Source organism: Mus musculus, chromosome 5, assembly GCF_000001635.26.
Source record: "Mus musculus strain C57BL/6J chromosome 5, GRCm38.p6 C57BL/6J".
Taxonomy (NCBI): domain Eukaryota; kingdom Metazoa; phylum Chordata; class Mammalia; order Rodentia; family Muridae; genus Mus; species Mus musculus.
Genome location: NC_000071.6, coordinates 10,845,608 through 10,989,786, shown reverse-complemented (window position 1 = coordinate 10,989,786; position 144,179 = coordinate 10,845,608). Strand labels below are relative to the sequence as shown.

General features: G+C 38.1%; 2 long non-coding RNA genes and 4 pseudogenes across 9 annotated transcripts; 2 read left to right on the top strand and 4 right to left on the bottom strand.

Moving 5' to 3' along the window:
* Gm8861 (predicted gene 8861) lies at window positions 31,285-32,381 on the bottom strand (annotated as a pseudogene).
* Gm8857 lies at window positions 37,203-42,978 on the bottom strand (annotated as a pseudogene).
* Window positions 42,979-43,215: 237 nt separating this feature from the next.
* Gm43358 lies at window positions 43,216-58,219 on the top strand. 6 transcript variants are annotated; one of them, XR_001784770.2, is made up of 6 exons: window positions 43,216-43,297; window positions 47,548-47,593; window positions 52,122-52,341; window positions 55,488-55,618; window positions 57,146-57,192; window positions 58,004-58,219. It is a non-coding gene; the product is annotated as a predicted gene 43358 (long non-coding RNA). The 6 variants fall into 6 exon arrangements; XR_001784772.1 differs by having other exon boundaries at window positions 43,265-43,297; window positions 55,491-55,618; XR_001784771.1 differs by having other exon boundaries at window positions 43,265-43,297; window positions 55,475-55,618.
* A 10,664-nt stretch (window positions 58,220-68,883) lies between these two features.
* On the top strand, window positions 68,884-116,785 carry Gm32266. Of its 2 annotated transcripts, XR_001784776.1 has the most exons (5): window positions 68,884-69,119; window positions 70,571-70,658; window positions 87,728-87,868; window positions 108,447-108,624; window positions 116,252-116,785. It is a non-coding gene; the product is annotated as a predicted gene, 32266 (long non-coding RNA). The 2 variants fall into 2 exon arrangements; XR_001784777.1 differs by lacking the exon at window positions 68,884-69,119 and having other exon boundaries at window positions 70,658-70,714.
* Window positions 113,058-114,151, bottom strand: Gm3321 (predicted gene 3321; annotated as a pseudogene).
* Window positions 116,786-118,978: 2,193 nt separating the features above from the next.
* Gm6455 (predicted gene 6455) lies at window positions 118,979-124,758 on the bottom strand (annotated as a pseudogene). The gene is made up of 5 exons (NR_003596.2): window positions 124,701-124,758; window positions 122,431-122,590; window positions 121,017-121,166; window positions 120,223-120,395; window positions 118,979-119,509 (listed from the first exon to the last, which is right to left on the bottom strand). The product of NR_003596.2 is annotated as a predicted gene 6455 (transcript).
* Between the last annotated feature and the right edge of the window lie 19,421 nt (window positions 124,759-144,179).

Here is a 144,179-nt window from a genome sequence, read left to right as displayed (position 1 = left end):
TAACTAAATTATACCAGGCTAAGTTTTAGAACTCTAAATTTCTTGGATTTTATCCACTTTTATAATGTCATTCTGACTATTTAAACATAGAGGTTGTGTTTTTGACACCTGTGTTATGGCAATACTATTAGCAAAATAGCCTATGCAAAGTTGATGAGAACTTGGACAAACATTTTAACAACTAAAGCCTTTTAAGTAGTTACCATGCCACCAAGAATCTTCCACTCATCTGACAATCACTGAAGATTGATAGGTGTGTGTGTGTGTGTGTGTGTGTGTGTGTGTGTGTGTGTGTGTGTTACTTACATGTGGTCTGGAAAATGCTACTGAGGACTTCCTCATGTATTTGCTATTAGTTTTCTTCTTGCCAATCATTTCAAAAGTTGCAGTGCAGTATTTTATGAAACTATATAAAATTATTTGTATCTTTCACAGTGTGCTTCATACCTCTCCCTTTATCTATCTATCTATCTATCTATCTATCTATCTATCTATCTATCTATCTATTACTTAAAAATAGACATCAGTTCATTTCTAGTTCATTTTTAGATGAGAATGGAAACAGTTTCTTACTACTGTATTTTAACACTGGTCTTGAATAAGAGCTAAATAAGGTGTTTTTCCCATTCCTTCAGTATTCTTTGAAATCCTTAAGTTTCTATAGCATTCACAGGCTTATTTTTGAAATAAGATATTACACCTCTTACTGTTGTATTAAGAAGTATTTTATAATTGCTAGCTTAGTTTCAAGTTGTTTGTCTCTATTATAATATTTTTTATTAAGGAAAGAGGAAAAGGAAGAAATAAAAAAAAAGTAGTAAAGGAAAATGAGAGAGGGGAAGGGGAGGGAGAGGGGGAGGAAGAGGGAGAGTGAGAGAGGGAGGGGGAGGGAGAGGGAGGAGAGGAGGAAGGCCTGCAAGTAGTCAGAGTGGCTGTGGTGTCTCCTAGGCCTATAATCCTAGCATACAGGAGAAGACATGTGAGATGTACAAAGGTCACCATCATCTGATTAGAGTTAGGGTGACTAGCTTAAACTCTAGGGGATCTTGTTTCAAAATTATACATGGCAACACAAAATAGACTAGGAAGAAAATTCTCAGTACTTTAGGGTGTCAATGAGGTAGGGACTCACAATTCTCTTACCTCATCACTCCTATTTCTAGTGATACCTAGTATCTTTCTGTGACTTCATGATATTAGTCACTGTAGTCAAACATATAAGTTTAGACATTGAAGAGGGGTTCCAAACCTTACATTTCTGCTTGTATCCTTCTCTATCGCTTTTAATGCACTCATGACATGTTGTTAGCACCCATTCACCTAATGTCAACATTTGGATTCAAGTAAACTTTATTGATAAAATACTAATACAGACTTTAATATTACATTGTTTTGAATATTACCTATGGGTTAATAGTTATACTGATATGGCTTTTAAACATTTTATGTCTGTCCTAAGTGTAATGAATTTCATTTATATGAATCTCATTATTTTACTATGAAAAATTTAGTAGCACTTATTGTACTTAAGATATCTTAACAGTAGATATTTCTTGTCTTACTTTCTGATATCTTATTCTATTTCACTGATACTTTCTTCTTTACTAACTATCCCTACTTGTTTACATTTAAAGAGATTTTGTTTGTTTGCTTTTGCTTTGAGACAGCTTCTTACTTTACAACTCAGGGTTGTCTAAGATTGATAGGAATCCTCCTACTGTAATCCCTGGAGATTACAGATGGGAGCTACCTTGATTGCCTAAGAGGTTATTTTTTTTAATTGAATACAATGCAATATGATTACATCTACACAACACTACATTCTCCAATTAAATTCCCTCCAATATGACACACAACACATACCTGACCGTCAGTTTCATCCCTCTGCCGTGCCTCTCTCACATAACACACTAAGGCCATAACTACATGGTAAGTCCCTATTGCTGGATAGACCACAGAGTTTTGCTACAGGACATAGAGAAATCAGCCTGAATTCCACGTGAAAATGTCTTCCCTACTGGCTACATTTCTTAGTGCCAGAAGGTAATACGCAGGCAGATAGGGGAGAAGAGACATCAGTGGTCTTACCCAGTACTACAAATAACCACCCCGCCCCCCACCCCCGAAGGAGAAGTTTGTCAACTGCTTCAATACTGACGTAGCTGCTATGGAATGATTCAACCTCATCACATTCTGATTATTCTGATTTTCTGTGTCAAGTGCACCATGGAAAATTAACAGTGGACACATGCTCAAAAGAGAATTATATTCCCTTTCCTAGTGAAAGAAAGATGAAATTTCAAGACCTGTAAGTCATATATAAAGTACTCAGAAATTGCTGGTTGTTTGTGAGTCTAGAGCCTGCCTGGGGCTGAGAAAAAAGAAAAGCAAACCTGGGTATGCCCCGTAGTTAAAATATTCCTGGGAACAGCTTAACCTTAAAGATAAAGAGGAATGTGAGGACATAACAGGGCTATCTAAACTGAGTCAACAATTCACAGAACTCTGACACCCTGCACGTACATGTAATTTTTCTGCTGATGTTTGAATAAGCCAATAGTGTGTCGATATGCTGAATTCCACACCTTTAAGACCCTTAACCCATAAAAACTCCTAGCTTCATAGCCTCGTGGCCAACATCTGTTATCTCCTGTGTGGGATGCATGTCGGTTCAGAGCTCCATAATTAAATGACCTCATGTAATTATATCAAGATGGTCCTTCGCGATTTTTTGGGTGCACACTGAATCAGGAATTGAGTTGGGGTTTCCCCACTAGGTTCTATCACTAGCAACTAACCATTGTGAATAGTTTCACCAATAAGGGACATGGCATGAAGAACACCCTTATGATCTATGCTCAGATTAGGCTTGCTGTGTTTTCAGCAAGTCTTGTGCAAGTAGCAACACATGAGCTCCTGTCAGTTCATGAGTGTAATAGTTATGTCATCCTCAGGAGACAGAATATCCTAGCACTCTTCTTCACCCTTAAGACCTTCCATTCTTTCTACTTCCTCTTCAACAGGGTTTCCACAGCTTTGGCCAAGCTTGGAGGGGGCACAAGTGTTAACTTCTATGCTCCATTCAGGCCTGAGTCCTCAGTCTGTGATTCTCTGCACTTTGACCAGAAGCATCTCATCTTTCATTAATTACTTCACATGGAAAGAAAAGTTGATCTGACAAAGTTTAAGAACAGTCTGTATCTATGAGTTTATTTAGAAGGTATTTTTTGGGGGTGGGGCGACGAGACAGGGTTTCTCTGTGTAGCCCTGGCTGTCCTCTAACTCACTCTGTAAACTGGTCTCAAACTCAGAAATTCTCCTGCCTCTGCCTCCCAAGTGCTGGGATTAAAGTTGTGCGCCACCAGGCCTGACTTTAGAAGGTAATTTTAATGAAATGGAAACTTCCAGTTCTTTGGAAAATTAGTTCTATCAAATAATGTTTTGCTGGGGCACACAGGTGAAAGAAGGTCTTGCTAAAGCAAATGCATGAAAGACTCTTTTTTTGAAGCAGATACGGGGGAAAGGATGTTTTGATATAGCGAACATGTGAAAGGACCGGGAATGAAGGAGTATAAATATGATCCCATAGACAGTGGGAGATGAGCACGGAACCTCGGTTTGGTTTGCTCTGCCTTGTTATTCTTCACGAAAGACACACATATATTGGTTCTCCTTACATAGCACTGTTAAATTGTGATAACTCTGCCATTGAGAGAAACTTGCCAAGAACTGCTTGTGAGGTTCCTGAGGCAGCTTTCTGCTTCTGCAGCCTCATCCCAGGCGAGGTGGTGAGGCTGTTGGTTTCTTCAGGATTGACTTACAGGTGCTTAATGTCTGATGTCTCCTTGTTGAAAGGACTGGACTACAGGTGCTGGTTCTTGTCTGGTAGCTACCTGCTTTGAGGACTGGTCTGTGGCTCCTGAATCATATATGGTGTTTGATATGGAACTGAACTGCTGACAAAGAAAATCAATCTTGTCCCCAAAGAAATATTGCTGAACTGCTCCACTTCCCCTGTATCCTAATAACTTTTTTCCCACTACCTCTGCTGGGTGGTGGGCTAGAGGAGAGGTTGAGTCCTCTAAAAAGCTCTAAAAGTAGGTTCCCAAAAATGTATGTAAAACTTGACAGCTCTGACAATTAGCAAAATTACCATTGCACATTCTACTGTAGGATATAGTTTACAGTATTAAGGATGAAATTTCTTCTTGCAAAGTCAATCCCAAAACAGATCAGAAACCAGTGATTCACTTACAACAATCATGTCGATATTGTATTGTATACCTATAGCTACATTTCTCTTGGATAATGGTTATTAAATTATGCAGTGTCCAGGTCCAAATCAGACCATTGATGTGTTTTCTCCCTGAGCATCCTCCAAAACAGCATGAAACCTATGTAGAAGAGAGGAATTTCTAGGCGAGATACAGATTAAATTTCTAGTAATTTCTTTGCAAAAGTGGGTGGTATTTTCAGCAGAATCATCTTTCCCATATAGATATTGTAAGGAAATAAGGAGAGTGGTAACCTGTGTGGTTTTGGAGCCTTCCTCATATGGCCTGACGAATAAATTATAGGGAGGCATCTTGTGCCTAGCCTTGTGATAATCATTGAATAAACGTGTCTACATAGGCTCATGAATGCAGAACAAGTTCTCAAGCTCATTTAATCTTTTAAAACATATTTTGAGATTAGCTTACTAATTAGTTGGTTCCTTTCAAGTTTTTTCATGTGTACTTAGTTTTGGTTTATCCAACTATTATTTATTATACGTATTGTCCACGGCCCTCACCTCCAGTTAATCCTTTAATCTCCCATATCTTTCACATAGCAAATATTATACAACACATCAAATTTTATTTATATTCTTTTTGCCTAGCCCTCTTTTTTGGTTTCATTTCCTGACACACCTGCTCCCATCACTGTTTAAGGCTTTCCACACTTAGCCAATATCTCTACTTTGTAGCTGTTTAAAGCAAACTATATTGATTTCATGAAATCAGATGCCCCTTACTTTGCTACAGCATTGGAGAAGCCAAATCATAAAAAGTACTAGAATGGGCGTTAAGCCCTAGTTTTGATAAAGACATCAGAAATCAACTCTTAGAGCACAATTGCTTCTATAGCTGCCAATTGACACCACATTATCACAGGAACACTATGATATGGGCAGTGATTCATAAACACCTGCGTCTCCAGGACACTGAGGGGAAATAAAACCTGCACTTTATTCCGTTCTCATATAAGTTATCAGCTACTAGAACCAATATATAGAGAAACACATCAAGAACTTAGTTTCAAAAAACTGTGAGGAAACAAATTTTAAGTTTACCAAACTCTGTCAATTCAAACACTGCTTGAAAGAAATTTTTTCAGAATATTTTTCAGTCTGTGTATGAGGAAAGGGCACTATGTTACACCCTGTACTAGCTGAACACAGTAAGGAGACCAATACAAGGATGAGACAAAATGGTTAATTTTAAATTGAATAACTGTTGTCTTAAATGCAAAGAATTTAATTAATATTTAGAAACATGTTCACTTGTTTATTCTTTAAACCTTTTTATTAATTTTTCATATATTATTTTTGGATCATATATTTTCACTCCCTCAGCCCTTCCCCAATTTCCCCAACATTCCTGTAGAATTCATATGCTTTTCCTCTTTTATCCTCTCTCAAAAACAAAAACAATAAGACAAAAAAACAAAACAAACATGCCAATATAACACACACAAAAAACCCACAAAATACAAAGGGTATGAAATTTGTTTTTGTTGTTGTTTATTTGTTTGTTTGGGCTACCCACTCTTGTGCATGACACTAGCCTTGAAGACAGCCTATTTTCCTCTTCCCAACAGTTATTGATTACAAATAGCTTCTTGGTTAAGTATGATATTTTGTGTCCACTTACCATCTCATTACTAGGACTTTTGTATATTTTGACACTCTGAAGAACTTGTGGAGTCTTTGTGAGCTCATGTTTATCAGACCTGTTATGTTTAGATAGTGTTCTTGCCTTGAAGTTATCCACCACCTCTGGCTCATTCTGTTTTCAGTTCTTCATAGACTTTTGAGCCTTGAGAGGAAGGTTTTTGAAAGAGGCTGAGTGCTCCTAAGTCCTTCACTTTCTGCACATTGTCCAGTTGAAAATATGTGTTAATAACCACCTACTGCAAGAAGTTTCTTCCTTGAGGGTTTAGTGATACTCTGATCTATGAGTATAGCAATATGCCACTAGGCATCATTTTATTGCTACTCTCTTTTGCAAAATAGTAGTTTTTTTTTTTTCTTTAAGGCCCACAACCTAGCTAGTTTCTGTTTATTTTTTATTTACTAATATACTTGTTTACAATCCAGCCATTGACTCCCTTTTGGTCCCCCATAATTTGTCCATCCTGTTCCTCCTTCCCCTGTCTCCAAGAGGATGCTCCCTCCAATACCAGGCACCCACTTCCCTGGAGACTCAAGGCTTTGGAGGATTAGACTCATCTTCTACTGAGGCCAGACCAGGCAGTCCTCTGCTATGAATGTGCCAGGGTCTTCGGACCAGTGCTTATAGGCTACATGGTTGGTGGCTGAGCTTCTGGGAGGTGCGAGGGGTCCTGTCTATTTAAGATTGCTGGCCGTCCTAGGGGGTCACTCTTCAATTCAGCTTCTTTAATCCTTCAGCTTATTCAACCATAGGGGCCCCCAGCTTCAGTCCAATGGTTGGATGTAAGTATCTGCATCTGTCTCAGTCAGCTGTTGGGTAGACCTCTCAGAGAGTAGCCATGCTAGTCCCCAGTCTGTAAGCACATCACAGCATCAGCAATAGGGTCAGACTTTAGTCCTCCCTGCCCTATGAGATGGATCTCAAGTTGGACTGGTCACTGGATTACCTTTCCTTCAGTCTCTTTTCATTTTTTGTTTCTGCAGTTCTTTTAGACAGTAACAATTCTGGGTCAAAAATTTTGACTTTGGGTTTGTAAAACCATCCCCACTTGGGGACTCTTTCTATCTACTGGAAGTGGACTCTTCAAGTTCCCTCTCTCCACTGTTGGGCATTTTGGCCATGGTCACCTCCCGTAAGCACTGAGAATTTTTCACCTTGCAAGTCTCTCACACTTTCTAAAGGGTCCGCATCACAACCACCCATCCTTGAGGCTACATATTTCCATTCATTCTGCTGACCCTATATGCTTCTTTCCTGTCTCCCTCCATACCTGATTCTGCTGATTTTTCCCCCCTCACCCTACCCTCTCCCACCCAGGTCCCACCCTGCCTCTGCCTTCTGTGATTATTTTCTTCCCCACTTCTGAGTGTGATTGAAGCATCCTCACTTGGGCCCTCTCTTTGTTAACATTTTTGAGTTCTGTGGATTGTATCCTGGATATTTTGTGCATTTGTGGCTAATATCCACTGATTAGTGAGTTCATACCATGCATGGACATTTGGGTCAGAGATACCTTACTTTTTATTCAATTTCTCTTCTATTAGATTCATAGTATCTAGTTTTATGTCTAGGTCCTTGATCCACTTGGATTAGAGCTTTGTGCAAGGTGACAAATATGGATCTATTTTCCTTTTTCTACTTACAGAGTTCCAGTTAGTCCAGCACCATTTATTGAAGATGCTTTTGCCCCCGTGTATGTTTTTCTGCTTCATTGTCAAAGGCCAAGTGTCCATAAGTGTATGGGTTTATATATGGGTCTTCAACTCTATGCCGCTGTTTTATCTCTGTGTTTCTGTACCAATACCATGGAGTTTTATCACTCAGCTCTGTAGAACAGCATAAGCTCAGGGATGGTGATTCCCATAGAAGTTATTTTATTCTTGAGAATTAGTTTCACTATCCTGGGTGTTTTTTACTTCTGTATGTGAAATTGAAAATTGCTCTTTCCATGCCTTTGAAGAATTGTGTTTTAATTTTGAAGTGGATTGTATTGCATCTGTAGATTGTTTTTGGTAATTGTTAATCCTATTGGTCCATGAGTATGGGAGATCTTTCCATCTTCTGAAGTTTTCTTTGATTAATTTCTTCAGAGACCTTGAAGTTCTTTTCACACAGATCTTTCTATTGTTATGTGAGAGCTACCTCAAGATATTTTATATTACTTTTGACTATTGTGAAGGGTATTGTTTCTCTATTTTCTTTCTCAGCCCATTTATCATTTGTATAAAAGAAGGCTCCTGATTTGTTTGAGTTAATTTAACTTCCAACCACTTTGCTGAAGTTGTTGATCAGCTGTGGAAGTTCTCTGGTAGAATTTTTGGGGTTGCTTATGTATACTATCTTATCATCTGCAAATAGTAATACCTTGACTTCTGCTTTGCCAATTTGTATCCCCTTTAATCTTCTTTTGTTGTCTAATTTCTTTAGCTAGAACCTTGAGGTATATTGAATAGATATAGAGGAAGGGGCACCCTTGTCTTGTCCCTGCATTTAGTAGGATTGCTTCAAGATCTCTCCCTTTAAATACTGGCTGTTGGTTTACTGTATACTGCTTTTATTATTTTTAAAATTTGGGCTATGAAGTACTCATCTCTTCAATACTTTTAACATGAAGGAGTATTGAATTTCGTCAAAAGCTTTTTTCAGCATCGAATAAGGTAAACGTGCGTTTTTTTTTTTCTTTTGAGTTTGTTTATATAATTGATTGTATATTAAGCCATCCATGTGTTCCTGGGATGAATCATATTTGATCATACTGAATGATGACTTTGATCTGTTCTTGGATTCAGTTTGTGAGAGTTGTTTTGGGTATTTTTGCCTCAATATTCATAAGGGAAATTGGTCTAAAATTCTCTTTCATTGTTGAGTGTTTTGTGATTTATGTATCAGCATAACTGTGGCTTCATATAATGAATTATGTGGTATTCTTTTTGTTACTATTTTGTGGAATAGTTTGAGGAGTATTGGTATTATTCTTGTATGGTCAGGAAGTATTTTGCTCTAAAACCACCTGACCCTTTCTTCCTTCCTTCCTTCCTTTCTTTCTTTCTTTCTTTCTTTCTTTTTTTTCTTTCTCCTTTTTACCTTAGGGGTAATCGGACTGTATAAATAGTTTACTTACTCTTCATTTAACTTGAGTATGTGGTATCTGTTTAGAAAATCATCCATTTCATCTATATTTTCCAGTTTTGTTGAGTGTATGCTTTTGTAATATAATCTGGTGATTTTTTTTGGATATTTTATTTATTTATATTTCAAATGTTATCCCCTTTCCTGATTTTCTCCCCAGAAATCTCCTATTCTATCCGCCCACCTACTGCTTCTATGAGAGTGTGCCTCCACCCATCCACCCACTTCCCACCTTCCTACCCTCGCATTCCCCTACACTGGGGCATCAAGTTTTCACAGGACCAAGGGCTTCTTCTTCCATTGATGCCACACAAGGCTATTCTCTGCTACATATATGGCTGAAGCCAGGTGCATATATGTACCTCCATGCATACTCCTTTGTTAGTGGTTTTAGATCCTGGGAGTTCGGGTTGATTAATGTTGTAGTTCTTCCTATGGGGTTGCAAACCCTTCAGGTCTTTCTATAACTCCTCCATTGGAGACCCTGTGATCAGTTCAGTGGCTGGTTGCAAGCATCTGCTTTTGTGTATATCAGCATCTGGCAGAGCTTCTCAGGAGACAACATTATCAGTCTCCTGTCATCATTCACTTCTTGGCATCCACAATAGTGTCTAGATTTGGTGACAGTATATGGGATGGATCTCCAGGTAAGGCAGTCTCTGGATGTTCTTTCCTCAGTCTCTCCACACTGTATCTTTGTATTTGCTCCCTTGAGTATTTTGTTACCCCTTCTAAGAAGGAGGGAGGCACCCACACTTTGGTCTTCCTTCTTCTTGAGCTTCATGTTGTCTGTGAATTGCATCTTGGGTATTCTGAGCTTTTGGGCTAATATCCACTTATCAGTGAGTGCATACCATGCATGTATTTTGTGATTGGGTTACCTCACTCAGGAAGATATTTTGTAGTTCCATCTATTCACCTAAATATTTCATGAATTTATTGTTTTTAATAACTGAGTAGTACTCCATTGTGCAAATGTACCACATTTTCTGTATCCATTACTCTGTTGAAGGACATGTGGGTTTATTCCAGCCTCTGAGTATTATAAATAAATCTTTTATGAACATAGTGGAGTATGTGTCCCTATTATATATTGGAGTATCTTCTGGGTATATACCCAGGAGTGGTATAGCTATGTCCTCAGGTAATTCTTCTTCCAATTTCTGAGGAACCACCAGACTGATTTCTAGACTGGTTTTACTAGCTTATAGTCCCACCAACAATGGAGTAGTGTTCTGGTAATTTTTTGAATTTCCTTGGTTTCTGTTGTTGTCTTCCTTTTCATTTCTGATTTTCTTGATTTGGATATTATCTGTGTCTGTTAATTTGGCTAAAGGTTTATCTATCTTGTCAACTATCTCAAAGATCCAGCTCTTGGTTTTGTTTATTCTTTGTATTGTTTCCTTTGTTTCTAATTCGTTGATTTCAGCCCTACATTTGATTATTTCCTTCAGTTTACTCATTTTGGGTATCGTGGGTATTTTAGAGCTTTCACGTGTGCTGTTAAGTAGCTAGTGTAGGAACTCACCAATTTCTTCTTGAGGGAACTTGGTGCTATGAATTGTTCAGGTTCTACAGATATGTCGGCTTTCTGTTGTTGTTGTTGCTATTGAAGTCTAGCCTTAGTTCACAGTGATCTGATGGGATGCATGGGATTATTTCAATCTTCTTGTATCTGTTGAGGCTTCTTTTCTGACCCGCTATATTGTCAGTTTTGGAAAAGGTAATATAAGATGCTGAGGAGGTAGTATTTTTGTTTGTTTGTTTTAGGGTGAAATATTCTCTCTGTATTTATTAAAACCATTTGTTTCATAACCTCTATTAGTTTCACTGTGTTTAGCTTCTGTTCCAATGATCTGTACATTTTTGAGAGTGCTGTGTTGAAGTTTACCTCTGTTATCATATGAGGTGCATTGTGTGTTTTGAGATTTAATAAAGTTTCCTTTATTGATGTGGTTGGCCTTGAATTTGTTGCATAGATATTCAGAATTGAGTCTTCATTGTGGTAGAATTTTTCTTTGATGAGTATGAAGTATCCTTCCCCATCTCTTTTGAAAACTTTTGATTGAAAGTCTAGGGAATTGAATGGCTACTCTAGCTTGCTTCTTAGGACCATTTTCTTGAAAAACATTTTTCCAGTCTTTCATTCTGAGGTGATATATATGTTTATCACTGATTTGTGTTTCTTGTAGGAAGCAAAATGGTGGATCCTGCTTGCATATTCAGCCTGTTAGCTATTTGATATTCTGTAGTCTTTTGTACATTTATGGCCATATATTACTTTGGTTGTGGAAGTTTCTCTCTATGAGTTTTTTGAAGATGTCTTCTGGTCTTTTGTGTCTTTGCTTTCTTTTATTCCTGTTATTCTTAGATTTGGTCTTTTCATTATGTCCCAGGTTTCCTGGATGTTTTGGGTTAGGAGCTTTTTATGGTTGATATTTTCTTTGGCTGTTGGGTCAGTATTTTCTATGGTCACTTCTAAGCCTATGATCTCTCTCTCTCTCTCTCTCTCTCTCTCTCTCTCTCTCTCTCTCTCTCTCTCTCTCTCTCTCATTATTTTTGGTTTAGTTATACATTTTTGTGTTAGTTAGGGCTTTACTGCTGTGAACAGACACCATGACCAAGGCAATTCTTATAAAAAACAACATTTAATTGGGGCTGGCTTACAGGTTCAGAGGTTCAGTCCATTTTCATCAAGGTGGGAGCATGGCAGTATCCAGGCAGGCATGGCGCAGGAGGAGCTGAGAGTTCTATGTCTTCATCCAAAGGCTGCTAGTGGAAGACTGACTTCAAGGCAACTAGGGTGGGGATGTTATACCCACACCCACAGTGACACACCCATTCCAACCAGGTCACACCTATTCCAACAAGGCCACACCTTCAAATGGTGTCACTCCCTGGTCCAAGGATATATAAACCATCACAATTTTCTTTATTTACATTTCAAATGTTATCCCTTTCCTTGTCCCCCCCCCCCAAAAAAAACCCTCTTTTCCACCCTGCCCCCCCCCTCGGCTTACCAACCCACCCTCTCCTGCTTCCTGGGCCTGGCATGACTTTATACTAGAGCATAGAACCTTTACAGGATCAAGGGCCTCTCCTCCCATTGATAACTAACTAGGCTACCCTTTGCTACATATGCAGCTATAGCAAGGAGTCCTACCATGTGTTTTCTTTGGTTGGTGGTTTACTCCCAGAGAGCTCTGGGGATACTTTTTTGTTCACACTGTTGTTCCTCCTATGGGGCTGTAAATCCCTTCAGCTCCTCGGATAATTTCTCTAGCTCCTTCATTGGGGACCCTGTGCTCTGTCCAATGGATGGCTGTGAGCATCCACTTATGTATTATTTAGTAACTGGCAGAGACTCTCAGGAGACAGCTATATCAGGTTCCTGTCAGCAAGCTTTTGTTGGCGTCCACAGTAGTGTCTGGGATTGGAGGTTGTATATGGGATGGATCCCCAGGTGAAACAGTCTATGGATGGTTATTCCTTCAGTCTCTGCTCCACACTTTGTCTCTGTAACTCCTTCCATGGGTATTTTGTTTCCCATTCTAAGGATCAAGATATCCATAGTTTGGTGTTCTTTCTTCTCGAGTTTCATGGGTTTTGTGAATTATATCTTGGGAATTCTGAGCTTTTGGACTAATATATACTTATAATTGAGTGAAAATCATGTGTGTTCTTTTATGATTTGGTTACCTCATTCAGATGATATCTTCCCGACCCATCCATTTGCTTAAAAATTTTATAAATTCATTGCTTTTAATAGCTGAATAGTACTCCATTGTTTATATGTAGGACATTCTGTATCCATTCCTCTGTTAGGGACATCTGGGTTCTTTCCAGTTTCTGGCTATTATAAATAAGGCTGCTATGACCACAGTGGAAAATATGTCCTTATTACAAGTTGGAAAATATTCTAGGTATATGCCCAGGAGAGATATTGCTGGATCCTCCAGTAGTACTATGTTCACTTTTCTGAGAAACCACCAGACTGATTACCAGAGATTTTGAACCAGCTTCCAATCCCACCAACAATGGAGGAGTGTCCCTCTTTTTCCACATCTTCACAGGCATCTGTTGTCCCCTAAATTTTTGATCTTAGCTTTTCTGACTGGTTTGAGGTACAATCTCAGTGTTGTTTTGATTTGCATTTCCCTGATGATTAAGGATGTTGAACATTATTTCATGGGCTTCTTAGCCATTCCATATTCCTCAGTTGAGAATTCTTTGTTTAGCTCAATAACCCATTTTTTTTAATGGGGTTATTTGATTTTCTGGAGTCCAGCTTCTTGAGTTCTTTGTATATATTGGATATTAGTCCCCTATCACATTTAGGATTTGTAAAGATCCGTTCTTAATCTGTTGGTGGCCTTTTTGTCTTATTGACAGAATCTTTTGCCTCACAGAAGCTTTGCAGTTTTATGAGATCCCATTTATCGATTCTCAATCTAACAGCACAAGCCATTGCTGTTCTGTCCAGGAATTTTTCCCCTTTGCCCATTTCTTTGAGGTTTTTCCCTACTTTCTCCTCTATAAGTGAAAATATCTCGATTTCATGTGAACTTCCTTGATTCACTTAGACTTGCTCTTTTTAAAAGGAGAAAAGAATGAATCAATTTTCATTCTTCTACATGATAACCACCAGTTTTGCCAGCAATATTTGTTGAAAATGCTGTCTTTATTCCACTGGATATTTTTAGCTCCTTTGCCAAAGATCAAGTGACCATAGGTGTGTGGATTCATTTCTGGGTCTTCAATTGTATTCCATTGATCTACCTGTATGTCGCTGTACCAGTACCATGCAGTTTTTAAAACAATTGCTCTGTAGTGCAGTTTTAGGTCAGGCATGGTGCTTTCACAAGAGGTTCTTTTATTGTTGAGAAGAGTTTTTGCTATCCTAGGATTTTTGTTATTCCAGATGAATTTGCAAATTGTCCTTTCTAACTCTGTGAAGAATTGAGTTGGAATTGTGATGGAGATTGCACTGAATCTATAGATTGCTTTCTGCAAGTTAGCCATTTTGTACTATATTAATCTTTCCAACCCATGTGCATGGGAGATCTTTCCATCTTCTGAGATCTTCATTTATTTCTTCCTTCAGAGACTTGAAGTTCTTATCATACACTTCCTTAGTTGGAGTCAAACCAAGGTATTATATCTTATTTGTGACTATTGTGAAGGGTGTTGTTTCCCTAATTTCTTTCTCAGCCTATTTATCCTTTGTGTAGAGAAAGGCCAAGGCCACTGATTTGTTTGAGTTAATTTTATATCCAGCTACTGCACTGACGCTGTTCATCAGGTTTAGGAGTTCTCTGGTGGAATTTTTAGGGTCACTTACATTTACTATCATATCATCTGCAAATAGTGATATTTGGACTTCTTCCTTTAATTTGGATCACTTGATGTCCTTCTGTTTCTTAATTGCTCTGGCTAGGTCTTAGAGTACTATATTGAATAGGTAGGGAGAAAGTAGACTGCCTTGTCTAGTCCCTGACTTTAGTAGGATTGCTTTCTGCTTCTCTCCATTAAGTTTGATGTTGGCTACTGGTTTGCTGTATATTGCTTTTATTATGTTAAGGTATGGGCCTTGAATTCCTGATCTTTCCAAGACTTTCTTTTTTTTTTCTTTTTTTTCTTTTTTTAAGGGTTATTTTATTTATTTACATTTCAAATGTTGTCCCCCTTCCTGGTTTCCCCTCTGCAAATACCCTATTACATCCCCTCTCCCCTGCCTCTATGAGGGTGCTCCCCCTCTCACTCACCCACTTCTATCTCACCGCTCTAGCATCCCCCTACACTGGGGCGTCAAGCCTCCACAGGACCAAGGGCCTCCCCTCCCCTCGATGTCTGACAAGGCCATCCTCTGCTACATAGGCAGCTGGAGCCATGAGTCCTTTCATGTGTACTGTTTGGTTGGTGGATTAGTCCCTGGGAGCTCAGGGTGTTCTGGTTGGTTGATATTGTTGCAATCTCCCTCACCTCCTTCAGTCCTTCCCCTAACTCCTTCATTGGGGTCCCCGTACTCAGTTGGATGGTTGGTTGTGAGCATCCATCTCTGTATTGATCAGGTGCTGGCAGAGCCTCTCAGGGGACAGCTATATCAGGCTGCTGTTAGCAAGAGCTTCTTGGCATCAGCAATAGTGTCTGGGATTTGGTGTCTGCAGATGGGATGGATTTGCAGTTTAAAACTAATTGTTTATTCCTGCTGTTCTCAAACAGTGTCACTTTCCAGTCCTGGCTGGCTTCGAACTCCCTGCATGGATTAGGTTGGCTTATCTTTCTACCTGCCACGCCCTCCAGTGTGAGTGGCAGCACAGCAGGGCTGGGCCACCACATTTGGCCACTTGTTACTGTTTTTTTTTTTAATTTTTTATTAGGTATTTAGCTCATTTACATTTCCAATGCTACACCAAAAGTCCCCCATACCCACCCACCCCCACTCCCCTACCCACCCACTCCCCCTTTTTGGCCCTGGCGTTCCCCTGTCCTGGGGCATATAAAGTTTGCGTGTCCAATGGGCCTCTCTTTCCAGTGATGGCCGACTAGGCCATCTTTTGATACATATGCAGCTAGAGTCAAGAGCTCCGGGGTACTGGTTAGTTCATAATGTTGTTCCACCTATAGGGTTGCAGATCCCTTTAGCTCCTTGGCTACTTTCTCTAGCTCTTCCATTGGGAGCCCTGTGATCCATCCATTAGCTGACTGTGAGCATCCACTTCTGTGTTCGCTAGGCCCCGGCATAGTCTCACAAGAGACAGCTACATCTGGGTCCTTTCAATAAAATCTTGCTAGTGTATGCAATGGTGTCAGCATTTGGATGCTGATTATGGGGTGGATCCCTGGATATGGCAGTCTCTACATGGTCCATCCTTTCATCTCAGCTCCAAACTTTGTCTCTGTAACTCCTTCCATGGGTGTTTTGTTCCCACTTCTAAGGAGGGCCATAGTGTCCACACTTCAGTCTTCATTCTTCTTGAGTTTCATGTGTTTAGGAAATTGTATCTTCTATCTTGGGTATCCTAGGTTTTGGGCTAATATCCACTTATCAGTGAGTACATATTGTGTGAGTTCCTTTGTGAATGTGTTACCTCACTCAGGATGATGCCCTCCAGGTCCATCCATTTGGCTAGGAATTTCATAAATTCATTCTTTTTAATAGCTGAGTAGTACTCCATTGTGTAGATGTACATTTTCTGTATCCATTCCTCTGTTGAGGGGCATCTGGGTTCTTTCCAGCTTCTGGCTAATATAAATAAGGCTGCTATGAACATAGTGGAGCATGTGTCCTTCTTACCAGTTGGGGCATCTTCTGGATATATGCCCAGGAGAGGTATTGCTGGATCCTCCGGTAGTACTATGTCCAATTTTCTGAGGAACCGCCAGACTGATTTCCAGAGTGGCTGTACAAGCCTGCAATCCCACCAACAATGGAGGAGTGTTCCTCTTTCTCCACATCCTCGCCAGCATCTGCTGTCACCTGAATTTTTGATCTTAGCCATTCTGACTGGTGTGAGGTGGAATCTCAGGGTTGTTTTGATTTGCATTTCCATAATGATTAAGGATGTTGAACATTTTTTCAGGTGCTTCTCTGCCATTCTGTATTCCTCAGGTGAGAATTCTTTGTTCAGTTCTGAGCCCCATTTTTTAATGGGGTTATTTGATTTTCTGAAGTCCACCTTCTTGAGTTCTTTATATATGTTGGATATTAGTCCCCTATCTGATTTAGGATAGGTAAAGATCCTTTCCCAATCTGTTGGTGGTCTTTTTGTCTTATTGACGGTGTCTTTTGCCTTGCAGAAACTTTGGAGTTTCATTAGGTCCCATTTGTCAATTCTCGATCTTACAGCACAAGCCATTGCTGTTCTGTTCAGGAATTTTTCCCCTGTGCCCATATCTTCAAGGCTTTTCCCCACTTTCTCCTCTATAAGTTTCAGTGTCTCTGGTTTTAAGTGAAGTTCCTTGATCCACTTAGATTTGACCTTAGTACAAGGAGATAAGTATGGATCGATTCACATTCTTCTACATGATAACAACCAGTTGTGCCAGCACCAATTGTTGAAAATGCTGTCTTTCTTCCACTGGATGGTTTTAGCTCCCTTGTCGAAGATCAAGTGACCATAGGTGTGTGGGTTCATTTCTCGGTCTTCAACTCTATTCCATTGGTCTACTTGTCTGTCTCTATACCAGTGCCATGCAATTTTTATCACAATTGCTCTGTAGTAAAGCTTTAGGTCAGGCATGGTGATTCCACCAGAGGTTCTTTTATCCTTGAGAAGAGTTTTTGCTATCCTAGGTTTTTTGTTATTCCAGATGAATTTGCAAATTGCTCCTTCTAATTCGTTGAAGAATTGAGTTGGAATTTTGATTGGGATGGCATTGAATCTGTAGATTGCTTTTGGCAAGATAGCCATTTTTACAATGTTGATCCTGCCAATCCATGAGCATGGGAGATCCTTCCATCTTCTGAGATCTTCTTTAATTTCTTTCTTCAAAGACTTGATGTTTTTATCATACAGATCTTTCACTTACTTAGTTAGAGTCACGCCAAGATATTTTATATTATTTGTGACTATTGAGAAGGGTGTTGTTTCCCTAATTTCTTTCTCAGCCTGTTTATTCTTTGTATAGAGAAAGGCCATTGACTTGTTTGAGTTTATTTTACATCCAGCTACTTCACCGAAGCTGTTTATCAGGTTTAGGAGTTCTCTGGTGGAATTTTTGGGGTCACTTATATATACTATCATATCATCTGCAAAAAGTGATATTTTGACTTCCTCTGTTCCAATTTGTATCCCCTTGATCTCCTTTTGTTGTCGAATTGCTCTGGCTAATACTTCAAGTACTATGTTGAAAAGGTAGGGAGAAAGTGGGCAGCCTTGTCTAGTCCCTGATTTTAGTGGGATTGCTTCCAGCCTCTCTCCATTTACTTTGATATTGGCTACTGGTTTGCTGTAGATTGCTTTTATCATGTTTAGGTATGGGCCTTGAATTCCCGATCTTTCCAGAACTTTTATCATGAATGGGTGTTGGATCTTGTCAAATGCTTTTTCTGCATCTAAGGAGATGATCATGTAGTTTTTGTCTTTGAGTTTGTTTATATAATGGATTACATTGATGGATTTTCGTATATTAAACCATCCCTGCATCCCTGGAATAAAACCTACTTGGTCAGGATGGATGATTGCTTTAATGTGTTCTTGGATTCGGTTAGCTAGAATTTTATTGAGGATTTTTGCATTGATATTCATAAGAGAAATTGGTCTGAAGTTCTCTATCTTTGTTGGATCTTTCTGTGGTTTAAGTATCAGAGTAATAGTGGCTTCATAAAATGAGTTGGGTAGAGTACCTTCTACTTCTATCTTGTGAAAAAGTTTGTGCAGAACTGGATTTAGATCTTCTTTGAAGGTCTGACAGAACTCTGCACTAAACCCTTCTGGTCCTGGGCTTTTTTTGGCTGGGAGACTATTTGTAACTGCTTCTATTTCTTTAGGGGATATGGGACTGTTTAGAAGGTCAACTTGATCCTGATTCAACTTTGGTACCTGGTATCTGTGCAGAAATTTGTCCATTTCGTCCAGGTTTTCCAGTTTTGTTGAGTATAGCCTTTTGTAGAAGGATCTGATGGTGTTTTGGATTTCTTCAGGATCTGTTGTTATGTCTCCCTTTTCAGTTCTGATTTTGTTAATTAGGATTTTGTCCCTGTGCCCTCTAGTGAGTCTAGCTAATGGTTTATCTATCTTGTTGATTTTCTCAAAGAACCAACTCCTCGTTTGGTTAATTCTTTGAATAGTTCTTCTTGTTTCCACTTGGTTGATTTCACCCCTGAGTTTGATTATTTCCTGCCGTCTACTCCTCTTGGGTGAATTTGCTTCCTTTTTTTCTAGAGCTTTTAGATGTGTTGTCAAGCTGCTAGTATGTGCTCTCTCCCGTTTCTTCTTGGAGGCACTCAGAGCTATGAGTTTCCCTCTCAGAAATGCTTTCATTGTGTCCCAAAGGTTTGGGTACGTTGTGGCTTCATTTTCATTAAACTCTAAAAAGTCTTTAATTTCTTTCTTTATTTCTTCCTTGACCAAGGTATCGTTGAATAGAATATTGTTCAGCTTCTAAGTCAATGTTGGCTTTCTATTATTTATGTTGTTATTGAATATCAGCCTTAGTCCATGGTGAACTGATAGGATGCATGGGGTAATCACAAAATTTTTGTATCTGTTGAGGCCTGTTTTGTGACCAATTATGTTGTCATTTTTTGAGAAGGAACCATGAGGTGCTGCAAAGAAGTTATATCCTTTTGTTTTAGGATAAAATGTTGTGTAGATATCTGTTAAATCTATTTCTTTCATAACTTCTGTTTCAATGTGACTCTGTTTAGTTTCTGTTTCTAGGATATGTCCATTGGTGAGAGTGGAGTGTTGAAGTCTCCCACTATTATTGTGTGAGGTGCAATATGTGCTTTGAGCTTTACCAAAGTTTCTTTAATGAATGTGGCTCTCCTTGCCTTTGGGGCATAGATATTCAGGATTGAGAGTTCATCTTGTTAGATTTTACCTTTGATGAGTATAAAGTGCCCCTCCTTGTCTTTTTTGATAACTTTGGGTTGGATGTCAATTTTATTAGACATTAGAATGGCTACTCTAGCTTGTTCCTTCATACTGTTAGGTTGGCAAATTGTTTTCCAGCCTTTCACTCTGAGGTATTGTTTATCTTTTTTCCTGAGGTGGGTTTCCTGTATGCAGCAAAATGTTGGGCAAATGGATGTATCTGGAGGATATCATCCTGAGTGAGGTAACCCAATCACAAAAGAAGTCACTTGATATGCACTCACTGATAAGTGGATATTAGCCCAAAAACCTAGAATACCCAAGATACAACTTCCAAAACACAAGAAAATCAAAAAGGAAGACCAACGTGTGAATACTTCATTCCTCCCTATAATACAGAATAAAATATCCATGGAAGGAGTTGCAGAGACAAAGTTTGGAACTAAGAGGAAATGATGGACCATCCAGAGACTGCCCCACCTGGGGGTCCATCCCATAATCAGCCACCAAACACAGACACTATTGCATATGTATGCCAGCAAGATTTTTTTGAAGGGACCCTGATAAGGCTGTCTCCTATGAGGCTTTGCCAGTGCCTGACAGATACAGAAGTGAATGCTCACAATCATCAATAGGATGGAACACAGGGTCCCCAATATAGGAGCTAGAGAAAGTACCCAAGAGCTGAAGGGGTCTGTAACCCTATAGGTTGAGCAGCAATATGACCTAATCAGTACCCCCAGAGCTTATATCTCTAGCTTCATATGTAGCAGAAGATGGCTTAGTCGGCCATCATTGGAAAGAGACCCCTTTGTCTAGCAAACTTTATATGCCCCAGTACAGGAGAATGCCAGGGCCAAGAAGTGGGAGGGAGTGGGTAGGGGAGTAGGGCAGGGGGAGGATATAGGGGACTTTTGGGATAACATTTGAAATGTAAATGAAGAAAATATCTAATTAAAAAATCTGTCCAGGATCTTCTGGCTTTCATAGCCTCTGGTGAGAAGTCTGGTGTAATTCTAATAGGCCTGCCTTTATAATTTACTTGACATATTTATTTCCCTTACTGCTTTTAATATTCTATCTTTAGTTAGTGCATTTGTTGTTTTAATTATTATGTGTCTGGAGGAATCTCTTTTCTGGTCCCATGTATTTGGAGTTCTATATGTTTCTTGCATGTTCACGGGCATCTCTTTCTTTAGGTTAGGGAAGTTTTCTTCTATAATTTTGTTGAAGATATTTGCTGGCCCTTTAAGTTGAAATTCTTCTTTCCTATCTATTCCTATTATCTACAGGTTTGGTCTTCTCATTGTGTCCTGGATTTCCTTGATGTTTTGAGTTAGGATCTTTTTGCATTTTGCATTTTTTTTGATTGTTGTGTTCATGTTGTTTATGGAATCTTCTGCATCTGAGATTCTCTCTTCCATCTTTTATATTCTGTTGCTGATGCTAGCATCTATGATTCCTGATTTCTTTCCTAGGGTTTCTATCTCCAGAGTTGTCTCCCTTTGGATTTTCTTTATTGTTTCTACTCCTGTTTTTATATCTTGGATGGCTTTGTTCAATTCCATCACCTGTTTGGTAGTATTTTCCTGGAATTCTTTAAGGTATTTTTGTGTTTCTTCTTAAAGAGCTTCTACTTGTTTAGATGTGTTTTCTTATAATTCTTTAAGGGATTTTTGTGCTTCTTCTTTAAGTACTTCTACCTGTTCTGCAGTGTTCTCCAGTTTATCTTTAAGTGTATTATTAATGCTCTTCTTAAAATCCTCTACCAGCATCATGAGATATGATTTTAAATCTGAATCTTACTTTTCGGGTGTGTTGGGGTATCCAGGACTTGCTATTGTTGGAGTACTTGGTTCTTATGATGCCATGTGGTCTTGGTTTCTGTTAGTAAGTTTCTTAAGTTTGCCTTTCGCCATCTGGTAATCTCTGGTGTTAGATGTTCTAGCTGTCTGTGGCTGGAGCTTGTTCCTCCTGTGATTCTGTAAGCCTCTGACAGCACTTCTGGGAGTCCAACTCTCTCTTGAGTCCCAGTGGTCAGAGCACTCTCTGCAGTCTAGCACTCCTCCTGTAGGGAAGGTGCACAGAGGTCTGGGTCTCAGCTCTGCCTCCTGACTGAAAATGAAGGCCCAAAGGGACCCGGTCCAAGAAGCTCTGTTGCTTTTCCAGCTGTCCACCCTCCTGCACCAACTGGTCTCTGAGAGACTTTGGATACAAGATGGTGCTCTCACCTGAGTCCTGGGGTCAGAGCCCTCCTGGAGGGTGAATCTCCTCTAGCGGGGACAGTGATCAGAGAATGTTCGCTTCTTAAAGAAAGTTTGTTTTTGATGTCTAGCTGCAAACCATTTTTATAAAAATAATTTTAGGTGCTTTAAAAATATAATTTAGAACCAAGATTCCTTATTTGATTCTTATTTCCCACGTATAGCTATTTTAGAAAAGACACTCACCTATCACTGATGCTTACTGAATGATACATCCCTATTTATTTACTAATTCCAATATTTTGTCAAAAACCTGTGCTCTGCTCATGTGTCTTTAAAGGTTCTAGACTTGCTTCAAAATGTACATCATACCCTGTGTATTTCACTCATTTTGCCATTAGACAGTATTTTGAAGGGTGTTTGTTTGTTTTTATAAGTGTGTTTATTCTTCTAGGCTCTTCCCAACATTTCTTCTAGGTTCCTCCCAACAGTTACCTAGCAACAGCCAAGTAGGAGCTTGCTACTTGTTATCAAAGAACCGTTTGACCTCTTTCTACTCTCTCTCTCCATCTCTGTGCCTCTCTTTCTCTGCCTCTACTCCCTTCTCAAACCCCTTCTTATGCTCCAAAATAAACTTCATTTTATACTAGATCTGTCTTATAGCTGGGACCCCAGTGCAGGATGCCTTCAGCAGGACCCACTAAGAGGACCCCTTCTTGTCATGTCATACTGTATTTAAGAAAACATTCATAAGAACCAGAGAAAGTCATGCACCAGTAAGCTTTATTCATACTGGCAAGTAAAGCCAGAACCAGCAGGTAAAATGTACTATTCTTACTTGTTTCTCATATAGCTCAGACTATCCTTGAACTGTTTCATCTTAACTCCTCTGTATGGGAAATACAGACATTTGCTCCCTTGTCTGGCAAAAATATTTTTAAAAAAGTATTTCTTGTATTTGTACTTTAGGATTAAGAGGAATTGTTTATTTTATGACCTTTCTAATCTACCAATTGCATTCTTTCTATTTTTATATTTCCTAAAAACACTAGCCACTCAGTTGAGTGAATGAATAGTTGCAGGTTTTGATTGTCATTTTGCATAACTTATTATTTATAAATATGTTTCAAAACCCTTCATTTTACTTTTTTCATCAATCTTTATGAAAAGAAATTCAAGTAATTTTTTCTATTGAATTGCTATTTCTATCAAATGCCAACAAAGGCACTTCATAGTGAATTCCATCCACTTGATAGCTTTTTAAACCACTTACACTAGTTATCTCTTTTTACTAAAGAAAATCCATTGTTGAGGTTAATCAGATACAGGTTTGACTTTAAATTTAAACCTGGATACAACAGTATTATGGCAGAACACTTAGAGTTTGGTGAGTATGCAGAGGAATTGGAAGCTGAAAGGGCCTGCAAGACTTCAAATGTGAGAGTAATGGACTTATTACACATTCTAAATCCTAAAATTCCTGACTTTAACAGACCAATCCTAAATGAAAGAGAAGTACACAAGTTTACTTGAAAATTGCCATGATAGCGACCTAAGACTGTAAAGCATTTCATGAAAATTTTTAAAGAAATATAAATCCAGGCCAGTGCACATAGAGATAGACATTCTGATATTTATCAAGCTCCTTTTATGACTAAATCATAAATCAAACCTAAGGAAGCATATTTTTTTTCATTTTCTGGTTAACATATGAAATAGCAGATTTCCATGACCCGCAGTCATAAATCAGTCCCAATGATTAGTACAATTGTAAAACATATGAAAATCAGACATTTACATGAACATGCAACCAAACATTCCAGGAATCATTACAATCTATGCAAAAAGTCAAAATTCTCACTCTAAAGAAGGTAATAAAAAATTTATTCTGGAGCCCAGTATTAGTGATTTTGACCAAATACCATGTTCCAACTTGGAAAGAGTTTCATGAAAATTTGTAACAAAGTGAAAAAAAGACACTCTTCAAATACATTGATGAAAAATCATTGGGTAAAATGATTGTAGCAAAGAGACACAAACTCAGCTATTTTCCTCGAACTTTTATTCTGAGAACATTTTTAGCTTTTTGGTTGGTGGAAGCTTGCAAACCCATTTCCATAATGCCTGTGGTTTTAGATGCCAACAGTCTACTAAAAGTCCAGTTGTTCTAGTTGTTCACCAGTTGTTCGGTAGTTTGTTTATTTTCATAATGTGAGTACATAATTGGTGTATTCTTTCCATTGGTTGTTTTTAAATCTTCAATTTTTTCATGAATATAATTTTCAAATACTAACTATAGTTTCTCTATTTACTTTTATTTTCAAAACTACTGTTTTGATATAGCAAATGACATTTAGATTGCCTGAAACTTCACATATGTATGATGTAATAAGCCCATGAATTTCTGAACTTGATCTTAGCTGCCTTTCTTTTGCACCATATCCATGAGAAAATGGTGAAGGATGCCTGGTTTATCATCTTCTTTCTGGACACTAATTCTCCTGTAGGTTATGTTTTGGACATTGAGGATTAGAGGTTTTGCTACTGTTGAAGGAACAGTAATTTCAGCTTGTAAGTGAGCCATCTCCAATCCACCTTCATCATAGTCTCCTTTAGATCCTTAAAGTTTCTAGCTTGAATAGGGCCCTATTTATACCTTTCAGTTCCTCCTGGCTCTTGGTCCACATAACATGCAAAGTCTTGTCCAGTTAATCTGGAGGTATAGAGGGAAGTGCATCTTCTACATCCTAGAAGTGAAAAGCATTCATTTGATTGATTTGGGTGGGGTTGTGGTACAGGTATATCAGTCCTTATTTTTCCTAATTAGAAGCATATACATTCTCTAAGGCAAAACTGTATTCTGGCAATTCATATCAGCTTCACTAGGCAATCTTTGAAAATCTAATCTGTGGTTACTCTCGAAGTAAGAGTTTGGCATACTACGTAAATAGTCACAGAATCTCGTAACTTCTGTGGCCCTAGATACCACATGTGCCACGAATGCTGCTGGTTTATCCCCAGTCCAGATCCTTAGCCTCAGGCATTTGTTTGAAAGAAACATTACCTGGAAACTTTTCCTTTCATTCTTAAAACTCATAGCACAAAATGCTAGGTTCTGAAACATTGTTATGTATTGACTATATCCTGTACTTACATAATATAGATATTTCTAGATATCCTTCTTATTTCTGCCTACTGCATAAATACATTTTTCTACAAAGTCCTTTCATATACTTCCATAAAGGTCTTTTTTCAAGGAAACTGATGATACAAATTTTAACACATTCTTGTTTAGTCTGTACTGAACATTTTTACAATTCATGAAGAACAATTGAGTTTGAAGCTGTGATAAGTCTTTGTTGTGCTATGTGCTTTTTTCCTGTGGGCTAACTTTACCTTCCACCCTCTACTGCATAGAAGGGATCTGAGGAGGCCATTGTTTGTTGTGGGTTCACATTTGTTTTGATGAGCCTGTTGTTATAATTATTGCATTTTATCCTTTCTAAGTAACTGAGATCCACCTCTGCTGACCTTTTTTTTTTTTCATTGTTTATCTTCTAATCATCTCACATCCAAATGAGGGTGTTATCTTGGCTGTCTGAGGTTTTCTTTCTTTTGTCTTTTGAGTAGTCTCCCTTTTATTGCACTCTGCTGCTGAATCCCTCTCTTCAATCAGTTTCTTAATATCTAAGATGTGTAACTCATCGATCATTTTTATTTACTGAAAACAGTTCGTTAAAGAAGCCATAGCAAAGGTGCTTACGGTTTTCAGATTATTTTTGAATTCAGGTTATTTAAAGAATACTTCACTAATCCCCCTATAAACCTCTTAATTTTATTTTATATAATCTTATTTTATATAAGTATACATGCTGCAAAAATATAAGTCCATATTTTATATACACAGTCATAAATCACAGGTTGCCTATTTATAACTGAATTTTGTCATCTTTTCTAGTTTAAATTATAAAAGTTGTATTACTAGGCCCAACAACATTCTTCTGTGATATTTCATTGTTTGACACTCTTATGAGAATGCCTGAACAAATGTAAGTAAAGAATGTGGAATCTGGTTAGCAACATGGCATGCCAAGTTGCTAACAATTTTTTTAAATTCATATTTTTCTTATTGTTCATAATAGGATAGAATTATACTTTTACTTCTTACTGGTAGACATTATAGTTGGTAACAAATTTGTGTATGTTTATTGCAAAAATATAATCTGATTTTCTGAGCAACGTTTATTAATTTTACTTGGGTATAGAACGCATACTTTAGTCAAGATCAATTAGTGCCACCTACCAATGGAGACAAATGTCTGGCCATCGAAGTGTAATTTTTACAAAATGTACTTTGTATGACTGTACAGCTTAAGCTTTGTTGATAAGTTTTTATTGATAATTACTTATGAATTTCTATGTTATTCTCATGGAAGTTCCCTTAAATACAATATCATTTGGTCAGGCATGTCTTGAGTTTCCTGAACAAGGTGACCTTATTGGTGTGCATTCTATAAACTATGCCTGATTCAGTGAGAGCAGTGTTTGTGTGGTTTGTGGGCTGACTCCTGAATCCCTACTTTTCTATTCAGTAGCAGTTAGGACAATAAGCCAAAATCAGAAATGGTGATACCTTGCCATAAATTATGTGACAAGAGGGATAGGAAATTCATTTGTGTCAAAAGCCTGGGTTTTCAGAGCTGGAGAGATGGCTCAGAGGTTAAGAGCACTGGCTGTTCTTCAAGAGATCCTGAGCTCAATTTCTAGCAACTCCATGGTGACTGATAACCATCTAGAAAGTTAACCTTGAGATCTGGTGCCCTTTTCTGGCCTGCAGGCAAATATGCAAACAGAATGCTGTTGTAAGACTCCAGGGAGCCTTAGCTTTCTGGAGATCCTGTGAATAAAACACATGAAGCTGGGATTGAGGCAAAAAGCAAGAGGAATTTATTGTTCCTGTGCACCAGGTTCGTCCCAGACCCAAAGGAGAGGCAGTGGCCCCCAGCACCCAACTGGTGAGTTTTTATATGGTTTCCAGAGGTAGAATAGAGCATCAGCAACTAGGCACAATATGATTGGCAGAGCAGTGCACCATTTAAACTGGTCTTTAGGGAATGAGTTGACAAGGACATCCCTTGTCTGAAGGTGAGCAACAGTCAGTCCTGTGGAATGTGTCCCCATCTGTAGGTCAGTTCCCACCCTGTGGTCTGAGAAATGTTAATTAGCCTCTCCCTTCTGGAGGGGCAAGTGTTTCAGGACCTTACCAAAGTTCCTAAGCTGATCTTTTCACTGTAAATTTAATAAATTAATAAATCAGGTTTTCCTAGGTGATTTTGGGTCCCTGTTGGTCATGTGCAATAGCTTGAAGAGCCAAGTTGTGATATTCCTTGGAATTCCCATGATGACACACTCAGACATGCCTAGAAACAACCAGAAAAGTGGCCAGAGAGCTCCATTTATACAATGAACAGGGCATTACTGGCTAATGCTGCAGGATGTTTGATCACACTTGAACCCCAGGACTGTGTTTCCTACTGAAAATCCCTTTCTGTGGTGTAACTCACCCCTAGCACAGAGCTTTAAACCAAGAGCTGTCTGTTTATTGTAAACAAAGGCTATCTCTTTCTTCTGTTGTGCCTCAACCCTAGCACACAACTTTATTCCAAAGGTAAATAATGTCAACCACTAGTCAGTAGGCAGAGCAAGTAACCAGCTGACAGGGAAAAATATAAGTAAACAGAAAGTAGTTTTTTTTGAACAAAGGGTATTTAAGACAACATAGAGGAGGAGAAGGGACTAAATCACCAACCAAAGAGGAAACATGCAGGGACCTATTGCTCTAGGTGAATATGTAGCAGAGAATGGCCTTGTTGGACATCAATGGGAGGAGAGACCCTTGGTACTGTGAAGACATGATGCCTCAGTACAGGGAAATGCCAGCACCAGGAAGCAGGAGTAGGTGGGTTGATGAGCAGGCTGAGAGGGATGAGATAGGGGGTTTTCAAAGGGGAAACCATGAAAGAGGATAACATTTGAAATGTAAATAAAGAAAATATCTAATTAAAAATATACCTAAGATGAAATAAAAGAAAATTAAAAAACATTTAAAAAAAAGAAATGTAAGTAAAAAATATCTAATTTTAAAAAGAAGAACATTTCATAGTAAAGACTTATATAACAGTTGAGAAAATTAATGAAAAACATAAGGGAGAAGAGAAAAAAAAAGAATGTTTCCCTTCTAGATGTAAGCAGAATAGGATGGTCAGTTGGGTGTTTTCCTGTGTCTCTGAATTTAAGGTCACTCTGCAGAGCAAGATTCGGAACAAACAAGCATAGACAGTGAAGGAGTTGGAAAACAGAGCTACTGATAATGTGATAGAACAAGAGGGCCATGTTCCAGTTTCTGCAAGCTGCAGAACTAGGCAGCTTCAGCCATGTGTCTCTGGCTTTATAGTCAAGAGAAGCAAGAAACTACTGGGACAGACGATTGATGCTGGTTGGCTGTAGCTAAGAAATTAGCGGTGATTAAGAAGAAACCAGCATCACTGAGGTGATATCTTCTGGGAAGTGTTTTCTCAGAGCACAAAGAAGCAATGTTCCAGAGATAGCTAAGGTTGTACCTTGTGGTGCAGCTGTACTTGGCAATGTGTAAGAGTCACCCTGGTGATACTGGTATTAAAGGCATGAAGGGGTCATAAAGAGCAGCTGAGGCATGGCACTATCAGAAGCCATAGAAGGCCATTGGTGGAGAGGTAGCCTCCATTGCAATTGATAGCTCTGGACTGAAGTGATAATGTTTGGCACTATGAAGAGAGCCTGTGAGATGTTATTGCTGAAGCCTAGTTGCAACTGAAGATCCCAGTGTATTGGAGATGCCAGTACCATGTGATGATCACTAAGAGCAGCAGCAAGAGTAGAGAAGATCAACCTAAGCTTAGAATGCCACAGAGTGCAGAGCTGGAGAAGTGAAGCATTGGAGGAGCCCAAAAGTTCATGTGTGGAAGGAGCTATATCACTGAAGTTTCCTTGGAGAATCAAGATTTTTGAGATGCCAGAGCCACAGGCTATTTGCTGAAGAAAGCTGATAACAGGGAGTAGAACCAGCCGAGGAAAAAGAAGTTTGCAGTAAACAAAGATGAAAATGGCTTTGGAGATTTGAAGACCACTTTGATATAAGACAAGGAGATGTTTGTAATTTGCCCAGCTCATTTGCTGTCATGCTTTGAGGATTCCAGTTAAGTGATTGGATGAATCTCAGTAGAGTTTGAACATTGGCCTTTAAACATGGACAATAATACAGACTATGGGAATTTAGAAGTTGGACTAAATGTATGTTTTTATTTTGCTAAGGCTAAATATGGCCCCCACAGATTTATGTGTTAGGACAAGCCTATGGAGGTTAGGGAGTAGAATGAAATGGTTTATAAATACTCATCCCAGGGAGTGGTGCTATTTGGACATGTGGCCTTGTTGGAATAGGTGTATCACTGTGGGTGGTGGCTTTAATATCCTAGCTCTAGCTCCCTGGAGGCTTTGACTCTGCTAGCAGCCTTCAGATTAAGAGGCAGAACTCTCAGCTCCTCCTACACCTTGCCTGCCTGGATGGTGACATGTTGCAGCCTTGATGATACTGGACTGTACTTCTGAAGCTGTAAGTAGCTCCAATTACACATAGTAATTTATAAGATTTGCCTTGGTCATGGTGTCTGTTCACAGCAGCAAAAGCCTAACTGAGACAGTGGGATGGTTGTTTCAATATGCTAGTCTTAGAGAATATCACTATTAAGAGGTGAGGCCATGCTAAATTAGATTTGGCCTTGGTGGAAGAAATGTGTCACTGTGGGGGTGGGAATTGAGACCCTTCTCCAGTCTACCAATGACAAAAGCTTCTCCTGTTTGAATTCAGGAGAGGATATACATTCTTACCTCTTCAAATGTTATGGCTATCTAGACCTATGAACCAATAAGCCAGCCCCAATTCACTATTGTTTTTTTATTAAAGTTGCTTTGGTCATGCTGTCTCTGTAGAGCAATAGAAACCCTAACTAAGTCAGTCTTTGACAACAGGAGTGAGATATTGACATAATAGGCCTGGCCATGTGTTTGTTTGGAGGAATGTGGATTTGGGGACTTTTGATTTAGAAAGTGGTGCAATGCATTAAGGGGTGCCTTTGGCCCATCCTACAAGAAATATGGAAGAAATTGGTACTGAGGGTGACTTAAAGTGATGCAAAAGGTTTTATAGTAGGAAGATATTAGTATGTGGGCTAGAAACTGTTTGAGTGGTATTTTGGTGAAGAATCTGGCTGCTTTTGCCATTATCTGAAGAGACTTAGGAGGCACAGTCTAGCATGAAGAGAATAAGAAAAATTGCACGACAACTGAAGTCTAACAAGAGCCCAACATAGACTTTGTTCTCTGGTTCACTCTCATGAAAGTGTTTTGATGATGTTTACCAAGCTCATAAAGGAAAAATACAAAATATGAGGGGCAAGACTTAAAGGAGCACTAAGAAGTGAAATGGAGCTGGATCCTGTGTGGAAGGAGATAAGCAGCTTAAGGGAGTGATGATCTCAGGGCAAGATTCCAACTAGCTAATCTCATTGTTATTGCACGTAAACTAGCAATAGTTATGTGATATTCAGCAGTATTACCTGGTTATAGTTTTTATTTGTCCTTTTATTTGTACTTTTATTTGTACTTTTAATGTGGAATGAACTACTATCTGGGAATGGAGGGTCCTCTTGTGATCCAGAACTTGAGGCTGAATGCACTGGATTTTGATTTATATCTTGAAGAACCATGGCAATGAGAAGCTTAAAGAGATCTCCAAATTCAAGGCCAATCTAGAACAGAGAGAGTTGCAGGTAGAGAAAAGCTTAGAGCCGGGCACGGTAGACCATGCCATTTATCCAAGCATTCAGAAGACAGAGCCCTGAAGATCTCTGAGTTCAAGGTCAGTAGACAGAGCAAGTTCCAGGACCACCAAGCTTAGGCAGTGAGTGAAATCATTAAAAATGGAGATTTGGTGATGATGTAATAGAACAAGGGGGCATTTTCCAGCCCCAGCAAGAAGCAGAACTTGGCAGCCTCAGCCACTTGGCTCTGCTTTTACAGTCAATAGTAGAGGGGGATACTGGAACAATTGATACTGCATAGCAGGAGCTTAGAAATTTGCAGTGGTTACGAAGAGACCAGCAGAGTAGACCCTCTGGCATCACTTACATATACTATCATATCATGTGCAAATAGCTGTCCTTTCACTTGTCCTTTCCCATTTGCATTCTTCTAATCCCCTTTAGGTGTCCTATTGCTTATTAATTTAATGCTGTCTATTGGTTTGTTATTTATTGCTTTTATTTTTTTAATTTTTAAAATTATTTTTTATTATTATTTTTATCAGAACAGTTTATTGACGATATAGCATGTAATGACCCAGTCCCTAAATATACAACATCAAACAGAGAGTCCTGTCTAGAGATGGGTAATCAAGGGCACCCCATGGGCGGGCAACTCCTGGTGCAGCTGCTGGAAGATCATGGCACAATGGTTCCTCTCCTGGGTCTTGCCAAGAGCGTGGTACAGCCTGGCCTGGAATTAAGCAGCATCCCTGATGGGCGCTCTGCAGTCCACTTGTGCAAAGTAGTTCTTGGCTTCACTGAGTTTCTGAATGGCCGCTTCCAGACCTTCTGCTTTCTTCACTGGGTCATAGGACGCTGCCGAAGCCTCTTGGCACTTGGACACTAAGAACATGCACGACCTTTGTCCAGGATAGCCCTGTCAGCTAGGATGGGCTCGATAGCCATGTGAAGAAGGGTTAAGGCCTGTTCTGGGATTCTAAGGATGAGCTGGGCATAAGCCAAGTTGAGCACAGTTTCGAAGGCCAAGTATTGTAATCAGTATTCTTTGGAGAGGGCCAGAGCTTCCAGGAGCACAGGCATGGCAATAGTCGGGGACGAAAGAGCGCCAGTACAGCTCTGTCACTGACAGGAGGACACTGATGACTATTTCTATATTCTTTAACTTCTGACAGTACGTCAGCAACTTCTGCAGAAGCTTGTGTGCCTCTGTCATTTGGTTCTGAGCTTGCAGTACGACTGCTTTCCTGTATACACCTTCTATGCCATTAATCGCTGTGATTCCTGTAACAAGTGAATCAGCCAAATGAATTTGCCATCATTCAATGCTATGTCAAACTGTATTTTTTGATCCCACAGCATCCATTTCTGGGCGTGCTGACTGTTGGGTGGAAATCGGTCTTTCAAGTGCTTTAATACTTCACCAGCAGCCACGAAACAGCTCTGTTCTGCATGGAACTCTGCAAGATGGCAGCAAGCGAAGGCAAAGGACTCAGTATTGTTCTGATGCACGCCTGCATTCAGCAATTCCAGGCTGTTCATGCTAGGCAACATCTGGGCTTGATGCAGTGCCATGGTGCTGCGGCCGTACAGCCTCCAGATGGCCGTTTTCTGTGCAATGAGGATATCGATAAGTTCCAACAAGCTGTGTTTCCAGTCCAGGAGGTCAGAGTCCTTTAGGGCATCCATCAGTCTGTTGGCCTTTTTCCCAGCAAAACCTCCGTGTTCAAAACTTTTTCAGCTCAACGCACAGCCTCCTGCATTATTTTGACCACCTGATTCTCAGTGGTGCAGAGGGAAAAAGTAATGGGGAAGAAGGTTATGGTGGGAGCCATATGCTGCTCTCAACTGGCTGCCCTGCACTGCCTCTTCTGTCACTATCAACAGGCAGAGCTCGCCCTGCAGGAGGCAATTAGGATTGCCCAGGAGTCCTAGGATCACGTGTGTCTGCAGCACTGTTTTAGATGGCTTTATGTGCTGGGGCAGAAGAGAGCCCATAGCTATGTTCTGTTGGAGCACTCTGTGAAGAATGCAGTACATTTTGGGTTATTTATTGCTTTTATTATGTTTAGGATGTATCTTGTATCCTTCTATTCTGGAGGACTTTTAACAAGAAGTTGTGTAGGGTATTTCAGCATCCAAAAAATGAAAATTTTTTTACTTATTTTTATTTTATTTATTTTTTCTATTTTGGTGGATTATGTTGATGGGCTTTGCTATCTATCAACACCTGAATCCCTGAAATGAAGCCTACTTGAACATCCTAGATGGTGTCTTTGATGTGTTCTTGGATTCTGTGTGTGATATTTGAATGTTCATGATGGAACTTCTTCTCTGATTCCCTTTCCATGTTGTGTTTTTGTGTGATTTAATTACCAGGTTGCTTGTGGCCTCAGAGAAGGAGTTTGGCCATGATCATTCTGTTTCTATTTAGTTGAGTATTTAGAGGACTATTGGTATTAGGTCTTCATTAAAAGTCTTGGAGAATTCTGCACTAAAAGCATGTGGCCCTGGCTTTGTTTTTTTTTTTTGGGGGGGGGAGTGAATGACTTTTGATGACTTTTTCTTTTCTCTTAGGAAACATAGAATCATTTAGTTACTTTTCTAGATCTAGATTAACCTTTGGTAATTGGTGTCTATCTAGAATTTCAACAATTTCATATTGATTTCTTTTCAGTATTTTAGAGTATAGGCTTTTGAAGCCAGACCTAATGATTTTTTGAAGTTCCTCAGTGTTCATTGTTATGTCCCTCTTTTCATTTCTGATTTTGGTAATTTGGGTATTGTCTCTTTGCCTTTTAGTTCATTTGGGAAAGGGGTTGTCTATCTTGTTGATTTTCTCAAAGAGCCAGCTCTTGGATTCCTTGACTTTTTTAAATATCCTCTTTGTTTCTCATTGATTGATTTGATTTCTGTTTTATTTCCTGCCATCCAGTCCTACCAAACTCTCAATGGGATGAGACTTTGCCTCACCTTGGGAACTGAAGCATGTAATAAACAAAGCTCTTGCTGTTCTCTGTGGTGGGTGATGCACATGACAGCCTCACTGCAAACCCTGCATAGCCAGGTTTAAGGGTGTATTGAATTAGCCCACTTTGTCAGTGTTACCTGCAAGGTGCCATGACACATTAAATAAAGTCAGTACACACCTCCACTATATTTTTCACTTCGGTCTTTCCAGTCATATTGGAAAATATTATAATGTGTTCATGAATGCACACACACACACACACACACATACACACACACACAGAGAGAGAAAGAGAGAGAGAGACAGAGAGAGAGACAGAGAGAGAGAGAGAGAGAGAGAGAGAGAGAGGAAGAGAGAGAGAGAGACATACAGACAGACAGAGACAGAGAGACAAAGTGACAGGCAGGTAGAAAGAACTTGTGGAAGATCTGTTCCTTCTACTCTTTTATTTGCTAAGAAGGAACCCGTGTTTCTAGGATTGATACCAAGGATGAATACCAGTTGATGCATCTCATTAGCTGATCATCTCAACCAAAACATTTCATGAGTTTTATCTATATTTATGTTCTATGTGATGTTTGAGTTTGTGAGTGTATGTGTGTGTGTGTGTGTGTGTTGTTTATTGAAATTGTGAACATTCTTTGCAACCTTAGAATAATGTGTAAATTAACAAAAAAACAGTACAAATGTAATCTTTGGAGGAAGCTGTGGGTGGGTAGATTGGAGGTTAGAGTGACTTGCAGCCCCTCTAGAGACTTTCTTTTCATTGTAGGTTACAACTCAAATGCAATACTGCTCGTTATTTTATTTTTCTTCTGCTATAGCCCCCAGACTAGAGATGAACCTACTACATTGTGAATTCTGGCAAATACTCTACAACTGTATTACATCCCAGGGCTGGAACCCAACTCATCTTCTGCAACAATTACAGGGCAGGCTGGATGAAGACACTCAACCTACAATGTGGCCATCTCATGACTGGTTCATGAGAATGGCTTCCAAAATGATTTCAAGACTGGGAATGTTTAGCTATCTGGGAGAGAAAATAAGGAGACTCAGTCTACACTGTACATTAAGGACTGTTTATTCTGTTAAAGGCTGACATAGATTATTGACTCATGTCACATGTGAAAGTAAATAAAAATCCAGGTTAATGTATGCATCTGGTAGGATTTACCAAACACACCACCATACATGAGTGGACTTAGAAAGACCCAGGCCCCTCAGGGTTCTAAGGTATTCAAGGAGTCTCCACAAATACAATAGTAACATGCTAGTGTAGTCTAAATTTTCTCTCACTGGTCTCACCTCAGTTCTAGTGTACTGCTGAGTGGGGCATTGGGCTATGCACAGACAGGCTGGTCTCCAGTTGAGCTGTGGTCTGATCCCCAGAAGGGTGATAATTCACCTACATGATATGGTAGACATGCCCTCTTGCTCCTGGAACTCTGGCTCCTGCCTAAGATACCACCCCCCACAGCACCCACATGGGAAGCATGGCTAGAAGTAAAGTAGGCAATTTTCCAAGCTTCTTACCTTCAGTCTAAACTCCTCCCCAGTTACCTAGCAACAGTAAAGAATGAATATAAGGGTGGCTGCTTGGCTCCACCTTGCTCTCTTACTTGTCTCTCTCTTACTTCTTGCTCTCACCCTCTCTCCCCTCTGTCTTCTCCTCCCCTGTCTCCTCTCATCTCACTCTCTCCTTCTTACTTTCTCTTTCTCTCTAGCCTTCCCCCATCTCTCTCTCTTGCTCTCTCTCTCTCCCTTCAATCTTTCCCATGTGTTTCTATAATAAAGCTCTAAAATCATAGATTGTCTGTGTTCATCAAGGCTACACTCACTCTCAATAGACTGGGAACCTCTCTTTCCTCATCCCTCTCTCCCATGACCCCAGGGCTTTTGAGAGTAGCCCCAGGGCTCCCACGTTGGGCTGCCCATTGACCACCCAACAAAGAGTTAGTCAGAGGCTTGGATGGCCACCTGGGGCTGAGTGGAAAGAGGCTGGCTGCCCTCCCATGTCCACCTGACCAGAGCATAGATGGGACTCTGGTTGGGCTTTGGGTCTTTCCTCTCTCTCTTCACCAGGGCCCACTTTTAGCTTCCACACTGCTGATGAACTTCTGTCACTTCATGAAAATTAGAAGACCTAAAGTAGAGAGTAGCCAAAGCCTCTATCCTGATACTCTGCTGAGATTTTAAATGTTCTGGTGTGTCAATACTATTTGTAGATTACTTCCTCCACACTATAATGCTCTGACTAATCTCCAGTCTCAATTAATTATTTCTATTCCATTAATTGGACAGCAGTCATCTGGAAGAAGCTCTTCCTCAATATACTCCCAGATATGCTATGGGAAAAGGTCAGCTGCACCTGTGTCTCCTAGGTTCCCCACTTGCACAGACATGCTCTCTACCAGAAACATGTGGCCACAGCTGCAGGCTCCATTCACGGTGACTGCTCTTGAGCTTCCTCCCCACATTGCTCATGTTGATACTTTTGTTCTTACTAAGAAGGTTTCATCAGCCCAACACAGCCTACAGGAGGCCAGACTCAATTCTGAATTTTAAGGATATGCGTAATCTACATGGTCATCCTAGATTAGAGGTGAAAGATCTGCTCTAAAATTGAAAATAAGGGATGCTGGGGTATGATCCTTAGTACACAGTGAGCAGTGGTAACACCAGAGCCCTGCATACATGCCAGGCAGCCTAGGAGAATGAGCATGCACAGCTCAAGCACCTGCACCTACACATCTCCTGAGATTTCTCCACTTACTTGGAGGTGATCCAGTCAACCTAATATAGCACATGCACTAGAAGGAGAATTGGTATCCTGCAGAAGGTGTGGGGATGCCTCACAGGTTAGGGAATCTACTGCTCTCTCAAAAGACCCACATGGGTCCTAACAGTCATGTAAAACAGGGGTTATTATTCCTTCTTCTGGCCTCTGAGTTTACTACACTCAGGAAGTGCTGCAGACATACAGTAGGAAAAACAAACATTCACATAAATAACAATATCTCTAAACAGCACAAAAACAAAACAATCAAACCAAAAACCACAGGAAATGTGTGTTCAAGAACAACATCATCTACCAAGTGACATTTCAAAGCCTGACTTAGAAAGCCATTATCTCTATTGTTTGGTTGTCACTGATTCTGTATTGCAGGCAAAACTGAGGTACATGGCTCTGACCTTCCTGATTTATTTCCTATTCCTTTGGGAATGTTTTTATTTCCTCAGCAGCATTAGAGCAATGACTGTATATTAATCAAAATCTGGTCCACAGTGTCAGTCAAGAATGTGCTTTATAGAGTGCTATAATTTAGATGTAGGAGAATACATAGCAGCATGGATACAGTATGGAACAGATTGCATCATAAAGTGTGTTTCCATGGGGTAAGCCACATTATCCACAAGAGACCATCTTCTTGTATACCCCTTGGTGACATTCACTTCACTCTGTAGCCTAGGCTGCCTGACACTTACAGAAATCCATCTCTGGCTGTGGGTTCTAGGTTTACAGGAGTGGAGAGGAAACCTGAATAAGGAAGATGGTCTTAGAGTCAAGAGTTGTAAATCAATTTTTATTTACTAGAAATACAATGTTTAATAAACAGGCTTTAAAAGTACAATACTATAAAGAGATGAAAAGAAAAATTCAACCATGAAAACCAAATAAGAACATATAACTTCAGCAAAACCTAAAAACTAAATAAAACAATAAAGAGCAAAACTTTAACCAAAACTTGAACAGAAAATGATTGAACATCAGCACCCTTTCACTGCATGTTAAGGAGTACAGACCTACAGCCTGTATCTCCTCTTGGACTGCTGTTGGAGGGGCAGTCACCTCAGTTGTTTCTCAAGAGGTGTTGCCAGAACAGGAAAGGGAACAACACCCTGAATCAGCTGGCTCACTGGCTTCCTCCCATTCACACCGTGTAAATGTACTGAGTGTAATAAGATTCATTCAAGGTAGACTGTGGATGTTGGGGATGGAGTTCAGCAGGGGGCTCCTGAGGTGGAAACTCATTCTGCAGGAGGCTCTCTTCCTGGGATGTGGACATTTCAGCTCTTGCTGGAGTCGCTGAGTCCTAGGAGAGGAAGGCAGTTCTTAAGACACAGGCTTGGTGGAGACCTAAATGTCATCTGTCAGACTGCTGTCTCCCACTACCTCAACAGGACAGTTAACAATGATCTATTAACTGAAACCATTGCTGTTATATACATGTAGGGCAAAATGTCAAACAACACTCACAAACACATGGACTGGCAAGCTGTCACTCAGACTTCTATGCTTGCAAACCAAGAATTGGGCAATAGGAAGAGACCTCATTGGATTGCAAGAAGAAAGGAGAAGCCCACCTGCCCCCTAGATTAATGACCATGAGAAGCATTCATTTGATATGTGCATTTTGATTTTAACCCTGGAAGGTTCTTCCCACCTCTAGTCACATGACCCTTGCGTGACCTCTGTCCCAGGACCTAGATGCTGCTCAATGCTCTGCATACCATCCCACTTATCATGAACACATTCAGAAATGTGGCATGTTATTCATCTGTCACCCTTTCTAGACTTCAGATTAAAGCAGAGCAGCAAGGTCCATTTGCCAATGATTTAGTTTCTCACAAGAGGCTAAATTCCCAGAATATGTGTGTATAAAAAGGGCAATGAACAACTACATTCCAAGAGGTGGGTGACTGTTTCGGAGTGTGGATTAGAAAGGTGGTAGGGGAAAGCAAAGATGAATCCAATGGGGCAAATGGTGTCAGACAGTATTTGCTTGAGTGAGCTGCTTGTCCCTACCTGAAGTTGTTGGGTCTCATGGTTGCTGGTCTGCTCCTGTTCGTCCATTCAGGTTCAAGTCAACCAAATACTTCTCAATGAGAGCCCAATCAATCTGTACTTCCTTGTTCTTCTGGTTCTGTGTGATGGACATCTTAAGATTCTTCTCCATCAAGAGCTGGCTATGTAGGTTTCTGGAAAAAACCTCTGCATAGTAAGATCCTGCAGCCTCCTCCTCTCATTCTTTTGTATAGGCTCAATAACCCCACCAGGACCCAGGCTCCCATGAAGACATAATACAATCCATCTCAATAAATCCATGACAGCTGCACAAACAGCAAACAGCCATTTCAGAGAAGAAGAAATCATTCTTGCAGTTGGAACACCAATAAGGGTCCATGTCTCTCCAAAAGAAAGAGGGATCTCCATCGATCTTTGACCGCCCAATGCATTAAGGCAACATCAATTAGTAGGGTGCAAATACCATCAGAGTAGATCAGCAGAACGAAAGGGAGGGCATCTATCCTTGTGTTATATCACACTCAGCTCTCTAAAACACTGCCTGATAACCAGACTCTCAGTAATGCATAATAACTATGCACAATCACTCTTCTACTGATGCTTTTAAGGATGCCTGGACAATGCTGGGAGGGGTAACAGTGTCTTACGGATTTATGAAAACTGAGTCTATTATCCCAAGGCACACTGATGGCTAAAAGCAGAATGGGTAGAAGCAGAACTGCAGACTCTCCAGTCCAGAAACCAAGGAATGCAGAAAGTGCCATTCCACTGTTGACTTGCTAACTGGTACTTATGTAAAGTAGTCTATCCACTTATTGAGCTCCTGGATATTCTCTTGGGCCTCAATTATCCCCATCTCTAACTTATGCACAGAAGACAGGACCTGGTTCTTCGTTGATCTCAGTTGTTCATAGAATGGATTTTTCTTCTGGGTGGGCTTGGTCCTAGGAAGACAGAACTCCATGAACATGGGCTTTTAGGAACACATTTCTCAGGCTGAGTGCTGGACTACCCCAGCCATGGAAAGCACATTCTGGATTCTATATACTGGGATGATCTTCAGCTTTGAATATTTGTTATCCTGGTCCAGGACAGCAGAAGCTAAGCATCAAGATGGAGGGTTCCCTGGCTCCCTGTGTTCATGCAGTAGGTTGGATGTAGCAGTCTAACCAGCTATGCTCTCAAGAGCCTAGGCCCAGGTCTTTGCCCACCAGAAACCTGTGATTACATTTTTCCTGTTTTCACAACTGGGGTGGTAAATCCTGAATAACTTATACCATAGACACAGACCTTACACATGATCCTGGAGTTGTGATCAGACATCAGCACAGCTTTATAACATGCCCAAGGGATACAAGTGCATTGACAACTGTGACCACATAGGCAAAGAACACTGTTGAATAAAGTGGGAGCTCTGAGACTTTAGCACTAACATCACCTTGAAATTGTTGTGAAGATGAATCCCCACACCAAAACACAGACCCCATAGGTTCCCAAGTTTGGGGGGAATATTAAACTTACAAAAATCATGCACATGTAGGTACATGTGCACACACACAGTCTCACACACTTGAACACACTCACACACTTGAACACACACACACACACACACACACACACACACACAGAGGAGAAAAGGAAACAAAGAATGAGAGACACAGACAGAAACAGAGAGCACAATGCGATGCAAAAGAAATGTATGCAGCATTACTGTCTTGCAGTATAAGGCAACAAAGAGGAACAGGAATGAGCCTCAGGCCTTCTAGATATACACTGAGAAGGATTATGTGGGACCAGGCCACTCTAGATACTACAAGGAGCTTCTAAGCACTCAGGCACCTGCCAGGCAAGTATAAACACTCACCATACACTCAAATCACGTAGAACCTTACAAAGCCACATCCTGTCAAGTGCTTTCCAAATGCATGCTGGGAACTCACTCTCTACTGCCTCTATCCCTGAATTCTTCATTCAGAATACAAGTCCTTCTTTTCTACTGGAGGAAGCAGAAGAGTCCATTTCTCATCTCCCTCCTGACCAAGCTTCAGGTTCTGCCTCTCTGCTATGAAGCATTCATGGACATGTGGTTGGGCATAGGGACAATCTGGTGGTACAGCTTCATAGAACCCAACTCCTATAAAGGATATGATGAGGCTGACATTGAAGACTCCAGACTGACACCACAGGGTTTGGAGCAGTGCATACCTATTGTAATTGGAACTCTCTTTGAAATCGATCAGGTGATCTCTCTGCTCATTTCTCAGCTGGATGAGGAGATGCAGCTCTGTGGTCAGCCTCTCTTTTTCCTTTTTGAACTTCTTCTTACTTACGTCAGGTGCAGTGGATGATGTGTGTCTTCGAGCCCCTTTAGGTAGAAGAATACAAAAATACTTTCATGTGAGAATTCAAAGAGTGTAGGCAGACCACCAAAAGAGAGACAATGCCTGGAAACTATTGACACCAGAAAGAGTTTGTTCTGGGCTTGAGATGCCTCCACAGTGGATCTCAGTTCTACCAGTACTCTAGAGAGACCAGGAGATGTAAACAGCCAGGTGTTTCCTCTGTCTCCCTAAACATGCTTATTACCAGAGAGATGTCTCCCTAAACATGCTTATTATTACCAGAGAGATGTCTCCCTAAACAAGCTTATCATTACCAGAGAGACAGCTTACTCAGGATGATTATCAACTGAACAGAGTGTAATTTGGCTTCAGAGCCATCAGTCCCGTGGTTTCACAAGTCAGATGGTAAAATCACAATTCTCAAGTACTTTAGTGCTTGGAGATGCTCAGATCTCCTACCCAGTTATGCTAGGCCCAGGACTTGGGCTTCAAAAGTCACGCAGTGAGAGAACATGGTCAAAATACTATCAATTGCCCCTACTGAAACACCAAACACCCAAGAAGTAGCAATAGGATCCCTTCTCTGTCTGGGTGTCTCCACTCTGACAGGTCTGTGGTTACAGTGTAGAAATGCCTGCCACTCACAACTGGTGATTAAGAAAGGTAAAGTGGGAACTGTCATGGACAGGATGTCAGAGTCATTCTGAGAACATGAGGTCATGGGCTGGAGCACAATTCTCTCTATTATACTACTCCCAAATAGCCACTGAAGTTAAAAAGCCCTGAGAGTGAAATACAGTCATGCCCTTCCCTAAAAGGGCATAGGTTAGACACTCTGTGACTCCTGATGGCCTCATTGTGTTGCCATGTAATACACACAATACTCAGTGAATGTAAATACTTAAGAGTTCTTAACATAACAGTTTTGGCCTTGCCAGCTCCTGCTTAGGGGATGGAGAAAGTAATGTTCTGAAATCCTTGATGTTCAAGAATTTTGATAATTATGGAAATTCTTTGCTACCCAGAGACTCCAGTTCCTGATCCCCATTACTAGAAAAGCCATCTCAGGCCACCCCTTCCAGGGAGCTCAACATCCACTTCCCAGGACTTACTCCAAATTCTCCAAGTCCACCTCCTTCGACCTTCATTACTCTCAGATGGAAGGCCAGCATCTTTCCTCCTCTCTCTGGCCTCTCTCCCATCCACATTGACTCTCCCAAAAAGATTGCAGAGTCGAGCAAACATGTTCACCAACCTAGTGGCTAGACACTGAGTGAGAATCCTATATGAGCTTGTTGCTACAACACTGGTGACATCACAGGAGATGCCAAGAACTCTCCAGGAGACAATAGAGTTTCCAAGAAGAGATTGCTGATGTCATGGTCTACAGCCTTTGACTCCCTGCACATGTTCATGTGTTTCAATACCAGAACACTTGTCAGAGGGCTTGATTTCTATTCTATAAAGGAGGGAACTTCGCTGACTTCTGTTGCAGGATATTTGATTGCATTTTAAACCCCAAGATTGTACTATATTCTGAAAACAAAAACAAAAACAAAAACAAACAAACAAACAAAAAACCCCAAACAAACAAACTAAAACCCTTTTTATAGTGTAGCTCATCCCTACCACAGACTTTTAACTCAAGAGCTTTCTGTTTGCTGTACCTTCTTGTCTGGCTCAGGTGTAGCACAGACCTTTATTGCAATACAAAGTCAACTCCAGGTCAAGAGGCAGAAGAATTAACCAGTTGAGAGGGAATGAAAACAACTAAACCAATGGAAGGTCTTTAAGTTCAAGGATATTTAAGACAGTGTGGAGAGAGATAAAAAAATGCTTTCCTTCTTAGAGGTCAGCAGGGCAGGAAGGTCAGTTGGGTGCTTTTCCTGACTCTTTGAGCTGGCTCCTGAGTCTTCATTTGTAAAATGAAATGCATTGCATATGTGTGTGTGTGTTTTTTTTAAATGTATTTATTAGTTATTCCATTCGATTATATCTCACATGATATACCACTTCCTGGTTACCCCTCCACCAATCCCTCAAGCCATATCTTCCCTCTCCTCCTCCCCTTCACCTGGATGAGGGTGCTGCTTCAACCCACTCACCCTTTCCTTCCCTACTGCCCTCTACACTAGGGCATCAAAACTCTCCACAACCAAGGGCCTCACCTCCCACTGCTTTCAGCAAGGCCATCCTCTGTTACAATGTACCTGGAGCTATAGATCCCTCCTTATACACTCCTGGGTTTGTAGTCTAGTCTCCGGGAACACTGGGTGGTCCTGTCAGCAGTTGTTGTTCTTCCAATAGAGTTGCAATCCCCCTCTGCACTTCCAGTTTTTCCCCAAGCTCCCCCAAGGAGTTCTGTTAGCTCAGTCTAATGGTTGGTTCCAACTGTCAGTTGCTGGCCAGACCTCCCAAAGAACTGCCACTCCAGGTTCCTGTCTGCAAGCACCTCTTGACCACAGGAACAGTGTCTGGTTTGGTTTCTTCAGACAGGATGGATCCCCAGGTAGGGCAGTCCCTGGATGGCCCTTCCTTCAGTCTCTGCCTCATTTCTTGTCCCTGTTCTTCCTTTGCTCAGGAACATTTCTGGGTTAAAAACTTTGAGATGGGTGGGTGTAACTAACCCTTGACAGAGGGCAATATCGGGGTGGGGGTAGGCAGACACACAGCTATCCTCTGGAGTTGGTCTCTACAGGTTTTATCTTCCCCTTCACTGTGCATTTCTGCTAAAGTCATCCCCTTTATGTCTTGGGAGCCTCACGATTCCCTGATGTCTGAGACCCACAAGAGGCTATCCTCTGTTCCTCACCCCCCAACCCCTACATATTTTTGTTCAATTTCCTGACCCTTTTTTTTCATACTTTTTTTTTCTTGGCCCTTTGTACCTGTCTCCCCTCCCTTTCAGTACCTTATACTTGCCCCCACCCCCTTATTTCCTTCCCTTCCTCTGTCTCTCCTATGTCCCATTCTACCTCCACCTCATATGATCATCTGTTCTCCCCTTAATGAAGGACTGAAGCATCCATACTCTGGTCTTCCTTCTAAGCACAATATGTTCTGTGGGTTGTATCATGAGCATTGTGATTTTTGGGTTAATATCCACTTATCAGTGAATACATACATGTGTGTTCTTTTGTGTCTGATTTACCTCACTCAGGATGATATTTTCTAGTTTCCTTCCAATTATCTTCGAATTGTATGAAGTCATTGTTTTTAATAGCTGACTAGTACTCCATTCTGTGAATGTACCACATTTTCTGTATCCATTCTTCTGTTGAGGGAAATCTGGGTTGTTTCCAGCTTCTGGCTATTTTACATAAGACTGCTACAAATATACTGGAGCAGGAGTCCTTGTTATATGTTGTAATATTTTTTGGGTATATGCTTAGGAGCGGTATTGCTGGGTCTTTAGGTAAAACTATTTCCAACTTTCTCAGGAACCACCAGATTGATTTCCAAAGTGGTTTTACCAGTTTGCTGTCCTACCAGCAGTGGAGGAGTGTTTCTCTTTCTCCAGGGCCTGTTCAACATCTGCTGTCACCTTCATATTTGATCTTAGCCAATATGACTTGCTTGAGGTGGAATCTCAAGGTTGTTTTCATTTGTATTTTCCTAATAACTAAGAGTGTTGAACATTTCTTTAAGTGTTTTTCAGCCATCTGTGATTCATCCGTTGACAATTCTCTGGCTCTGTATTCCACTTTTTAATAGGGTTATTTATTTCTCTAGAGTCTAACTTCTTTAGTTCTTCGTATATTTTAGATATGAGACCTCTATCAGATGTAGAGGTTTAAACGATCTTTTCGCAATCTGTGGGTTCCCATTTTGTCCTTTTGACAGTGTCCTTTTCTTCCAGAAGCTTTTTAATTCTATGAGGTCCCATTTGTTGATAGTTGATCTTAAAACATAAACCATTGTTTTTCCATTCAGAAAGTTTCTCCTGTGCTCAAGTATTCCAGGGTCTTCCCCACTTTCTCTTCTATTCGATTCAGCAAATCTGGTTTTATGTGGAGATACTTGATCCACTTGGACTTGACCTTTGTACAAGGAGATAAGAATGGATCAATTTGCATTCTTCTTCATGCTGACTGCCAATTGAACTAGGATCATATGTTGAAAATGCTGTCTATTTTCCACTGGCTGGATTTAGCTGCTTTGTAAAAGATCAAGTGACCATAGGTGTGTGGGTTCATCTCAGGGTTATCAGTTCTGTTCCAATTCTGTACCTGCCTGTCTCTGTACCAATACCATGTAGTTTTATTACTATTACTCTGTAATACAGCTTAAGGTCAGGGATGGTGTGATTCCCCCAGAATTTCCTTTATTGTTAAGAATATCATTTGCAAGTGAAAGATCTGTATGACTAGAACTTCATATCCCTGAAGAAAGAAATTGAAGAAGAACTCAGAAGATGGAAAAACATCCCAAGCTCATGGGTCAGTGTAATTAAGAGTAAAAATGGGCATCTTACTAAAAGCAGTCTACAGATTCAATGCAATCCCCATCAAAATTCCAACTCAACTCTTCATAGAGTTAGAAAGAGCAATTTGCCAATTCATTTGAAATAACAAAATCCCAAGAAAAATATTCGAAATATTTTGGTTAGAATCACACCAAATTTGTTTTATATTATTTGTAACTATTGTGTGAGTAATATTCAATGGAGTGATTGTCTTTCGAATTTTTAGAGGAAATCCACATGGCTCACTGACAGACATCCAAAGAAATGACATATCATTTTTGTTTCGTTTGTCTTTACCTCTCTTTTTCCTGAAGTTTAACTGAAAAGCACAAGACAATCAATGCAAATGAAAGAATTGTCCATTTCATGCTGATGATAAATTGAATCATGGAAAATGTATGCATCCTCTTGCGGTTTTACCCAGAATAAAGAATATTAAATTATTTTAGTCCGGATGGCTATATTAGTTTAATGGACCTATTAGGAAAGGAGCATCAATTACTTCTTTGTCATCAATACATTGACTCCTTTTCACTAAGACCATTAGATTCTCAAGCTACTCAGATCTCCAAGCAGCGTTCTGGTAGATACATTCAAATAATGTTAAAATTATACTTTGAAAACATTTTTGAAAAAAAAAATCCTTTCATCAAGAAACCTGTAAATTTGAATCTTGAAAAAATCTATCGAATGTATTTGTTATCTATCATTTTTCCATCCATCTATCTATCTATCTATCTATCTATCTATCTATCTATCTATCTGTCTGTCTATCTATCATCTTCTTTTTTATTATTGTTGACTGATACAACATCTACTTTTAGACACACTTGTTTTATTACGGAAAATACTACATTATATACAGTAAAATCTATTTACTATTTCATTTCTGAGTTTGTGTTTAGATCTTGGCAATTGGGTAAAATGACACAGTGGGGATGGTGAGTAAACATCAATTGGACATGCCAATTTCAATTTTTTTGGTATTTATTTGGTCATTGGAGGGCTGGCCTTTATGTAAATTTTAATTTTGTTTTCTGAAGTACCTTTTTAGTGTTTTAAATTTTCTTGTAATTTTATTACCAGCACATGTGAATTTCATTTTGCTAGTGTATTGCAGCAGAATTTATCTAAAACATGAATTCATTATTTTGAAGTCAAGTTTTTCAAGATATAGAGGTAAGGTTTATAAACAACTAAGAAAAAAATAATTTCATAGCATTGCTTTGAAATATCTATGTAGTCTTATCAGAAAGCAGTTGGTGGCAAATATTTCTTCTGTCACACGAGGTATGCATACACATGTCAGTCTTACATCTTCTTGGTTATGGCTATTTTAACAAGTGTGAGATTAGAGTTCATTGGGGTTATTACTTATGTTTATCCAAGACACTGTATAATCTTTCATGGGTTTTCTGTATGTTTGTATGTTTTCTTTAGGAGGTGTGATGCCAATCCTTTATACACAGATGCAGGCTTTATTATTAAAAAATAAATTACATGTTTGAATTAATGGTCAAATTTGAAGGTCTTGTGCTCTGTTGTGTACATCTTACTCTGCATAAAATTCAGATACAAAACACATTTTTTCCTTTATCTTTTCATATTTTTTTCAATAGCTTGGGCATTTCATCGTGGAAGAGGGGGTAGAGCAATTCTAGCAGATTATGCCTCCTTAAACTATTAGAAAAGTTACAGCAGTAAGCCTCAACAGCATGGCTGCCTATACATAATCTGAACAAGGACAACCGACAGATGTACTGCTGTCGAAGGGAGAAGACTCAGGAGGCCTCAACCCTAGAGAAAGAATTCATGCCAACTAAGGGATGTTGAAAGTGAGAGAATGGCCTTTCAAGGGAATAGAACACCAACTGGTTATTTAATGCCACGAAAACACATATAAAAAGTAACATCAGTTACTAGAGACTGATCACGCTGTATTTATGTATTAAAGAATACCACCATTACCCCACACTAAGGCCAATAACAATTAACACAAAAAGAGCCCATGAATTTGAAAAAGAGTAGGTGTGAAGATGAAGTTTATGAAGGAAAGGGAAGGGGAGATATGATATACAATTACTTTATCATTTCAGGGACATAAAAACTATATACAATAAAAAAGAATGAAGGGATTAATTTGGCTTGGAATTCAAAGGTGCAGTGCATCATCAAGGCAGAGAGGTCATGGACTCAGAAATCTCAGGCAGTTGGCCACTCATGAAACTGTGGTCAGGAAGTCGTGACACCGAAATGATTTATTGTGTTTTGCTATCTTACTTCTCTTTTTTCAGTGTGGGATCCTATCTGATAAAGTCATTTCTCGCACAGTGAGAGGAGGTTAGTCTACCTTTTTTTTTTCTTTTTTGTTTTCTCTAATGTATTTTATTCTATTTTTATTAGATATTTTCTTCATTTATATTTCAAATGCTATCCTGAAAGTTCCCCATACCCTCCCCACATCCCGTGCTGCTACCCACCCACTCCCACTTCTTGGCCCTGTTGTTCCCCTGTCCTGGGGCATATAAAGTTTGCAAGACCAAGGGTCCTCTCTTCCCAATGATGGCCGACTAGGCCATCTTCTGCTACATATGCAGCTAGAGACACAAGCTCTGGGGGGTACTGGTTAGTAACCTGGGGATACATCCCACAAATCAGCCACCAAACCCAGACACTATTGCATATGTCAGCAAGATTTTTCTGAAAGGACCCTGATATAGCTGTCTCGTGTGAGTCTATGCCAGTGCCTGGCAAATACAGAAGTAGATGCTCACAGTCATCTATAGGATGGAACACAGGGCCCCCAGTGGAGGAGCTAGAGAAAGTACCCAAGGAGCTGAAGCGGTCTACAACCCTATAGGTGGAACAACAACATGATCTAACCAGGTTAGTCTATCTTAATTAACCTAATCCTTATAACCTATTACAGATTAGTCTAATATCTTTACTTCAAGGTGATTCTATATCATATTAAATTTTCAGGTAATATAAACATTCCCATTTATAATATCTAATTTATAACACTCTACAACTACTATAAGTAAATTTGAAATAGCTTTTCTGGAAGAAAGATGCTAAGAACTTCACTTCTCATTTTTATAAAGTAATTCTTTCCTTCAATCAGTAGTCCTGATTACTTAGCATCATTCTCTGCTCCCTGAAAAACTGTACACCAGCTCCCTCTATTTTACACCTCATAGACTTATTGATAATTGATTTAGAAACCGTAAAACACCATGGCCATTGTTCAGTCAATGTTCAGTCATGTTTGTCTGCAGTTAGAATGAGAGAAAAGTGTTCTCCTCTGAAACCTGTGATCTCAATTTTCTTATTGTCTTGGTAGATTATTATATCACACTTGTCTCTTGATATTTGTTGAAACATCTCAACCAAAAATAAATGGTCTGCTGTACATACACCAGTAATATTGTTACTTACTAGTTCACATTTAAAAGAAAGCAAACAAATATCCAGAACTAAAGCATTTTAATGTCTGTACTAATATTCTATGGGTGGCAAAATAAATATTTATATGAACGGTAAAAGTGAAAGTTATTGTCAAATGACAGAAGGCCTTAATCCAGTAAAGATTTTACATTGTTTTTAATTTTCAAATTTCAGAATTATTTATAATAAAACAGACAAGAAATTCCTTATACATAGTACCTTAGTTACATTTCTAATTCTGTGAAGAGACATTATGATCAAGCAACTTTTCAAAAAAAAGTGTTTATTGGAATTTAGAGTTTAGAAGCAGGATCCATGATCATCATATTGGAGGAGATGACACTAGCCACATAGGCATGGTATTACAGAAGTAGCTAGTAATTTACATCTTATCTGCAAGTAGGACGGAGAAAGAGAGAGACAGAGACAGAGAGACAGGAGACAGAGAATGACAGAGAGACACAGAAAGAGACAAAGAGTGGACCACAGACAGAGAGACAGACAGAGACAGGTAGAGACAGAGAAAACCACAGAAGACACACTAACTTCCAGAGAGAGAGAGAGAGAGAAGCTAACAGAGCATGATGTGTTTTTTTGAAACTTCAAAGCTCACTGCCAGTGACATATGTCCTCCAACAAAGCCACAACTCTTTCCCACAGGGTCCCACTAACTGGGTCCATTTTTCAAATGTATAAATCTATGGGGCCATTATTATTCACACCACCATAGATAGGAACCCCACTTCATACCTTGATATTTTTGTTTTGTTTACAGCTGATTGAAACAAAAATTGACAATGACCTCAAAGCCTAGTCTTCAGAAGCAGGTGTTTTGAATTTGATATGTTGTTTTCCAAAAGATCTGTTAAGCATTGACATTTTTATTAAGGATGAGGTCTGAAAAATAATAGATGACAATATGTAATATTGAAAAATAATTTAGTAAAACTGTGCATGGGAAAATGAAAGATATATAGAGAAACTAGTGAACAGAATCTATGAGACACAGAAGTAAAGAAGCATAGTCTTAATGGTAGAAAAAAAGGAGCATAATATAGTTTAGAATTGTAAGGGAAATGGTAATAAATGAAATAAAATGAGAAAATATGCTCTAAAATTTAAGTAGAAAGAAACAGACAACTGAAGTTGATATGCTTGTAGGCTCCCAATGTATCAATGTAAACATGATCTGATAATTAAAGCTGCTATTGACATCTTGGACCCATTAGATTCTCCATGAGTCTCAAATGGATATCTTTGAGATAATTTCTTCCGTTCCCTATTGAGACAAATATAATTGATGTGTGAGGCTAAATTCATACTGAAAACCGTTTATTTTGTCATATAGCAAAGGGTGGAAAGTCAGATCCTAAATTTTCCAGTCTGACCTAACCCAGTAGTAACTGTGAAGCTCTGTTCTGGTGACTGCATTTTAAGTGGAAATCTGCTGCAAGGGCTTCTGGAAAAGCCTTTTATACTTCAGATGAAAATGGAAAAATTCATCTGGAGAACTTTCCTACCTACTTTATTCTTTTCAGGCATGGTTTTTGGCGAAGTAACATCCACCCTAGGCTCATAGAACCTTAAGTTAATATGCCTATGAAAGTAAAGCTGAAATGCAGATAGAACCACAACCTAATGTCATCTCTCTCTCTCTCTCTCTCTCTCTCTCTCTCTCTCTCTCTCTCTCTCTCTCTCTCTCTCTCTCTCTCCTCCCCTCCCGCCCTCCTTCCCTCCCTCACTCCCTCTCTATCTCTCTCTCTTGTATATATATATATATATTTTTCTTCCCCTAGACAGGGTTTCTCTGTATAGCCCTGGCTGTTCTGGAACTCACTTTGTAGACCAGGCTGGCTTCAAACTCAGAAATCCGCTTGCCTCTGCCACACATGTGCTGTAGTTAAAGGCATGTGCCACCATGCCCGGCTCTATATTTTACTTTTATATATATATTTTTTACTTATATATATATATATATTTTATATAGCATTGGATCATCAGATATTCATGTTCTGTAGTACCAGGAAGCATTTGTGAACTCTGAAAGACCAATCAGGAGAGGATCTGATACAATCATACAAGAGTCTTCATATATATATATATATATATATATATATATATATATATATATATATACATATATACATACATATATGCATATATATGACTTATATATATATATGACTTATATATTGTATATATATTTAAATTTTATATAGTTTATAATGACTTATATATTTTATAATGAGATGATATATCTCATTATATATATATGACAGTGATAGACATAGATATACATTTAAAACGAACATATATCAAAATTGCATTTGAATAGTCATTTTCAGAAAAATGAAAGCTCAGACAGTATGTTATCTGAAGATAATAGTAAATAAATGCTTGCACAAAAGTTACTTATTTCTTAAACAAATGTTACTAAATGACTCACTGTAACTTAAAGTAACAATAATAAACATGTCACATAGGACTTATGGTATAAAAAGAAATAATTCAATAGAATTATCCATAATCATAAAAGTTAACAATAAGGTAAATGGGATGATATGCCTTTATTAATATAAATGGGAAATTTAAGTATCAGGGAATGATACACAACATTAATTTTAAATATTATTGTCAACTTGGGAATCATAATTAGTGATACAATCTCCAATTATATAATTAATCAAAAAAGTAAATATAGTCTGTAGTCTTAAATGAAATATAAAATTGAAGTATTACTATAAATTTGTGAAATTCGAAAAATAAGTTTCTGTGTGTGTGTGTCAAGAGAGTTACACTTAAATCCATAAAGAGCTTTCATTTCTCACTCAGTGAAATGTCAATAGTTAAAACACACTACCATCTATGAAGATGAATTCTGCAACAAAATGAGATAGTGACTAGGCAATATTTTTTGACCTTTCTTTTAAAAGCCAAATGTATTTTGGTATTTTCAAAAAGGAAATAAAAGTAGATGTGTATCACTGATGTTATCATACATTTACAACTGCTTTATTTGTAATATATTTCAATTGTAGGAGCAACATGCAGACAAATATGTAAGTAGAAAGACTAATACATCAGCAGAAATCAGCTGCCTCACACATGAGCCACAATGTGCACTGATCTCCAATACAACAGGAATCAAACGAAGTCAAAGCCAAGTATCTGATAACATGTGATCACTTTACATGACAACATAGGAAATGTAAATTATTTTTTTTTTTGTCACAGATATTAACTTCCTAATTTTTAAAGGTGAATATATGGGAGCAAATTAGTTGAAAGAACTCAAGAAGAAATTTCTAAAGTGACAGAAATCTTCAATTTTTTGTGATGACTGTGATATATTTACATTCTGTTTCCACCAAGGCAACCCAGGCCCAGAAATCATGTATTTTCTCTCCTTTCATGATGATAGCATTGGATCATCAGAGATTCATGTTCTGTAGTACCAAGAAGCATTTGTGAACTCCGAAAGACCAATCAGGTGCCGATCCGATCCGATCCAATCACACAAGAGTCTTTATTCATAAGTTCAAACTCGGGCTTAAGTCATGCTGACACACAGGATGGTTTCGGTGGATAAAAGCCCCAAACACTCCTCAGGACAAGATTTTATAGGAAATATCAAGAGAAGGGTGAGTGTTTCTAGTCTGGTTAAGCATGTAATTGGGGGTGGGGCTACTATGGTCTTCATCATAATTGGCTGGCGCTAGAAGCCAAACCATAAACTTAACTTCTGTTTTCCTCATGACTGGTGATTGTTAGGCAGGGAGGGCTTGTAATATGGAGGTGCAAATTTGTTGGGAGAATAACCTGGAGAGACAGGTCGTGTGTGTGTGTGTGTGTGTGTGTGTGTGTGTGTGTGTGTGTGTGGCGGCAGGGGTGGGGGGTGGCGGCGGCGGGGGGGGGGGGGTGCCTGGAAACTGGTGCCAGGCACTGGCCTGTTAGTTTACTTGAGTTCAAACTTGGGTTAGGTTCTATAAGATGGAGTCTAAACCCAAAAAAGTTGGTCTCTAAGTTCTACTCGGAATACCGGGATAGTCTAGAAATTTAGTCAGGGGATATTTACGAAGAACAGAAAGACAGAAGACAGAGCACAGTAGTATAAAGAGTTAAGGGCAATAATAGAACTGAAATCATTAGATTTGATAGGAACTGGAAGGCAGGGTGTTAGCATTCTGTCTAAACTCCACCCAAAGTTACCTGGCAAAGGCAGGTAGGCCTGACCCACTACAAAAAGGGGTGCTCATTCCCTCCTCCTTCTCTTGTTCCTTTCTTGCTCTCTTGGGATCTTGCTCCCTTACTCTTCCCTCTCCCCGCCTCACCTCCATGTGGTCATGGCTGGCCTCTACTTCTCTACTCTCTCTCTACCTTTCTCTGACTCTACTACTCTCTTAATTCCTCTCCCCATACCCTGAATAAACTCTATTCTATACTATACCTTCATATGGCTGGTCGCTCAGTGGGAAGGGATGCCTTGTCATGGCCCCGCTGTGACACCCCCTTCCTCCATACCTGACTACACCCCCATAGAACATATTCCTTCTCTACTTAACTTTTTATAAACACATCACAGGGTAAACAGGGAATATTGGGAGGAATAATTAACACTCATGGTCTTTTGGAAAAGCCACATGGAATTCTGCTACTATAAGAATTTCATAAAATATATCCTTCTATACATGCAAAGATTTAATGGGGGAGGCCATATTAAAAGTAATTTCCCCTGCTACCAGTTTAAATACCCAGTTGCAGGAATGGGTCACCTCTTAGTGAAATGTTAGTAAATAGGTTCATAAAGAAAGACATCCCCCTCCCTCAAATTAGAGAATATTCCAAGTAGTGGCTACCCTCTGGAAATTGACAGTAGGACCCTAACGCTAAAACATCACATATTTGAATCATAGAACATGTAGATATTAATCTGGTACTCAACTTCAAGCTTCAACTCTACTGTCTTCAGTGCTATGTAGGCTGTTAGAGGAGAACTGTTAGCCTCAACCTCACCCAGATGTGAGCTCTTAAAGCCACAATGACTGGATTGACAAATTAGGCCCACACTTTGAATGGTAACATACATTTCACTGGAGTACCCAAACAAATGTTTGGATTAATGGCCTGTTCCATGAGATCAAACCTAACCTTAGAAATATTAAGTACAACAAAACTTGTGGCTAGGTAAGTCAAAGTTTCTAGTGGAGAATGAAGTACTATTATTTTGTTTAATAGATATAGTATTAAAACCACTCCCAGTGACTTTCTCCTGTACCCATAGATCAGAGTCTCTCTGACCTCTAAAGAAAAGCCTCTATTTGTTGTAGTAGGTAGTAGTTAATACAGAGCCTCAAGCATTTCAGCAGGAAGAATAAAACAAGCTGTCTAGTACTCAGCTGTAAATCAGACATTTATGTGTCATATTTAGGCCCAGCAAATTATCTAGAAGTGGGCCAGAAAGCTTAGAAAGGCCAAGGTTGTAGATAACATCAAGAAAACTGTTTTCCAGGCACATGGAAAATAAACATATGAATTCACAATTATGTGACAGCACACATAAGGTATGCAAAAATTCCAGCTAGGAAAAACTACAGTGTACTTGAGGAAAGTTGGTATGTAATTTCACCACTAGCTGAGAAGCTATTAGCGCTTCCTAGCTATTGAGGAGGAAAAGCTAATATTTTGATATTATGACTCCTGGTAGACTCAGCACACAACAGAACAGGGTTCTATTCCAAGGTAAGTTAAGTATCAAAAACTGGAGAAAGACAAAAACCAAGAAATCATCTCATAGTTGGGTAGGAAGGAAAAGGAGGGTTGAAAGTGTGTTAAATGATGGGCAGTCATATGTCCCAATATATTATGTAAAGTTTTTAAGGAATTAATAAAATATCTTTTAAAGCCTATGCAGGTACCATAATATCAAACAGTTAGAATGCATGTGCATTGTGTAATGAATTATACATTTAAAAAGTGGGAGTTAATTAGGCAATGAAGGTAAACTTGATGAATGAGTTTCCTGCTTTTACACAAAGGTGCACAGAAGTCTCTGCCTCTGTCTATGTTCCTCTCTGTGTCTCTGTCTATGTTCCTCTCTCTGTCTCTGTCTATGTTCCTCTCTCTGTCTCTGTCTCTATCTATGTTCCTGTCTCTGTTTGTCTTCGTCTCTATCTGTCTCTGTCAGTCTCTGCCTCAGTTTCTCTTCCTCTCTCCCTCCTTCCCTTCCTGTGCTTTAGAGTTTTTTCTCCATCCACTCTTCCTTTATTCTCTCACCCTCTCCCTTTCTCCACATACTTATCTCCTCCCTTCTCCCTTTGCCCTTTTCATTCTCTTCCTTTTCTCCTTCCTTCCCCTACCATCTTCCTTCCAGTTTTTTTGTTCTGTCTATTCCAATCCCTCTAGCCTCTTCCTTTATATACCCTTTAGTCTCCATTTTCTTCTTTATTCTCTTGCCTCCCTACCTTCTTACCTTCTTTTTTTGTTTCCTCCTATTCCCATTCTTCACCATCTTTGCCTCCTCTGACATCCACTTCCCCTCTTCTCTTTCTTCTTTCCTTTTATATATCGGCCCCCACTTTTTTTCCTTATTTTCAATGTTTCTCTTTCTCTATCTTTTCTTCCTTTATCACCTGAGGAAACAGTAAGGCAATATTTATGATCAGAAATATGGCTTTCAATAGATACTTTTTTACTTCAGAACCCTTGTTTTTTAATAGAATACATACCTACTTAGAAGAAAAAAACTGTTTGCTTGCTAAATCACCTACTCAACAGTATTCCATTACAGCAGCCAGAATCTAGCACTTCAGAAACAAAGTACCAGAGAAACAAATGGGCAGCAAACATCAACTCTGAAATACATTGTCTCTGATCTATGCAGCTTGGATAGTGAATTTCTTTCCATAAATAGTTAATAAGGTATGTTAAAAATATGAGTATATATATATATATATATATATATATATATATATATATATTTGAAGTAGTTACATAATATCCATTTTTCTTGTCATGCTTTCATTGACAGACCTGTGGAGCTTGGTCCACTCATAGTATTTGTGGGAAGCCATTTGAAAATACTGTGAAATTTAGGACAAATGGGTTTATAAAAAGCTCTTATTTGGTGTAGTTTCAGAGACTACTTTGTAGCATTGGTGAACTATCAAGATCATTTCAAAATTAAATTTATATTTTATTCAACAATTATGTAGTTATTTTTATTTTTTCCTGGAAAGATAGATTACATATACCATTTAATCTTAAAATTATTTTAAAAGCATATATTTCTTATAAAATTTTAATTTCTCTTTAATTATTTTTGAATCCATCAAATGTAAACGGTTTCAATAAAATTGCAAATGCTACAAAAACCAAAAACCCAACCAACTACCAGATGGAACTTTTCTAAAAGGTGAAACAGAAGTATTTGGACAAATTTGCCAAGGATTAAAGTTAACTATGCTGAGAAGGCAGAAGTAGCCAACCTTGAGGAGATTAATATTCTCATAGAAAGAGAAAGTGTCCCATACATGGGAAAGATTAAGGGTGAAATGCCACAGAATTTGACTTGTGACAACAATTCTCTATTGTTTATATCTTACGGCAGCAGCTGATGTATAACTCTTCTTTGGCTAAAACAAAGTGACTGATATAAATGGACTGTCCTAATAGACATTAAAAGCAAGGGACTCTGAAGGCTTTTCATGTTTCCTGGAGAAGGTTACATTTCCTCCTATGCTTGAACACATTTTTTTGACTAATTTCAAGATGCAATGTATTCAGATATTTTCTGTAAGCACTGAATTGCTATATTGAATTGGATAGTATTCAGCTTTCTTCTGTCACCTCACATATGATAAAACTCTGCCTTGATTGAAACTGGAATCAGATGTGATAAAAACTAAATTCTTGCTAGCAGAGAGATAGCCATGCTTGTAACCCGGGTCAGCAGTGAGTTATATATTGATATGAGCAAGTTACTGGAACTTTTGCTCATTTCCCTTTTTTGGTAAAGGAGAATATCAATGAAAGCCACACCACAGGACCACAGAGCTCTTAAGAAAGGAGGAAGAAGCACTAGGAACAGTGTGTTTCTTTTGAAGTATTACTTGCTAAGTACCAGCTTTCACAAGAGGACTATTTCCATGCTAGGCCACAACTCTAATATGCATGAAGTACACTATTGTGGCAATGCAAAGTTTTTCTCATACCTTTATTGTGATCCATTATTTCAACCCACAGTATATGATCTCCCCTAATTATCTTTACATTTTCCAAAAATGGGGTCGAATGATTTAGTGAATAATAGAGTAAAAATAATGTTCATGAGTCTTCAAAACTATGTGTTAATATAACGCAGGTATCTACTGTCTTTGGTTGAGAAATCCTAAGCCTGAACTTAATTTTCTTAATGCAGAGTATTAAATTAGATATTGCTTTCCTTAGATATCAGCTCTAATGACAAGAATAAACTGTTAAACCAATTCATTTAGGTAAGTGTATAAAATATCGATTTATTTCAAAATATCATATTTAGTTATAAAACACAACTCAAGACAGCCTCTACTGTTATTTTAAATTTTCAAAATATTTTTAAAATTAATATCGTGTGTATGTGTGTGCACATGTGTGCATTCATTTGTGTGTGTGCATGTGTGTGTGCATGTGTGTGCATGTACGTGTGCGTGTGCTTGTGTGTGTGCGTGTGTGTGTGTATGCCCGCATGCGTGCGCATGTTTGTGTATCGTAGTATGCATATGAGTATAGAGTGCTCTAGCAGCCAGAAGAAGGTAATACATTCCCTGAAGCTTTGGTTAAACATGGGAACAGGAACAGAACCTAGGTCCTCTGTCTACCAGCAAGTAGCCTTAACTATTAAGCCATTTTTCTAGCCCCATTATTTAACATCAAAGTTTTTAAAATATTTTATTCATTTTATGTTTTTGTATTTGTGGGTGTCTATGTATCTGAACATAGTGTGTGTCATGGAACACACATATAGGTTTTAGGACAAGTAGAGGAATAGGTTCTCTCCTTCTACTATGTGGGATCCCAGGAACAAAATCTCTTTGCTATGCTTGGCAGGAAGTACCTTTGCCAATTGAGCCATTTTGCTGGCCTGGATTAGCATTTCCATTGTATAAAGAGATTAAAATTAATTCTGACTTTCCACTGAATTATTGTTAAAGAACGGTAGTAGACAGCTCATAGTTCTTATGGAGAGCCTACTACCATCATTCTGTTCAAGTGGGCATATAATAAACTGACTCCTAATAACTTATCATCAAAGAAGATCTTTCTTAGTGTTTTATAGATAGGAAACAACACAAAGACCTACAACTGGTCAAGGCATAGAGGGAACAAGAGGCTAAGGAATACTCAACACTAACTGGAACATATATATTCCATCTCCTCCTATTAAGGTTGAAAGATCATTGCAGAATAAGGTATGTAGAAAGATTTTAATACCCAAAATTGTGAATCACTACAGCAAGTCTTTTTCAAGACACATATATGGTACCCTCCTTAAATCTTCACAAATGCCTAGTAGGATCCAAACTTTCTTCTTTCTAGCAAAATCATATCTCTGTTAGTAGGTGGTTCTCATTGCAAACAATAATAAGAAATACGAAGGATCCATGGATTTTATTATATATTGGTAATTTGTCATTAATTTATAAAATAATAAAACAATAACAATAATTTATTTTTACCAAAAATACTCAAATAAAGAAGAAGCTATTTAAAACTATATGATTTATTATTATTTTATGGGTATGACTTATTTTTTTCTGAATGTATGTACACACATCCTGTACATACAGTACCCTCAATGGTTACAGGTATCATTTGATCTTCTGGCACTCTATTCATAGGAGATTTTGAGCAACCATATGAGTGCTGGGAAATCAATCCAGATTCCCTGCATGAGTAGTAACAAGTGCCCTTAGCCATTGAACCATCTCTCTAGGACAGAATAATTTTATTATATCAAAACATGATTGAAAATAGCATAATACTTGCATATGGTTCTCCATGCTCTAGCTAACCACGGGTTACATAAAATATTTGTGATACTTGGAAGTAAAATATGTTGTTTTATATACAAGCATAAGACCAAATATAAGGCTGTCTCATTAATTAACTAATAATTATTTATTACACATTACAAACATTGTACAGGTAATCAACTAACAAATTCTCCCTCTTGGTGAAAAACAGTCTTCATAATCTACATGGATATTGATCGACACAGCACACACAGAAACTTCTCAGCATACTGATACATTTCTGTCCTAGTAGCAAGACCAAACAATGTCTTGAGTTTGAAAATCCTACAAGCTAAAAAGAGGAATAATTGTGCCGTGTTTCTTCAGTTTTCACATTAAAATATTTGGTGCACAATTTAAAAAGAAAGGTCATGGGAAGGAATATCCAGAGGATGATACTTTGCCCGAGGAAAATGTACAGCTCATTGCCTACATTAAATGACTCTGCAACTGCACGAGAACTTAAGAGATGGTACTCACCACTCGAATATAAGGAGCAAACAGCCAAGCTTTGTGCTTGTTTTTATATTTTTCCACAAATTGCTTGGTTTTTTTTTCCCTAATATGTTCAACAACAGTTAAACATTACCAGAAAATAAATTATTACTCACCATCTGTCTTAGAATCTGAGTATTATATTCCCCATTATAAAAATTTAGTAATCACAACCTTAGAAAGGGTTATGGAAATTCATCATTCATTTGATATATAGACAATACAGAATTGTGAGAACAAAATAATCAGCACTAAATAATTATTGTTAGAAATTGCAATAACAAAACTTCAATAATACCTCATGGTAAAATGAGTACTATTACTTTGCTTTTCTTTTTTTTTCCTTTTCCATTTTTTATTAGGTATTTAGCTCATTTACATTTCCAATGCTATACCAAGAGTCCCCCATACCCACCCTCCCCCACTCCCCTACCCACCCACTCCCCCTTTTTGGCCCTGGCATTCCCCTGTACTGGGGCATATAAATTTTGCGTGTCCAATGGGCCTCTCTTTCCAGTGATGGCCTATTAGGCCATCTTTTGATACATATGCAGCTAGAGTCAAGAGCTCCGGGATTCTGGTTATTTCATAATGTTTTTCCACCTATAGGGTTGCAGATCCCTTTAGTTCCTTGGGTACTTTCTCTAGCTCCTCCATTGGGCGCCCTGTGATCCATCCATTAGCTGACTATGAGCATCCACTTCTGTGTTTGCCAGGCCCCGGCATAGTCTCAGAAGAGACAGCTACATCTGGGTCCTTTCGATAAAATCTTGCTAGTGTATGCAATGGTGTCAGCGTTTGGATGCTGATTATGGGGTGGATCCCTGGATATGGCAGTCTCTACATGGTCCATCCTTTCATCTCAGCTCCAAACCTTGTCTCTGTAACTCCTTCCAAGGGTGTTTTGTTCCCACTTCTAAGGAGGGGCATAGTGTCCACACTTCAGTCTTCATTCTTCTTGAGTTTCATGTGTTTAGGAAATTGTATCTTATGTCTTGGGTATCCTAGGTTTGGGGCTAATATCCACTTATCAGTGAGTACATATTGTGTGAGTTCCTTTGTGAATGTGTTACCTCACTCAGGATGATGCCCTCCAGGTCCATCCATTTGGCTAGGAATTTCATAAATTCATTCTTTTTAATAGCTGAGTAGTACTCCAATGTGTAGACATACCACATTTTCTGTATCCATTCCTCTGTTGAGGGGCATCTGGGTTGTTTCCAGCTTCTGGCTATTATAAATAAGGCTGCTATGAACATAGTGGAGCATGTGTCCTTCTTACCAGTTGGGGCATCTTCTGGATATATGCCCAGGAGAGGTATTGCTGGATCCTCCGGTAGTACTATGTCCAATTTTCTGAGGAACCGCCAGACTGATTTCCAGAGTGGTTGTATAAGCCTGCAATCCCACCAACAATGGAGGAGTGTTCCTCTTTCTCCACATCCTCGCCAGCATCTGCTGTCACCTGAATTTTTCATCTTAGCCATTCTGACTGGTGTGAGGTGGAATCTCAAGGTTGTTTTGATTTGCATTTCCCTGATGATTAAGGATGTTGAACATTTTTTCAGGTGCTTCCCTGCCATTCGGTATTCCTCAGGTGAGAATTCTTTGTTCAGTTCTGAGCTCCATTTTTTAATGGGGTTATTTGATTTTCTGAAGTCCACCTTCTTGAGTTCTTTATATATGTTGGATATTAGTCCCCTATCTGATTTAGGATAGGTAAAGATCCTTTCCCAATCTGTTGGTGGTCTTTTTGTCTTATTGACAGTGTCTTTTGCCTTGCAGAAACTTTGGAGTTTCATTAGGTCCCATTTGTCAATTCTTGATCTTACCGCACATGCCATTGCTGTTCTGTTCAGGAATTTTCCCCCTGTGCCCATATCTTCAAGGCTTTTCCCCACTTTCTCCTCTATAAGTTTCAGTGTCTCTGGTTCTATGTGAAGTTCCTTGATCCACTTAGATTTGACCTTAGTACAAGGAGATAAGTATGGATCGATTCGCATTCTTCTACATGATAACAACCAGTTGTGCCAGCACCAATTGTTGAAAATGCTGTCTTTCTTCCACTGGATGGTTTTAGCTACCTTGTCGAAGATCAAGTGACCATAGGTGTGTGGGTTCATTTCTGGGTCTTCAATTCTATTTCATTGGTCTACTTGTCTGTCTCTATACCAGTACCATGCATTTTTTATCACAATTGCTCTGTAGTAAAGCTTAAGTCTGGCATGGTGATTCCACCAGAGGTTCTTTTATCCTTGAGAAGAGTTTTGCTATCCTAGGTTTTTTGTTATTCCAGATGAATTTGCTAATTGCTCCTTCTAATTCGTTGAAGAATTGAGTTGGACTTTTAATGGGGATTGCATTGAATCTGTAGATTGCTTTTGGCAAGATAGCCATTTTTACAATGTTGATCCTGCCAATCCATGAGCATGGGATATCTTTCCATCTTCTGAGATCTTCTTTAATTTCTTTCTTCAGAGACTTGAATTTCTTATCATACAGATCTTTCACTTCCTTAGTTAGATCACACCAAGATATTTTATGTTATTTGTGACTATTGAGAAGGGTATTGTTTCCCTAATTTCTTTCTCAGCCTGTTTATTCTTTGTGTAGAGAAAGTCCATTGACTTGTTTGAGTTATTTTTATATCCAGCTACTTCACTGCAGCTGTTTATCAGGTTTAGGAGTTCTCTGGTGAAATTTTTAGGGTCACTTATATATACTATCATATCATCTGCAAAAAGTGATATTTTGACTTCCTCTTTTCCAATTTGTATCCCCTTGATCTCCTTTTGTTGTCGAATTGCTCTGGTTAGGACTTCAAGTACTATGTTGAAGAGGTAGGGAGAAAGTGGGCAGCCTTGTCTGGTCCCTGATTTTAGTGGGATTGCTTCCAGCTTCTCTCCATTTACTTTGATGTTGGCTACTGGTTTGCTGTAGATTGCTTTTATCATGTTTAGGTATGGGCCTTGAATTCCCGATCTTTCCAGAACTTTTATCATGAATGGGTGTTGGATCTTGTCAAATGCTTTTTCTGCATCTAAGGAGATGATCATGTAGTTTTTGTCTTTGAGTTTGTTTATATAATGGATTACATTGATGGATTTTCGTATATTAAACCATCCCTGCATCCCTGGAATAAAACCTACTTGGTCAGGATGGATGATTGCTTTAATGTGTTCTTGGATTCGGTTAGCTAGAATTTTATTGAGGATTTTTGCATTGATATTCATAAGAGAAATTGGTCTAAAGTTCTCTATCTTTGTTGGATCTTTCTGTGGTTTAGGTATCAGAGTAATAGTGGCTTCATAAAATGTGTTGGGTAGAGTACCTTCTACTTCTATCTTGTGAAAAAGTTTGTGCAGAATTGGAATTAGATCTTCTTTGAAGGTCTGATAGAACTCTGCACTAAACCCGTCTGGTTCTGGGCTTTTTTTGGTTGGGAGACTATTAATAACTGCTTCTATTTCTTTAGGGGATATGGGACTGTTTAGAAGGTCAACTTGATCCTGATTCAACTTTGGTACCTGGTATCTGTGCAGAAATTTGTCCATTTCGTCCAGGTTTTCCAGTTTTGAGTATAGCCTTTTGTAGAAGGATCTGATGGTGTTTTGGATTTCTTCAGGATCTGTTGTTATGTCTCCCTTTTCATTTCTGATTTTGTTAACTAGGATTTTGTCCCTGTGCCCTCTAGTGAGTCTAGCTAAGGGTTTATCTATCTTGTTGATTTTCTCAAAGAACCAACTCCTCGTTTGGTTAATTCTTTGAATAGTTCTTCTTGTTTCCACTTGGTTGATTTCACCCCTGAGTTTGATTATTTCCTGCTGTCTACTCCTCTTGGGTGAATTTGCTTCCTTTTTTTCTAGAGCTTTTAGATGTGTTGTCAAGCTGCTAGTATGTGCTCTCTCCCGTTTCTTCTTGGAGGCACTCAGAGCTATGAGTTTCCCTCTTAGAAATGCTTTCATTATGTATCAAAGGTTTGGGTACGTGGTGGTTTCATTTTCATTAAACTCTAAAAAGTCTTTAATTTATTTTTTTATTCCTTCCTTGACCAAGGTATCATTGAGAAGAGTGTTGTTCAGTTTCCACGTGAATGTTGGCTTTCTGTTATTTATTTTGTTATTGAAGATCAGCCTTAGTGCGTGGTGATCTGATAGGATACATGGGACAATTTCAATATTTTTGAATCTGTTGAGGCCTGTTTTGTGACCTATTATGTGGTCAATTCTGGAGAAGGTACTTAATTTGCTTTTCATCCTGGGGTGGCAGTTGTAAAGTTAGTCACCATGGCACATTTATTCACAAAAAGACAATTCTTTAATATTAAGCAGAAGAAATTATGTTGGACATCGTTACCCACATTACTGCTTACAGTGATGGAACAATAAAAGGAGTGCAGAGAATTATCATAGGCAGTACTGTGCATAGAATAGAGGCAATAATACCTGTTCTATTATCAGTCTGTTCCTGCATACAAAATCCATACCATATAGTGTGCCCTGAATTCTACCTCACAATAATATTAATCAATTTAAAATCAGGACTTTATGGAACTGTTTTGGTGATATCAACTTAAGTTGATATTCAATGCCTTAATGCAGCTACCACTTTGTGTATCTCAGTGGAACAAAGGCCGGTAAAGTGATTCTTCTGGCCTTGATTTTTCAGATTTCATGCCCCAGCTAGAAGAAATGACCAGTGAGCTTACTAAGAGTCTAGTCTTATAATAAACTATAAACTTTTGTGCTAGAAGAATCTAAGGATGGAATTTTCCCAAGACAGGCACCAAAACATCCATTTAAGAGCATTACCAAACTCATGGTTTCACTACATATATTTATGTTTTGAAGGGAAAATACTGTGTTTAAATTCTAGCAGCCTCTGAGCACAACTTGAGGGATTTAAAAGTTTAAATGATTTACTGAGTTGATTTCCTTTGCATGATGTTATGCCTTGACAAGGTATACTTTCTTTGGTTGTCTGATTAAAATCAACTATTAGGTGAAAATTGGAGCGGGTCATGAAATGAGTGTGTGAGTGTTTGACCTAATTAATTTCAGTGAGCTGTGTGGTGCCAAACAGGTGCAAATATCCAATTTCTGGTCACATCAGAATGGGCTAAAGAGTTTGCTCTTTTGATCTGCATGTACTCTTCACAAATGTCTACTAAATTCTATGTTGTTTGATTATAAATCCACTTAAAGATGTTTAGATTTAACTAATAAATAACTGTGGCTTTTTTTTTTTTTGCTTTCGAATAAAGCCTACAATCTGTACCACAAACACCTCAGTCCCTTGTGTGTTCTGTTCTTTTTTCTAATTTAATGTGGTTAATTATCTCTAAATCACACCTCCAGTTTATTCCCTTGTCTGACTTAGTTCTGATAAGACAATGTTCATTAGACTCATCCATGTTTCATAAGGAATTATATACTTATTTTATTTATTTTGTCATGTTGATACAAAGTTTTGCTACAGAGTCCCAGACTAAGTTGAAACTCAGCAAAACAAAACCACCTTGAACTTGCTATCCTGCCTCTGCTTCTGGACGGCTGTTTCTATAGAATTGCATCAGTACCCTTGGACTATATATTGCCTGTTCTAATCTTTAGTCTTTCATGCAGAAATATTCTTTTGATATGACATTGTAGTGAATGGATGTGGTCCCAACTTCTTTGTCAAAAAAAAAAAAAAAAAAAAAAAAAACCTGTGATGAGAATCCAAAAGACAATGGCAAGTAAAAATACCATGTGAACGAAGCTTTTCCTTCTTCCCCCACTAGGTGATTGATAAAAGATGAGATAGATGGATAAACTAGATACAACCAAAGTTTACACTGAATTTCAATAATGCCATGAGTGCATGTTATCAAGTAAAGATCAAAGCATTATAGATTAATATGCTGTATGGTAGGAAGAACTTCTAAAAAAATTGTATTTCTTAAAGTAGCATCATTCTTTGCCTGTGGTTTCTCTTATAATTCCCACATTCATTATCTCAAGAAAATTACTCTTTGAAATGAGTACTAAGTTCACCTCTCATTCATGTGGAGTAGAGTCTTAGGGATGACTTTACTTTAAGAATAATTTTTACCCTAAAGTATGTAAGTACAAACCTATTCTCTGAGAATTTACATGCAGATTCACTTACACATTGAGTATATACAATCAGTATAATGTATTTTTATATCTCCCATACATTTATTTTTTTTTTAGCTGTGTAAGTTACTAAACAGTTTTGGCTATTAAACTTCAGTTAATATCACTTATTGCTGATGGCAATAACTGCTTACTGATAGGAGCCGGGTATTGGCTGTTCCCTGAGAGGTTTTAGAAGTACCTGACTAATTCAGATGCAGATACAGCCAACCATCAGAAGGAACCCAGGGACCCCCAAGGAAGAGGTAGGAGAAAGACTTTAGGAGCTAAAGGGGATTGTAATCTCATAGGAAGAACAATATTAGCTAACTGGACCACCCAGAGATTCCAGGTATTAGACCGCCAACCTAAGAGTATACAGGAGGGAGCCATGACTCCCTCATGATACATATGTAGCAGACGAAGGCCTTATCTGAAATAAATGGGAAGAAAGGTCCTTGGTCCTGTGGAGGCTTGATGCCCCAGCATAGGGTAATGCTAGAGCAGTGAAGCAGGAGTGGGTGAGTGGGTGGAGGCTCTCCCTCGTAGAGGCAAAGGGGGTGGGGAAGAAGAGGGATAGGAATTGGGGAGGGGTTGTAAAGGGGTAACCGGTAAGGGGTATATCGTTTTGAAATGTAAGTGAATAAAATGATTAATAAAAAATAATATTTCTTATCATTCGGAGAGCATTGTCCAAATAATGTATGTGCAAGAGGGCATACCCCATGGTCCCACGTGATATGATGATGTTGCTATTGTAACTTTCCATGATGCTACATCCATAGGAAACTGTTTACTATTCCTTCTTGGAAGGCAGATTTATCGTGAACATAATGACTAAATGACTAGAAATAAAGATTAAGCTTGGCATTATTAAAATGCCTTAAAATTTCAAGAGAATTTTGTAGCCGTTCAGCGGCCATGAAGAACTGGGTATACCTGAAAGGGAGGTTGGGACTGAAATAGGATGGGCGGGTAAGAGAAGAAGGAACCCAAGACAAAGGTTCTTTGATCAAGGCGCAAAGTTTAATTTTCAGCTGTGCGTTTATATAGGGGAAACCCAAAGGCCCAATCTTTGTTTCTGCTGGGTTGTGTTGCTTGGTTTCAGCTGGATTCTGTGGCAGAACAAGCTCAGCAGCTCAGCAGGCAGTCTGCTTCTGCAGGTGGGCAAGGCAGGAGATTTTTATCTAGGTCAGAAGACTCCACCCAGTTTGGTGGAAGATGGACTGTGGCAAACAGTTAAGGTCTGATTAGCCTGCTCAGGACTGAAGGGGAGGGCACAGAACTTTTTTGAAAATAACAAAACAAAACAAAACAAAACAAAACAAAACAAAACAAAGCAAAACAAACCAACAAAAAAACTGCCTTAGAATGAAAGACCTATCCTTGAGATGTGAGTTTTCACATGAATAGAGGACCTCCTTGCAGGAGTCTTCCTGTGTGTAAGTATCTGATCACAACGGGAACAAAAGAAGAAAAATTCACATGCTATGAATGTGGAAACAAACTTAGAGATCTCACTCACACAATAATCGACATTCTTTTATACTGTATGGAGAGTTCCCCCTAATACTCATGTTCTTGGCTTTTGAAGCTATGTTGCCAAAAATCAAGGCACAACTCACTGTTGCCAGGTGTGCCATGTCTCACAGACTGTCAGAGAAACCCTGAAGGCTGTTTGTAAGATGTCATGCTTGTGGTGGGTTGGGTATTTCCTAAGACTTTAATATACACAAAGGTAGCTTGTAATAATTACTTGAAATGGAGAACAATATAGCTTGAATGTTAAAGTGTTAGATGAAAACTACATTGCCATACCTGCAAAGAAAATACATTGAGTGTAAGATAAAAATGAAAGATTTAGGAAGATGATTGTGCATACTATTTTGTAAGTTGTGGAGCAGAATACATGTAGCTTGGTTTTGAGAATTCCCACACCTTGATTCTTGTAGATATCAATGCATTCTTTAATTAAATACTTCTTTAAAATAGTGAATTTTATACGGATTACCCTGGATAATGCCCAGATTTCTTATCAGTCAGATTGAGAAATGCCCATTGGACTTTCATTGCATCTTGAGTATACTATTTCTGTCATTGAAATAGCTTTACACATTTGAATTTTAATTTTGTTCATCAGAACCTACAAAGTTTCTCATATTTCCGTGAAAATTTGGTACCAGACAGTATTCCTGCAGCTCACATTCCTGAAATAGAAATTGATGTAAGCGATTGTGATGCCCATGACTCCTACGAGAGTTGTTCTTATCCTTTACTCTCAAATTTCATAAGATTTAGAGATAAGACGAGCAATTATGAAATAAACACATCAGACACAGTTTTGTATTTTTATGAAAAAGATGTTTCAACCGACTATGGATACACTTGATCCAAAATATGCAACTGCAACTTTGGTCAGAGAATTGTGAGAGATCAGCTTACAGTGTAGATTCTCATGTGGATAGAAGATATGTGACACACATTCCTTAAGTCATGCACAAATGTGATAACATACAGTGGTTTATAAGACAACATTAAATGTTGTGAGTTCCTTGAAGATAAAGATTGTTCCTTATTCATATATGTACATATTACACACACAGTATGTCCCTGAAAAGTTCTTTATGATGAAGTTATGCTTATTTAATTTACTGTTTTGAGTTATATTACTTCACTAGAGTGAATATAGGAGTCTGTAAACCTAGGTCAGTGCCATGCGTAGGAATCCCATGAAGAGCTTAATAAAATATCTCATTTTTTTCTATGATATTCTTTTTCTATGTGACATAGACAATTAATTCAATTAGGAATGAGTTAGCAGTATAAAATAAAAATAAGGTAAAAAAGAGGAAAAAGATAACAGAAATTTTGGTTATAAAAAGAAAAGTAGCAACTAAGAAAAGAAAAGGTTATATTTATTTAACATTTTTTAGGTTTTTCTTTAATAAGATATCTTCTTTATTTATATTTCAAATGTTATCCCCTTTTCTAGTTTCCCCTCTGAAAATCCCCTATCCCCTACCCTCTCCCCCTGCTCCCCAACCCACCCACTCCCATTCCTGGCCCTGACATTCCCCTATACTGGGGCATAGAGCCTTCACAGGACCAAGGGCTTCTCCTCCAATTGATGACTGACTAGGCCAACCTCTGCTATGAATATAGCTAGAGCCACAAGTTCCACCATGTGTTTTCTTTGATTGGTGGTATAGTTCCAAGAAGCTCTGAAAGTACTGGTTAGAAACTTTTTATATAATTATATAACGTTACAATTATATAGTAGCAAAATCAATATTCATTTAATTTTATTGGAATTAAACTTAAAGACAGTAAAGATTAAGCAAAAGAAACTGCAGAATATATATTCATTTAACCAGCCATTAGCAATTTGATTTTTGAAATATGTACCTTAATTTAAAATATCATTAGAAAATAAGCTGAATTCTTCTTGGAAGAGGATAGCTGATTTTAATTCATAAAAGTTGTCTTCTTTTCTTTCAGGTTGTGACAAAACATTCTTACCAAAGAAAGCAGTATACATGAGAGGAAAAGTTTCTTTAGCTGAAAATTCTAGATTATAGTACATGTCAGTAAGAAAGGCAAAATAGCATGAAAGTTAAAATATTGCTCCACAACCTTAGAGCAGAGAAAATAGATGGATGCATTCTTCAAGTATTGAACTGACTTTCCTTCTCAATCAATCCCAGTTTATTCAGCCCAAGAGTGCTCCCTATATTCAAGGTAAGTGCTCCGACCACCATTAAACAATTAAGAAAATTCCTACCAGTCATATCCACAGACCAAACTTATTGAGTAAATTCCTCATTGAGAATCTCTTTCGAGGTGTTTTTATACTCTTTCAAGCTGACAGTTAAAACTAACTATTGAACAAGTATTCTCTTTCTCTCCCTAAGTGCACCCAAACCAAGCCAATATTTAAAGAAACAAAATGAGAACAAAGATAGAAATAACTCACAACAAAGGTCTTGCTATTGTCCACAGACACTCAAAGACTCATTTAGGTTCATATTTTATATAACTAGACTATAGCCCATCACAGGCTGCTTAGATGTTCATATAAGACTTTCTTGGAGAAAGTATATCTTCTATCATTTTTTTTTTTTAGTTTAAACAAATTTGAGTTCTTTGTAAAGTTTCGATATTAGAGCTTGGCGACTCTTATGGAAGAATAGGAAGGATTGGGGCCAGAAATGGGATAGAAACTCCACAGGAAGACCAACAGAGTCAACTAACCTGGACTCTTCAGGCTTTCAGGAGTCTTTACCACCAATCAAAGAACATACATGGGCTGGGCCTGCTAGACCTCCCCAGCCATATGTAGCAGATGTGCAGGGTAGTCTTCATCTGGGCCTGGAACAACTAGAACAGGGACTGTCCTAAAAGCTATTGGCTGTACTTGAGACGTGTCCTTCTAGCTGTGCTGCCTTGTCTTGTCTCACTGGAAGAGGAGATGCCTAGCCTTGCAGAAGTGTCCAGATTAGAGGATACCCAGGGGAGCCCCACCCACTCAGAGGAAAAGGGGAGGGGTGACCAGGAGGGGGTAGCAGTGAGTAGGATGTAAAGTGAATAAGGAAAACAATAAAATAAATTTAAAAAAAAAACAAAAGCAAGATCAAAACAAACATATGATTTGAGCATTTTGATTTTGTGGTAGTTATTTTGCAGACTTTGTAGTAGCATAGAGTCTGTAGGTTTCTGTTTCACTCTGATGCCTGGCATTAGAAATCTTCATGAGTTTACAAAATGTAATCTATGAGGAAAGACTTCAGCTAGCTACTACCAAGTGAAACCTGAGATTTAGCAGTTGAAATACTTGATTAAAGAACACGAGTAACTAACTTTGCCTTTTGAATAAACGCTTTCCACAGCTTCTCCTTTTACAGATGTGTTTATTATTCACTGTAGCATATCTTATGCTTTTTGCTGTTTTTCAGTTTTTGTTAATGCACAATATGAAGAAATTGTGTTACCAAATTACATTTCCCAAAGTAAATTTTGTGAATTTTGATTGAATGCTTTGATTTTTTACAAATTACTAAAATGTATACCACCAAAGAATATATGTATAATAAAAATTTAATACAATTATTGTTAATAATAAATAATGTTTCCTATTTATTGTCATTTCCTTCATCTATTGATTGTTTCTTTCCTATGTTTTCCCCTTACAGAGCTGTCATAGATGAATCTTTAGTCATGGACTGAAGAGATAAATGAGAAAAACAAAGAGTTCCCATGGAATAATCATCAGATTTTATGGTAATTTCAAAATGAGAAGTCTACTAGAGAGGCAAACTTGATCTCTTTCTAATAAGGTCCAGAGACCTTTGAAGTTCTGTGTAGGTAACTGTAGCACATTCTTGCTTGCTAAAGAGTTTAATTCAGAACAAGAAATATAAGTTAATAACATCCTGAAAGCTTTCCTAATATGATGCATTGTTGTACCTTGTTGGAGATCTCCAGAATACCAGCAAAGAGTCAACTCTGAAGCAATCACACTAGGATCTCTTTATTCTAAGCTCAAGCTTGGGTCACACCACCTACTCTGATGCAGCAGAGCAAGAGGAAGAAGTCCCTAGTTCTCAGTGGGACAAGGTTTTATAGAACATGTTAGGCAAGTGAGGGAGGTTCTAGTCTGGCACATATCCGATTGTGGGGGCCATTACAAAATTTTTGTTGCCTTTAGCATAATTGGCTGCTGCTGGGAGTCAAACCATACACTTCTGCTTTCCTCCTGAATAGTGGTTGGAAGTGGATTGCCAGGGGAGTAATCTGGAGACTGTTAGTTAAATCAAGTTCAACCCTGGATCAGGTTCTCTAAGATGGAATGTGAATCCAAGATCACTAACAATTTCTAATTGCTTTATGTGTGTTTTCTTCTTATCTTCACACAATTAGCTCTTCATTACCATAAGCTCTTAAAATTATAATTTTATTACCCATGGTATATAAATAAGAAAGCTGGTGCCTATAATTAATCAGCAGTTTTGTCCAGTGCCCACAGCTGGAATGTACCTATATAACAAACATTTTACCCTCTTACTTCTGTACTACCTATAAAGGTGTCTGTGGATATCAGCACTTATTAACCTAGCAGAAGCTACAATCACCCTGAGGAGAAACCTCCAGGCAGCTACAGGGAGTAATTTTGATTAGGTTAGCCTCTGTCCACACCTATGGGTGATTATCTTGGTTAGGTTAATTGAAAAGGCCGACCTACCCTAACATTGTAGCATACCTCTTGCTTGGATCCTGTACCTCTTGCTTGGATCCTGTACCTCTTGCTTGCATCTTGGACTGAAAAAGAGGAAAGTTTGTCGAGTCTGAGCTTTCCTCATACTCTACTCCTGGCAGGTTCTTCTACTGTAATTTTTTTCACCGCGCTGGAGTTTAATCCTGAATTGTAACTTAAAATTAACCCATTGTTTAAGAGATTTTTTTTGTCAAGGATTTTAATACAAGATCATAGGAGGCAATATCCAGGTTCCAGATATGCTAAGCACTTAAACTGTCTAGCTGCTGCTGTTTTTCTTTCTTGATAAAGAAATGGAATTGTGTATGTGTTTCAGAGAGACTAATGAAGCTTCTTTAATTAACATTGCACTCTATAGCAGGTTTCCATATGGAGTCCATTCAAAGTTGTCATTTTTATTTATATCTTGAAGGCCCAGCTGGGTGACAACTGTTGAAACAATACAATTTCAAGACTACACAGCAAAAGTGAGAAAAGTAAAATTCTTCTCAGGCTTCATGACTTCTCCATATTTGTACTTTGTACAAGCAAGTTGATGTGCTAATACACATTTTAGAAAGATAAGAACTCAAGCATATTGTGTTAGGGAAAATATCTAAAATAATTTAAGTCATTGATTAGATGCTGATCTTTCCACAATGACTCAAGTGGTTGTATCTTACTCTTGCAAATGTAATTCAGATATTTTTATACATTTATAAACTCAAAACAACTAATCATACATATTTAAGGATATTTATGATATATGATAAAACAAATTTAATTAACAATAAATATCAAAATTCAGTGTACTAGTATTCTGTATAGTGAAATAGAGGACGAAAAGGTGAAGGACAAAAATTACAAAATATCTGTAGATATGGATTAGCAAATATGTGTGTGCTTGCTTTTATTTTGGATTAACTTATGAGTTTTTGAGTGTGTTATATTTTTGTAATAACAAAAATTAACTCAATGCTATATAAACAGAAACTGTACTTTTTAAGCATATAGATATATAAAAGTACACTTAAAGAGGATTATGCATACAGCAATGGAATTATATATTATCAGTCTAGTATATCATGATGGCTTTATGTCCATTGTAAACCACTGACTTAACTATGTCTGGCCAAATATGGGTGGGTACCTTTCCAGATAATTTCTTCCCATATGCATCCCGACAGTTGCCAGTAAGTTTTTGAATATGACTCATCAAAAATCTAAAAGAATATATATTTCATTCAATTATCTCCAGAGACTCGGGCAGTTTTAATGCTAAAATAGCTCTTGATGTTTAAAACAATGAAATAAGGATGGCTATTTTGTTTGTTTGTCAAGTTTTTATTTTTTTTCTGCCTTGATTCTCTGAGTTTATCATTATATCATATTTTCAACAAAAGAGTATTTTTGTGCCTTCCTCATTTTGTCTGAAAATTAAAGAATAAATGTCACCTGCACTCCTAAAGTCATGTGGAATATAAACATTCTCACTCTTCCATAGAAAAAGAAACAGCTTGTGGCTTAGTATGCCAAGACAATGACTTAGAACATTAGCCATGTACTTGTCTCAGCCATTGTGGCAAAACCAGCACATTGAGAATGAGAAGTTACTCTCCTCATTCTATTTTTCAGAACTTTATCGTTGAACGTATCAGTCCACACTTAACATGATTATTATATAAACTCCAAGTGAGTGTCAAAACCACTCAGAGCATGGGACAAGGCAATAGCTCCATGCAAACATTGCTTAGAATATATCAGCTATAGGTGCCTCTTATTCAAATATGACATCATAGTTGCCTAATGAAAGAAGTATGTGTATTTATATCAGTAAGAGTTCATGATTATGAGGGTTTATAAGTAAAAATTTCAATTCTGATAAAGTTGGGTAGATTTCAACAATTTTCTCTTCCAAAACCTAGTGCTGAATCTATTTTGTACACTTTGCACAATAAATTGCAATTTTGTTCCACTGCTCTAAGATTCTGCTTCCTTGTGGTAATTGCTGGAAAATTTATCAAGGCTTCCCTCGAGCACACAGGGAAGCCTTGGTTTTCTGTAATCATCATTTATTAATTCCTTAACTTCAAATTTCATCAGATTATCAACATCTTAATAAATACTTTGAAAATTTGGCCAGGCAGAACATCACATAAAGTAAATGCCACTGGCAAATAATTGTGGTTTCTGTTTCTCTCCAATTATTGATTTTCTCTTTATGTTCAAAATTTTTTCCACCTGTTCATAAGACGTGATCTGTGCCAGCTAATACTTTGCATTTGTGCTGATGTTTTATAGGTGGTAACTCTCCAGGTTCTATTCCATTCCAGTTAACACATTTTGACTAAACCTAAAACACACACAATTACACACACACACACACAATGAGAGTGTCTTAGTTATGGTTTTATTGTGTGAAATAATATACCATGACAGTGGCAACTCTTATAATAGAAAGCATTTAATTAAAGCTTCTTACAGTTCAAAAGTTTAGTCCATTACAATCTTGGCAGGAAAGCATGGTGGCATGAAGGCAGATAAGGGGAGAGAAAAGGCCCTGAGAGTTCTACATCTTGATCAACAAGCACTTTTTTCAACAAGACCATAATACTCCAACAATGTTGCTCCTCCTAATAATGTCACTCTCAATGGGCTTATTGGGGGAAATTTTAATTCAAACTACTACATTCCATACTCCCTGGTCCCAATAGGCTGATAGTTGTATCATAATGCAAAATACTTTTAGTCCAACTTCAACAGTCGCCATTGGCTAACAGTTTTCTTTCTTTCTTTCTTTCTTTCTTTCTTTCTTTCTTTCTTTCTTTCTTTCTTTCTTTCTTTCTTTTCGTTTTTCGTTTATTTTGGTTTTTTGAGACAGGGTTTCTCTGTATAGCCCTGACTGTCCTGGAACTCACTGTGAAGAACAGGCTGGCCTCGAACTCATATATCTGCCTGCCTCTGCCTCCCAAGTGCTGGGATTAAAGGTGTGTGCCACCACGCCCTGCTAGGCTAACAGTTTTGACCCTGTGAAAAGTTTCTTTTGAGACTCATGGCTATCTCTTAACTGTAATCACCTATAAAATTAGAATATTAAAGCATATCACATACCTTCAATATATAATGGCATATTACCATTCCAAAAAAAAAAAACAAAACAAACAAACAAACAAACAAAAAAAAGGAACATAATGAGAATATACTGGAACCAAATGAGATAGAATACCAGCTGGGCAAACTCCCAACTCTGCATGTCCATAACTAATGTCAAAGTGATCTTCAGATCTCCAATGGCATTCAGCTTTATTGACTGCAATGTAATTCTTTTTCTTTGGCTGTTTCAACTCCTTGTTCCATGTTTTCTTGTCAGATATTCTGTGGTTCTGTCATCTCCAACATGTTGGAGTTTTCAATGCAATTTAGGCTTCACTTTCAGAGCTTCACACAATGGTATCAATGTAGGGAACATCTCTGACACATGTATGGCCTCAGCACCTTTTCCTTATCTTTTGAGGGAGACTCCATAACCCCTTTGTTCTATCCTTCATTCTAAAGGCAGAGCCACATGGCTGAAGCTGCCAACTTCTGCACCTTGCTGGCACTAGAACGTGGCTGGTTGTTCAAGCTTCTGTTTTATAGCTCTCTATTGTGGTTGGCTTCCTTCCCTGCCTAAACTTGGGTGCTCTGAAGGCCAGACAAGCCTGAAAGACAGAGATATACTTACCCCTGTCTCCTGAGTGCTGGGATTAGAGGTGTGTACCACCAAAACATGGCCTATATTTATATTGAATTTCTTTTTTTTTTTCTTTTTTTTTTCCATTTTTTATTAGGTATTTCGCTCATTTACATTTGCAATGCTATACCAAAAGTCCCCCATAGCCACCCACCCCCTCTCCCCTACCCACCCACTCCCCTTTTATGGCCCTGGCGTTCCCCTGTACTGGGGCATATAAAGTTTGCGTGTCCAATGGGCCTCTCTTTCCAGTGATGGCCGACTAGGCCATCTTTTGATGCATATGCAGCTAGAGTCAAGAGCTCCGGGGTACTGGTTAGTTCATAATGTTGTTCCACCTATAGGGTTGCAGATCCCTTTAGCTTCTTTGGTACTTTCTCTAGCTCCTTCATTGGGGGCCATGTGATCCATCCAATAGCCGACTGTGAGCATCCACTTCTATGTTTGCTAGGCCCAGGCATACTCTGACAAGAGAAAGCTATATCAGGGTCCTTTCAGCATAATCTTGCTAGTGTATGCAATGGTGTCAGCATTTGAAAGCTGATTATGGGATGGATCCCCGGATATGCTAGTGTCTACATGGTCCATCCTTTTATCTCAGCTCCAAACTTTGTTTCTGTAACTCCTTCCAAGGGTGTTTTGTTCCCACTTCTAAGGAGGGGCATAGTGTTCACACTTCAGTCTTCATTTTTCTTGAGTTTCATGTGTTTAGGAAATTGTATCTTATATCTTGGGTATCTTAGGTTTTGGGCTAATATCCACTTATCAGTGAGTACATATTGTGTGAGTTCCTTTGTGAATGTGTTACCTCACTCAGGATGATGCCCTCCAGGTCCATCCATTTGGCTAGGAATTTCATAAATTCATTCTTTTTAATAGCTGAGTAGTACTCCAATGTGTAGATGTACCACATTTTCTGTATCCATTCTTCTGTTGAGGGGCATCTGGGTTCCTTCCAGCTTCTGGCTATTATAAATAAGGCTGCTATGAACATAGTGGAGCATGTGTCCTTCTTACCAGTTGGGGCATCTTCTGGATATATGCCCAGGAGAGGTATTGCTGGATCCTCCGGTAGTACTATATCCAGTTTTCTGAGGAACCGCCAAACTGATTTCCATAGTGGTTGTACAAGCCTGCAATCCCAACAACAATGGAGGAGTGTTCCTCTTTCTCCACATCCACGCCAGCATCTGCTGTCACCTGAATTTTTGATCTTAGCCATTCAAACTGGTGTGAGGTGGAATCTCAGGGTTGTTTTGATTTGCATTTCCCTGATGATTAAGGATGTTGAGCATTTTTTCAGGTGCTTCTCTGCCATTCGGTATTCCTCAGGTGAGAATTCTTTGTTCAGTTCTGAGCCCCATTTTTTAATGGGGTTATTTGATTTTCTGAAGTCCACCTTCTTGAGTTCTTTATATATGTTGGATATTAGTCCCTATCTGATTTAGGATACGTAAAGGTCCTTTCCCAATCTGTAGGTGGTCTTTTTGTCTTATTGATGGTGTCTTTTGCCTTGCAGAAACTTTGGAGTTTCATTAGGTCCGATTTGTCAATTCTCGATCTTACAGCACAAGCCATTGCTGTTCTGTTCAGGAATTTTTCCCCTGTGCCCAGATCTTCAAGGCTTTTCCCCACTTTCTCCTCTATAAGTTTCAGTGTCTCTGGTTTTATGTGAAGTTCCTTGATCCACTTAGATTTGACCTTAGTACAAGGAGATAAGTATGGATCGATTCGCATTCTTCTACATGATAACAACCAGTTGTGCCAGCACCAATTGTTGAAAATGCTGTCTTTCTTCCACTGGATGGTTTTAGCTCCCTTGTCGAAGATCAGGTGACCATAGGTGTGTGGGTTCATTTCTGGGTCTTCAATTCTATTCCATTGGTCTACTTGTCTGTCTCTATACCAGTGCCATGCAGTTTTTATCACAATTGCCCTGTAGTAAAGCTTTAGGTCAGGCATGGTGATTCCACCAGAGGTTCTTTTATCCTTGAGAAGAGTTTTTGCTATCCTAGGTTTTTTGTTATTCCAGATGAATTTGCAAATTGCTCCTTCTAATTCGTTGAAGAATTGAGTTGGAATTTTGATGGGGATTGCATTGAATCTGTAGATTGCTTTTGGCAAGATAGCCATTTTTACAATGTTGATCCTGCCAATCCATGAGCATGGGAGATCTTTCCATCTTCTGAGATCTTCTTTAATTTCTTTCTTCAGAGACTTGAAGTTTTTATCATACAGATCTTTTACTTCCTTAGTTAGAGTCACGCCGAGATATTTTATATTATTTGTGACTATTGAGAAGGGTGTTGTTTCCCTAATTTCTTTCTCAGCCTGTTTATTCTTTGTGTAGAGAAAGGCCATTGACTTGTTTGAGTTAATTTTATATCCAGCTACTTCACCAAAGCTGTTTATCAGGTTTAGGAGTTCTCTGGTGGAATTTTTAGGGTCACTTATATATACTATCATATCATCTGCAAAAAGTGATATTTTGACTTCCTCTTTTCCAATTTGTATCCCCTTGATCTCCTTTTGTTGTCGAATTGCTCTGGCTAATACTTCAAGTACTATGTTGAAAAGGTAGGGAGAAAGTGGGCAACCTTGTCTAGTCCCTGATTTTAGTGGGATTGCTTCCAGCTTCTCTCCATTTACTTTGATGTTGGCTACTGGTTTGCTGTAGATTGCTTTTATTATGTTTAGGTATGGCCCTTGAATTCCTGATCTTTCCAAAACTTTTATCATGAATGGGTGTTGGATCTTGTCAAATGCTTTTTCTGCATCTAACGAGATGATCATGTGGTTTTTGTCTTTGAGTTTGTTTATATAATGGATTACATTGATGGATTTTCGTATATTAAACCATCCCTGCATCCCTGGAATAAAACCTACTTGGTCAGGATGGATGATTTCTTTAATGTGTTCTTGGATTCGGTTAGCGAGAATTTTATTAAGGATTTTTGCATCGATATTCATTAGAGAAATTGGTCTGAAGTTCTCTATCTTTGTTGGATCTTTCTGTGGTTTAGGTATCAGAGTAATAGTGGCTTCATAAAATGAGTTGGGTAGAGTACCTTCTACTTCTATCTTGTGAAATAGTTTGTGCAGAACTGGAATTAGATCTTCTTTGAAGGTCTGATAGAACTCTGCACTAAACCCATCTGGTCCTGGGCTTTTTTTGGCTGGGAGACTATTAATAACTGCTTCTATTTCTTTAGGGGATATGGGACTGTTTAGAAGGTCAACTTGATCCTGATTCAACTTTGGTACCTGGTATCTGTCCAGAAATTTGTCGATTTCGTCCAGGTTTTCCAGTTTTGTTGAGTATAGCCTTTTGTAGAAGGATCTGATGGTGTTTTGGATTTCTTCAGGATCTGTTGTTATGTCTCCCTTTTCATTTCTGATTTTGTTGATTAGGATTTTGTCCCTTTGCCCTCTAGTGAGTCTAGCTAAGGGCTTATCTATCTTGTTGATTTTCTCAAAGAACCAACTCCTCGTTTGGTTAATTCTTTGAATAGTTCTTCTTGTTTCCACTTGGTTGATTTCACCCCTGAGTTTGATTATTTCCTGCCGTCTACTCCTCTTGGGTGAATTTGCTTCCTTTTTTTCTAGAGCTTTTAGATGTGTTGTCAAGCTGCTAGTATGTGCTCTCTCCCGTTTCTTCTTGGAGGTACTCAGAGCTATGAGTTTCCCTCTTAGAAATGCTTTCATTGTGTCCCAAAGGTTTGGGTACGTTGTGGCTTCATTTTCATTAAACTCTAAAAAGTCTTTAATTTCTTTCTTTATTCCTTCCTTGACCAAGGTATCATTGAGAAGAGTGTTGTTCAGTTTCCATGTGAATGTTGGCTTTCCATTCTTAATGTTGTTATTGAAGATCAGTCTTAGGCCATGGTGGTCTGATAGGATACATGGGACGATTTCAATATTTTTGTATCTGTTGAGGCCTGTTTTGTGACCAATTATGTGGTCAATTTTGGAGAAGGTCCCGTGAGGTGCTGAGAAGAAGGTATATCCTTTTGTTTTAGGATAAAATGTTCTGTAGATATCTGTCAGGTCCATTTGTTTCATAACTTCTGTTAGTTTCACTGTGTCCCTGTTTAGTTTCTGTTTCCACGATCTGTCCATTGATGAAAGTGGTGTGTTGAAGTCTCCCACTATTATTGTGTGAGGTACAATGTGTGCTTTGAGCTTTACTAAAGTGTCTTTAATGAATGTGACTGCCCTTGCATTTGGAGCGTAGATATTCAGAATTGAGAGTTCCTCTTGGAGGATTTTACCTTTGATGAGTATGAAGTGTCCCTCCTTGTCTTTTTTGATAACTTTGGGTTGGAAGTCGATTTTATCCGATATTAGAATGGCTACTCCAGCCTGTTTCTTCAGACCATTTGCTTGGAAAATTGTTTTCCAGCCTTTCACTCTGAGGTAGTGTCTGTCTTTTTCCCTGAGATGGGTTTCCTGTAAGCAGCAGAATGTTGGGTCCTGTTTGTGTAGCCAGTCTGTTAGTCTATGTCTTTTTATTGGGGAATTGAGTCCATTGATATTAAGAGATATTAAGGAAAGGTAATTGTTGCTTCCTGTTATTTTTGTTGTTAAAGTTGGCATTCTGTTCTTGTGGCTGTCTTCTTTTAGGTTTGTTGAGGGATTATCTTCTTGTTTTTTCTAGGGCGTGGTTCCTGTCCTTGTATTGGTTTTTTTCTGTTATTATCCTTTGAAGGGCTGGATTCGTGGAGAGATAATGGGTGAATTTAGTTTTGTCGTGGAATACTTTCGTTTCTCCATCTATGGTAATTGAGAGTTTGGCTGGGTATAGTAGCCTGGGCTGGCATTTGTGTTCTCTTAGTGTCTGTATAACATCTGTCCAGGCTCTTCTGGCTTTCATAGTCTCTGGTGAAAAATCTGGTGTAATTCTGATAGGCTTGCCTTTATATGTTACTTGACCTTTTTCCCTTACTGCTTTTAGTATTCTATCTTTATTTAGTGCATTTGGTGTTCTGATTATTATGTGTCGGGAGGAATTTCTTTTCTGGTCCAGTCTATTTGGAGTTCTGTAGGCTTCTTGTATGTTCATGGGCATCTCTTTCTTTAGATTTGGGAAGTTTTCTTCAATAATTTTGTTGAAGATGTTTGCTGGTCCTTTGAGTTGAAAATCTTCATTCTCATCCACTCCTATTATCCGTAGGTTTGGTCTTCTCATTGTGTCCTGGATTTCCTGGATGTTTTGAGTTAGGATCTTTTTGCATTTTCCATTTTCTTTGATTGTTGTGCCGATGTTCTCTATGGAGTCTTCTGCACCTGAGATTCTCTCTTCCATCTCTTGTATTCTGTTGCTGATGCTGGCATCTATGGTTCCAGATTTCTTTCCTAGGGTTTCTATCTCCAGCGTCGCCTCACTTTGGGTTTTCTTTATTGTGTCTACTTCCCTTTTTAGGTCTAGTATGGTTTTGTTCATTTCCATCACCTGTTTGGATGTGTTTTCCTGTTTTTCTATAAGGACTTCTACCTGTTTGGTTGTGTTTTCCTGTTTTTCTTTAAGGACTTGTAACTCTTTAGCAGTGTTTTCCTGTTTTTCTTTAAGGACTTGTAACTCTTTAGCAGTGTTCTCCTGTATTTCTTTAAGTGAGTTATTGAATTCCTTCTTTATGTCCTCTACCATCATCATGAGATATGCTTTTAAATCCAGGTCTACCTTTTCAGGTGTGTTAGGGTGTCCTGGATTGGGCGAAGTGGGCGTTCTGGGTTCTGATGATGGTGAGTGGTCCTGGCTTCTGTTAGTAGGATTCTTATGTTTACCTTTCGCCATCTGGCAATCTCTGGAGTTAGTTGTTATAGTTGTCTTTGTTAAGAGATTGTTCCTCTGTTGATTTTGTTACCCTCTATCAGCAGGCGTGGGAGACAAGCTCTCTTCTCTGAGTTTCAGTGGTCAGAGCAGTCTCTGTAGGCAAGCTCTCCTCTTTCAGGGAAGGTGTACAGTTATCTGGTGTTTGGACCTCCTCCTGGCTGAAGGTGAAGGCCCAAAACAGGATCTTTCCCAGAAGCTGTGTTGCTTTGGCCAGGAAGGTGGCCAGTTGTCTGGAGTCGAAGATGTCGCCGCCTGAGAAGCTCTGTGGCTCTTGTCCGGAAGGAGGCCGGCCGTCTGGAGCTGAGGATGGCGCTGCCTCAGAAGCTCTGTGGCTCTTGCCGGGAAGGTGGCTGGTTGTCTGGAGCTGAAGATGGCGCCGCCCAGAAGCTCTGCGACTCTCGCCCGTCCCAGAAACGGCTGGCACTCTGTATTCCACACGGTCACCCGTGCAGCCTGCCCTCCGCGGAGTCCCGGAGCCAAGAAGGCTCCCGCCGGCGCCTGTGCCACAAACCTCTCAGGCTGGGCAGACCCCCGTGCTCTCACCAGGAAGGTGGCCTGCTGTCTCTATATTGAATTTCTTTGGACAAGTTGGAAGCTTAGCTGGGAGGCATCTTGCCATGAGGTCACCACTCATTTTATTCGATTTATAACATCAAGACTTTTTTTTAGCCTGTTTATCTCATAGAACAGACAATTTCCACTTTCTGTTGCTCCTTTTCCCCTTATAGTGTACATTTTGTATTTTTCCATACTGAGCTTGCTACTTTTTCTTATAAATCTCTATAAGAATTAACACTAATAACTAGACAACAGAGTCAACTCTTTGAGGTTTCCTCTGCCAATGTCATTAATCCAAAACGATTCAATTTAGCCTCGGGCAGACTTTTAGGACAAATGCAACAAACAAACAAGCAAACAAACAACAGTTTTATTCTTTGCCAAAATATCATAACAGACTGCCCTACCTAGGGATCCATCCCCTCTGCTGACATCAAACTCAGACACTATTGCTGATGCTAAGAAGTGCTTACTTACAGGAGCCCAGTGTAGCTGTCCCCTAAGAGTCTCTGCCAGAGCCTGACCATTACAGATGCTGATGTACACAACCAAACATTGGACTGAGTGCAGGGACTCCAATGGGGAAGTTAAGGCAAGGACTGTAAGCTGAAGGGGATTGCAGCCTCATAGGAAGAACAACAATATTAACCAACAGGGCCCTCTAAAGCTCCCAGGGACTAAATCCCAAACCAAAGAGTAAACAGGGGAAGCCCACAGCTCCTTCTGGGTATATAGCAGATGATTGCCTTGTCTGGCTGCAGTGAGAGGGGAGGTCCTTGGTCCTATGGAGGCTTGATTATCCAGGATAGGCTAGGAAGCAGGGGGAGGGAGAAGGGGATGGCAAGTTGTGGATTGGAGACTGGGAAGGAGGAATAACATTTGAAATGTAAATAAATAAAATAAGCAATAAAAATGAAAAATTAAAAAACAAAAACATTCTCTCGTCCAATAAAAATAATCTTTTTGTCTAAAACCACATAAGCCGAGCTCCCATGCTTCAAATAACCTTCAGCTGTCTTGTCACCCTTGTTCTTACTAGTATTGCCCTTTGAGCCCCACTTAAAGCTTGATCTCAAACAAAAGAATGCCCAGGCCTATCACAGCAATGCCTCAGTCCCTGGTAACAACTTCTGTGTTAGTTAGGGTTTTATTGCTATGAAGAGACACCGTGACAAAGGCCACTTTTATAAAATTTTAAGCATTCAAACAGATCATGGTGTAAGTCAATTTTTAAAGCATTTAAGAATAGGTGTGCTCTTCCCTGGAGAAGACCATTGATCCCACTTTTGCTTATAATCCTTTGCCTAGACTTGAGGCTCATTACCTTTCCCTAGTCCAGGCTATCATGTCTGTTAGTGTTGTCCTTGCTTAGGGTATCCATTACTAAATAACCCACTCAAGAATATACACATACAAAACTATTGCATAGGCAGATCAGGCTATATTTGTATGTTTTCACACACATATACAAACATAATTAAAGAGAAAAGTCATGAATTTGAAGATAGCTGAGACAGAGGTATATAGTAGACTTAGAAGTGGGGAAAATAATGTTACTATAATCTCAAAAATATTTGAAGTTTTAGAAAATAGATTGTAAGAGAATTAAGACAAATCTGAATTTATTCTATAATATGGCGTAATACTACTTTTGTTTCTCTGGATAGTCAAATCTGAAGCTGAATTAGTCAGTCTTTAAATATAACTCATGATATGATGTGCATGAAATCGTAGTAATAAAACATAACTTTCATGGAAAATGAACAGGCTCTTTGGTGCTGGGGAAATATAAGAACTGCTGAGGTAGAATCTGGTCTGTTCTCTCTAAAGGGCAATGCTAGTTTTAGAAGCAAAAGAATTTATTAAAAAGTCAGTGGTACCAACTCTAATGTTGATGTTTTTATTTTATTTTATTTTATTTTTAGCTAGACACAGGAACATTTATTTATTTTTTTAAAATTTTTATTAGGTATTTAGCTCATTTACATTTGCAATGCTATACCAAAAGTCCCCCATACCCACCCACCCCACTCCCCTACTCACCCACTCCCCCTTTTTGGCCCTGGCGCTCCCCTGTACTGGGGCATAAAAAGTTTGCGTGTCCAATGGGCCTCTCTTTCCAGTGATGGCTGACTAGGCCATCTTTTGATACATATGCAGCTAGAGTCAAGAGCTCCGGGGTACTGGTTAGTTCATAATGTTGTTCCACCTATAGGGTTGCAGATCCCTTTAGCTCCTTGGGTACTTTCTCTAGCTCCTCCATTGGGAGCCCTGTGATCCATCCATTAGCTGACTGTGAGCATCCACTTCTGTGTTTGCTAGGCCCCGGCATAGTCTCACAAGACAGGCTGAGAAAGAAACTAGGGAAACAACACCCTTCTCAATAGTCACAAATAATATAAAATATCTCGGCGTGACTCTAACTAAGGAAGTGAAAGATCTGTATGATAAAAACTTCAAGTCTCTGAAGAAAGAAATTAAAGAAGTTCTCAGAAGATGGAAGGATCTCCCATGCTCATGGATTGGCAGGATCAACATTGTAAAAATGGCTATCTTGCCAAAAGCAATCTACAGATTCAATGCCATCCCCATCAAAATTCCAACTCAATTCTTCAACGAATTAGAAGGAGCAATTTGCAAATTCATCTGGAATAACAAAAAACCTAGGATAGCAAAAACTCTTCTCAAGGATAAAAGAACCTCTGGTGGAATCACCATGCCTGACCTAAAGCTTTACTACAGAGCAATTGTGATAAAAACTGCATGGTACTGGTATAGAGACAGACAAGTAGACCAATGGAATAGAATTGAAGACCCAGAAATGAACCCACACACCTATGGTCACTTGATCTTCGACAAGGGAGCTAAAACCATCCAGTGGAAGAAAGACAGCATTTTCAACAATTGGTGCTGGCACAACTGGTTGTTATCATGTTGATGTTTTTAAACTGTAAAGTAAAAGCCATTAGCAGAAGGCTATCGCCTGAGTCATTTCAGAGAAGAGAAGGAAGCAATTGCCTTAGTCTCATGGTAGCAGTATTTCATGTGCACAAGTGCCAGTGAAAGAGGCCTTGGGCTTTTGTCTTGTTTTGTTTTAGGATTCATAATACCATGCTCCATTTCTATCCTCTTTGGAAATAAAAATGGTTTGCCCCAGGGTCCATAGATCTTCCTATTAGAATTTATTTTTGAGATGATCAGTGATTGTGGGCCAGGCAGTCTGAGACAAGCACACTTAAGTTAAAGCACAGCAAGAGCCTGTAGCTCAGTAATTCATGAGCAAATTAAGATTTCCTTTCCATTAAGTTACTTGATTCTCCTGATGATTGAAAAATTACAGTGTCTATCAAATTTGTTCTTAGACATGCATTTATGCTCTTAAATTGATTTTAAGTAAATGCTTTCTTTGAAATTACAAAAGAGAGTAGATTTGAAACAGAGTAACAGGGTATAATAATTCACTTTCTTGTTCTTTATCATGTCTTACAACATTTGAACCATGAGACAATTTAAAATCCACTATTTACTCACTGCCTGTTATTTATGGAGTATTGTTTAATACTTCACATCTAAAAATCACTTCACCACACATTTCACTCATATTTCATGCAACCTTGGCATGATTATTCTACTTTAAAAATATAATCTGATGCTAACACTTCAATATCTGTTAAAGAAGAGATGATGAAGCATTAGAAGTTAAAATAAAGAAAAGAAGTTAAAAAGGATCCAAAGGATAAGAAAAGTCAAGGAATGTATGGTAGCACAACATCAGTTCATGAACACAGGAACTCTGTGTCCTGCGAGTGTAAGAAAGGAACATGCCAAACACAAAGCAGAACACGAATTTACATGGCTACTGCCTGCACTAAGTATATCAAACAATTTTATTCTGGGATCAGCCCTCTAGAATAGATCTAAAAGATGTTAGTTTAAAGCAGGCATATTTGTCTTCTGCCTCCTAAAATCTTTCCATCACCTCTTCTGGGGGCTTCCCTGAGTGTTGGGTTGGGTTCTACATGTATCAGTTAGTGTTGGATGTCTCCCAGTCAGTGATTAAATCTTCTACAATTGTATGTCCCTCTACTCTTGTAACTTCCATCGAAGCTACAGCAGACTCTATGTTAAATCATGACAAATGAAAATACCACGTAGCACTAAAATAAATTTGGACATTCATCATTATTAATTTCCACAGGAGAGCTAATTTTCACATTTATAATTGAATTCCCCCTTTTAAAATTGTCAGTTAGTTACATAACTTAACTTTATGACTTACTGCATCATTTGCGTTATTAATCACAAATAATTTGATAAATATGATGTCATAAATGTATTAATATATTAACCTTATAATATTTATATTTAGTTACTCCTTGATAAACAAATATGGACACCAAATTATTTTAGGTTTTAATTTAAGATTATTTTCTGGAATATAAAATTGCTAATATAATTGGTCACAACCCTGTTTTGAAATGTAAACATATTGTATGATATGTTTAAACTTGAGAGTACCTATTTTCTATAAACCCTACATTTTAGTTATATGATTTCATTCAAACTTTTTCTTACAGATTTACAAAATATAAAAACTATCATCATTTACACATCATTCACATTTACCATACTATGCAACAGCATTCCAAATTTCTTGCCACGAATTACAACTTAAACAGAGTAATCAACTTCTGACATGACACCCTCTCTTCCACTTTTCCCTGGTATCCACCATTCTATTCTTATCATTTTAGATTACTCATATGATCACAGTCATGTGGCTCTGATCGTCTGTTTCAGTATTTTTCATAGAACATAATGTTCTCTCTCTACCCATGTTGCCATCAATAACAGAATTTCATTGTTTTGTTAATCCTGAATAACACGTCATGAAATATAAGGATATTTATTTAGTCAAGATTTTATATGTATCATAACTCAAATGTAATATTATATATTCATAAATATTTAAATTGACACATACTTATAAAAGCTCATAAATATATGAGCTTCAAAGTAATGATTAAATTAAAATCCACTATTTTAACTGATAGTCTTATTAAAGAACCTCATATATGACATCTGTAATAATTATCAATTAAAATCGGGATTAGGTTACTACCCCTAAAAGCAAAGATCCAAGCAAATAAGTATTCCTCTAGTTTGTAATTTTGTATGATAGTTAAAACTGGAGAAGGGACTACATTTCTGGCATGCACTGTCATTTGAAGTATGATAGAAATTTGTGATAAAAAGACACTGGTCCTTTAATTACCTTATTTATTCTAAGATATGATTATTTTTCATTTCATAATTGATATATAATGACCATTTGAATAACATTGTTTATAGAAAAAACACCAAATCATGTAAGAAACTTGAGAGATTTCCAGAACTAGAACAGAAAACATTTTTTTTTCCCTGAACAGCAAGTCACCAACTAAGATTATAGCACAGTCAGCCTCTGAGGAAGCTATGAGGTCCAGTGACTATTGTCCATGTCTTCAGTGATGCTTATCACATTCTTTATGAGGCTCAAAATTACTTGAGCTCAGTCTTTGGGCCTATAATTGTGTTCATGTCTAATACATTGTATAGGACACACAGAAGAACTGACTTTTCAAGGGGCTTAGGTTTCAAATCTGTTGTGTAAATTAGGCTAAGTAAAACACTAATTTTGTCCTTTGTCTCCTTGTTTGGAATTATTCATTGTTATGTTGTTTAATTCGGAATTCCTATTCGGAGTGCCTTAACTTCTTTGCACAGTTCTGTGCATAACACCTGAAATGGAAAAGGTCTACAATGTCAGAATTTTTGGTTTCTGTTCATAAATAAAATAGGAGATATCTCAAAGGAATGACAGGTCACATCTTGACTCTTACCAGCATCTGACCTCCTTTCAAGACTTGAACTTTCACCTGTGCTTTGCCTTGTAATGCTACATTTGTTATTATTTCCTTGTATCTCCCTAGCTTCACCAGTTCCTGTCACTTCCCAATAGCATGATGCTGAAGACTGGATTTTACTATGTAAACGTTTTCAAGACACTGAAGATTTGAAGTATTTTTTAATATAGCCAACTTTTCTCATAACAAGTCCTTTATTAGAATCAGGTAAACACACGCATTGTTAACATCATGACTGTAGAAGATTACACTCCTTTTCATGGTTCCTTTTATTTATTATTGTTGTATTTCTTTATCTAGATTTGCTACTATCTTCCATATGTTCCTAGTGTGCTTCTTTCTACTTCATATCCCCCTTTTGACACAAGCCTTCTCCTGAATCACTTAACTTGACCTTTTCATTAAGCAACATAATATGTAGCCTCACTACAAACTCAGAGTCATAAAGACCAATCAGGAATGGATAGAATCTACTAAAAACATGAGCAAAAGCCAACACTCTGACCTATCTCATACATCAGTGTTTCAGAAAGAAAAAAAAAAATTAAGTCGGTTTGAAAGGAAGAAGAGCAGGACATGGGAAGAACTGAAGAAGGGTAATAGGCATAAAATATATTGGAAGAAAAACATTTTCAATAAAATGGGGGGGGAATCCAATTCTCAAATATTTTTAGTATCCCTCCACTGTATACAGCAATGATTTCTACATGGATGTGCATATACTACAACATGGACAACATACTGTATTCTAAATACAGCTTTACAGAAAAATGTTTTCTATATGTATGTGATAATTCCCTTGTCCAGATGTATAGTCAAAATATAACACTTACAGTGTATTTTATTCATGTACCATTCTAGCTTTTATTGAAAATATATGTTTAAAAAAGAATATCGTGTACACTGCTCTGCATTTTCTGTTAAATTGGTTGGAGTAAATAATGAAATATTTCATCTCTCAAAATAATGATGCTCTAGACAGATCAGAATGTTGGCTTTGACTCATCATTTTGTAAGATGCTATCTATGTCCAATTGGCCTTTATAATTCTGGGTTTTTAGTGAGGTAACATAATATATTGGAATGTCAAAACTGCTTTTTTTTTTTCAAATTTCAAAAAGAAACAATTCCCTCAAGTTAGACCAGTCATTGGTTGGCCACTCCCACAAGCTCTGAGCCACCACTACCACAGTGCTTCTTGCAGGTAGGACAGGTTGATAGATTTTGTGTCTGGGTTGATGTCCTATTCTCACCATCCAGAGCCTAACCTGGTCACAGAAGATGACCAGTTCAGGCTCCATATCCTCTATTACTAGGAGTCCTTGCTAGGGTTACCTTCACAGGTTCCAGGAACTTTCCACTCCATGAAGTTTCCACATTACTCCTAAATGCTTACACATTTCACTCATCTCTCCCACTACTCTCTGCCTCCATCCTTTCCTCCCCACCTTAACCCTCCTTTACCCATCACTACCTGCCCTGAGTTCAATCACTCAATCTATTGTAATTCTTCTCCCTAGACATAAGTGAATATCCTTCATTTAATAGCTAATATGCAATTGTAAGTGAGTACATATGTTTGTATTTATGTGTCTTTGTTTCCTTACTCAGGATGATATTTTTCCTATTTCAACCCATTTGCCTGTAAATTTCTTGATGTCAGTTTTCTCTAATACCCTTGAAATAATCCATTTGGTAAATGTATCACAATTTCTTCATCCATTTTCAGTTCAGGGATATCTAGATTATTTCCAGTTTCTGGGTATTATGAATAAAGCTATGAACATAATTTTAAAAAAATGTTCTGGTGGCAGGATAGGGTATCATTGGGGTATGTGACCAAAAGTGGTATAGCTGTTTCATGACAGATATCAATTTTCAATGATTTTCTGTGGAATGACCAAATTGATTGACAGTGGATGTACAAGTTTACAGTCCCACCACCACTGGTGAAGTCTTTGCCTTGCTCTACATCCTTGCCAACATGAACAGTCATTTGGGCTATTTATCCTCGCCATTCTGGCAGGTATAATATGGAATCTTTGGGCCATTTTGATTTGCATTTTCATGATAGTTAAAGATGTTGAACATTTAACTGTTTCTCAGCTATTTGAAATCTCTCTAAAAATACCTGTCTGTTTAGACCTGTACCCCAAATTTAATTTGAATCTAACATTCTTCTTAAAATGTACATATTCCAACAATAGTTGTATGTATACTTCCAGTTGGTTCATAAATCCTCATTATATGTATATACCTAAATATATGTATCTATATCTAATCTATATCATATATATACATAACTATTATAAATCTATACAGTCATATTGTACGTAAGTTCTACATGCTGCTTTAGTAATTAGTTCCTTTAAATTCTAGTTCCTTATCTTTGAATTGCAATGTCATTCTTTCAAGTGATCTTACTAATGTAATCAACTGATCTTATTCTGCAATCTTTGAGTTCTCCAATGACTTTCAAATTAAGTTTAATACAAATGGAGGTTCCTGTAGTTTACTTGCAAAAGCTCTCTTTTATGAGCTCCCTTCTATGAAACAAGCATATAAAGGTAAATCTATTTGGCTACAGGTTTAGAGTTCTTCTTGCTCTGATTTGGCCAGTTATTACTACATGGTCACACTGAGTTTCAAGGATGTGCTAGTTTCTGTACAAAACAATGTCATTCATAGTTGAACCAAGTACAGCATCTTTACCAGAAAGTAGCTCTTCATTTTTTAAAATGAGGACCCAGCATTCAAGTGTATATTTAGCAAACCACAAGACACCTACTTTTTTATTCTCAGCTGGCAAACAATTTAAAGTTTTCTTTTCTTAATTTTTCTTTTTCTTTTATTTATTTTTAATTTTTCAAGACATGGTTTCTTTATGCATTCCTGGATATCCTGGAACTCACTCTGTAGACCAGGCTGGACTTGAACTCAGAAATCTACCTGCATCAATGTTTTCTTATTTTAGAAAACACAAGCTACTAAAAGAATGAAAATAAAGTTAAAACATAGCAAAAGCTGTACTGTAGGAAAAAGCATGATAATGTATGAGTTGTAAATAAATGGAAAAAAGACACATGAAAAAATATGTTAGAAATTTTATGAACACATGAGATGGGAAGAAATCTCAAATACTGTCAATAAATCATACACATACCTATTTCTGATATAAAAACCCCATCAAAACTACATATATAGAACTTTTGTTTTCAAAACTGTGATTACATGATATTTTTAAGATAATGGATTATATCAAGTTATAATGGAAGGGAAGTTCCATCAATTATAATAGTCTTAGGGTTTCTATTGCTGTGATGAGACATGACCATGGAAAACTTTCTAAGGGAAGACATTTAATTTGGGTCTAGCTTAGAGTTTCAGAGGTTCAGTCTATTATTAATGCAGGAACCATGGCAGGCATGGTGCTCAGGAAAGCATTGAAAGTTCTAAGTCTTGGTCCACAGACAGTAGAATGAGATCATTCTATATTGGACATAACTTGAGCATATGACATTTCAAAGTCCACCCACACAGTAACACACTTTCTCCAACAAGGCCACACCTACTCCAAGAAAACCACATCTCCTAATACTTCCATTCATTCAAAGACATCAATCTATGTGGTCAAATATTTAAATCACCACAATACAGACATTCTGTGAGAAAAATCAGAATATGTAATTTACTAATGTTCATGTAATATTAAAACAAAGTTGAAAAATTCATGGAATTTTCTGATAACAAAATCCTCAACAAGTTATGGAAAGTACAAATAATACAATAGAAATCTCTATGACTTAAGTCTCTAATTAAAGGAAAGATGTCCAAATAACTATCCAAATAGTGGTTACCTGTGTAATATGCTTATAATGAAGTATTAAAAACAAAAAATAGATTTATCTAATTACAAAAATACAGCCACATAGTCTTTAAGAAAAGCTCCAGTGTATAATATTGTCAATGCAAAAACACAACTTTTACATTGAATATGAGATAGTTAATTTTGTATCTAAATTATGTGTTGGCAATATATACTAGAGACTTTTCTTATGTTGTAACTCAAATGATTTGTAGAAATCAGAGAAAAATTTTCCAATCTAAGGAAAGAGGTGCTAACCAAGGTTCAAAAAGCATAAGACTCACGAAATAGACAGGACCACAAAAGTAAATTCTCCACTTCAGAAGTGTTTAAAATTTTTTTTTTCTTTTATCCAAACTTGCCAAGTGGTATAACAGCTTTATGAGACTTAGAGAGAAGTAATTATATGATTATCTGTCTTTTCTCATTATAAATACACATAAAGTTATTGTGGATACATAATTGGAATTTTCCATTTGAGTCATAACCTAGCAAATAACAGTTGTGTTCATAAGTTTATCAGCTGTATTTTATCTTGAGGGCATTATTTCTTTTGTTTTTGTTCTTTTGTTGTTGTTGGGTTTTTTGTTAGTTTGTTTATTTGTTTGTTTTTCTGAGACAGGGTTTCTCTGTATAGCCCTGGCTGTCCAGGAACTCACTTTGTACACCAGGCTGACCTCGAACTCAGAAACCTGCCTGCCTCTGCCTCCCGAGTGCTGGGATTAAAGGCGTGCACCACCACACCAGGCAAAGACATTATTTCTTGAGGTACTCAATTTCCACCGGATCGTGCAATATGTCTTTTGCCTCTTCACCAAAGTTCTTTGAGCCTTGAAGAGAAAGATTTGATGGAGACATACAATTTAGCATTTAGTGAGCGTATCAAAATCTTTCAATCTCTGCACAGTGTTTATTTATAGGTCTGCATTTGATTCCATCTACTGCAGGTAAAATCTTCGCAGAAGATGGCTGAGCAAGACAATAAATTTAAAATTAACTTTCTCTAATGCTGTCCCAGTGCTCAGTAGACAAACCACATTTAAAGGCAAGCCCCATTACCAGCAATAGATGGGCAAGTTAGAACAAACTCAGTGGTACTTTTCTAGATATTTGTCTCATAATGATCTGTCTGGGGAATTTTCTTGGTCCTATGAAGAAAGAACAACACGCATACAAAGCCAGGCACCCTAAAATGCCAGCAGATTTTAAAGGCCATGAAAATCAAAGCGTATTAAAACAGTGTATAACACATTAGGTACCTAGTTCAGACCACTATATCCAGAAATATGACAGTCATAATCAAGGACCATATACTTGTGAAATTCTTAAATTTTAAATATTAATAAATACGAATAAACAATATTGTGAGGTAATATGTGTTCATTACAATGATACACATTAGAATCTTATTCACAAATAGAAAATATGATAATTGGAGTAAGTTGTTTTTCTTGAGAAGGTATACAAGTATTGAAGGAATAAAAGAAATTCTGAAAATAAATACAACAGAAATCCATGTCTAACAATTGTCTTCAAATATGTAAAATCACATGTTCATAGCTCATGCTAAATAAATTTTAAAATACATTTTAAATTTATTTTTGACATATTCAAGTTATGTTTATCTCTAATTTGCAAAAGATAACAAAATAACACAGCAACTTCTCTACCACATATTGCTATATTTCCAAATAGAATATCTCTGAGCATATTATATTTCATTAACAAGTCATATTAATGAGCTGTGTTTCTTTTCATCATCATGAAAGTTTTATGTGTATATTTTTATATATTTATATATACACATATAAATTAATTCTATCAGAACAATGACTATTTCTTTTAATGATATCTATATCTATATATCTATATTTATCTATCTACCTATCTATTTAATTCCAATCATTTGCATGCTCAGAACCATTATTATATTTTATATAATTATATATTATACTATATATTTATATATAGCATATAATAATATATAGCAGCATAAATATATTACAGGTAACATATTGTTATACATTTATGCTACTGTAAATTCTACTTTATTTGAATCAATTAATTAAATTATTAAGTGTATGAAATGATTTTCTTCAAAAAATCTGTTTTTTTAATATAATTTTATTTGTGTTTCATTTTTACACTCCATATTCCATTCCCCACCCTTCCCTATCCACCCTCTGACTGCTCCAGATCCCACCCCTCCTCTCCACCCCACCCCATCTCCACTTGGATGCCCCCAACCCCACCTCACCAGACCTCAAAACTCCTGGGGCCTCCAGTCTCTTAAGGGTTAGGTGCATCATCTCTGAATGAACACAGACCCGGAAGTCCTCTACTGTTTGGATGTTGGGAGCCTCATATCAGTTGTTGTATGCTGTCTGTTTGGTGGTCCAGTGTTTGAAAATTTTGGGGGGGTCCAGATTAATTAAGCTGAATTAGGGAAGGCTCAAACAAATCTGTTAATGATGTTTAGTATGATAATAAATTAGGGTAAAAGACATCAATTGTCTCAATACATGCTAAAATGGCATTTTCAAATTTAACTTGGAGGCTGTAGAGATGACTCTGAATAAATCACTCTTATATAGGGCCTAAATTAGTTTCCAGAATCCATGTCTGTCACTCATCATTGACTATAGTTCAAGTTTCTGGTGGTATTGTTCTTTATCTAACCTTTTCAGGTATCTGCATGCTTGTGGATATATCCACACACAGACACATATAAATATACACAATGAAAATAAAACAAATCTTCAAAATTGATTTTTCTTGTCAAAACATATCTCAGCATACAGTAGAGCATAAAGTATATTACAAAATAAAACCTTTACTTTGAATCCAGATTGTTTACAATCTCACCGTAATTATTTCTCATTCACTTCTAAATGAAGAATATTTTCAAATGTGCAACCATAATACAAAATTCTTAGAGCAATTCTGCAATTGCTTCTCTTCTGCCTTGGTGCATTTTAGATTTAATATAGTTTCCTTAGAAAGTCAAAGAGCTTTTCCCAAACTACATCTTGAAACCATAAGAAACATGTTCTTTGGCCCAATGTCTACTACTTCCCATTTCACACATATATTTTAGAAACCACAGATTAGAGGCATGTTTCCTTTCTTGAAGAATAACACTTTTGTGTAAATCTACAGTTATTAGTCATTAATGCCATTTGTGGATATATCTTTAGAATGTGAGCCAAACTCACATTTACTCAAGGAACATCACAGATCAGGCTGGGATTAAACCCCAGAATAAACCTTTTTATCCTATTAAGCTTGTTCAACTTCCTCTTTTTCTACATAAGTTGGAATATTATTAATATTCTCCAGGAATCACTGCTGAAACTTTGACTCAGTTGAATGTACTTCAAATGTGTAAATTACCTTCAATACCTTTTAGGAAATTTTGAGTTGAATAGGGCAAGTTCAGCAGTTATGAATTGGGAAGTAAGAAAAACATAGTTTTTGAAACCTGAAGTTTCTGCCTGCTTATTCCTATAGTCTCTTCATTTTATAATACCATGGGTAGGTAAGGGATTTGTGAATGATAATAAATGTGCAACTAAATAGCTACATCCATGCCAAAGACATCAAGCAAATCTGTTATGTATCTTCTCTGAGTTTTTATTTTCATGCTTCCTATACAGGTAAATTTTAAATATATGTGAAATAGAAATCCATGTGTCATATAAGATATGATCTAATTAATTAATAAAATAGTTATAATATCTGTATTCCCCAAAGTAGGTTTTATATTAGGATGTAAGTACACTACTATAACTTCTTTTAGTTAAACCATGTAATGACCCTGAAAATACACAGACCACTCACCCAGATGTAGGAGAAAAACTGACTGACAGGCCCACTCTTGACAGTCTACATCATGCCATGTCCTCTTTCACCACTCTCCTGCAGCCAGGCAGTAACCAGGGCAAAGTACCAATTCAGATCCCTAGAATCACCCAAGAGCCCCATCCTTCAATAGGCTTCCCAACAATTTGACAGTAGTAGTCCCTTCCTCTTCAACTGTTTCCATTCGACCTTATTCCAGAGACTAAGTGTTGTTGCAATTGTCTTAATTCCTTTATCTTCTAAAGAAGATAAGAACCCTGGTTATAGCCTTTCTTTAGAGTTTCCTTTTCCTCTTCCCTTTAAATATTTTTTTACTTATACATCCATGTTGTCAGTTCTTCTTGGACTCATAATCTGACAGGTTTGCTCTGTGTGTGACATTGAGTTTTATGTTTACATTATATTTTATTTACAAGTAGGATTTCACAAAATGGAAAGAAAGAAGTTTGAAACATTCTTCAAATTTACTGAATATATTTTCATCAAATGTAATACAAATCATCACATACTATACAAAGAGAAAGAAAAAATAAATAAGCTACTGAATGTTTTAAATCCTTAAAATGATAAGCATATCTCCCTTCTAGGTTGGGCTTAGTTGTTTGATTTTTAATTACAAACCTGCTGTTTTAGAATCAGTAAAACCGAGATCTAATGTTTTCATTGTAAATAGATGTTTTCTCAATATGGATAGGAATAATAAAAATTCAATTACTTGTAGCTAATGTCTTGGCAAATAACAATTTTAATCTCAAAAGTTATACTAATAAAATACCTTGCCTTGTTTATTTACAAATGTGTGCTTACATGTTTGACAGCCAAAGAAGAAAGATAAATGGTAAGGTATACATTTTGTACATCTACTTTAGTTCAGAGGCCCTTGGGAAAAACAGTGAATAAATCCCTAATGTATTAGTGACAATTTGATTTTATTATTGGCTTTCCTAATTTTAAAAATAGCAACTTTTGAAGAACTAGCTAACTTATTTTTAGCACTATTTTGAAGCAAGTGAGAGGTTTTTAAGTGAGCTTCTGAAGGATGGAAAATCGAGAAGTTCAGGAACTTCTCAAGGTCATATCTAAAAAAAAAAAGAGTCCAGGTAAATTCAATCTGTAGTAACTGCACAGCTAGGCTAATTGACGAGTCTGATTGCTTAAATGCCTTTGGCTTTCTGAAATAACTTATAGAGTTTGCACAATTATGCTTGGAAAACTGGATTTTTCCCTTTCATTAATTTACAGAACTTGAAAAAACATTAACTAAGTTATACCAGGCTAAGTTTTAGAACTCTAAATTTCTTGGATTTTATCCACTTTTATAATGTCATTCTGACTATTTAAACATAGAGGTTCTGTTTTTGACATCTGTGTTATGGCAATACTATTAGCAAAATAGCCTATGCAAAGTTGATGAGAACTTGGACAAACATTTTTAAAACTAAAGCCTTTTAAGTAGTTACCATGCCACCAAGAAGCTTCCACTCATCTGACAATCACTGAAGATTGATAGGTGTGTATGAGTGTGTGTGTGTGTGTGTGTGTGTGTGTGTGTGTGTGTGTATGTGTTACTTACATGTGGTCTGGAAAATGCTACTGAGGACTTCCTCGTGTATTTGCTATTAGTTTTCTTCTTGCCAATCATTTCAAATGTTGCAGTGCAGTATTTTATGAAACTATATAAAATTATTTGTATCTTTCACAGTGTGCTTCATACCTCTCCCTTTATCTGTCTATCTATCTATCTATCTATCTATCTATCTATCTATCTATCTATTACTTAAAAATAGACATAAGTTCATTTCTAGTTCATTTTTAGATGAGAATGGAAACAGTTTCTTACTACTGAATTTTAACACTGGTCTTGAATAAGAGCTAAATAAGGTGTTTTTAACATTTGTTCAGTATTCTTTGAAATCCTTAAGTTTCTATAACATTCACAGGCTTATTTTTGAAATAAAATGTTACACCTGTTACTGTTGTATTAATTAAGAAGTATTTTATAATTGCTAGCTTAGTTTCAAGTTGTTTGTCTCTATTATAATATGTTTTTTAAGGAAAGAGGAAAAGGAAGAAATAAAAAAAAGTAGTAAAGGAAAATGAGAGAGGGGAAGGGGAGGGAGAGGGGGAGGAGGAGGGAGAGGGAGAGAGGGAGGGGGAGGGAGAGGGAGGAGAGGAGGAAGGCCTGCAAGTAGTCAGACTGGCTGTGGTGTCTCCTAGGCCTATAATCCTAGCATACAGGAGAAGACATGTGAGACATACAAAGGTCACCATCATCTGATTAGAGTTAGGGTGACTAGCTTAAACTCTAGGGGATCTTGTTTCAAAATTATACATGGCAAAACAAAATAGACTAGGAAGAAAATTCTCAGTACTTTAGGGTGTCAATGAGGTAGGGACTCACAATTCTCTTACCTCATCACTCCTATTTCCAGTGACACTTAGTATCTCTCTGTGACTTCATGATATTAATCACTGTAGTCAAACATATAAGTTTAGACATTGAAGTGGGGTTCCATACCTTACATTTCTGCTTGTATTCTTCTCTATTGCTTTCAGTCCACTCATGACATGTTGTTAGCACCCATTCACCTAATGTCAACATTTGGATTCAAGTAAACTTTATTGATAAAATACTAATACAGACTTTAATATTACATTGTTTTGAATATTACCTATGGGTTAATTATTATACTGATATGGCTTTTAAACATTTTATGTCTTTCCTAAGTGTAATGAATTTCATTTATATGAATCTCATTATTTTACTATGAAAAATTTAGTAGCACTTATTGTACTTAAGATATCTTAACAGTAGATATTTCTTGTCTTACTTTCTGATATCTAATTCTATTTCACTGATACTTTCTTCTTTACTAACTATCCCTACTATTTTACATTTAAAGAGATTTTGTTTGTTTGCTTTTGCTTTGAGACAGCTTCTTACTTTACAACTCAGGGTTGTCTAGGATTGATAGGAATCCTCCTACTGTAATCCCTGGAGATTACAGATGGAAGCTACCTTGATTGCCTAAGAGGTTTTGTTTTTTTTTTTAATTGAATACAATGCAATATGATTACATCTACACAACACTACATTCTCCAATTAAATTCCCTCCAATATGACACTCAACACGTACCTCACCGTCATTCCATCCCTCTGCCGTGCCTCTCTCACATAACTCACTAAGGTCGTAACTACATGGTAAGACCCTATTGCTGGATAGACCACATAGTTTTGCTACAGGACATAGAGAAATCAGCCTGAATTCCACGTGAAAATGTCTTCCCTACTGGCTATATTTCTTAGTGCCAGAAGGTAATATGCAGGCTGATAGGGGAGAAGAGACATCAGTGGTCTTACCCAGTACTACAAATAACCGCCCCGCCCCCCCCCCCCCCGGAAGGAGAAGTTTGTCAACTGCTTCAATACTGACATAGCTGCTATGGAATGATTCATCCTCATCACATTCTGATTATTCTGACTTTCTGTGTGAAGTGCACCATGGAAAATTAACAGTGGACACATGCTCAAAAGAGAATTATATTCCCTTTCCTAGTGAAAGAAAGATGAAATTTCAAGACCTGTAAGTCATATATAAAGTACTCAGAAATTGCTGGTTGTTTGTGAGTCTAGAGGCTGCCTGGGGCTGAGAAAAAAGAAAAGCAAACCTGGGTATGCCCCGTAGTTAAAATATTCCTGGGAACAGCTTAACCTTAAAGATAAAGAGGAATGTGAGGACATAACAGGGCTGTCTAAACTGAGTCAACAATTCACAGAACTCTGACAACCTGCACGTACATGTAATTTTTCTGCTGATGTTTGAATAAGCCAATAGTGTGTTGATATGCTGAATTCCACATCCTTAAGACCCTTAACCCATAAAAACTCCTAGCCTCGTGGCCATCATCCATTATCTCCTGTGTGGTATGCATGTCAGCCCGGAGCTCCATAATTAAATGACCTCATGTAATTACATCAAGATGGTCCTTCACGATTTTTTGGGTGCACGCCGAATCGGGTATTGAGTTGGGGTTTCCCCACTAGGTTCTATCACTAGCAACTAACCATTGAGAGTAGTTCCACCAATAAGGGACATGGCATGAAGAACACCCTTATTATCTATGCTCAGATTAGGCTTGCTGTGTTTTCAGCAAGTCTTGTGCAAGTAGCAACACATGAGCTCCTCTCAGTTCATGAGTGTAATAGTTATGTCATCCTTAGGAGACAGAATTTCCTAGCACTCTTCTTCACCCTTAAGACCTTCCATTCTTTCTACTTCCTCTTCAACAGGGTTTCCACAGCTTTGGCCAAGCTTGGAGGGGCACAAGTGTTAACTTCTATGCTCCATTCAGGCCTGAGTCCTCAGTCTGTGATTCTCTGCACTTTGACCAGAAGCATCTCATCTTTCATTAATTACTTCACATGGAAAGAAAAGTTGATCTGACAAAGTTTAAGAACAGTCTGTATCTATGAGTTTATTTAGAAGGTATTTTTGGGGGGAGGGGGGTTGAGACAGTGTTTCTCTGTGTAGCCCTGGCTGTCCTGTAACTCACTCTGTAAACTGGTCTCAAACTCAGAAATTCTCCTGCCTCTGCCTCCCAAGTGCTGGGATTAAAGGTGTGTGCCACCAGGCCCGACTTTAGAAGGTAATTTTAATGAAATGGAAACGTCTAGTTCTTTGGAAAGTTAGTTCTATCAAATAATGTTTTGCTGGGGCACACAGGTGAAAGAAGGTCTTGTAAAGCAAATGCATGAAAGACTCTTTTCCTGAAGCAGATACAGGTGAAAGGATGTTTTGATATAGCAAACATGTGAAAGGACCTGGAATGAAGGAGTATGAATATGATCCCATAGACAGTGGGAGATGAGCACGGAGCCTTGGTTTGGTTTGCTCTGCCTTGTTATTCTTCACTAAAGACACACATATATTGGTTCTCCTTACATAGCACTGTTAAATTGTGATAACTCTGCCATTGAGAGAAACTTGCCAAGAACTGCTTGTGAGGTTCCTGAGGCAGCTTTCTGCTCCTGCAGCCTCATCCCAGGCCAGGTGGTGAGGCTGTTGGTTTCTTCAGGATTGACTTACAGGTGCTTAATGTCTGATGTCTCCTTGTTGAAAGGACTGGACTACAGCTGCTGGTTCTTGTCTGGTAGCTACATGCTTTGAGGACTGGTCTGTGGCTGCTGAATCATATATGGTATTTGATATGGAACTGAACTGCTGACAAAGAAGATCAATCTTGTCCCAAAGAAATATTGCTGAACTGCTCCACTTCCCCTGTATCCTAATAACTTTTTTCCCACTACCTCTGCTGGGTGGTGGGCTAGATGAGAGGATGAGTCCTCTAAAAAGCTCTAAAAGTAGGTTCCCAAAAATGTATGTACAACTTGACAACTCTGACAATTAGCAAAATTACCATACCACATTTTACTCTAGGATATAGATTACAGTATTAAGGATGAAATTTCTTCTTGCAAAGACAAACCAAAAACAGATCAGAAACCAGTGATTCACTTACAACAATCATGTCGATATTTTATTGTATCTATAAACCTATAGCTACCTTTCTCTTGGATAATGGTTATTAAATTATGCAGTGCCCAGGTCCAAATCAGACCATTGACGTGTTTTCTCCCTGAGCATCCTCCAAAACAGCATGAAACCTATGTAGAAGAGAGGCATTTCTAGGCGAGATAGAGATTAAATTTCTAGAAAGTTCTTTGCAAAAGTGGGTGGTATTTTCAGCAGAATCATCTTTACCATATAGATATGGTAAGGAAATAAGGAGAGTGGTAATCTGTGTGGTTTTGGAGCCTTCCTCATATGGCCTGACGAATAAATTATAGGGAGGCATCTTGTGCCTCGCCTTGTGATAGTCATTGAATAAATGTGTCTGCATAGGCTCATGAATACAGAACAAGTTCTCAAGCTCATTTAATCTTTTTAAACATATTTTGAGATTAGCTTACTAATTAGCTGGTTCCTATCAAGTTTTTTCATGTGTACTTAGTTTTGGTTTACCCAACTATTATTTATTATACTTATTGTCCACTGCCCTCACCTCCAGTTAATCCTTTAATCTCCCATATCTTTCACATAGCAAATATTATACAACACATAAAATTTATTTATATTCTTTTTGCCTAGCCCTCTTTTTTTGGTTTTATTTCCTGACACACCTGCTCCCATCACTGTTTAAGGCTTTCCACACTTAGCCAATATCTCTACTTTGTAGCTGTTTAAAGCAAACTATATTGATTTCATGAAATCAGATTCCCCTTACTTTGCATTGGAGAAGCCAAATCATAAAAAGTACTATCATGGGTGTAAAGTCCTAGTTTTGGTAAAGACATCAGAAATCAACTCTTAGAGCACAATTGCTTCTATAGCTGCCAATTGACACCACATTATCACAGGAACACTATGATATGGGCAGTGATACATAAACACCTGCGTCTCCAGGACACTGAGGGGAAATAAAACCTGCACTTTATTCCGTTCTCATATAAGTTATCAGCTACTAGAACCAATATATAGAGAAACACATCAAGAACTTAGTTTCAAAGAACTGTGAGGAAACAAATTTTAAGTTTACCAAACTCTGTCAATTAAAACACTGCTTGAAAGAAATTTTTGCAGAATATTTTTCAGCCTGTGTATGAGGAAGGGTACTATGTTACATCCTGTACTAGCTGAACACAGCAAGAAGACCTATACAAGGATGAGACAAAATGGTTAATTTTAAATTGAATAACTGTTGTCTTAAATGCAGACTTTAATTAATATTAGGAACAAGTTCACTTGTTTATTCTTTAAACCTTTTTATTAATTTTTCATATATTATTTTTGGATCATATATTTTCACTCCCTCAGCGCTTCCCCAATTTCCCCAACTTTCCTGTAGAATTCATATTCTTTCCCTCTTTTATCCTCTCTCAGAAACAAAAACAAAAAGACAAAAAACCAAAACAAACATGCCAGTATAACCCCAAAATACAAAGAGTATGAAATTTGTTTTTGTTGTTATTTGTTTGTTTGGGCTACCCACTTTTTTGCATGACACTTGCCTTGAAGACAGCCTATTTTCCTCTTCCCAACAGTTATTGATTACAAATAGTTTCTTTGTTGAGAATGATATTTTGTGTACACTTATCATCTCATTACTAGGATTTTTGCATATTTTGAAACTCTGAAGAACTTGTGGAGTCTTTGTGAGCTCATGTTTATCAGACCTGTTATGTTTAGATAGTGTTCTTGCCTTGAAGTTATCCACCAACTCTGGCTCATTCTGTTTTCAGTTCTTCATAGACTTTTGAGCCTTGAGAGGAAGGTTTTTGAAAGAGGCTGAGTGCTCCTAAGTCCTTCACTTTCTGCACATTGTCCTGTTGAAAATATGTGTTAATAACCATCTACTGCAAGAAGTTTCTTCCTTGAGGGTTTAGTGATACTCTGATCTATGAGTATAGCAATATGCCACTAGGCATCATTTTATTGCTACTCTCTTTTGCAAAATAGTAGTTTTTTTTTTCTTTAAGGCCCATAACCTAGCTAGTTTCTGTTTGTTTTATTTTTTATTTACTAATATACTTCTTTACAATCCAGCCATTGACTCCCTTTCGGTTCCCCATAATTTGTCCATCCTGTTCCTCCTTCCCCTGTCTCCAAGAGGATGCTCCCTCCAATACCAGGCACCCCCTTCCCTGGAGACTCAAGGCCCTGGAGGATTAGACTCATTTTCTACTGAGGCCAGACCAGGCAGTCCTCTGCTATGGATGTGCCAGGGGCCTCGGACCAGTGCTTATAGGCTACATGGTTGGTGGCTGAGCTTCTGGGAGGTGCCAGGGGTCCTGTCAATTTAATATTGCTGGCCATCCTAGGGGGTCACTCTTCAATTCAGCTTCTTTAATCCTTCAGCTTATTCAACCATAGGGGCCCCCAACTTCAGTCCAATCGTTGGATGTAAGTATCTGCATCTGTCTCAGTCAGCTGTTGGGTAGACCTCTCAGAGAGTAGCCATGCTAATCCCCAGTCTGTAAGCACATCACAGCATCAGCAATAGGGTCAGACTTTAGTCCTCCCTGCCCCATGAGATGGATCTCAAGTTGGGCTGGTCACTGGATTACCTTTCCTTCAGTCTCTTTTCCTTTTTTGTTCCTGCAGTTCTTTTAGACAGTAACAATTCTGGGTCAAAAATTTTGACTTTGGGTTTGTAAAACCATCCCCACTTGGGGACTCTTTCTATCTACTGGAAGTGGACTCTTCAAGTTCCCTCTCTCCACTGTTGGGCATTTTGGCCATGGTCACCTCCAGTAAGCACTGAGAATTTTTCACCTTGCAAGTCTCTCACACTTTCAAAGGGGTCCGCATCACAACCACCCATCCTTGAGGCTACATATTTCCGTTCATTCTGCTGACCCTATATGCTTCTTTCCTGTCTTCCTTTATACCTGATTCTGCTGATTTTTCCCCCCGCACCCTACCCTCTCCCACCCAGGTCCCACCCTGCCTGTGCCTTCTGTGATTATTTTCTTCCCCACTTCTGAGTGTGATTGAAGCATCCTCACTTGGGCCCTCTCTTTGTTAACATTTTTGAGTTCTGTGGATTGTATCGTGGATATTTTGTGCATTTGTGGCTAATATCCACTGATTAGTGATTTCATACCATGCATGGACTTTTGGGTCAGAGATACCTTACTTTTTATTCAATTTCTCTTCTATTAGATTCATAGTATCTAGTTTTATGTCTAGGTCCTTGATCCACTTGGATTAGAGCTTTGTGCAAGGTGACAAATATGGATCTATTTTCATTTTTCTACTTACAGACTTCCAGTTAGTCCAGCACCATTTATTGAAGATGCTTTTGCCCCTGTGTACGTTTTGTTGCTTCATTGTCAAAGGTCAAATGTCCATAAGTGTATGGGTTTATATTGGGTCTGCAACTCTATGCCACTGTTTTATCTCTGTGTTTCTGTACCAATACCATGGAGTTTTTATCACTAAGCTCTGTAGTACAGCATAAGGTCAGGGATGGTGATTCCCATCGAAGTTATTTCATTCTTGAGAATTAGTTTCACTATCCTGGGTATTTTTTACTTGTCTATATGAAATTAAAAATTGCTCTTTCCATGTCTTTGAAGAATTGTGTTTTAATTTTGAAGTGGATTGCATTGCATCTGTAGATTGTTTTTGGTAAGTGTTAATCCTATTGGTCCATGAGTATGGGAGATCTTTCCATCTTCTGAAGTTTTCTTTGATTAATTTCTTCAGAGACCTTGGAGTTCTTTTCACACAGATCTTTCTATTGTTATGTGAGAGCTACCTCAAGATATTTTATATTATTTTTGACTATTGTGAAGGGTATTGTTTGTCTATTTTCTTTCTCAGCCCATTTATCATTTGTATAAAAGAAGGCTCCTGATTTGTTTAAGTTAATTGAACTTCCAACCACTTTGCTGAAGTTGTTGATCAGCTGTGGAAGTTCTCTGGTAGAATTTTTGGGGTTGCTTATGTATACTATCTTATCATCTGCAAATAGTAATACCTTGACTTCTGCTTTGCCAATTTGTATCCCCTTTAATCTTTTGTTGTCTAATTTCTTTAGCTAGAACTTTGAGCTATATTGAATAGATATAGAGGAAGGGGCACCCTTGTCTTGCCCCTGCATTTAGTAGGATTGCTTCAAGATCTCTCCCTTTAAATACTGGCTGTTGCTATACTGTATACTGCTTTTATTATGTTTAAATATGGGCTTTGAAGTACTCATCTCTTCAATACTTTTAACATGAAGGAGTATCGAATTTCGTCAAAAGCTTTTTTTCAGCATCTAATAAGGTAAACATGTGTTTTTTTTTTCTTTTGAATTTGTTTATATAATTGATTGCATATTAAGCCATCCATGTGTTCCTGGGATGAATCCTATTTGATCATAGTGAATGATGACTTTGATCTGTTCTTGGATTCAGTTTGTGAGAGTTGTATTGAGTATTTTTGCCTCAATATTCATAAGGGAAATTGGTCTAAAATTCTCTTCATTGTTGAGTCTTTTGTAATTTATGTATCAGCATAACTGTGTCTTCATATAATGAATTATGTAGTATTCTTTTTTTACTATTTTATGGAATAGTTTGAGGAGTATTGGTATTATTCTTTTAAGGTCAGGAAGTATTTTGCTCTAAAACCACCTGACCCTTTCTTTCTTTCTTTCTTTCTTTCTTTCTTTCTTTCTTTCTTTCTTTCTTTCTTTCTTTCTTTCTTTCTTTTTTTCTTTTTCTTTCTCCTTTTTTCCTTAGGGGTAATCAGACTGTATAAATAGTTTACTTACTCTTCATTTAACTTGAGTACCTGGTATCTGTTTAGAAAATCATCCATGATAAACAGTCTACTAAAAGTCCAGTTGTTCTAGTTGTTCACCAGTTGTTCGGTAGTTTGTTTATTTTCATAATGTGAGTACATAATTGGTGTATTCTTTCCATTGGTTGTTTTTAAATCTTCAATTTTTTCATGAATATAATTTTCAAATACTAACTATATTTTCTCTATTTACTTTTATTTTCAAAACTACTGGTTTGATATAGCAAATGACATTTAGATTGCCTGAGACATCACATATGTATGATATAATAAGCCCATGAACTTCTGAACTTGATCTTAGCTGCCTTTCTTTTGCACCATATCCATGAGAAAATGGTGAAGGATGCCTGGTTTATCATCTTCTTTCTGGACACTAATTCTCCTGTAGGTTATGTTTTGGACATTGAGGATTAGAGGTTTTGCTACTGTTGAAGGAACAGTAATTTCAGCTTGTAAGTGAGCCATCTCCAATCCACCTTCATCATAGTCTCCTTTAGATCCTTAAAGTTTCTAGCTTGAATAGGGCCCTATTTATACCTTTCAGTTCCTCCTGGCTCTTGGTACACATAACATGCAAAGTCTTGTCCAGTTAATATGGAGGTATAGGGGGAAGTGCATCTTCTACATCCTAGAAGTGAAAAACATTCATTTGATTGATTTGGGTGGGGTGGTGGTAGAGGTATATCAGTCCTTATTTTTCCTAATTAGAAGCATATACATTCTCTAAGGCAAAACTGTATTCTGGCAATTCATATCAGCTTCACTAGGCAATCTTTGAAAATCTAATCTGTGGTTACTCTCGAAGTAAGAGTTTGGCATACTACGTAAATAGTCACAGAATCTCGTAACTTCTGTGGCCCTAGATACCACATGTGCCACGAATGCTGCTGGCTTATCCCCAGTCCAGATCCTTAGCCTCAGGCATTTGTTTGAAAGAAACATTACCTGGAAACTTTTCCTTTCATTCTTAAAACTCATAGCACAAAATGCTAGGTTCTGAAACATTGTTATGTATTGACTATATCCTGTACTTACATAATATAGATATTTCTAGATATCCTTCTTATTTCTGCCTACTGCATAAATACATTTTTCTACAAAGTCCTTTCATATACTTCCATAAAGGTCTTTTTTCAAGGAAACTGATGATACAAATTTTAACACATTCTTGTTTAGTCTGTACTGAACATTTTTACAATTCATGAAGAACAATTGAGTTTGAAGCTGTGATAAGTCTTTGTTGTGCTATGTGCTTTTTTCCTGTGGGCTAACTTTACCTTCCACCCTCTATTGCATAGAAGGGATCTGAGGAGGCCATTGTTTGTTGTGGGTTCACATTTGTTTTGATGAGCCTGTTGTTATAATTATTGCATTTTATCCTTTCTACGTAATTGAGATCCACCTCTGCTGACCTTTTTTTTTTTCATTGTTTATCTTCTAATCATCTCACATCCAAATGAGGGTGTTAGCATGGTTGTCTGAGGTTTTCTTTCTTTTGTCTCTTGAGTAGTCTCCCTTTTATGGCACTCTGCTGCTGAATCCCTCTCTTCAATCAGTTTCTTAGATATCTAAGAAGTGTAACTCATAGATCATATTTATTTACTGGAAACTGTTCGTTAAAGAAGCCATAGCAAAACTGCTTTATGGTTTTCAGATTATTTTTGAATTCAGGTTATTTAAAGAATACTTCACTAATCCCCCTATAAACCTCTTAATATCTGATTTTATATAAGTATACATGCTGCAAAAATATAAGTCCATATCTTATATACACAGTCATAAATCACAGGTTGCCTATTTATAACTGAATTTTGTAATCTTTTCTAGTTTAAATTATAAAAGTTGTATTACTAGGCCCAACAACATTCTTCTGTGATATTTCATTGTTTGACACTCTTATGAGAATGCCTGAACAAATGTAAGTAAAGAATGTGGAATCTGGCTAGCAACATGGCATGCCAAGTTGCTAACAATTTTTTTAAAATTCATATTTTTCTTATTGTTCATAATAGGATAGAATTATACTTTTACTTCTTACTGGTAGACATTATAGTTGGTAACAAATTTGTGTATGTTTATTGCAAAAATATAATCTGATTTTCTGAGCAACGTTCATTAATTTTACTTGGGTGTAGAACGCATACTTTAGTCAAGATCAATTAGTGCCACCTACCAATGGAGACAAATGTCTGGCCATCGAAGTGTAATTTTTACAAAATGTACTTTGTATGACTGTACAGCTTAAGCTTTGTTGATAAGTTTTTATTAATAATTACTTATGAATTTCTATGTTATTCTCATGGAAGTTCCCTTAAATACAATATCATTTGGTCAGGCATGTCTTGAGTTTCCTGAACAAGGTGACCTTATTGGTGTGCATTCTATAAACTATGCCTGATTCAGTGAGAGCAGTGTTTGTGTGGTTTGTGGGCTGACTCCTGAATCCCTACTTTTCTATTCAGTAGCAGTTAGGACAATAAGCCAAAATCAGAAATGGTGATACCTTGCCATAAATTATGTGACAAGAGGGATAGGAAATTCATTTGTGTCAAAAGCCTGGGTTTTCAGAGCTGGAGAGATGGCTCAGAGGTTAAGAGCACTGGCTGTTCTTCAAGAGATCCTGAGCTCAATTTCTAGCAACTACATGGTGACTGATAACCATCTAGAAAGTTAACCTTGAGATCTGGTTCCCTTTTCTGGCCTGCAGGCAAATATGCAAACAGAATGCTGTTGTAAGACTCCAGGGAGCCTTAGCTTTCTGGAGATCCTGTGAATAAAACACATGAAGCTGGGATTGATGCAAAAAGCAAGAGGAATCTATTGTTCCTGTGCACCAGGTTCGTCCCAGACCCAAAGGAGAGGCAGTGGCCCCCAGCACCCAACTGGTGAGTTTTTATATGGTTTCCAGGGGTAGAATAGAGCATCAGCAACGAGGCACAATATGATTGGCAGAGCAGTGCACCATTTAAACTGGTCTTTAGGGAATGAGTTGACAAGGACATCCCTTGTCTGAAGGTGAGCAACAGTCAGTCCTGTGGAATGTGTCCCCATCTGTAGGTCAGTTCCCACCCTGTGGTCTGAGAAATGTTAATTAGCCTCTCTCTTCCGGAGGGGCAAGTGTTTCAGGACCTTACCAACATTCCTAAGCTGATCTTTTCACTGTAAGTTTAATAAATTAATAAATCAGGGTTTCCTAGGTGATTTTGGGTCCCTGTTGGTCATGTGCAACAGCTTGAAGAGCCAAGTTGTGATGTTCCTTGGAATTCCCATAATGACACACTCAGACATGCCTAGAAACAACCAGAAAAGTGGCCAGAGAGCTCCATTTATACAATGAACAGGGCATTACTGGCTAATGCTGCAGGATGTTTGATCACACTTGAACCCCAAGACTGTGTTTCCTACTGAAAATTCCTTGCTGTGGTGTAACTCACCCCTAGCACAGAGCTTTAAACCAAGAGCTGTCTGTTTATTGTAAACAAAGGCTATCTCGTTCTTTTGTTGTGCCTCAATCCTAGCACACAACTTTATTCCAAATGTAAATAATGTCAACCACTAGTCAGTAGGCAGAGCAAGTAACCAGCTGACAGGGAAAAAATATAAGTAAACAGAAAGGGGTTTTTTTGAACAAAGGGTATTTAAGACAACATACAGGAGGAGAAAGGACTAAATCATCAACCACAGAGGACACATGCAGTGACCTATTACTCTAGGTGAATATGTAGCAGAGAATGGCCTTGTTGGACATCAATGGGAGGAGAGACCCTTGGTCCTGTGAAGACTTGATGCCCCAGTACAGGGAAATGCCAGCACCAGGAAGATGAGCAGGGTGAGAGGGATGAGATAGGGGGTTTTGAAAGGGGAAACCATGAAAGAGGATAACATTTGAAATGTAAATAAAGAAAATACCTAATTAAAAATATACCTAAGATGAAAAAAAGAAAATTAAAAAACATTTAAAAAAAAGAAATGTAAGTAAAAAATATCTAATTTTAAAAAGAAGAACATTGGATAGTAAAGACTTGTATAACAGTTGAGAAAATTAATGAAAAACATAAAGGGAGAAGAGGAAAAAAAAAAGAATGTTTCCCTTCTAGATGTAAGCAGAATAGGATGGTCTGTTGGGTGTTTTCCTATGTCTCTGAATTTAAGGTCACTCTACAGAGCAAGATTCGGAACAAACAAGCATAGACAGTGAAGGAGTTGGAAAACAGAGCTACTGATAATGTAATAGAACAAGAGGGCCATGTTCCAGTTTCTGCAAGTTGCAGAACTAGGCAGCTTCAGCCATGTGTCTCTGGCTTTATAGTCAAGAGGAGCAAGAAACTACTGGGACAGATGATTGATGCTGGTTGGCTGTAGCTAAGAAATTAGTGGTGATTAAGAAGAAACCAGCATCACTGAGGTGATATCTTCTGGGAAGTGTTTTCTGAGAGCACAAAGAAGCAATGTTCCAGAGATAGCCAAGGTTGTACCTTGTGGTGCAGCTGTACTTGGCAATGTGTAAGAGTCACCCTGTTGATACTGGTATTAAAGGCATGAAGGGGTCATAAAGAGCAGCTGAGGCATGGCACTATCAGAAGCCATAGAAGGCCATTGGTGGAGAGGTAGCCTCCATTGCAATTGCTCTGGACTGAAGGGATAATGCTTGGCACTATGAAGAGAGCCTATGAGATGTTATTGCTGAGGCCTAGTTGTAACTGAAGATCCCAGTGTATTGGAGATGCCAGTACCATGTGATGATCACTAAGAACAGCAGCAAGAGTAGAGAAGATCAACCTAAGCTTAGAATGCCACAGAGTGCAGAGCTGGAGAAGTGAAGCAAGCCCATTGGAGGAGCCCAAAAGTTCATGTGTGGAAGGAGCTATATCACTGAAGTTTCCTTGGAGAATCAAGATTTTTGAGATGCCAGAGCCACAGGCTAATCGCAGAAGAAAGCTGATAACAGGGAGTAGAACCAGCCCAGGAAAAAGAAGTTTACAGTAAACAAAGATGAAAATGCCTTTGGGGATTTGAAGACCACTTTGATATAAGACAAGGAGATGTTTGTAATTTGCCCAGCTCATTTGCTGTCATGCTTTGAGGATTCCAGTTAAGTGATTGGATGAATCTCAGTAGAGAGTTTGAACGTTGGACTTTTAACATGGACAATACTATAGACTATGGGAATTTAGAAGTTGGACTAAATGTATGTTTTTATTTTGCTAAGGCTAAATATGGCCCCCACAGATTTATGTGTTAGGACAAGCCTATGGAGGTTAGGGAGTAGAATGAAATGGTTTATAAATACTCATTCCAGGGAGTGGTGCTATTTGGACATGTGGCCTTGTTGGAATAGGTGTATCATTGTGGGTGGTGGCTTTAATATCCTAGCTCTAGCTCCCTGGAGGCTTTGACTCTGCTAGCAGCCTTCAGATTAAGAGGCAGAACTCTCAGCTCCTCCCACACCTTGCCTGCCTGGATGGTGACATGTTGCAGCCTTGATAATACTGGACTGTACTTCTGAAGCTGTAAGTAGCTCCAATTACACATTGTCATTTATAGGATTTGCCTTGGTCATGGTGTCTGTTCACAGCAGCAAAAGCCTAACTGAGACAGTGGGATGGTTGTTTCAATATGCTAGTCTTAGAGAATATCACTATTAAGAGGTGAGGCCATGCTAAATTAGATTTGGCCTTGGTGGAAGAAATGTGTCACTGTGGGGGTGGGAATTGAGACCCTTCTCCAAGCTACCAATGACAAAAGCTTCTCCTGTTTGAATTCAGAAGAGGATACACATTCTTACCTCTTCAAATGCTATGACTATCTAGACCTATGAACCAATAAGCCAGGCCCAATTCACAATTGTTTTTTTATTAAAGTTGCTTTGGTCATGCTGTCTCTGTAGAACAATAGAAACCCTGAGTCAGACTTTGCCAACAGGAGTGAGATATTGACATAATAGGCCTGGCCATGTGTTTTTTTGGAGGAATGTGGATTTGGGGACTTTTGATTTGGCAAGTGGTGCAATGCATTAAGGGTGCCTTTGGCCCATCCTACAAGAAATATGGAAGAAATTGGTACTGAGGGTGACTTAAAGTGATGCAAAAGGTTTTATAGTAGGAAGATATCAGTATGTGGCCTAGAAACTGTTTGAGTGGTATTTTGGTGAAGAATCTGGCTGCTTTTGCCATTATATGAAGAGACTTAGGAGGCAGAGTCTAGCATGAAGAGAGTCAGAAAAATTGCATGACAACTGAAGTCTAACAAGAGCCCAGTATAGACTTTGTACTCTGGTTCACTCTCATGAAAGTGTTTTGATGAAGTTTACAAAGCTCATAAAGGAAAAATACAAAATATGAGGAGCAAGACTTAAAGGAGCACTAAGAAGTGAAATGGAGCTGGATCTTGTGTGGAAGGAGATAAGCAGCTTAAGGGAGTGATGATCTCAGGGCAAGATTCCAACTAGCTAATCTCATTGTTATTGCACGTAAACTAGCAATAGTTATGTGATATTCAGCAGTATTACCTGGTTATAGTTTTTATTTGTACTTTTATTTGTACTTTTAATGTGGAATGAACTACTATCTGGGAATGGAGGGTCATCTTGTGATCCAGAACTTGAGGCTGAATGCACTGGCTTTTGATTTATATCTTGAAGAACCATGGCCATGAGATGCTTAAGGAGATCTCCAAATTCAAGACCAATCTAGAACAGAGAGAGTTGCAGGTAGAGAAAAGCTTAGAGCCGGGTATGGTAGACCATGCCATTTATCCCAGCATTCAGAAGACAGAGCCCTGAAGATCTCTGAGTTCAAGGTCAGTAGACAGAGCAATTTCCAGGACTACCAAGCTTAGGCAGTGAGTGAAATCATTAAAAATGGAGATTTGGTGATGATGTAATAGAACAAGGGGGCATTTTCCAGCCCCAGCAAGAAGCAGAACTTGGCAGCCTCAGCCACTTGGCTCTGATTTTACAGTCAAGAGTAGAGGGGGATACTGGAACAGTTGATTCTGCATAGCAGGAGCTTAGAAATTTGCAGTGGTTACGAAGAGACCAGCAGAGTAGACCCTCTGGCATCACTTACATACACTATCATATCATGTGCAAATAGCTGTCCTTTGACTTCTTCTTTCCCATTTGCATCCCCCTGATCCTCTTTAGGTGTCCTATTGCTTATTAATTTAATGCTGTCTATTGGTTTGTTATTTATTGCTTTTATTTTTTTAATTTTTAAAATTATTTTTTATTATTTTTTTATCAGAACAGTTTATTGACGATATAGCATGTAATGACCCAGTCCCTAAATATACAACATCAAGCAGGGAGTCCTGTCTACAGATGGTTAATCAAGGGCACCCCACGGGCGGGCAACTCCTGGTGCAGCTGCTGGAAGATCATGGCACAATGGTTCCTCTCCTGGGTCTTGCCAAGAGCATGGTACAGCCTGGCCTGGAATTAAGCAGCATCCCTGATGCGCTCTCTGCAGTCGACTTGTGCAAAGTAGTTCTTGGCTTCAGTGAGTTTCTGAATGGCCGCTTCCAGACCTTCTGCTCTCTTTACTGGGTCATAGGACGCTGCCGAAGCCACTTGGCACTTGGACACTAAGAACAAGCACGACCTTTGTCCAGGAGAGCCCCGTCAGCTAGGATGGGCTCGATAGCCATGTGAAGAAGGGTTAAGGCCTGTTCTGGGATTCTAAGGATGAGCTAGGCATAAGCCAAGTTGAGCACAGTTTCGAAGGCCAAGTACTGTAATCCGTATTCTTTGGAGAGGGCCAGAGCTTCCAGGAGCACAGGCATGGCAATAGTCGGGGACGAAAGAGCGCCAATACAGCTCTGTCACTGACAGGAGGACACTGATGACTATTTCTATATTCTTTAACTTCTGACAGTACGTCAGCAACTTCTGCAGAAGCTTGTGTGCCTCTGTCATTTGGTTCTGAGCTTGCAGTACGACTGCTTTCCTGTATACACCTTCTATGTCATTAAGCACTGTGATTCCTGTAACAAGTGAATCAGCCCAATGAATTTGCCTTCATTCAGTGCTCTGTCAAACTGTATTTTTTGATCCCACAGCATCCATTTCTGGGCGTGTTGACTGTTAGGTGGAAATCTGTCTTTCAAGTGCTTTAATACTTCACCAGCAGCCACGAAACAGCTCTGTTTTGCATGGAACTCTGTAAGATGCCAGAGAGCAAAGGCAAAGGACTCAGTATTGTTCTGATGCACGCCCGCATTCAGCAACTCCAGTCTGTTCATGCTCAGCAACATCTGGGCTTGATGCAGTGCCATGGTGCTGCGGCCGTACAGCCTCCAGATGTCTGTTTTCTGTGCAAACCGGATATCGATAAGTTTCCACAAGCTGTGTTTCCAGTGCAGGAGGTCAGAGTCCTTTAGGGCATCCATCAGTCTGTTGGCCTTTTTCCCAGCAATACCTCCGTGTTCAAATCGTTTTCAGCTCAACGCACAGCCTCCTGCATTATTTTGACCACGTGATTCTCAGTGGTGCAGAGGGAAAAAGTAATGGGGAAGAAGGTTCTGGCGGGAGCCTGAGATATGCTGCTCTCAAACTGGCTGCCCTGCACTGCCTCTTCTGTCACCATCAACAGGCAGAGCTCGCCCTGCAGGAGGCAATTAGGATTGCCCAGGAGTCCAAGGATCGCGTGTGTCTGCAGCACTGTTTGAGATGGCTTTATGTGCTGGGGCAGAAGAGAGCCCATAGCTATGTTCTGTTGGAGCACTCTGTGAAGAATGCAGTACATTTTGGGTTATTTATTGCTTTTATTATGTTTAGGATGTATCTTGTATCCTTCTATTCTGGAGGACTTTTAACAAGAAGTTGTGTAGGGTTTTTCAGCATCCAAAAGATGATAATTTTTTTACTTATTTTTATTTTATTTATTTTTTCTCTTTTGGTGGATTGAGTTGATGGGCTTTGCTATCTATCAACACCTGAATCCCTGAAATGAAGCCTACTTGAACATCCTAGATGGTGTCTTTGATGTGTTCTTGGATTCTGTGTGTGATATTTGAATGTTCATGATGGAACTTCTTCTCTGAATCCCTTTCCATGTTGTGTGTTTGTGTGATTTAATTACCAGGTTGCTTGTGGCCTCAGAGAAGGAGTTTGGCCATGATCATTCTGTTTCTATTTAGTTGAGTATTTAGAGGACTATTGGTATTAGGTCTTCATTAAAAGTCTTGGAGAATTCTGCACTTAAAGCATGTGGCCCTGGCTTTGTTTTTTTTTGGGGGGGGCAGTGAATGACTTTTGATGACTTTTTCTTTTCTCTTAGGGAATATAGAATCATTTAGTTACTTTTCTAGATCTAGATTAACCTTTGGTAATTGGTGTCTATCTAGAATTTCAACAATTTCATATTGATTTCTTTTCAGTATTTTAGAGTATAGGCTTTTGAAGCCAGACCTAATGATTTTTTGAAGTTCCTCAGTGTTCATTGTTATGTCCCTCTTTTCATTTCTGATTTTGGTAATTTGGGTATTGTCTCTTTGCCTTTTAGTTCATTTGGGAAAGGGGTTGTCTATCTTGTTGATTTTCTCAAAGAGCCAGCTCTTGAATTCCTTGACTCTTTTAAATATCCTCTTTGTTTCTCATTGATTGATTTGATTTCTGTTTTATTTCCTGCCATCCAGTCCTACCAAACTCTCAATGGGATGAGACTTTGCCTCACCTTGGGAACTGAAGCATGTAATAAACAAAGCTCTTGCTGTTCTCTGTGGTGGGTGATGCACATGACAGCCTCACTGCAAACCCTGCATAGCCAGGTTTAAGGGTGTATTGAATTAGCCCACTTTGTCAGTGTTACCTGCAAGGTGCCATGACACATTAACCAAAGTCAGTACACACCTCCACTATATTTTTCACTTCGGTCTTTCCAGTCATATTGGAAAATATTATAATGCGTTCATGAATGCACACACACAAACACACACACACACACACACACATACACACACACACACACACACACAGAGAAAGAGAGAGAGAGAGAGAGAGAGAGAGAGAGAGAGAGAGAGAGAGAGAGAGAGAGGAAGAGAGAGAGAGACACACAGACCAACAGAGACAGAGAGACAAAGTGACAGACAGGTAGAAAGAACTTGTGGAAGATCTGTTCCTTCTACTCTTTTATTTGCTAAGAAGGAACCTGTGTTTCTAGGATTGATACCAAGGATGAATACCAGTTGATGCATCTCATTAGCTGATCATCTCAACCAAAACATTTCATGAGTTTTATCTATATTTATGTTCTATGTGATGTTTGTGTTTGTGAGTGTATGTGTGTGTGTGTGTGTGTGTGTGTGGTTTATTGAAATTGTGAACATTCTTTGCAACCTTAGAATAATGTGTAAATTAACAAAAAGACAGTACAAATGGAATCCCTGGAGGAAGCTGGGGGTGGGTAGCTTGGAGGTTAGAGTGACTTGCAGCCCCTCTAGAGACTTTCTTTTCATTGTATGTTACAACTCAAATGCAATACTGCTCGGTATTTTATTTTTCTTCTGCTATAGCCCCCAGACTAGAGATGAACCTACTACATTGTGAATGCTGGCAAATACTCTACAACTGTATTACATCCCAGGGCTGGAACCCAACTCATCTTCTGCAACAATTACAGGCAGGCTGGATGAAGACACTCAACCTACACTGTAGCCATCTCATGAATGGTTCATGAGAATGGCTTCCAAAATGATTTCAAGACTGAGAATGTTTAGCTATCTGGGAGAGAAAATAAGGAGACTCAGTCTACACTGTACATTAAGGACTGTTTATTCTGTTAAAGGCTGACATAGATTATTGACTCATGTCACATGTGAAAGTAAATAAAAATCCAGGTTAATGTATGCATCTGGTAGGATTTACCAAACACACCACCATACATGAGTGGACTTAGAAAGACCCAGGCCCCTCAGGGTTCTAAGGTATTCAAGGAGTCCCCACAAATACAATAGTAACATGCTAGTGTAGTCTAAATTTTCTCTCACTGGTCTCACCTTAGTTCTAGTGTACTGCTGAGTGGGGCATTGGGCTATGCACACACAGGCTGGTCTCCAGTTGAGCTGTGGTCTGAACCCCAGAAGGGTGATAATTCACCTACATGATATGGTAGACATGCCCTCTTGCTCCTGGAACTCTGGCTCCTGCCTAAGTTACCACCCCCCACAGCACCCACATGGGAAGCATTACTAGAAGTAAAGTAGGCAATTTTCCAAGCTTCTTACCTTCAGTCTCAACTCCTCCCCAGTTACCTAGCAACAGTAAAGAATGAATATAAGGGTGGCTGCTTGGCTCCACCTCTCTCTCTCACTTCTTGCTCTCACCCTCTCTCCTCTCTGTCTTCTCCTACCCTGTCTCCTCTCATCTCAATCTCTCCTTCTTACTCTCTCTTTCTCTCTAGCCTTCTCCTGTCTCTCTCTCTTGCTCTCTCTTCTCTCCCTTCTATCTTTCCCATGCCTTTCTATAATAAAGCTCTAAAATCATAGATTGTCTCTGTTCATCAAGGCTACACTCACTCTCAATAGACTGGGAAACTCTCTTTCCTCATCCCTCTCTCCCATCACCCCAGGGCTTTTGAGAGTAGCCCCAGGGCTCACACGTTGGGCTGCCCATTGACAACCCAACAAAGAGTTAGTCAGAGGCTTGGATGGCCACCTGGGGCTGAGTGGAAAGAGGCTGGCAGCCCTCCCATGTCCACCTGACCAGAGCATAGATGGGACTCTCGTTGGGCTTTGGGTCTTTCCTCTCTCTCTTCACCAGGGCCCCCTTTGAGCTTCCACACTGCTGATGAACTTCTGTCACTTCATGAAAATTAGAAGACCTAAAGTAGAGAGTAGCCAAAAACTCTATCCTGATACTCTGCTGAGATTTTAAATGTTCTGGTGTGTCAATACTATTTGTAGATTACTTCCTCCACACTATAATGCTCTGACTAATCTCCAGTCTCAATTAATTATTTCTATTCCATTAATTGGACAGCAGTCATCTGGAAGAAGCTCTTTCTCAGTATACTCCCAGATATGCTATGGGAAAAGGTCAGCTGCACCTGTGTCTCCTAGGTTCCCCACTTGCACGGACATGCTCTCTACCAGAAACATGTGGCCACAGCTGCAGGCTCCACTCACGGTGGTTGCTCTTGAGCTTCCTCCCCACATTGCTCATGTTGATACTTTTGTTCTTACTAAGAAGGTTTCATCAGCCCAACACAGCCTACAGGAGGCCAGACTCAATTCTGAATTTTAAGGATATGAGTAATCTACATGGTCATCCTAGATTAGAGGTGAAAGATCTGCTCTAAAATTGAAAATAAGGGATGCTGGGGTATGATCCTGAGTACACAGTGAGCAGTGGTAACACCAGAGCCCTGCATACATGCCAGGCAGCCTAGGAGAATGAGCATGCACAGCTCAAGCACCTGCACCTACACATCTCCTGAGATTTCTCCACTTACTTGGAGGTGATCCAGTCAACCTAATATAGCACATGCACTAGAAGGAGAATTGGTACCTGCAGAAGGTGTGGGGATGCCTCACAGGTTAGGGAATCTACTGCTCTCTCAAAAAACCCACATGGGTCCTAACAGTCATGTAAAACAGGGGTTATTATTCCTTCTTCTGGCCTCTGAGTTTACTACACTCAGGAAGTGCTGCAGACATACAGTAGGAAAAACAAACATTCACATAAATAACAATATCTCTAAACAGCACAAAAACAAAACAATCAAACCAAAAAACCACAGGAAATGTGTGTTCAAGAACAACATCATCTACCAAATGACATTTCAAAGCCTGACTTAGAAAGCCATTATCTCTATTGTGTGGTTGTCACTGATGCTGTATTGCAGGCAAAACTGAGGTACATGGCTCTGGCCTTCCTGATTTATTTCCTATTCCTTTGGGAATGTTTTTATTTCCTCAGCAGCATTAGAGCAATGACTGTATATTAATCAAAATCTGGTCCACAGTGTCAGTCAAGAATGTGCTTTATAGAGTGCTATAATTTAGGTGTAGGAGAATACATAGCAGCATGGATACAGTATGGAACTGATTGCATCATAAAGTGTGTTTCCATGGGGTAAGCCACATTATCCACAAGAGACCATCTTCTTGTATACCCCTTGGTGACATTTACTTCACTCTGTAGCCTAGGCTGCCTGACACTTACAGAAATCCATCTCTGGCTGTGGGTTCTAGGTTTACAGGAGTGGAGAGGAAACCTGAATAAGGAAGATGGTCTTAGAGTCAAGAGTTGTAAATCAATTTTTATTTACTAGAAATACAATGTTTAATAAACAGGCTTTAAAAGTACAATACTAAAAAGAGATGAAAAGAAAAATTCAACCATGAAAACCAAATAAGAACATATAACTTCAGCAAAACCTAAAAACTAAATAAAACAATAAAGAGCAAAACTTTAACCAAAACTTGAACAGAAAATGATTGAACATCAGCACCCTTTCACTGCATGTTAAGGAGTACAGACCTACAGCCTGTATCTCCTCTTGGACTGCTGTTGGAGGGGCAGTCACCTCAGTTGTTTCTCAAGAGGTGTTGCCAGAACAGGAAAGGGAACAACACCCTGAATCAGCTGGCTCACTGGCTTCCTCCCATTCACACCGTGTAAATGTACTGAGTGTAATAAGATTCATTCAAGGTAGACTGTGGATGTTGGGGATGGAGTTCAGCAGGGGGCTCCTGAGGTGGAAACTCATTCTGCAGGAGGCTCTCTTCCTGGGATGTGGACATTTCAGCTCTTGCTGGAGTCGCTGAGTCCTAGGAGAGGAAGGCAGTTCTTAAGACACAGGCTTGGTGGAGACCTAAATGTCATCTGTCAGACTGCTGTCTCCCACTACCTCAACAGGACAGTTAACAATGATCTATTAACTGAAACCATTGCTGTTATATACATGTAGGGCAAAATGTCAAACAACACTCACAAACACATGGACTGGCAAGCTGTCACTCAGACTTCTATGCTTGCAAACCAAGAATTGGGCAATAGGAAGAGACCTCATTGGATTGCAAGAAGAAAGGAGAAGCCCACCTGCCCCCTAGATTAATGACCATGAGAAGCATTCATTTGATATGTGCATTTTGATTTTAACCCTGGAAGGTTCTTCCCACCTCTAGTCACATGACCCTTGCGTGACCTCTGTCCCAGGACCTAGATGCTGCTCAATGCTCTGCATACCATCCCACTTATCATGAACACATTCAGAAATGTGGCATGTTATTCATCTGTCACCCTTTCTAGACTTCAGATTAAAGCAGAGCAGCAAGGTCTACTTGCCAATGATTTAGTTTCTCACAAGAGGCTAACTTCCCAGAATATGTGTGTATAAAAAGGGCAATGAACAACTACATGCCAAGAGGTGGGTGACTGTTTGGGAGTGTGGATTAGAAAGGTGGTAGGGGAAAGCAAAGATGAATCCAATGGGGCAAATGGTGTCAGACAGTATTTGCTTGAGTGAGCTGCTTGTCCCTACCTGAAGTTGTTGTGTCTCATGGTTGCTGGTCTGCTCCTGTTCGTCCATTCAGGTTCAAGTCAACCAAATATTTCTCAATGAGAGCCCAATCAATCTCTACTTCCTTGTTCTTCTGGTTCTGTGTGATGGACATCTTAAGATTCTTCTCCATCAAGAGCTGGCTATGTAGGTTTCTGGAAAAAACCTCTGCATAGTAAGATCCTGCAGCCTCCTCCTCTCATTCTTATGTATAGGCTCAATAACCCCACCAGGACCCAGGCTCCCATGAAGACATAATACAATCCATCTCAATAAATCCATGACAGCTGCACAAACAGCAAACAGCCATTTCAGAGAAGAAGAAATCATTGCTGCAGTTGGAACACCAATAAGGGTCCATGTCTCTCCAAAAGAAAGAGGGATCTCCATCGATCATTGACCGCCCAATGCATTAAGGCAACATCAATTAGTAGGGTGCAAATACCATCAGAGTAGATCAGCAGAACGAAAGGGAGGGCATCTATCCTTGTGTTATATCACACTCAGCTCTCTAAAACACTGCCTGATAACCAGACTCTCAGTAATGCATAATAACTATGCACAATCACTCTTCTACTGAGGCTTTTAAGGATGCCTGGACAATGCTGGGAGGGGTAACAGTGTCTTACGGATTTATGAAAACTGAGTCTATTATCCCAAGGCACACTGATGGCTAAAGGCAGAACAGGCAGAAGCAGAACTGCGGACTCTCCAGTCCAAAAACCAAGGAATGCAGAAATTGCCATTCCACTGTTGACTTGCTAACTGGTACTTACGTAAAGTAGTCTATCCACTTATTGAGCTCCTGGATATTCTCTTGGGCCTCAATTATCCCCATCTCTAACTTATGCACAGAAGACAGGACCTGGTTCTTCGTTGATCTCAGTTGTTCATAGAATGGATTTTTCTTCTGGGTGGGCTTGGTCCTAGGAAGACAGAACTCCATGAACATGGGCTTTTAGGAACACATTTCTCAGGCTGAGTGCTGGACTACCCCAGCCATGGAAAGCACATTCTGGATTCTATATACTGGGATGATCTTCAGCTTTGAATATTTGTTATCCTGGCCCAGGACAGCAGAAGCTAAGCATCAAGATGGAGGGTTCCCTGGCTCCCTGTGTTCACGCAGTAGGGTTGGATGTAGCAGTCTAACCAGCTATGCTCTCAAGAGCCTAGGCCCAGGTCTTTGCCCACCAGAAACCTGTGATTACATTTTTCCTGTTTTCACAACTGGGGTGGTAAATCCTAAGTAACTTATACCATAGAAACAGACCTTACACATAATCCTGGAGTTGTGATCAGACATCAGCACAGCTTTATAACATGCCCAAGGGATACAAGTGCATGGAAAACTGTGACCACATAGGCAAAGAACACTGTTGAATAAAGTGGGAGCTCTGAGACTTTAGCACTAACATCACCTTGAAATTGTTGTGAAGATGAATCCCCACACCAAAACACAGACCCCATAGGTTCCCAAGTTTGGGGGGAAAATTAAACTTACAAAAATCATGCACATGTAGGTACATGTGCACACACACAGTTTCACACACTTGAACACACTCACACACTTGAACACACACACACACACACACACACACACACACACACACAGGAGAAAAGGAAACAGAGAATGAGAGACACAGACAGAAACAGAGAGCACAATGCGATGCAAAAGAAATGTATGCAGCATTACTGTCTTGCAGTATAAGGCAACAAAGAGGAACAGGAATGAGCCTCAGGCCTTCTAGATATACACTGAGAAGGAAAATGTGGGACCAGGCCCCTCTAGATACTACGAGGAGCTTCTAAGCACTCAGGCACCTGCCAGGCAAGTATAAACACTCAGCATACACTCAGATCACCTAGAACCTTACAAAGCCACATCCTGTCAAGTGCTTTCCAAATGCATGCTGGGAACTCACTCTCTACTGCCTCTATCCCTGAATTCTTCATTCAGAATACAAGTCCTTCTTTTCTACTGGAGGAAGCAGAAGAGTCCATTTCTCATCTCCCTCCTGACCAAGCTTCAGGTTCTGCCTCTCTGCTATGAAGCATTCATGGACATGAGGTTGGGCATAGGGACAATCTGGTGGTACAGCTTCATAGAACCCACCTCCTATAAAGGATATGATGAGGCTGACATTGAAGACCCCAGACTGACACCACACTGTTTGGAGCAGTGCATACCTATTGTAATTGGAACTCTCTTTGAAATCGATCAGGTGATCTCTCTGCTCATTTCTCAGCTGGATGAGGAGGTCCAGCTCTGTGGTCAGCCTCTCTTTTTCCTTTTTGAACTCCTTCTTACTTAGGACAGGTGCAGTGGATGATGGGTGTCTTCGAGCCCCTTTAGGTAGAAGAATAAAAAAAAATACTTTCATGTGAGAATTAAAAGAGTGTAGGCAGACCACCAAAAGAGAGACAATGCCTGGAAACTATTGACACCAAAAAGAGTTTGTTCTGGGCTTGAGATGCCTCCACATGGGTCTCAGTTCTACCAGTACTCTAGAGAGACCAGGAGATGTAAACAGCAGTGTTTCCTCTGTCTCCCTAAACAAGCTTATTATTACCAGAGAGACAGCTTTCTCAGGATGATTATCAACTGAACAGAGTGTAATTTGGCTTCAGAGCCATCAGTCCCGTGGTTTCACAAGTCAGATGGTAAAATCACAACTCTCAAGTACTTTAGTGCTTGGAGATGCTCAGATCTCCTACCCAGTTATGCTAGGCCCAGGACTTGGTCTTCAAAAGTCACGCAGTGAGAGAACATTGTCAAAATACTATCAATTGCCCCTACTGAAACACCAAACACCCAAGAAGTAGCAACAGGATCCCTTCTCTGTCTGGGTGTCTCCACTCTGACAGGTCTGTGGTTACAGTGTAGAAATGCCTGCCACTCACAACTGGTGATTAAGAAAGGTAAAGTGGGAACTGTCATGGACAGGATGTCAGAGTCATTCTGAGAACATGAGGTCATGGGCTGGAGCACAATTCTCTCCATTATACTACTCCCAAATAGCCACTGAAGTTAAAGAGCCCTGAGAGTGAAATACAGTCATGCCCTTCCCTAAAAGGGCATAGGTTAGACACTCTGTGACTCCTGATGGCCTCATTGTGTCCCATGTAATACACACAGTACTCAGTGAATGTAAATACTTAAGAGTTCTTAGCATAACAGTCTTGGCCTTGCCAGCTCCTGCTTAGGGGATGGAGAAAGTAATGTTCTGAAATCCTTGATGTTCAAGAATTTTGATAATTATGGAAATTCTTTGCTACCCAGAGACTCCAGTTCCTGATCCCCATTACTAGAAAGGCCATCTCAGGCCACCCCTTCCAGGGAGCTCAACATCCACTTCCCAGGACTTACTCCACATTCTCCAAGTCCACCTCCTTCGTCCTTCATTACTCTCAGATGGAAGGCCAGCACCCTTCCTCCTCTCTCTGGTCTCTCTCCCATCCACACTGGCTCTCCCAAAAAGATTGCAGAGTCGAGCAAACATGTTCACCAACCTAGTGGCTAGACACTGAGTGAGAATCCTATATGAGCTTGTTGCTACAACACTGGTGACATCACAGGAGATGCCAAGAACTCTCCAGGAGACAATAGAGTTTCCAAGAAGAGATTGCTTACGTCATGGTCTACAACCTTTGACTCCCTGCTTATGTTCATGTGTTTCAATACCAGAACACTTGTCAGAGGGCTTGATTTCTATTCTATAAAGGAGGGAACTTCGCTGACTTCTGTTGCAGGATATTTGATTGCATTTTAAACCCCAAGATTGTACTTTTTTCTGAAAACAAAAACAAAAACAAACAAACAAACAAAAAACCCCAAACAAACAAAAACCCTTTTTATAGTGTAGCTCATCCCTACCACAGACTTTTAACCCAAGAGCTTTCTGTTTGCTGTACTTTCTTGTTTGGCTCAGGTGTAGCACAGACCTTTATTGCAAGACAAAATAAAGTCAACTCCAGGTCAAGAGGCAGAAGAATTAACCAGTTGAGAGGGAATGAAAACAACTAAACCAATGGAAGGTCTTTAAGTTCAAGGGTATTTAAGATAGTGTGGAGAGAGATAAAAAATGTGTTCCTTCTTAGAGGTCAGCAGGGCAGGAAGGTCAGCTGGGTGCTTTTCCTGACTCTTTGAGCTGGCTCCTGGGTCTTCATTTGTAAAATGAAATGTGTTGCATATGTGTGTGTGTTTTTTTAAAATGTATTTATTAATTATTCCATTCGATTACATCTCACATGATATACCACTTCCTGGGTACCCCTCCACCAATCCCTCAAGTCATATCTTCCCTCTCCTCCTCTCCTTCCCCTGGATGAGTGTGCTGCTTCAACTCACTCACCCTTTCCTTCCCTACTGCCCTCTACACTAGGGCATCAAAACTCTCCACAACCAAGGGCCTCACCTCCCACTGCTTTCAGCAAGGCCATCCTCTGTTACAATGTACCTGGAGCTATAGATCCCTCCTTATACACTCCTGTGTTTGTAGTCTAGTCTCCGGGAACACTGGGTGGTCCTGTCAGCAGTTGTTGTTCTTCCAATAGAGTTGCAATCCCCCTCTGCACTTCCAGTTTTTCCCCAAGCTCCCCCAAGGAGTTCTGTTAGCTCAATCTAATGGTTGGTTCCAACTGTCAGTTGCTGGCCAGACCTCCCAAAGAACTGTCACTTGAGATTCCTGTCCACAAGCACCTCTTGACCACAGGAACAGTGTCTGCTTTGGTTTCTGCAGACAGGATGGATCCCCAGGTAGGGCAGTCCCTGGATGGCCCTTCCTTCAGTCTCTGCCCCATTTCTTGTCCCTGTTCTTCCTTTGCTCAGGAACATTTCTGGGTTAAAAACTTTGAGATGGGTGGGTGTAACCAACCCTTGACAGAGGGCAATATCGGGGTTGTGGTAGGCAGAGGCACAGCTATCCTCTGGAGTTGGTCTCTACAGGTTTTATCTTCCCCTTCGCTGTGCATTTCTGATAAAGTCATCCCCTTTGTGTCTTGGGAGCCTCACGATTCCCTGATGTCTGAGACCCACAAGAGGCTATCCTCTGTTCCTCACCCCCCAACCCCTACATATTTTTGTTCAATTTCCTGACCCTTTTTTTTTCATACTCTTTTTTTCTTGGCCCTTTGTACCTCTCTCCCCTCCCTTTCAGTACCTTATACTTGCCCCCCTTATTTCCTTCCCTTCCTCTGTCTCTCCTAGGTCCCATTCTACCTCCATCTCATATGATCATCTGTTGTCCCCTTAATGAAGGACTGAAGCATCCATACACTGGTCTTCCTTCTAAGCACCATATGTTCTGTGGGTTGTATCATGAGCATTGTGATTTTTGGGTTAATATCCACTTATCAGTGAATACATACATGTGTGTTCTTTTGTGTCTGGTTTACCTCACTCAGGATGATATTTCCTAGTTTCCTTCCAATTGCCTTCCAATTGTGTGAAGTCATTGTTTTAATAGATGACTAGTACTCCATTCTGTGAATGTACCACATTTTCTGTATCCATTCTTCTGTTGAGGGAAATCTGGGTTGTTTCCAGCTTCTGGCTATTTTACATAAGACTGCTACAAACATACTGGAGCAGGAGTCCTTGTTATATGTTGGAATATTTTTTGGGTATATGCTTAGGAGAGGTATTGCTGGGTCTTTAGGTAAAACTATTGCCAACTTTCTCAGGAACCACCAGATTGATTTCCAAAGTGGTTTTACCAGCTTGCTGTCCTACCAGCAGTGCAGGAGTGTTTCTCTTTCTCCAGGGCCTGTTCAACATCTGCTGTCACCTTCATATTTGATCTTAGCCAATATGACTTGTTTGAGGTGGAATCTCAAGGTTGTTTTCATTTGTATTTTCCTAATGACCAAGGATGTTGAACATTTCTTTAAGTGTTTTTCAGCCATTTGTGATTCCTCCGTTGAGAATTCTCTGGCTCTGTATTCCACTTTTTAATAGGGTTATTTAGTTCTCTAGAGTCTAACTTCTTTAGTTCTTTGTACATTTTAGATATGAGACCTCTATCAGATGTAGAGTTGGTAAAGATCTTTTCGCAATCTGTGGATTCCCATTTTGTCCTATTGACAGTGTCCTTTGCCTTCCAGAAGCTTTTTAATTCTATGAGGTCCCATTTGTTGATAGTTGATCTTAAAATATAAACCATTGTTTTTCCATTCAGAAAGTTTCTCCTGTGCTCAAGTATTCCAGGGTCTTCCCCACTTTCTCTTCTATTCGATTCAGCAAATCTGGTTTTATGTAGAGATACTTGATCCACTTGGACTTGACCTTTGTACAAGGAGATAAGAATGGATCAATTTGCATTCTTCTTCATGCTGACTGCCAATTGAACTAGGATCATATGTTGAAAATGCTGTCTATTTTCCACTGGCTGGATTTAGCTCCTTTGTAAAAGATCAAGTGACCATAGGTGTGTGGGTTCATCTCAGGGTCATCAGTTCTGTTCCAATTCTGTACCTGCCTGTCTCTGTACCAATACCATGCAGTTTTATTACTATTACTCTGTAATACAGCTTAAGGTCAGGGATGGTGTGATTCCCCCAGAATTTCATTTATTTTTAAGAATATCTTTCGCAAGTGAAAGATCTGTATGACTAGAACTTCATATCCCTGAAGAAAGAAATTGAAGAAGAACCCAGAAGATGGAAAAACATCCCAAGCTCATGGGTCAGTGTAATTAACAGTAAAAATGGGCATCTTACTAAAAGCAGTCTACAGATTCAATGCAATCCCCATCAAAATTCCAACTCAACTCTTCATAGAGTTAGAAAGAGCAATTTGCAAATTCATTTGAAATAACAAATTAACAAGAAAAATATTTGAAATATTTTGGTTAGAATCACACCAAATTTTTTTATATTATTTGTAACTATTGTGAGAGTAATATTCAATGGAGTGATTGTCTTTCGAAATTTTAGAGGAAATCCACATGGCTCACTGACAGACATCCAAAGAAGTGACATATCATTTTTGTTTCGTTTGTCTTTACCTCTCTTCTTCCTGAACTTTAACTGAAAAGCACAAGACAATCAATGCAAATGAAAGAATTGTCCATTTCATGTTGATGATAAATTGAATCATGGAAAATGTATGCATCCTCTTGCGGTTTTACCCATAGTAAAGAATATTAAATTATTTCTGTCAGGATGGCAATATTAGTTTAATGGACCTATTAGGAAAGGACCATCAATTACTTCTTTGTCATCAATACATTGGCTCCTTTTCACTAAGACCATTAGATTCTCAAGCTACTCAGATCTCCAAGCAGCCTTCTGGTAGATACATTCAAATAATGTTAAAATTATACTTTGAAAACATTCAGTTAAATTTAGTAGACTGTTGGCATCTCAAACCACAGGCATTATGGAAATGGGTTTGCAAGCTTTTACCAACCAAAAAGCTAAAAATGTTCTCAGAAAAAAACGTTCGAGGAAAATAGCTGAGTTTGTGTCTCTTTGCTACAATCATTTTACCCAATGATTTTTCATCAATGTATTTGAAGAGTGTCTTTTTTTCACTTTGTTACAAATTTTCATGAAACTGTTTCCAAGTTAAATGTTAAAAAGTTAAAGCATAGCAAGAGTTTGTAGCTCAGTAATTCATAAGCAAATTAAAATCCATTATTTACTCACTGCCTGTTATTTATGGAGTATTGTTTAATACTTCACATCTAAAAATCACTTCACCACACATTTCACTCATATTTCATGCAACCTTGGCATGATTATTCTACTTTAAAAATATAATCTGATGCCAACACTTCAATATCTGTTAAAGAAGAGATGATGAAGCATTAGAAGTTAAAATAAAGAAAAGAAGTTAAAAAGGATCCAAAGGATAAGAAAAGTCAAGGAACGTATGGTAGCACAACACCACTTCATGAACACAGGAACTCTCTGTCCTGCGAGTGTAAGAAAGGAACATGCCAAACACAAAGCAGAACACGAATTTACATGGCTACTGCCTGCACCAAGTATATCAAACAAGTTTATTCTGGGATCAGCCCTCTAGAATAGATCTAAAAGATGTTAGTTTACAGCAGGCATATTTGTCTTTTGCCTCCTAAAATCTTTCCATCACCTCTTCTGGGGGCTTCCCTGAGTGTTGGGTTGGGTTCTACATGTATCAGTTAGGGTTGGATGTCTCCCAGTCAGTGATGAAATCTACAACTGTATGTCCCTCTACTCTTGTAACTTCCATCCAAGCTACAGCAGACTCTATGTTAAATCATGACAAATGAAAATACCACGTAGCACTAAAATAAATTTGGACATTCATCATTATTAATTTCCACAGGAGAGCTAATTTTCACATTTATAATTGAATTCCCCCTTTTAAAATTGTCAGTTAGTTACATAACTGTTAACTTTATGACTTACTGCATCATTTGCATTATTAATCACAAATAATTTGATAAATATGATGTCATAAATGTATTAATATATTAACCTTATAATATTTATATTTAGTTCATTACTTGATAAACAAATATGGACACCAAATTATTTTACGTTTTAATTTAAGATTATTTTCTGGAATATAAAATCGCTAATATAATTTGTCACAACCCTGTTTTGAAATGTAAACATATTGTATGATATGTTTAAACTTGAGTGTACCTATTTTCTATAAATCCTACATTTTAGTTATATGATTTCATTCAAACTTTTTCTTACAGATTTACAAAATATAAAAACTATCATCATTTACACATCATTTACAGTTACCATACAAGGCAACAGCATTCCAAATTTCTTGCCACTAATTACAACTTAAACAGAGTAATCAACTTCCGACATGACACCCTCTCTTCCACTTTTCCGTGGTATCCACCATTCTATTCTTATCATTTTAGATTCGTCATATGATCACAGTCATGTGGTTCTGATCGTCTGTATCAGGATTTTTCATAGAACATAATGTTCTCTCTCTACCCATGTTGCCATCAATAACAGAATTTCATTGTTTTGTTAATCCTGAATAACACTTCATGAAATATAAGGATATTTATTTAGTCAAGATTTTATATGTATCATAACTCAAATGTAATATATATTCATAAATATTTAAATTGACAAATACTTATAAAAGCTCATAAATATATGAGCTTCAAAGTAATGATTAAATTAAAATCCACTATTTTACCTGATAGTCTTATTAAAGAACCTCATATATGACACCTGTAATGATTATCAATTAAAATCGGGATTAAGTTACTACTCCTAAAAGCAAAGATGCAAGCAAATAAGTATTCCTCTAGTTTGTAATTTTGTATGATAGTTAAAACTGGAGAAGGGACTACATTTCTGGCATGCACTGTCATTTGAAGTATGATAGAAATTTGTGATAAAAAGACACTGGTCCTTTAATTACCTTATTTATTCTAAGATATGCTTATGTTTCATTTCATAATTGATATATAATGATCATTTGAATAACATTGTTTATAGAAAAAACACCAAATCATGTAAGAAACTTGAGAGATTTCCAGAACTAGAACAGAAAAAAAATTTTTTTTCCTGAACAGCCAGTCACCAACTAAGATTATAGCACAGTCAGCCTCTGAGGAAGCTATGAGGTCCAGTGACTATTGTCCATGTCTTCAGTGATGCTTATCACATTCTTTATGAGGCTCAAAACTACTTGAGCTCAGTCTTGGGGCCTAGAATTGTGTTCATGTCTAATACATTGTATAGGACACACAGAAGAACTGACTTTTCAAGGGGCTTAGGTTTCAATTCTGTTGTGTAAATTAGGCTAAGGAAAACACTAATTTTGTCCTTTGTCTCCTTGTTTGGAATTATTCATTGTTATGTTGTTTAATTCGGAATTCCTATTCGGAGTGCCTTAACTTCTTTGCACAGTTCTGGGCATAACACCTGAAATGGAAAAGGTCTACAATGTCAGAATTTCTGGTTTCTGTTCATAAATAAAATAGATGATATCTCAAAGGAATGAGAGGTCACATCTTGACTCTTACCTGCATCTGACCTCCTTTCAAGACTTGAACTTTCACCTATGCTTTGCCTTGTAATGCTACATTTGTTATTGTTTCCTTGTATCTCCCTAGCTTCACCAGTTCCTGCCACTTCCCAATAGCATGATGCTGAAGACTGGATTTTACTATGTAAACTTTTCAAGACACTGAAGATTTGAAGTATTTTTTAATATAGCCAACTTTCTCATAACAAGTCCTTTATTTGAATCAGGTAAACACACGTATTGTTAACATCATAACTGTAGAAGATTACACTCCTTTTCATGGTTCCTTTTATTTATTATTGTTGTATTTCTTTGTCTAGATTTGCTACTGTCTTCCATATCTTCCTAGTGTGCTTCTTTCTACTTCATATCCCCCTTTTGACACAAGCCTTCTCCTGAGTCACTTAACTTGACCTTTTCGTTAAGCAACATAATATGTAGCCCCACTACAAACTCAGAGTCATAAAGACCAATCAGGAATGGATAGAATCTACTAAAAACATGAGCAAAAGCCAACACTCTGACCTATCTCATACATCAGTGTTTCAGAAAGAAAAAAAATTAAGTTGGTTTGAAAGGAAGAAGTGCAGGACATGGGAAGAACTGCAGAAGGGCAATAGGCATAAAATATATTGGAAGAAAAACATTTTCAATAAAATGGGTGGGAATCCAATCTTCAAATATTTTTAGTATCCCTCCACTGTATACAGCAATGATTTCTACATGGATGTGCCTATACTACAACATGGACAACATACTGTACTCTAAATACAGCTTTGCAGAATAATGTTTTTTATATGTATGTGATAATTCCCTTGTCCAGGTGTATAGTCAAAATATAACACCTACAGTATATTTTATTCATGTACCATTCTAGCTTTTATTGAAAATATATGTTTAAAAAAGAACATCGTGTAGACTGCTCTGCACTTTCTATTAAATTGTTTGGAGTAAATAATGAAATATTTCATCTCTCAAAATAATGATGCTGTAGACAGATCAGAATGTTGGCTTTGACTCATCATGTATTAAGATGGTATCTATGTCCAATTGGCCTTTATAATTCTGGGTTTTTAGTGAGGTAACATAATATATTGGAATGTCAAAACTGCTTTTTTTTTAATTTCAAAAAGAAACAATTCCCTCAAGTTAGACCAGTCATTGGTTGGCCACTCCCACAAGCTCTGAGCCACCACTACCCAAGTGCTTCTTGCAGGTAGGACAGGTTGATAGATTTTGTGTCTGGGTTGGTGTCCTATTCTCACCATCCAGAGCCTAACCTGGTCACAGAAGATGACCAGTTCAGGCTCCATATCCTCTATTACTAGGAGTCCTTGCTAGGGTTACCTTCACAGGTTCCAGGAAGTTTCCACTCCTTGAAGTTTCCACATTGCTCCTAAATGCTTACACATTTCACTCATCTCTCCCACTACTCTCTGCCTCCATCCTTTCCTCCCCACCTTAACCCTCCTTTACCCATCACTACCTGCCCTGAGTTCAATCACTCAATCTATTGTAATTCTTCTCCCTAGACATAAGTGAATATCCTTCATTTAATAGCTAATATGCAATTGTAAGTGAGTACATATGTTTGTATTTATGTGTCTTTGTTTCCTTACTCAGTATGATATTTTTCCTATTTCAACCCATTTGCCTGTAAATTTCTTGATGTCAGTTTTCTCTAATACCTGTGAAATAATCCATTATGTAAATGTATCACACTTTCTTCATCCATTTTCAGTTCAGGGATATCTAGATTATTTCCAGTTTCTGGGTATTATGAATAAAGCTATGAACATAATTTAAAAAAAAATGTTCTGGTGGCAGGATAGGGTATCATTGGGGTATGTGACCAAAAGTGGTATAGCTGTTTCATGACAGATATCAATTTTCAATGATTTTCTGTGGAATGACCAAATTGATTGACAGTGGATGTACAAGTTTGCAGTCCCACCACCACTGGTGAAGTTCTTTGCCTTGCTCTACATCCTTGCCAACATGAGCAGTCATTTGGGCTGTTTATCTTTGCCATTCTGGCAGGTATAATATGGAATCTTTGTCCATTTTGATTTGCATTTTCATGATAGTTAAAGATGTTGAACATTTAACTGTTTCTCAGCCATTTGAAATCTCTCTAAAAATACCTGTCTGTTTAGACCTGTACCCCAAATTTAATTTGAATCTAACATTCTTCTTAAAATGTACACATTCCAATAATGGTTGTATGTATACTTCCAGTTGGTTCATAAATCCTCATGATATGTATATTTCTAAATATATGTATCAATATCTAATCTATATCATATATATACATAACTATTATAAATCTATACAGTCATATTGTACGTAAGTTCTACATGCTGCTTTATTAATTAGGTCCTTTAAATTCTAGTTCCTTATCTTTGAATTGCACTGTCATTCTTTCAAGTGTTCTTACTAATGTAATCAAGTGACCTTACTCTGAAATTTTTGAGTTCTCCAATGACTTTCAAATTAAGCTTAATACAAATGGAGGTTCCTGTAGTTTACTTGCAAAAGCTCTCTTTTATGAGCTCCCTTCTACGAAACAAGCATATAAAGTTAAATCTATTTGGCTACAGGCTTAGAGTTCTGCTTGCTCTGATTTGGCCAGTTATTACTACATGGTCACACTGAGTTTCAAGGATGTGCAAGTTTCTGTATAAAACAATGTCATTCATAGTTGAACCAAGAACAGCATCTTTACCAGAAAGTAGCTCTTCATCTTTTAAAATGAGGACCCAGAATTCAAGTGTATATTTAGCAAACCACAAGACAGCTACTTTTTTATTCTCAGCTGGCAAACAAGTTAAAGTTTTCTTTTCTTAATTTTTCTTTTTCTTTTTCTTTTATTTATTTTTAATTTTTCAAGACATGGTTTCTTTGTACATTCCTGGATATCCTGGAACTCACTCTGCAGACCAGGCTGGACTTGAACTCAGAAATCTGCCTGCTTCAAAGTTTTCTTATTTTAGAAAACATAAGCTACTAAAAGAATGAAAATAAAGTTAAAACATAGCAAAAGCTGTACTGTAGGAAAAAGCATGATAATGTATGAGTTGTAAATAAATGGAAAAAAGACACATGAAAAAATATGTTAGAAATTTTAAGAACACATGAGATGGGAAGAAATCTCAAATACTGTCAATAAATCATACACATACCTATTTCGGATGTAAAACCCCATCAAAACTACATATATAGAACTTTTGTTTTCAAAACTGTGATTACATGATATTTTTAAGATAATGGATTATATCAAGTTATTATGGAAGGGAAGTTCCGTCCATTATAATAGTCTTAGGGTTTCTATTGCTGTGATGAGACATGACCATGGAAACCTTTCTAAGGGAAGACATTTAATTTGGGTCTAGCTTAGAGTTTCAGAGGTTCAGTCTATTATTAATGCAGGAAACATGGCAGGCATGGTGCTCAAGAAGGCATTGAAAGTTCTAAGTCTTGGTCCACAGACAGTAGAATGAGATCATTCTATAGTGGACATGACTTGATCATATGACATTTCAAAGTCCACCCACACAGTAACACACTTTCTCCAACAAGGCCACACCTACTCCAAGAAAACCACATCTCCTAATAGTTCCATTCATTCAAATACATCAGTCTGTGTGATCACATATTTAAATCACCACAATACAGACATTCTGTGTGAAAAATCAGAATATGTAATTTACTAATGTTCATGTAATAAAAAAACACAAGTTGGAAATTCATGGAATTTTCTGATAACAAAATCCTCAACAAGCTATGGAAAGTACAAATAATACAATAGCAATCTCTATGACTTAAGTCTCTAATTACAGGAAAGATGACCAAATAACTATCCAAATAGTGGTTACCTGTGTAATATGATTATGATGAAGGATTAAAAACAAAAAATAGATTCATCTAATTACAAAAATACAGCCACATAGTCTTTAAGAAAAGCTCCAGTGTATAATATTGTCAATGCAAAAACACAACTTTTACATTGAATATGAGATAGTTAATTTTGTATCTAAATTATGTGTTGACAATATATACTAGAGTCTTTTCTTATGTTGTAACTCAAATGAAATGTAGAAATCAGAGAAAATTTTTCTAATCTAAAGAAAGAGGTGCTAACCAAGGTACAAAAAGCATAAGACTCACGAAATAGACAGGACCACAAAAGTAAATTCTCCACCTCAGAAGTGTTTAAAAATTTTTTTGCTTTTATCCCAACTTGCCATGTGGTATAACACTATATGAGACTTAGAGAGAAGTAATTAGATGATTATCTGTCTTTTCTCATTATAAATATACATAAAGTTATTGTGGATACATAATTGGAATTTTCCATTTGAGTCCTAACCTAGCAAATAACAGTTGTGTTCATAAGTTTATCAGCTGTATTTTGTCTTGAGGGCATTATTTCTTTTGTTTTTGTTCTTTTGTTGTTGTTGGGTTTTTTGTTAGTTTGTTTATTTGTTTGTTTTTCTGAGACAGGGTTTCTCTGTATAGCCCTGGCTGTCCTGGAACTCACTTTGTAGACCAGGCTGACCTCGAGCTCAGAAACCTGCCTTTCTCTGCCTCCCGAGTGCTGGGATTAAAGGCGTGCACCACCACACCAGGCAAAGACATTATTTCTTGAGGTACTCAATTTCCACCGGATCATGCAATATGTCTTTTGCTCTTCAACAAAGTTCTTTGAGCCTTGAAGAGAAAGATTTGATGGAGACATACAATTTAGCATTTAGTGAGTGTATCAAGTTCTTTCAATCTCTGCACAGTGTTTATTTATAGGTCTGCATTTGATTCCATCTACTGCAGGTAAAATCTTCGCAGAAGATGGCTGAGCAAGACAATAAATTTAAAATTAACTTTCTCTAATGCTGTCCCAGTGCTCAGTAGACAAACTACATTTAAAGGCAAGCCCCATTACCAGCAATAGATGGCCAAGTTAGAACAAACTCAGTGGTACTTTTCTAGATATTTGTCTCATAATGATCTGTTTTGGGAATTTTCTTGGTGCTATGAAGAAAGAACAACACGCATACAAAGCCAGGCACCCTAAAATGCCAGCAGATTTTAAAGGCCATGAAAATCAAAGGATATTAAAACAGTGTATAACACATTGGGTACCTAGTTCAGACCACTATATCCAGAAATATGACAGTCATAATCAAAGGACCATATACTTGCGATATTCTTAAATCTTAAATATTAATAAATACGAATAAACAATAATGGGAAGTAATATGTGTTCATTACAATGATACACATTAGAATCTTATTCATAAATAGAAAATAAGATAATTGGAGTAAGTCGTTTTTCTTGAGAAGATATACAAGTATTGAAGGAATAAAAGAAATTCTGAAAATAAATACAACAGAAATCCAATTGTCTTCAAATATGTAAAATCACATGTTCATAGCTCATGCTAAATAAATTTTAAAATACATTTTAAATTTATTTTTGACATATTCAAGTTATGTTTATCTCTAATTTAGAAAAGATAACAAAATAATACAACTTCTCTACCACATATTGCTGTATTTCCAAATAGAATATCTCTGAGCATATTATATTTCATTAACAAGTCATATTATGAGCTGTGTTTCTTTTCATCATCATGAAAGTTTTATGTGTATATTTTTATATATCTATATATACACATGTAAATTAATTCTATCAGAACAAAGACTATTTCTTTTAATTATATCTATATCTATATATCTATATTTATCTATCTACCTATCTATTTAATTCCAATCCTTTGCATGCTCAGCAGCATTGTTATATAATTATATATTATACTATACATTTAGTATAGCATATAATTATGCATAGCAGCAAAATATATTTCAGATAAAATTATTATACATTTATGCTACTGTAAATTCTACTTTATTTGAATCAATTAATTAAATTATTAAGTGTATGAAAAGATTTTCTTCAAGAAATCTGTTTTTTTTTTATTTAATTTTATTTGTATTTCATTTTTACACTCCATATTCCATTCCCCACCCTTCCCTATCCACCCTCTGACTGCTCCAGATCCCACCCCTCCTCCCCACTCCACCCCATCTCCCCTTGGATACCCCCAACCCCCACCTCACCAGACCTCAAAACTCCTGGGGCCTCCAGTCTCTTGAGGGTTAGGTGCATCATCTCTGAATGAACACAGACCTCGAAGTCCTCTACTGTATGGATGTTGGGAGCCTCATATCAGTTGGTGTATGCTGTCTCTTTGGTTGTCCAGTGATTGAACGTTTTGGGGGGTCCAAATTAATTAAGCTGAATTAGGGAAGGCTGAAACAAATCTGTTAATGAAGCTTAGTATGATAGTAAATTAGGGTAAAAGACATCAATTGTCTCAATACATGCTAAAATGGCATTTTCAAATTTAACTTGGAGGCTGTAGAGATGACTCTGAATAAATCACTCTTATATAGGGCCTAAATTAGTTTCCAGAATCCATGTCTGTCACTCATCATTGACTATAGTTCAAGTTTCTGGTGGTATTGTCCTTTATCTAACCTTTTCAGGTATCTGCATGCTTGTGGATATATCCACACACAGACACATATAAATATACACAATGAAAATAAAACAAATCTTCAAAATTGATATTTATTGCCAAAACATATCTCAGCATATAATAGAGCATAAAGTATATTACAAAATAAAACCTTTACCTTTACTTTGAATCCAAATTGTTTACAATCTCACCATAATTATTTCTCATTCACTTCTAAATGAAGATAATTTTCAAATGTGCAACTATAATACAAAATTCTTAGAGCAATTCTGCAATTGCTTCTCTTCTGCCACTTCCCTTATTCTTTGCCTTGGTGCACTTTTAGATTTAATAAAGTTTCCTTAGAATGTCAAAGAGCTTTTCCCAAACTACATCTTGAAACCATAAGAAACATGTTCTTTGGCCCAATGTCTATTACTTCACATTTCACACATATATTTTAGAAACCACAGATTAGAGGCATGTTTCCCTTCTTGAAGAATAACACTTTTGTGTAAATCTACAGTTATTAGTCATTAATGCCATTTGTGGATATATCTTTAGAATGTGAGCCAAACTCACATTTACTCAAGAAACATCACATATCAGACTGGGATTAAAAACCCCAGAATAAACCTTTCTTATCCTATTAAGCTTGTTCAACTTCCTCTTTTTCTACATAAGTCAGAATATTATTAATATTCACCAGGAATCAATGCTGAAACTTTGACTCAGTTGAATGTACTTCAAATGTGTAAATTACCTTCAATACCTTTTAGGAAATTTTGAGTTTAATAGGGCAAGTTCAACAGTTATGAATTGGGAAGAAAGAAAAACATAGTTTTTGAAACCTGAAGTTTCTGCCTCCTTATTCCTATATTCTTTTCATTTTATAATACCATGGGTAGGTAAGGGATTTGTGAATGATAATAAATGTGCAACTAAATAGCTACATCCATGCCAAAGACATCAAGCAAATCTGTTATGTATCTTCTCTGAGTTTTTATTTTCATGCTTCCTATACAGGTAAAATATAAATATATGTGAAATAGAAACCCGTGTGTCATGTAAAATATGATCTAATTAATTAATAAAATAGTTTTAATATCTGTATTCCCGAAATTAGGTTTTATATTAGAATGTAAGTACACTACTATAAGTTCTTTTAGTTAAACCATGTAATGACCCTGAAAATACACAGATTACTCACCCAGATGTGGGAGAAAAACTGACTGACAGGCCCACTCTTGACAGTCTACATCTCGCCATGGCCTCTTTCACCACTCTTCTGTAGCCAGGCAGTAACCAGGGCAAAGTACCAATTCACATCCCTAGAATCACCCAAGAGCCCCATCCTTCAATAGGCTTCCCAACAATTTGACAGTAGTAGTCCCTTTCTCTTCAACTGTTTCCATTCGACATTATTCCAGAGACTAAGTGTTGTTGCAATTGTCTTAATTCCTTTATCTTCTAAGGAAGTTAAGAACCCTGCTTATAGCCTTTCTTTACAGTTTCCTTTTTCTCTTCCCTTTAAATCCTTTTAATTTATACATCCATGTTGTCAGCTCTTCTTGGACTCATAATCTGACAGGTTTGCTCTGTGTGTGACATTGAGTTTTATGTTTATATTACATTTTATTTACAAGTAGGATTTCACAAAATGGAAAGAAAGAAGTTTGAAACATTCTTCCAATGTACTGAATATATTTTCATGAAATGTAATACATTTGATTTTATTATTGGCTTTCCTAATTTTAAAAATAGCATCTTTTGAAGAAATAGCTAACTTATTTTTAGCACTATTTTGAAACAAGTGAGAGGTTTTTAAGTGAGCTTTTGAAGGATGGAAAATTGAGAAGTTCAGGAACTTCTCAAGGTCATATCTAAAAAAAGAGTCCAGGTAAAGTCAATCTGTAGTAACTGCACAGCTAGGCTAATTGACGAGTCTGATTACTTAAATGCCTTTGGCTTTCTGAAATAACTTATAGAGTTTGCACAATTATGCTTAGAAAACTGGATTTTTTTCCCTTTCATTGATTTACAGAACTTGAAAAAACATTAACTAAGTTATACCAGGCTAAGTTTTAGAACTCTAAATTTCTTGGATTTTATCCACTTTTATAATGTCATTCTGACTATTTAAACATAGAGGTTCTGTTTTTGACATCTGTGTTATGGCAATACTATTAGCAAAATAGCCTATGCAAAGTTGATGAGAATTTGGACAAACATTTTTAAAACTAAAGCCTTTTAAGTAGTTACCATGCCACCAAGAAGCTTCCACTCATCTGACAATCACTGAAGATTGATAGGTGTGTGTGTGTGTGTGTGTGTGTGTGTGTGTGTGTGTGTGTGTGTATGTGTGTGTGTGTTACTTACATGTGGTCTGGAAAATGCTACTGAGGACTTCCTCGTGTATTTGCTATTAGTTTTCTTCTTGCCAATCATTTCAAATGTTGCAGTGCAGTATTTTATGAAACTATATAAAATTATTTGTATCTTTCAGTGTGCTTCATACCTCTCCCTTTATCTGTCTGTCTGTCTATCTATCTATCTATCTATCTATCTATTACTTAAAAATAGACATCAGTTCATTTTTAGTTCATTTTTAGATGAGAATGGAAACAGTTTCTTACTACTGAATTTTAACACTGGTCTTGAATAAGAACTAAATAAGGTGTTTTTACCATTCGTTCAGTATTCTTTGAAATACTTAAGTTTCTATAGCATTCACAGGCTTATTTTTGAAATAAGATGTTACACATGTTACTGTTGTATTAATTAAGAAGTATTTTATAATTGCTAGCTTAGTTTCAGGTTGTTTGTCTCTATTATAATAATTTTTTAAGGAAAGAGGAAAAGGAAGAAATAAAAAATGTAGTAAAGGAAAATGAGAGAGGGGAAGTTGAGGGAGAGGGGAGTGGGAGGAGGAGAAGGAGAGAGAGGAGTAAGGCCTGCAAGTAGACAGACTGGCTATGGTGTCTCCTAGGCCTATAATCCTAGCATACAGGAGAAGACATGTGAGACGTACAAAGGTCACCATCATCTGATTAGAGTTAGGGTGACTAGCTTAAACTCTAGGAGATCTTGTTTCAAATTTATACATGGCAACACAAAATAGACTAGGAAGAAAATTCTCAGTACTTTAGGGTGTCAATGAGGTAGGGACTCACAATTCTCTTACCTCATCATTTCTATTTCTAGTGATACCTAGTATCTTTCTGTGACTTCATGATATTAGTCACTGTAGTCAAACATATAAGTTTAGACAGTGAAGTGGGGTTCCATACCTTACATTTCTGCTTGTATCCTTCTCTATTGCTTTCAGTCCACTCATGACATGTTGTTAGCACCCATTCATCTAATGTCAACATTTGGATTCAAGTAAACTTTATTGATAAAATACTAATACAGACTGTAATATTACATTGTTTTGAATATTACCTATGGGTTAATTATTATACTGATATGGCTTTTAAACATTTTATGTCTGTCCTAAGTGTAATGAATTTCATTTATATGAATCTCATTATTTTACTATGAAAAATTTAGTAGCACTTATTGTACTTAAGATATCTTAACAGTAGATATTTCTTGTCTTACTTTCTGATATCTAATTTTATTTCACTGATACTTTCTTCTTTACTAACTATTCCTACTTGTTTACATTTAAAGAGATTTTATTTGTTTGCTTTTGCTTTGAGACATCTTCTTACTTTACAACTCAGGGTTGTCTAAGATTGATAGGAATCCTCCTACTGTAATCTCTGGAGATTACAGATGGGAGCTTCCTTGATTGCCTAAGAGTTTTTTTTTTTAATTGAATACAATGCAATATGATTACATCTACACAACACTACATTCTCCAATTAAATTCCCTCTAATATGACACTCAACACATACCTCACCGTCAGTTCCATCCCTCTGCCGTGCCTCTCTCACATAACTCACTAAGGCCGTAACTACATGGTAAGACCCTATTGCTGGATAGACCACATAGTTTTGCTACAGGACATAGAGAAATCAGCCTGAATTCCACGTGAAAATGTCTTCCCTACTGGCTATATTTCTTAGTGCCAGAAGGTAATATGCAGGCTGATAGGGGAGAAGAGATATCAGTGGTCTTACCCAGTACTACAAATAACCGCCCTCCCCCCAAGGAGAAGTTTGTCAACTGATTCAATACTGACATAGCTGCTATGGAATGATTCATCCTCATCACATTCTGATTATTCTGATTTTCTGTGTCAAGTGCACCATGGAAAATTAACAGTGGACACATGCTCAAAAGAGATTTATATTCCCTTTCCTAGTGAAAGAAAGATGAAATTTCAAGACCTGTAAGTCATATATAAAGTACTCAGAAATTGCTGGTTGTGAGTCTAGAGGCTGTCTGGGGCTGAGCAAAAAGAAAAACAAACCTGGGTATGCCCCGTAGTTAAAATATTCCTGGGAACAGCTTAACCTTAAAGATAAAGAGGAATGTGAGGACATAAGAGGGCTATCTAAACTGAGTCAACAATTCACAGAACTCTGACACCCTGCATGTACATGTAATTTTTCTGCTGATGTTTGAATAAGCCAATAGTGTGTTGATATGCTGAATTCCACACCCCTAAGCCCCTTACCCCATAAAAACCCCTATCTTCCTAGCCTAGTGGCCTACTTCCATTATCTCCTGTGTATGATGCATGTTGGTCTGGAGCTCCATAATTAAACGACCTCATGTAATTACATCAAGATGGTCCTTCGTGATTTTTTTGGGTGCACGCTGAATCGGGAATTGAGTTGGGATTTCCGCACTAGGCTCTATCTCTTGCAACTAACCATTGTGAATAGTTCCACAAATAAGGGACATGGCATGAAGAACACCCTTATTATCTGTGCTCAGATTAGGCTTGCTGTGTTTTCAGCAAGTCTTGTGCAAGTAGCAACACATGAGCTCCTCTCAGTTCATGAGTGTAATAGTTATGTCATCCTCAGGAGACAGAATTTCCTAGCACTCTTCTTCACCCTTAAGACCTTCCATTCTTTCTACTTCCTCTTCAACAGGGTTTCCACAGCTTTGGCCAAGCTTGGAGGGGGCACAAGTGTTAACTTCTATGCTCCATTCAGGCCTGAGTCCTCAGTCTGTGATTCTCTGCACTTTGACCAGAAGCATCTCATCTTTCGTTAATTACTTCACATGAAAAGAAAAGTTGATCTGACAAAGTTTAAGAACAGTCTGTATCTATGAGTTTATTTAGAAGGTATTTTTTGGGGGGAGTGGGGGTCGAGACAGGGTTTCTCTGTGTAGCCCTGGCTGTCCTAGAACTCACTCTGTAAACTGGTCTCAAACTCAGAAATTCTCCTGCCTCTGCCTCCCAAGTGCTGGGATTAAAGGTGTGTGCCACCAGGCCTGACTTTAGAAGGTAATTTTAATGAAATGGAAACATCCAGTTCTTTGGAAAGTTAGTTCTATCAAATAATGTTTTGCTGGGGCACACAGGTGAAAGAAGGTCTTGCTAAAGCAAATGCATGAAAGACTGTTTTCCTGAAGCAGATACGGGTGAAAGGATGTTTTGATATAGCAAACATGTGAAAGGACCTGGAATGAAGGAGTATAAATATGATCCCATAGACAGTGGGAGATGAGCACAGAGCCTTGGTTTGGTTTGCTCTGCCTTGTTATTCTTCACTAAAGACACACATATATTGGTTCTCCTTACATAGCACTGCTAAATTGTGATAATTCTGCCATTGAGAGAAACTTGCCAAGAACTGCTTGTGAGGTTCCTGTGGCAGCTTTCTGCTTCTGCAGCCTCATCCCAGGCCAGGTGGTGAGGCTGTTGGTTTCTTCAGGATTGACTAACAGGTGCTTAATGTCTGATGTCTCCTTGTTGAAAGGACTGGACTATAGCTGCTGGTTCTTGTCTGGTGTCTACCTGCTTTGAGAAGTGTTCTGTAGCTGCTGAGTCATATGTAATGTTTGATATGGAACTGAACTACTGCCAAAGAAGATCAATCTTGTGCCCAAAGAAATATTGCTGAACTGCTCAACTTCCCCTGTATCCTAATAACATTTTCCCCACTACCTCTGTTGGGTGGTGGGCTAGAGGAGAGGTTGAGTCCTCTAAAAAGCTCTAAAAATAGGTTCCCAAAAATGTATGTACAATTTGATAACTCTGACAATTAGCAAAATTACCATAGCACATTCTACCCTAGGATATAGATTACAGTATTAAGGATGAAATTTTACTTGTAAAGACAATCCCAAAACAGATCAGAAACCAGTGATTCACTTACAACAATCATGTCGATATTGTATCTATATACTTATAGCTACCTTTCTCTTGGATAATGGTTATTAAATTATGCAGTGCCCAGTTCCAAATCAGACCATTGATGTGTTTTCTCCCTGATCATCCTCCAAAACAGCATGAAACCTTGTAGAAGAGAGGTATTTCTAGGTGAGATAGAGATTAAATTTCTAGTAAGTTCTTTGCAAAAGTGGGTGGTATTTTCAGCAGAATCATCTTTACCATATAGATATGGTAAGTAAATAAGGAGAGTGTTAACCTGTGTTGTTTTGAAGCCTTCCTCATATGGCCTGACCAATGAATTATTGGGAGGCATCTTGTGCCTTGCCTTGTGATAGTAATTGAATAAAAGCGTCTGCATAGGCTCATGAATGCAGAAAAAGTTCTCAAGATTATTTAATCTTTTAAAACATATTTTGAGATTAGCTTACTAATTAGTTGGCTTCTATCAAGTTTTTTCATGTGTACTTAGTTTTGGTTTACCTAACTTATTTATTATACTTATTGTCCACTGCCCTCACCTCCAGTTAATCCTTTAATCTCCCATATCTTTCACATAGCAAATATTATACAACATATCAAATTATATTTATATTCTTTTGGCCTAGCCCTCTTTTTTGGTTTTATTTCCTGACACACCTGCTCCCATCACTGTTTAAGGCTTTCCACACTTAGCCAATATCTTTACTTTTTAGCTGTTTAAAGCAAACTATATTGATTTCATGAAATCAGATGCCCCTTACTTTGCTACAGCATTGGAGAAACCAAATCATAAAAAGTACTATCATGGGCGTTAAGCCCTAGTTTTGATAAAGACATCCGAAATCAACTCTTAGAGCACAATTGCTTCTATAGCTGTCACTTGACACCATATTATCACAGGAACACTATGATATGGGCAGTGATACATGAACACCTGTGTCTCCAGGACACTGAGGGGAAATAAAACCTGCACTTTATTCAGTTCAGCTACTAGAACCAATATATAGAGAAACACATCAAGAACTTAGTTTCAAAGAAGTGTGAGGAAACAAATTTTAAGTTTACCAAACTCTGTCAATTAAAACACTGCTTGAAAGAAATTTTTGCAGAATATTTTTCAGCCTGTGTATGAGGAAGGGT